General features: G+C 37.9%; 1 protein-coding gene across 1 annotated transcript; it reads left to right on the top strand.

Moving 5' to 3' along the window:
* Window positions 1-40,894: 40,894 nt before the first annotated feature.
* On the top strand, window positions 40,895-110,444 carry LOC576805 (lutropin-choriogonadotropic hormone receptor). Its single transcript, XM_030988819.1, has 12 exons — window positions 40,895-41,129; window positions 52,270-52,341; window positions 63,414-63,488; window positions 81,585-81,800; window positions 82,532-82,675; window positions 83,625-83,693; window positions 84,492-84,563; window positions 102,218-102,361; window positions 103,446-103,517; window positions 105,680-105,942; window positions 106,954-107,145; window positions 107,876-110,444. The coding sequence occupies exons 3-12, from the start codon at window positions 63,463-63,465 to the stop codon at window positions 109,942-109,944; spliced, it is 3,267 nt and encodes a 1,088-aa protein (XP_030844679.1). The 5' UTR covers window positions 40,895-41,129; window positions 52,270-52,341; window positions 63,414-63,462; the 3' UTR covers window positions 109,945-110,444.
* Window positions 110,445-144,179: the final 33,735 nt, after the last annotated feature.

The following is a 144,179-nucleotide window of genomic DNA, read 5'->3' as shown; positions in this document are numbered from 1 at the left end:
ACAAATCGGTCTAATGGAGACGGTCCTCCAAGGGCTGTCGGTTTCATGTGACTTTTAAGAAGATAAAGTATATATCCCAAGAGCGATAGTGAAAGAGCCTGCTATTGGGATCTTCACAGTGAATTACCTTGAGCAGTTCTTGAACACAATAACATAGCAACTATTTTGTTCACAACTACACCCTGTATTTCTGATTTTTGTGATCGATACGTTATTCCTGGACAGAACTAGCGGGCCATTTGAAAAACCGGGCTGATGGAAACAGGCCCTTCGAGGACTGTCGGCTTCATGCAACTTTTAAGATGATAGCTTATTCCCAAGAGCGATGCGGAAAGAGTCTGCTATTTACACCTTCACTGTGAATTAGCTTGAGCAGCACTTGAAAAAAAACATAGCAACAGTGTTTAAGAGTCACCACTGATTCTGACTTTTGTGATCGATCCATTTTTCCTGGATCAGAATTAGTGGGGCATCTGAAAAATTGGGCTAATGGAAACAGGCCTTTTGATGTCTGTCGGCTTGATGTGGAGAAGTCAGGAAGGAGAGGCTTTTTCCAGCTAGAGTGGTTTAAATGGAGTTTGGGACTCAGTAGGGAGTAAGACAAATGAGCTTATGTTATGTGTTAAGACCCAGAACTTAGGGTGTTAAATTCATTACTTATGTTATCTCAGAAGTATGTATGAGTATTTTTCTAAGTTTTTGGCTTCTATTTAGCCAGCTTTGTTATTGGACTTGTTATTCCATGAGTTTTGACGTTTTGATTGGCAGATATGTCTTTCAGCAAATGTGTGTTCGATTTAATTGATCTAATTAAGAACATGCTCTCTGCTAATAAAATACATTTAAAATAAAACACAATACCAACAAAACAGAACAACCAAACAGACAATCAAAAATCTCAGGTAATGATGAGGAATATAAAGATAAACTAAAGACAATACACATTACACTGAGACAAGATAAGACACAGGAGAATGAAGCAGGTATCAACAATCTTTCTGTCCGGCGTGTATACACTGTAATTATGTGCCTCCTTATCCTTAGCTCAATTCTAATTATTTGTTCTTATTAATTGCTCTTCTCTGTGTTATAAAGTGTGAAATCTAACATCATCATATCTCCTTGTCCTCAGAGTAAACAGAGTAAGTAAATTATCAAAAACAATTTTGAATAACTGTGTCTTTAATATAAAGACAAGTTTTGAATTGGTTGACAGTCTGACAGTTTTTGACATGTATAGGTACATGTAGTTTGTTCCAAAGTTGAGCAGAAGTTTTGCAAAAAGAGCGATGACCATAAGAAAGAGTTGACACCGAAGTAGACACAAGGTTTAATTGTGAGGATGACCGTAGATGACCGTAGATGACCATAGATGACCGTAGATCGTTTGAGGGTTTGTATTCCTGGACTATGTGCAACTGAGAGTTGAAGTTTTTATTGAAGATGATTTCCAGCAAGTTTTTGTGAGTTTTTTTTTAATTTTACTGGTTCAAACAATCAATCTACTGCAGGATAAACAATCCAGAATGACTTATAGCCATGTTCTCTTGACAAATGATGCCCATACCAGAGCTCACGATTATAGCTTTAAAGATGAAGTTGAGTTCTGGTCATGCGATTGCATTGTGAAAGAAACGGTGTGGAATCGACCAGAAAAGGTCGATCATCTAGCATATAAGAATTTGTGTGTATTGCAAAGTTCTGGAATCATCAAAATGATAAGAAATTTGGCCAAGTTTTGGTAAAGTTACAAGCACTGTACACAGAAAGATGTATATGGGGCTACACAAACAAGTGGCGTAAAAATCCTACCCCTAGTTTTACGATGTTACATGACATATTTCGAATATAAAGGCATTTGAAGAGCCATGCTTTTCAGGGAACGTGTCTTATCTGATGTTCTTCCACACTTGCATAATAAGAATGATAACGCTCACAAATTATTGTTCACCTCTTCCCAGAACTCAACCTTCTCTTTAAGGTGAATATTCCTGTGGGAATAGTGTGAAGTTTCTCAGCATGCTCATCTTCAAATGCGCCATGAGAAGGAAATGTGATTAGTATCTGATTGTGATTGTCTGTATAAACAAGCTCGAAGTCATCCAAAAGGAAGAATTTTGGAAGGTGAATGTCAAAATAAATGCAAAAGGGCAATATGCCTAAAAGTACTAGTGACAGAATAAAATGAAGGAGAGGAGACCAGATAATTTGAATTGCATGTCAAGATAAAAAGATGATGAAAAGAAAAGAAAATTTGAATTGCATGTCAAGATGAAAAGAATGATGACCCCCCCTCCCCCCCCCCCCCCCCCCCCCTCCTGAAAAAAAGAGATGGAAAAGAAATACAAGAAGGAGAAAAAATGAAGAAGAGGGGGAAGGAGATGGAGAAGGAGAAGGAGAAGAAAGAAAAGGAGGAAGAGAAAAGATAATGATACAAAACATGTTATAAGGATGAGTAGCTGAAAGAAAAATTACAACAATAAAAATTGACATAGAATTAGACAATATGGAGAGGGAAGAAATGAAGTATAATGAATAGAGAAAAGGGGAGCGGTAAAGGAAAATAAGGTAAGAATTAGGTTAAATATCATAAGAATAGTGAGATGATAAAGTAGGAAGTAGAAGAGGAGAAACAGAAGCACAAGATAAAGAAAAGGAATGAGTTAAAGCAAATAGAAGCGATAGCAATGGTTCTAGCTTAATCCAATTTAGAGCCGCATTGACAGGTTTTTCAACTCTTTGCGATATATTCTTACCCTATTACCAAATCAGTATATCTTAGGTTTCTTTAACCTCACAAATATATTCCATTAAAAATTGCCAAGAAAGGGTCAAACCTCGGGGTACTTAACAAGAATATTAAATAAGTATGGATTTATGGGCCTCGATCATCTGTAGTTTCCTTTACGTCGAATCGCGACAAGGCTTTTATCCCGTCTCGGGTTTCTCGGTGGCCCTCTTAAGATGGAGTGTTTTGGAATCGGAGATTCCGTGTGTTTTTTCGGCGAAACAAAACGGGATCATGCGGTATGGAATCGGGTCACTGTCCATAGCGGAAGGGCCATTTCGCCTGTCATTGTGTAATTGTGACTGTTTAAAGCTGACCGCGTGTGCCTCTTGGGCTGAATTTTCGAGATAATTATCTTCAGGAAGTTTTAGTGATTGTATAAATTACACGATTTAGATGATTACAAAGCTCGAGATGATTATTGTCAAGATGTTTTGAAGATAAAAATAAGTTAATCTCCAGAACTGGAGGGCTGTCAGCTATATCTGACATGTGCATACTTCATCCCTATTCAGTATTGGGTGAAACGTTGAGATGATTATCTTCGCGTCATTTGACTTAGTGTTATAGTTCATTTAAATACGACACAGAGATGAACAGAAAGTAGAAATTGGTCACTGCTCAGAACATTTTATTATGGTGTGAGTAACCTTAAGCTGATTGTGGGGCATTTGTATTTTCCATGTTTGGTTAAATTTCATTTTCATAGGTGATTATCATCGCAAAATTTCTATTTGTCCTCGGGCTATTGATTGCATATTTTGACACGGAGCCGATCATAAACTTCAACATGATATTTTTGTTTTGCATATTTTCTGATACCAAAGATATACTGTTCTAGTTGTATTTGACTTGATCGATTGGAACCCACTTTAATATCATAAGAGCAATCGATCAATACCACCTACCTGTTCTAAACAAGAAGGGCATAAGTACTTCAGAAACAGTTCAAACGTGGTCGTAGTCATAGGGGGGGGGGGGCAAGGGTGGGCGTCGTAGACTGAAACAACTACTAAAAATTCCAGATCCCCTTGCCACATCCACAAAAACGTCTTCACCCAAAGTTAACTTTGCTTTATAAATGGGAGATCAATTAAGAATAAAATCCAATTATATTATATGCAAACTTTTTTTAACTCATGAACTTGACATTTTATGTGTCATATAGACTGTTTTTTAGCGCTTAGAGACTTCGGTGGTAAGTGCTCTATAAGCACCATTTTTTTTTTGTTAGTAGTAAGTGTCTTTATAAAGATAATGCCCTTTTGGCTTCAAACAGATCATATATTGGGAGGAATAAGAATTTTGTTCCACTAGCTTTGCTGCCAGACATGCAACTTAAGTTGTATACCTCGGTGTCTCAGTCACACCTGCAAACCGACTAAAAACTAACTCAGAACTCAGAAGTCACTAGTGAGGCATGATGGCTCAGTGTTAGGACAGTGGTCTTGTATCTGGGAAGCTCCGCAATGCGAAACCAGTTTGATGTGCTAATGTCCTTGGGTAAGGTATTAATCCTCATTACCAAGTCCCTCGGAGAGGACTTAAAGCCGTCTGTTTCCTATTGCTAACTTACAAGCATACGCATGCATTCTTAGCAGTTATGTCAAACAAACCAACCAACCAGTTCTTAACTGGCCATTACCTGTACATGAGGGCGAATGAAATTGTGTCTGGAGCCAGTCTATTATCGGTTGTTGTCGGCTTGTCAGTGTGACTCGGATAGTAGCATCTCAAATCCGCAACACTTCACAGATGCATTCCAAGGGGACCCTTTCTTCAAAACTCAACTTTGAAAACATCAGTTTTGAGAAATGTGAACACACAGTTTGTTATGAAGTAAATAGATCTTCTGATGAGCCCTAAATGCCATGGCGCCTGGTAATCTAAATTGGTTTCTACTCAATATGCAACCAGTATTGCACTTACATAGCAAAGCAACATGTGTGTACAATGCCTGATAATGTACTGCAAAAAAGATGACATTTTGTCTTCAGAAAAAATGAAATCTATAATATCATCATGCTAATTTTAGTTGACACTTTCCAATATGTATTCAGAGCAGAATCTTCAGAGTTGTGGTTCTTTTTCCATTTGAAGCTGACAAGGAAAACAATAGAAGCTGACGGCTATTTATAACATCCATTTGCCATTTTAGTTGGTTTTGATCTCTTTCTTTCTGTTTCATATCTATATTCTGTAAAGGAAGTATTACACTTGAAGAAGTAGCAGTTTAGAATATTTCTATGCATTAGTTTTATTACATTTTTTATCATGCAGTACATATATTTCCTCATTGCCCCCGTTGACATATCAAACAATTCTGAATAAAGCATGATCTTTTACAAAAGAGGAAGACGTGGGATTTAAATATTCTCATCTTTCAACTTTACTGTCTAAATATTGATAATAAAATTCTCATTTGTATTGTGTTTGATACTACATTTCTAAGCATGTTACATTGTAATTATTATAAATCAATTCAATTCATTTGGCATCATAAGAAAATCAGCAAGAACCCAGGTCATTGGATTCGGCTGTTATACCGTATTTGATAGTGCACATGTTCTACTCCCCGGGGAGTATATATATGCATGTGTTTTTTTATCAGTATGATGAATTCAAATTCAAGCATTTTTCTGGTGGAAACACTTAGCGTTACAGTATGGAAGTAAAATACTTCAGAGTATGTGAACTCATATATATAGAATAACCCACTCCAGCAAAGCATAGAGTCAATGCTAATGCATATTGACCTCTAGCAGTTATCGAGCCTTCAACCTCTATCCGAAGTTTGGGTGTTGAGATTGACGCTAATCTGAAGTTGAATCGCCACGTGTCATCTCTATCCAGTTCGCTTCACTTTCATTTGTCCAACATAGCACGCATCAGGCCCTTCCTGGACCAGTCTGCATGTGAGCATGCTGTGAGAGCGCTCGTCTCGTCTAGGATCGACTACGCAAACTCCCTTCTCTGTGGCACTTCTGCATTAAATGTGAAGCGTCTGCAGCGAGCTCAGAACCGTGCTGCAAAGTTGGTTTTTCGGGCCAAGAAGTACGACCATGTAACACCTTTCCTACAACAACTTCATTGGCTCCCCGTTGAAAAGCGCATAACATACAAAATTCTGACTATTACATACAAATGTCTTAATAATTCTGCTCCCAACTACCTCACGAAACTCTTACGTAAGCATCAAACAGCAAGACCAGGGCTCCGATCAAGCAATGACCCAGCACTACTCGCAGTTCCAAGGACCAATACATGTACAGGTGACAAATCCTTCTCTTCTGCTGCACCACGCCTATGGAACAACCTCCCCCAGAACGTACGGACGTCGTCATCCCTTTCTCAGTTCCAGAAGTCCCTTAAGACATTTCTATTTAATACTTAATCTGTACCTGTAATATTACATGTAGTTTATAAGTTATTTTGTAAGACAATTTTTTTTTTTTTTTATGCGTAATCAGGAAATGTAATCAGTTCATAAGTTATTTTGTTATTGATATTCTTATATATGTATATGATATGTAAAGCGCTGTGATACATTTACTGTAATGAGCGCTATATAAATGCAAATATTATTATTATTATTAGCGTTGTACTACGTGCCGAGAGGCAGCAATTGCACACTATGCACACATTGCACACAATTGCACACAATGAATATGAAGTGGCTGATCGGCAAGTTTGACAGTAGACTCACGATTAGAATTTTCAAATTATTCTTTCCAACATTGGTAAGTTGAAACAAATTGTATTTTACTGCTATTTAAGTGTACCAATTTTTAATGAGCTCAGTTGAGTTTTGTAAAGTGGTGTTTGAAATGTTGAGAATCGATAGAACAGTTTTTAATAACCAGCCAGGATAGTAATGCAGCTAGGTGTGGAATAACACATAGAGAATGTGAAAAATAAAAGCCCCATTCTTCCAAGACTCTCTCCCCTTTCTGTTACAAGCTCTCAACATAATAATCAAAGTGTGGCTGCAAAGAAAGCCAGCTCAATTCTTCCTGTTCATTTTTCTTGTCAGTAGACAAGGTTTAATCCTTTACAAGAATCCAATATATTTTAATAACTGTTTTTCAAATATTTTGATAATATTTTTTTATTGAAAGGCTTTTGAAATGATGACTATCTTGAGACAAGAAGTGCATGTACTTTGCTACACAAATGATATTACTGTGCCCTATTGTTATTATCGTGGGAAAGATGAACCAAAGGCTTCAAGATTATCCCGATTGCAAGATTAATCTATAACAGTGTTAAAGCCCCACTGCACTACTTATAGCTGCTTGCGCCCTCTATACAGAAAACAATGCCTTATCGGTGCCTAAAGGTTCCCCATAATCCCCCTTTTCTTATGTTAATTGAGAGTTGATTTCATGAGATAACCACCTGTCAGTGACCTTGCATGGAGGTCTAATCCCCCCTGGCCAAACTAGTGCAGACAGGCTTTAAAAGGGTTGTCATATGGAGCTAATCAAGACTGGAAATGGGTAATTTTGCAAAGCAAGTGTATTGCGCAAAGGAATACTGTCAATCAGTGCCTATTGTTTTGTGCAAAATTGCAAGTGGGGCCAACAAGTGACCATGAAGAGGGTTGAAGAAAGCAACCAAAGGGTTATGCCCATGCCATGACTTGGGTGCTATTATTTGGGCGGATGACTATGGGTATCTGACCTTAGATCCAATTTACCTATACCAATCTTTTAATTAGGAAAGGTGTTTTCTGAGTGGGTCAGTTCCAGGACTTTTTTTTTGGACGGGGGAGGGCTGATATCAAATGTGACTTTAATTAAGAAATTATTTCCCCCAAGAGCAACAAAATCAGTCATTTTGTTGTAAAAATTTTCTCAGCATCCTGATTATATTTCTTCTCTTTATTCAGAAGTTACATGAAGTCTATCGGTAAACAGGGGGATAACATGGGAAAAAACATTGGGAAAAAAATCTCACACTTGCAAAACAGAAGAACAGTATTAGTTGACTTGTGAAATATTTTACATGTTCATCTGATATTGTGTGAAAAAACATCAGAATTGCTATAGTACACCTTGATTTATAAATAACATTCAGCTATTCCGGAACAAAATAACAATCAAATAAAAGAGAAACGCAAAATAATTATACTTTTGGCATTTCAATGTGACGCCAAAAGTACTTGTTGAGCATCGATAGCATCAGGCATTTGAGAATATTCATCTATAAAATAGCTATTCATTTTCACAGAGACTAACTCCCTGTACAGATGCATGTGGTTCAGCTTACAATTGCTGTTCTTGTCATGAATAGTCAAGATAAGTTGCCTGCATTCATGTTTTTTATATGTTCAGAGGCAGAGATGCGTTAACTCTTAAATTTTGAAAGGGCGACTAAGCGTGACGTTCAGGCTCTCAACAAACCATTTTGTACCACACGGGTTTGGTTTTAATTGAGACGACTTTCATGGGCAAGTTGGCAACACGCTCGTCTTCATGCCGGTCTACTGAATTTCATGAAATGTAAATGTTTGTGAAACGACATGAAGTAAACCTGTCTAATCATGCGTACATCCCCGTGCCTCGGCCCCGCCCTTGTTTGAATTTTCATGAGCAAAAGGTTGTTGTCTCCCCAACGCACTTTAAAAGCGACTTTGTGAGCATTGTTCTACATGTAAGAGCATCCTTTTATGAGATTTGAAAGTAAAATTGCTCTGAAAGTGGTAGATTTGACGGTTAGACTTTATCTCCGTCATCTTGTTACGCTGCTATTATTTCTTTGAGATGCCCACCCCCCCCCCCCCCATTTCTTTACTGACTCTCTCTGGTATTTATCTCTTTAAAATTAAATAAAAAAACTTGTTCTCTGTGATTGATTACCTATGCACCCCTCCTAGAGGCACCTTCCCCTTCTTTGTTGTATCTTCCTGGCACCTCTCTTACCTTCACCCTCTCCCCCTCTCCTCCCCTCTCCTCCCCCTCTCCTCCCCCTCTCCTCCCCCTCTCCTCCCCCTCTCCTCCCCCTCTCCTCCCCCTCTCCTCCTCCCCATCCCTCTCTCCCCTCTCTCTCTCTCTCTCTCTTCCCTCCCCCTCCCTCTCCCTCTCTCTAAAGTAGATATGAAACTATTTTACACATGTAGTTATCAAAAAGGTCTTTGTCTTCACCAGTCTATAAGTGTCCCCAGGGAACAAACAATAAAACGTCCTTGATCAGCAGAGAACATAACTGTCCATGTTCAGCTGTTCATGTATATACATCAACAGCTTCCATTGTTTTAACCCATCAAGGCTCGTTCAAAAATGATTTGGTAAATCACCACTAAAAGAAGAAGAAAAAAAACACTGCATATTTTTCATGTTTATATGAATGGCAACTGCTCGCAACAAATGTCCGGCGTGTTTTCACTGAGCTCCGGGGTGTAAGATACAGAATTGTGACACCTACACAAATGTGTTCAACAGGGCTCCCACTTAGCCGAGTTGGAGCCTCGAGTTGTGGCGAGCTGGCGCGATCTTATGGCACGCAGTTTTTTCATTAAAACATATTTCTTGATATCAAGAATTCAATTCCTGATATCACAAAATCGAATTCCTGATATCACGAAATTGAATTCTTGATATCAAGAATTACCATTGCTTTATACAACGCAAAATTATTTCTTGATATCAAGAATTGATTTCTTGATATCAATTACCGGTAATAATAAAACTGCTTGCCATAAGATCGCGCCAGCTTGCCACAACTCGAGGTTCCAACTCGGCTAAGTGGGAGCCTGCTTAACACACCTCCAAATATAACCATTAATATTCTCTGAAGCTATATGTTCATACATACGTTATTTTTTCCTTTGCTTCGAGTACAGGCCACTGTCTGGTCTAATTTTACACAATGGTTCCCTTATAATGACAAGGGTTCAGGGAGCCAGAACAACAGGTTTTCAAACTTTCAAATTGCAAGCCACGCAGGCATTAAATACAAGTTGTCTTAACTATATAATTAATTTTTTCTGCACGGCACATACCGTAAAGTGAGGGTACCTTCCCCACAAAGTGCGCTATAAAATTGCTAATGTAAAAAAAATTGCTATATACATATAACTATATTGTGAACCGTTTATATGCCTGCCTTTTTTACTGTATGAAATCCAACTTATGCTTAATGTAAAAAAAAATTGCTATATACATATAACTATATTGTGAACCATTTATATGCCTGCCTTTTTTACTGTATGAAATCCAACTTATGGTTGCAATAAAGGAATTATTTAATATAATGGTTAAAAACTTTTAAGTATACTGAGGTTTGATAACCAATAGAGCATCCACTTTGTCAGAAACTACAAGATAACCTTGATATTGAAAACCATGACCTTAACTCTCAGTATGAACCCAATGTTTGACTCTCATGTGTGAAGTACGGTAATGTTGTTTTCTGTAAACATACTTGTAGCCTAATGGGCTTCAAATTATTTGAAGAAAATTTGAAGATAATCTTGATTTTGACAACCATGACCTTAACTCTCAGTATGAACCCAATTTTTGACTCTCATCTGTGAAGTAATGTTGTTTTCTGTAAACATACTTGTAGCTGGACTTCAAATTATTTTACCCCCGTAGGTCTCCGGTCATGGGTATAAGTTGTTATGGTAGATCAATATGGTTAATGAAACATGCTCTTAGAGATAAATAGATGTTGACGAAATGTACCCTCAACCGTAGCATTTGCAGGGCGGTGAAAGTTTGATAAATAATACATGAGGGCAAAATATATCACAGATGAATTAGACAAAAGGTGTGATGGAAAAACATGGAGAAAACAGGAATGGCTCCACATCATACCGTGTCACACCACCAAACTGACACCATACCTACTCCTAAAGGGGTAGTAGTTGAGTTCTGTTTTCAGACCACAAATGCCTTCAAAGTGCATGGTTATTGCTCCTTTTCTTATCTATGACATTTCTAGTGCCCTTTGAGGACCTAAAATTGCTATGAAGGTAATTTTAGACCCCAAAATGTGTAAAATTAGCCAATACGATCATACCAATTCAGCTCGACTTTCAAGAGAATACGGTGACTGTTAATTAATTAATTAATGAACAATAACAAAACATGGGCTGGCTGGTTGTGCGTAATAATAACCAACACGAAAAAGCCAACAAAAAAGCCACCATTGGCATTGGCTGAAATACAACGTAAAAGGTGCTATTTCGTTTTTTCAACGTTTTTCAGTTCAACAGCTTTTTCAAATTATTGAATATTTGTGGTGGTACACAAATATTAGAATTAGAAATTGTTATATTTATATAATATTGACTGGCCTTGAGGGGTATATCAGAAATATTGACCAAGCTCAGATCATATTGCCCCGAGTCGAAAGACGAGGGCAATATGGTCTTAGCGCGGTCAATATTTCTGATATCCTCCGAAAGTAAAGCCAGTCAATATTTGTATTGTTATCTAAATCAGATATCTAGAGCAAATACAGAAATCCACCATGACAATCTCAAGAACTGAACAAACTTTGTCAAACCAGCACTGTGCATCTAGTGCTTGACACAATTTTCGATACACTGCAAACAGTGTGCATTTGGTGTGATTATTACGTCACAATAGAGTGCGCGCAAAGTGCTCAATTTCTCGTACGCATAATAGATGCGCAATGAAAATGACAAAATACAGCGCGGTCAATAAACGATGCCCAGATGCGAGACCGTGGAAAATACCAAGGTATATTTTCACTCGTCTCTACATGCAAAGTCAATACGCGCAGGGAGACCAAGGAAAATACAAAGAATATACCCCTCCGTTCCCACTGCTAGTGAAAACTAGGGCAATACGGTTTTGTAAATGACCAGCTCAGATGTCTGATACGGGTAATAATTATGGATATTTCAGCCGTCTCTGAACCAGATTTGATCAAACAAAGATGATTTTATCATTTAAATTGTATGCTCTTTCAAATTTGACACTCAGTTTTTCATTATCTCACAGAAAATTATTTTGTGTAGCACCCTCTCCAAGAGAACTCAACTATCCCTTTAAAGGAATTGTTTAAAAATGTTTCCAATTTTGCAAATCTGAGATGCATAGAGCCGATGTGTTATCAGTGCCTGTGATATGGTGCAATATTGAAGCCCTAACAAAAATTGTGCTTCAAAATGATCATGAAGTGCTTCAAAAAAGTAAAAATCTTTGAGTGACCGGTTTTACCATACTCATTTTCCTCAATAGACTTGTGTTATAAAAGCCATTTATTGTGTGTGTGTGTGTGTTGGGGGGGGGGGGGGGCATTTTGCAATTTGTCCTCAATGATTTGAAACTCTTAAATGATGCCAATAAGATCACTAAAAACTATTTATAAATACAATTTTATGATTTTTATAAGACAAGTTTTCATTCCATGTGCATATTTGTTTAATTCATCAATTTTGGATTGTTTCATGAAATACTCAAACATTATTCCCTGATATCGAATGTAATATTTCCTGTTGAACTTCACACTCCCTCTTTTAAAAAAAAAGACAAGCTCTTTGTTTATCCTAATAGTTTAAATACTATTTTTGTTATTGTACAGTGTACTTACCGCTTTGAAACTTATTAAAGGATTTGTTTTCCCAAGCGCAGTTTTTCCGCCCATTGTCTTTCAACTTTAGATAATGGGGAAAATCCCTAAGCTTGGAATTTGATTGCAACAGGCTTTAGGCTGTTAATTCTGAACATGATAGATTACAAAAATGCAAGGTTTTTTGAAGGTGGATAAAAAAAGAGAAAGTTTCTTTTTGTTTTCAATTTAGAAAATTCCTTTTTTTTGCCTTCAAAGGAGATATTTTAAATAATGGGCGTATTCATGATTGAAGTCGAGCGTATAATTGGATCGGCAGTTGTCTGCCTAGAATAGACAGCGATCAATCAACAGTATTACAACTTAGTCTTAGCAAAGCAGAGTGGTGCATAAGCTAGCCTCTTTAGACGAGAGGAAATTTGTACAAAACTCCTATAGAAAAAAATCATATTGTGAAGAGAATAGGGTATAGCAAGAATCATATAAAGAAAATTCATGTAAAGAGTTATCGTGTAACGAAAGGGGGCGTACAAACTACATAAAGATTACAACATTATTTCAAGAAACATTTATCAGAAAACAGCTAGTTTTCAGGATGTCTATGCATGATAGCTGCTCAATCAGTAAATCATGCTCATGTTAAACCCCATCCAGTTATAGGATTTCTGTAGGGTATGAATTTCATACTAGAATGGCTTCCTGATTCTTCATCAAGGTTTCGCTTGAAATCATGCTGAAACTTGTATTTTGTAATACAATGTTTTGTTATTAATGATGTACAGACTACCAAAATCGTTACTAATCGTATACATGTTCATGAAGCTGCATGATTGTCATGTACGGTGGCGATAGAATAAATTATGGTAGTGACGTACATGTAGTCTAAACATAAGAACAGAGATAAGAAGTTTGGAATAAACCATCATTCAAAATAATGCAGACGAGACGCAATCGTTAAATCTTTTCATGTGTACATGGTTGGCGTAAAGATACACCCGAAAAGATAAGAGAAAGAGAGATATTTTAGGAAGAGTGTACTTTTTTGTTTGTAAACAAGATAAAGTTATAAAAAGAACTGTAGATGAGAAAAGTGTACAGGTTTTAAACAATTTAGAAAGGTTATTGTACATGATGTGTAAATAATTCTGCAAATATTTGGAGGAAAAAAAAAATCCTTTTTGTTTAATTTTATTTATTTTATTTTTTATTTCTAAACATATAAAACCATTGAATTGAAAGATAAGTAACCATGTAGGGATAGAGATAGAGAGAGATATGCATAGAGAGAGAGAGAGAGAGAGAGAGAGATTTGGAAACAAGATTGAGTTATAAAAAGAACTGTAGATGAGAAAAGTGTACGGGTTTTAAACAATTTAGAAAGGTTTTTGTACATGATGTGTAAATAATTCTGCAAATATTTGGAGAAAAAAAAATCCTTTTTGTTTCATTTCATTTATTTTATTTTTTATTTCTAAACATGATATAAAACCATTGAATTGAAAGATAAGTAACCATGTAGGGATAGAGATAGAGAGAGATATGCATAGAGAGAGAGATCTCGAGAGATGAGAAAGGGATGACGTCAGATGTGTGTGGGTGGGAGGGGGGGGGCGGTATGAAAATAAAAAGAAGTAGAGAGGGAGAAGGGGAAAGAGGTGGAGAGAGACACACAGAGAGAGTGAGAGAGAGGGGGATATAACTTTTGCCAGACTGTAGTATGCAGTAAAATAGATATGAACAAGAGGTCATTTCTCCTGCTGCATGAGTAGTAGTTTTGTTTGACAGACATTAGTTTATAATATACTCTCAATTACTGTCATTTTGTGTGTGAATTTTTTTTTTTCGAACACAGTGAGGGCAAAGACTCTGAATCAAAATCAAAGTGACTCCTTTTATTTCTCAAAAGTGTTCTTTTTATATTCTCCTTTTTTAAGTGCAAGGAATTCTTGCAAGTAAAGATTAATCTTGGTTCAAACCAGATGGGTGTACATACCTTTCACTGGCAAAACGGAGGATGTTACAATAATGACAAGAAATATTACTTGGTTGTTTTGTATAGAGCAGGTCACACATTCAACATTCTATTTGTGTCTCTTTAGAATATCATGTTCTCTATAGCCTGCCCTCTATAGCTTAAATTTTGTTTAATCTGTAATGATGTTATGATTAAGACCTAAACCAAGCCTAATTTGTTTCAGTATACAAATGTCTCTACTTTGAGTTTTAGGAGTAGATAACCTGAACATTTGCATCAATGCCTGCATGTTGCAATCACTCAATTTTGTGCCATGGTTTTAATCAGCTTATTGCTGGAAAACAGTGTTCCTTTTCTCACTGATATACACTACATCATTTACAAGGACTTCCATTTTTGACGTCTGAACTCTTTTAATAAAGGTATTTGTAAAAAACGAAGACATAAATATGTATGTATAATTCAAACTTACAGGTATATGTTATTTGCCCATTGTGTCAAATGTTTTGGCTTTCATGGACATCACATCTGGGCTTGTCTTACAAAGACTTGCGATTGATCCAAATCAATCACAAGTTTGCAGTCTCCTATCTCTTATTTACATATAGTTGCCATTAACTCTATAAGACGGGGCCTAGAACTTTCAAGGAAGATGTTTGAGTACCCCCGATGTAGATAGACCCTAACCGAACACAACTCTTTTCACTTTTCTTCATTTTTTAAGTTGATTCTTGCGGCCTTTTGTCACTGGTTCTGTCCACGTATGCTGGCCATGTGTTTCATATTTGCCCAGTGGAGATCTTATGAAGCTGGGGAGTGTTAGTTCAGGGACGCACTCAGAACATTCACCATAATATTGATATCAGTTATCATGCTGGAAGAATTTACGTGTTGAAGGCTTGCCCTAGATTACATCTCATCTCATCTCGTTGGAAGCGCATGTTCAACAAAAGTGACACTCTTAAACTTAAAGGGAAATCCAACATTTAAAGGAAACTACTCTAACAAAAAGCCGAAAAATCAGAGAAGCAGACTTGCAAGATTGAATGAAATTGCATGGACAACAAATTAGAATGCTATGAATTTGTAAAAGTTGTAATCACTGTAGGTATGGGCTCTTAAAATGGGCTGCATCAGTAAACTTTGATCATTTTGCTTAAAAAAATTATCTTACATTCTAGCTTTAAGACAAGATGACAAACAAATTTGACTACTTTAACAAACCCTTTCAAAATATTTCATGGTATACTTGTTCACTTCAGGGTCAGGGACACACTAAAAAATCATATATGAAATAACTTTTTACCTATACTAGTGCATGTGAGAACCAGGGGCCTGTTTCATGAAACTTGTTATCAATAACAAATGCTATAATTCTATGACAAACTTGCTCTCGGTCAATCAAAAGTCATGATTTCAGTAACTTATAACAGGTATTGTAACTTGTTATTGATTACAAGTTTTATGAAACAGGGCTCATGTTGTTTACATAACATGTCTTGAAAGATCTATGTCCCTTTTGCATGCAGCCAAAATCAAATTCGGTAGAACATTGCAGGAATTATATTTATATGTCATGTATGTCCTATACCGCCGTTTCCTTTCTAGACTTCACTGTCAGACACTGTTGAGTGACTGACTGACTTTTTTTTCTTTGGTAATAAAATACATAAAATGAGCTGTAATAACAGGTACGTACATGCAGCATTTGTCTACATACTTGTATCAATAACCCACTTCTTGGAATGGCCAAAATTAAACTGATTGAATCTTTGCGCAGCACAAAACATACGACCCTTCGGTACAAGGGTCTGAAAATCAGACTATTTACATAAGTGATTGCAATCACTTATGTCGATTTGACAACCAATCGTCCTTAGATGCTGCTTGTAAACATCGGCTTGCATGGGGATGTAGACATACAGCTCCTCATGCAGTCCTCCCTCTCTCTCTCTCACTTGGTGCACCCGCAAGCCTACTGTACAATTGTCCTTATTTTCCCACAAAAAGAAATTTTCCAGTCTTTTCGTTTTGAAGGAAGTTCTTGATCAGTATTGTCTTTCAAATGCCATTGGAATTTAACCTTTTCATTTTTTGGCCTGCAAATTGGACATACATGTACCTTTAAGGGAAGGAGACAATTCAGTTGTCAGTAAAATTCAATAATCAGAACACTGGGTGTCAACATAAAGCCCAGGATTGTTTTAACATGAGGTCAGTGACCCCCTCAAGACTCGGAGCTTCAGGAGTTTGGAGCGTGGGTTGGGACGTATAATTGACATCTTATCCCCTATTGTAGTCCCAATACCATCAACAGATTTGCAATGTAAACCTGACTTCACTGACAGACACTGACAGCTCTTAGCCTGAAGGATTTGCGCTAACTGTCCAGCAATTACTGAGATTAACGCTGGATAAATTGATAATGTCATCGTAGACAAGTCTGACATGTAGCTAACATGAAGAGAGAAAGAAATTGAGCAGTAATTATGCTATTGGCATTTTGATTCTCAGCTTGTTGAACAATAGTTAGAAGCAATAGACATCGCACCAATCTAATAGCTTTTCGTTATGGGAAGAAAAAGTTAACATTGGTAAACTTAACACTTTTCAAAGAGAGAGAGAGGGGGGAGAGGGAGAGAAAGAGAAAGAGGGAGAGAAAGAGAAAGAGGGAGAGAAAGAGAAAGGGAGAGAAAGAGAAAGAGGGAGAGGGAGAGAAAGAGAGAGGGGGAGAGGGAGAGAAAGAGAAAGAGGGAGAGAAAGAGAAAGGGGGAGGGAGAGAAAGAGAGAGGGGGAACAAGAGAGTGGGAGAGAAAGTTTGGGTAGGTGGGTGAAAGAGGGAGCAGGCGGAGAAAACAAGATTTTAAAAAAGAAAAGAAAAGTGAATGCAGTGCATCCTCTTTTCCCCTCACTCATATATCCTCTTAATTGAAGGTGGTGGGGAAGGGGGGGGGTGCAAAATCTAATGACCCCTATTTTGTTCAGCAAAAGCAGGGACCTAGTATTCAGGGTCTGTGATAATTTCAGAGGTCCTCGACTTAGAAAAACACAGGTTACAGCCCACTAGCTTGCCTGATAAATTCACCAACTCTTCCCATTTTTACGCTTTTATTAGGGCCAAACGTCAAAATGCGCCACTCGTGTAGTGAATTGTCAAGTGCTCAAAAAGCATGCAACACCATATATCTCCTTCATGTTTGCTATGTCCTGTTTCTCTCATTCTATCACTAAGTTCGTCCTTTACATTCTACTTCTCGTAATCTCGTCTTGATGTGTGATAGCAGAAGCTTTCACGGATCGAATCGAATCAAATCGAATTCTCTGTCGCTCCGATTTCTTCATTGATTTTATGGAAAGCGGGAACAGGGATCCCCTCCCTAGGAGATAATCCATTGAATTGATTTTGGTTATAAATACCCTCTTTTAGCCTGTTCACATTTATTGAAATACATACAAACTCTTGTAAAAAAAAACATATAAAGAATCATTGTTTAGCAAAAGGGTTGACTGGATAACAACGGGTAGGAAGAAATGTGAGAATAGACACTAGTATTGATGAGGGAAGGAACAAGATCTTCTCCTTGGGGTAATCCATTTTGTTGAGTATGGTAATATCTTCTTTAAGCATGTTCAGACTAAAAAAAAAGATACTAATGTTATAAAGAAACATATAAAGAATCAACGTATAGCGAAAGGGGCGTAGAGAATAGTTAACAATATTGTCTTTAAAAATATGTATGAAGTGACAGCTGGCAAATCATCATTGCCCGTTCTTGTAAAGCCCCGCCCAGTTATACGATTTTGGGGTTAAATATGATGTTTAGACTATGAAGACAAGACCCTGACCCTTAAATCAAGTTTCCATTTAAAATGACACTTAAACATGAGTTTTGTTATACATCATTCAGGTTAGAAAATTTGATAACATATCGTATAGTGTCTACAATTTTTGTTTGTTTGTTTGTTTGGGAGGGAGGGAGGGAGGGAGGGAGGGAGGGAGGGAGGGAGGGAGGGAGGGAGGGAGGGAGGGAGGGAGGGAGGGAAAGAGGGAGGGAGGGAGGGAGAGAGGGAGGGAGGGAAAGAGAGGGGAGTGAGAGGGCCTGATAGAGAGACAGTACATTATTTGTTTGTTGAGAGGGAGGGAGAGATAGAGAGAGAGAGAGAGAGAGAGAGCGAGAGAGCGAGAGTGACAGGAGAGGGAAAGAGGGGGGTAGTGGGAGGGGCTGATAGAGAGAGGAGAGAGAGAAAGAAGGAAAGAAAGAAAATGAAACAGGCAAGAACTCACTGCGTACTATCAAAACCTCACCGTATACACAAATACTCATCTGCTACATGATCAGCCTTTTGCAATCGCTCCCACACACAATTATCTCACAATGCTATAGCATGACCAGAACTCAACTGTATCTCTAAGGGTAAAACGTTATTCTCGATGCCGCCCCTCACTCCCCCTCAGCCTCTTCCCTACCTGGATATGTTAAAATGTTGGCTTTGCCCATCACTTGCGATAGCATGACCAGAACTCAACTTCATCTCTAAGGGTGAGACGTTACTCTCAAGGCCCCCTCAGCCTACCTGGATATGTTCAAATGTTGGCTTTGCCTGTCACTTGATTAGCAGACAAGCTGTCGTGCATGTGACCTTTGGGGTGCAGGTGTGGGACGTTCCAGCGCATCATCGGTTTGTTTGGCTAGGTGTCCCCGTGAATGACATCCTAGGGTATCTGGAACGTAACCTGTGCAAATATTCAACAAAATTCATGTCATGTGCAATGTCTCTTGGCAGGGGCAATCTAACCAACCCGGGCCATGATGATGTAATTAAATGTTCTGATTTTGAAATGGTGCATCCTGTCTGTTAGAATGAGAATGTCCCACGAGACACTCCTCAAGGTACTATGGTGGTCTCTTGTTGACCACTTGAAGACCAGGGGGGGGGGGGGGGCTTTTTATAAAACTTTTGTATAAGCTACTGAAATCCTTGCTTCGAATTGGTTATCAGCAGATTTGTCACTGATATTTGTCATTTGTCATTGAAACAAGGCTTTGTGAAACACCCACCTGTAGGATAAGTTTGAAGGACATCCTATATTAAAGACGCAAAATAGTGGGCTTTCATCTTGAATTTGACACCATTTGGGTATTTACCCGATAACTGGTGTTGTCAATTACCAGGATTAGCCTTCAGTTTCATGACTAACAGGCCTTATGGCTTTAGGTATAATGTTCTGCTTTTTCCACCAATTGCTCAATATCAACTCATTATCTTTACATTTCCCTCATCCGAAGACTCTCCGAGAGACTAGGGGGCATTTCTTGATGGGACCACGGGTTTGCTGTTCCTTGACACCTGTACACCCATTAATGGTATTTCCACCAAGACTGGTGTCAGCGAATTGTGACCTACTGCACATTCAACCCGACTACCATCTCCCTTTAAAGCCTCTCTGTATGAGTTTGGCTAGGAGGGGTTAGACCACCCAGGGTGGGCTATCTCATCAACTCAGCTCTCAGTTAACATAAGAAAAAGAGGATCATGGGGGACCAATGGTCACCGATTTCGCATTGTTTTCTATATAGAGAGAGCAAGTAGCTACAAGTAGCACAGTGGGGCTTTAAAGGTACTTCCACCCAGCCTGGTGTCAGCGAATTGTGACCTACTGCACATGAAACCTGACTGCCATCTCCCTTTAACTGGCAGCCATTGGAGTTGACGAGTCGGAGGAGTGGCATGGGAACGTGAACGGACATGATACAAAAGGATTCTGTACTCTCCGCAATTGATTAGCGTCAGCTTGACTGCATGATTCCACCAAGTAGATGATTTATTAGATGCAAAGTCTACACTAACCTCAAAATCCCTTTTCACATTTGTTAAATTCAATATCTGGAGGTACATGCACCTTGGAAGAGTCTTCAGGTTAGATAGATAGATAAAGAAAGATAAATAAATGGTATTTTATTGCATCTTTCATGAATGGCAGTTTCACAACTGAATTGCCCATGGATTACACAAATATATACATTGTAAAAAACATTTAGTTTAAATTTATTTAAACGTTTCATGCTACGACTGCCTAAATACCATAAACAATTAAAAAACAGTTAATGAACATAATTTCAACAACAACAAAAATGTATAAACATAATTAAATGCCAAGATATGGACTAAGATAGATTGTACAATAGTTCTTCATATTACAATATTGCATTTGTGGGTATAGTGGTAAAATAATCGATGATTAGCGGCAAGAGCTGTGCATGATATGAACATTTAGTAGTATTGATGTGGATAAATAAATACTAAATTATATCCAAGATATAGCTTAGATTTCTTCCTTCTCGTAGTCTACAGGCATAAACTACATTTTGACACTGAAAACACAATTCCATAAAAGCTTTGAGCCAAGCCTCTCCATGTGAGGAGCTACTACAGGTATGTAGTACAGGTCTGCATATAGTCTTACAAATCAGACACTCTGGTACATGTATCTGTTACGATTGTCAAGCATTTGTGCCTGCAAAGTAATTTCCCTTTTTCCTACGAGCTTGGCATATTCAGGGCTTTGTTTGTCAGCTAGACGAACCACCGTAGCCTAATTTTGAAAGACAAGATCAACGCTGCGAATTCGGAGAAAAACTTGCAAAGATAGCCGACTTGCATGTCATTGCATTTGTCTGTCACTTAAAGATAGAAGAATTGTGTCGCGAGGATTTAATTTGTAATACTGGATGTTTACAGCATCAAATCTTAGTAAGCCTGTCAGATAAATAGTAGTTGTATGTAATTGTCTTGGCTTATACTTCAATTTACCTGGCTTCATCTTTTTCCCCCTAGAGTCGAAGATTCCCCTTACTGTTTACAAAGGGCCTAATATTAGCAATCGTCTAGGAAAGTCGGCTCAGTTCATACCGTAGCCCAATTTATTTCACTTCAATAACCGTGCCTCCACAAATCGAATAGGATGCTCGCTTGAGGTTGGAACCATAAGATATTGGTGGCCTGCTAAATATATCTAAGATTTAAGGAGGTAGTCATGCTGGATGAAGGGTAAAATTATAATAATGATGGTGATGGTGAAATGATGAGGACGACTATGGTGATGATGAAGGTGATGATGATTATGATGATGATGATGATGATGTAGATGATGATGTAGATGATGATGATGGTGACAATGATGGTGATGATGATGGTGATGATGATGATGATGAAAATTATGATGGTTATGGTAAAGATGATGATGATAGAGAAGATGATGATGATGATGATGATAATGATGGTGATGGTGATGATGAAGAAGATGATAATGATGATAATGATGGTGATGATGATAATAATGATGATGGTGATAAAGATTATGATGATGATGATGATGATGAAGAAGAAGATGTTGATGGGGATGACGATGATGATGGAGATAATGATACGGATGATGGTGACAATGAAGATGATGGTGATGATGATGATGATGGTGGTGACGGTAAAGGTGATGATGACGATGATGAAGAAGACGATAGTGATGATGATGATAATGATGGTTATGGTGATAATGATGATGATAGAGAAAATGATAAATTGAAGGTGATGATGATGATGATGATGATGATAGCAATGATAATGAAACTGATGATGATGAAGAAGATAATGATGGTGAAGATGATGATGATAATGATGATGATGAAAGTAATGATGAAGATGATGATGGTGATGATGATAGCAATGATGATGAATTGATAATGATGAATGTAAGGGTGGTGTAAATTCAGTAGATTTATTCACAAGTTAATTTTGTAAACGGGCTTGTAGTCATGATGCCTTTTATACAATTCTGTTCTGCCTTGTCTCATAACTTGTTAACCTTCCTTATTCTAACTTTTTTAGTCTGAAGAATAAAAGGCAAGGTTTTCTATCAAAAAATGGTAAATCACCAAAAAAAAGAGGAAAAAAGAAAATGGCTATGTTAACATCTACTTTAGATTACATTAGGCGCGTCTCCATCATCTCGAGATTGCCAAATAGCCCGCTATTTTTTATTTGGGAAATAATCCCTAATTAAGTTACAAATCGCGTCTTCATCAGCTCGAGATTCGACCTCGTAACTTGAAACTTGACCTTGAGAAATTAGCTCGAGCAAGCATATAGTGCGAGTCTTCGGTCTGGTGACGACGCACCGGAAAAATAGCTGGATATTTTGTCAAATAGTGGGATAATTTGCAAACTATCCCAAGATATCTTGGGATGACAATCCCGACCAAATATCCCTCTAATTGCTACTTCGGTCTGATGAAGACGCAAATTAGCTGGATAGTTTGTGATCGGGATAGTTCAAATAGCTGGATATTTGGCAATCTCGAGATTGTGAATACAGGCCTTTTGTCTAGTATTTCTCTTCCACTCTGACAAACAATTGAAAAAACAACACTAGATATGCATGGTTAGAGAGAGAAGGAAAGAGCGGAATAGAGGGAGGGAGAAGTGTGTAGAAGCGTGAAAGAGAGAGAGAGAGAGCAAGAGAAGGATCAAAAGAGATAGAGAGATTGTGAGAGAGAGAGAAGGGGAGGGGGATGAAAAGAAGAAGTAGAATGAGAACAAGACAACAGATTTAATGCTAATAAAGAGGGATAGAACTAGATTCATACAACCTTTTCAATTGTGTACCTTTAAAGTGGGGTAAAAAAAACTTTACCAGAAGGAAAAGGATCACAACAGAGACAAAAATAGAATTGCATCCACAAAAACAATTTGCTTGAAAGCTTGATACCTGCCACCTGTATTTTCCTAACTTTCCTTCTTCTCATTTTGGCTTCTAGACTCGCAAATTCAATTGATCGCTTCCCTATTTCCAGCCATCGACCCTTCATTCCAGGGTTTTATTTCATGAAATCTGCATATTTAATCTGTTTTGATTGAGGTTACATGATGCCATTGAATCGACACATATCTCATATATGTGAGTGTTCACACTTTAAAACAAATCTAGAGTTCCTGTGATTGTTCACATTTTAAAACTAATCTAGAGTTCCTGTATTGACATAACATGAGTTTGAATAGAATCTTTCAGTTACAAATGTAATGCAAGCAGTACTAGACAATGAAAATGAAAAAATAATGCTATTTGTATATACAGAGTTGCCTGAAATTCATAAAATTTATTTGAAAGGTTATTTTTTCCAATCATTGTACCTTTATAAACCATGTTCTTTTAAACAACTCTATTACCTAATGGCTTGTGACGGAAGCATTCAGATGAAACTATGATTTAGATTGATAAGGTGAGATAAACTTAATCGAACTAGATCAAATTAGTTCACACCAGATCAAATTACTTCAAACCAGATCAAATTAGTTCACACCAGTTGTAGCGAGATCAAATTAGTTCATATTCAAGCCAGATCATATCAGCTCAAACCAGATCAAACTAGTTCAAACCAGATCAAACCAGTTCAAACCAGATCAAACCAGTTCAAACCAGATCAAACCAGTTCAAACCAGATCACATTTCAAATCAGATACAACCGTAATACATGAACATGTATGTTTCACATTTTCTTCCTTCCACCTTTAAAACTACCTGTGAAGCCACGAGTGCAGCCTGTGTGAGTAAACTGTAATAAGAAGATCTATACCAACTGTCATCTTTATTGACCAGAACATCTACCCACTCCCCACATCTGAATTATCCTGAACTTTTTCTCCCCCTCTTCAACATCTTAATTGCCAAAATATCTCCTCCTACTCCCCCACCCCTTCCTCCCTCTCCCCCCCCCCCCCCCCTCTCTCTCTCTCTCTCTCATTCTCTCTCTCTCTCTTAATTGTTCAGATCATCATCTGCCCTCCTTTTAATTTCCAGATCCCCCGCCCCTCCTCCAGTTCCGAATTGCCTGTAGCATCTTCCTCCCCTCTCCCTCCCCTCTCCTTCCCCTTCACCCAATCTTGATTGCTTGGAACACCTTCCACCCCTTCTTCTTCCTCCAAATAACATGCACAAATTGTGAGTGCAGCATTGAATGTGTAATTAGAAGAGATGTATATTAACATCTTATTTGACCAGAACATCCTGTAACCCAACATCAAATTCCCTGGGCATCTTCTTCCATTCCCTTCAAAATAAGCCCAAGCTCAGGTGTTCATTACTTTTTTTCCCCTTCTCTTCCGTAGTAATTATCGGGGATAATGATGACTAGTGCTCCAGTCTTTGTATCCCACTGTCACAAGAGCAGTAAATCTGCTGAGATTCAGAGGGGCGGTTACTCCTCTTAAAGCCTATCTGCACTTGTTTGGCCAGGAGGGATTAGACCTCCCTGTGCGGTCACTAACAGGTGGTTAACTCATCAAATCGGCTCTCAGTAACATAAAAAAAACGGGGACGGGGGGACCGTGGGGGACCGATGGGTGCTTAGGCATTGTTTGCTAAACAGTGCGTCCCAGAAAAAACGAAATGGAGAAGTATCGATGTTTTATCATAACTTAATCACAACTATAATTAATGAATGATACATATTTGGAAAGCTTAGAGTCTCCTCTTTCAGTTGGTGCTACTCACGTGATGCATATTTTACGCATGAGTGATTGAAAGCAATTCGAAGGAAGGAAACCAAAAAGACATTTGGCGGGCGGTATCTGAATTTCAAAGAAAAATTCATATTTCTAGAAAGTTCATTTTCTGCTCTTTCATATGATACCTCAATCAAGAAAAATGAGCCAGGAATAACAAAGTTCTGTTTGTTTAAAGTAGCCCTTACATTTTCATAATTTTAACAAACAAATTCGTTTTCACTGGCTGCCTGCCGTATCAATAAACAAAATTAACAAAAGACTTAACTCCGTTTCGTTGACAATCAGCCGTAGACGAGAGTCTTCATGCATTATTTTGCACACATACATACAGACAGACAAACAACAAACAGAGAGATGAGGTAAGAGACAGAGGAGACAAAGAAAGATTTTAGATAAGAATGATACTAAAATCAAGAGATTGATGGGCTTTATATAGGTAGAGAAAGAGATATCAACAGAGATGATAAAGAGAAGAAGAGCGATAGAGAGACAGAAGGAAGAAACAAAGAGAAACAAGGGAGAGTGATTGGGAGAAGTATAGACAGGAGAGAGAGAGAGAGAGAGAGAGAGAGAGAGAGGGAGGGGGAGTGGGAGGGAGGGATGGAGGGACTGCAAGGTACATGCATTATTTTGCACACATACATACAGACAAACAGACAAGACAGACGAGACGAAGAAAGATTTTAGATAAGAATGATACTAAAATCAAGAGATTGATGGGATTTATATAGGTAGGGGAAGAGCCAACCCTCTTCTTGGGTCTATAAATACCTCTACTAACCTTTAGATGGAGTGCAGAATCCAGTGATGCTGAAATACTTGCTTTTTAGAGAGGCCCTCATACATAGTGAGTGTGTTTATCCTTTTTTTAAGGATAAGGAAGGTTGAAGGGGGTGGTGTAACGGGTTAGAAAACGTTGGAAGTTCAGAGGTTGGGAATGTAAAGTGCTAAAAGCATCAGGAAAATTGCATTCCCATCGGCCCATTGCAAACTGCTCCATATCAAGAATAAGATCAAATCTGAATTTGAAAAAAAATTGATGTAGATGACTGTTAAAGCCATCCAAACACACAGTAACCATGATGATCCATGAAGGGCTTCACCTTGAATATTAACTGCAGAATGGTTTGAAATTTGTGTGAAGCACTAGTATACATACATGTATAAGCATTTATTGCATAATCAAAATCGACAGTGGTACAAATTGATCATAATTGTACAGACATAAATATACATGTGTATCGCAATGTAGCATAAATGGCACAGGGCAATGGATTTGCCAAAGCATGGCATAACATATAAACTAATACCTTTCTGAATTTTAGCAGATAAGTTATTCATAGTGCTGCCAACTTTAAACCTTCTGTATTTCCTATACTGTTCACTGTATAGGCCTTCCTTTTTTTGAGAACCGAACACAGTTTCTATTTGAAGCAATATTACAAATTCAAGTGCATCTATATTAATAATAAAAACTTATTTAAACAAATTCGTCCTTGTTTTCACGAAGGGACGGTAGTGAGGAAAATCGTCACGCAAAGTAAATGCAATTTGTTTTCACTACCGTCACTTCGTGAAAACAGCGACGAATTGTATGTTTGGTTAGTCTCAGACATCATCGTCTTTTTCCTAATTTACTTTTTTGATTCATTTTTGTCCTTGAAGAAGGCTATCTTGACCGATGGTGTGTATAAAAACAGCTGCTTTGTGATCAGCTGTGTCCAGGCTCATTAATAAGCTATCTTTATACTTTTCCCTGGACAGCTACCTTTCATTAAACTTTAAAGGCACTGTTAATGCTTTTTGGGGCAGCGCTAGGATATTCATTTGAAATGCTTCAAGTGTTTTACAGTGAGCAAGAGAGAAAGCGGGAACTTTTAGTTGTAACAGTGTTTAATGTTATCAGTTTCCTTCATATTTGAAATGCTTCAAGTGTTTTACAGTGAGCAAGAGAGAAAGCGGGAACTTTTAGTTGTAACAGTGTTTAATGTTATCAGTGTCCTTCATATTTGAAATACTTTTGATGGGTATTTTGTGTTATGAGGCTCCAAAATGTCACTCTTGTTTTTTTCCACACGTTTTTCAGAGCAACTATCAAAATGTTAGAACATGACAATAACGTATTACACAATAAGGGAGAGAGTGAGGAAGGGAGGGACAAGACAGAAAGGAGAGAACAAGAAAAAAATATATATGTAGCCAGAAGTGTGTCAGTTTAGAGGAAAAGATTATAAATAATGTAATTAGTGAGTGGATTGATTAACTAAATAACCATCTGTAAGTTTCACTTTCCCATCAGGAAAAATTAGAGGAAAATCAGGGAATTTGTTTACATGGGAATACTGGAAACCTAGATTGAGCAAAGAGGTATCTCTTTGGATTGAGCCTTGGGCAATAGGGAAACTTAGTAGGGTATTGGTCTACCATGTCCTTCTTGTTAATTATAGTCTGTACAGTGGTGCATTATTTCATCTTCTGTTGAGAGCCAGCAGGATGTTTACTGCTTTAATTTTTACATAGAATTAACGCCCTTCTACCTCTCGGATATTATGGAAACTTTGTAGTGTATTGGTTATTTTATACAATGTCCTTCTCATTAATTAGTCTGTTACGGTAGTGCATTATTCCATCATCTGTTAAAAGCCAGAAGGACTTTAACTTCTGTACCTTCTCCACAGCCTTAATGCCCCTTTGGCTTTCTACATACGCTATGTACCTGTTTTCCTGAGGCGTTCAGACAGGCTTTCTTCCGCCCGTGTTGTTCTTGGGTGAAAATGAATGATCGGGAATAGGAAATGAAGCACAATTTGAATTTGGGATCACGGTTACTATTTCACTCATCATAAATCATTGAATTAAGAGGCAGGTGTCCTGTAAGGTGTGTTTACATTCAAACTATACCCTTCTTTTTTTTTTATAGAAGTGTATTTATAGAAGTGTACTAATGTTACTTTCTTCCACATTGTTATTTGGGGGTGAAAGTGAATGAGTGGGAATAGGAAACGAAGCACAATTTGAATCTGTAATTATGGTTACAACTTCATTGAACTAAACGCTTCCAGGTGTCATTCAAGCTTTATGCTTGTATTTATAGAAGTGTACTAACTTTACTCCTTGTTCCAACGAGACCAAATTGGCAGGAGAAATCATGGTTAATTTGTCACTCACTTAGCAGATGGATTAAGTTACATCCAGCTGCCATATTTAAGGTGTGTTCGTATTCCTGAAGGGTATGGTTTAGTTTGGTTTAATGGTTTGTTTTTACCTGACTGCTTTGAAATAAGCAACCAGGGGCCCGACGGCTTTAAGTCCTCTCCGAGGGACTTGGAAATGAGGATAAATACCTTACCAAAGGGCACTAGCGCATCAACTTGGTTTCAAACCCGGAACTTCCCAGGTTACGAGACCGCTGCTCTACCATTGAGCCATCACGTCTCCTTCAGTGGGCTAACTTCAGTCCAGATTTTAACCCAGACTAAGTGAAGCTCTGTGATTGTTACACTTTCACCCATGCCCAAAGTATAATTGCTTATTTTTCTTGCCATAACCTGCTGAGAGCCAGAAGATCATTACCTCCTATGATTTGACACAGAGTTAAGACCCTTCTGATGGTTTAAGTGGTGTCAATGTTCTTGGATAATCCGTCATCCCTCGCAATGATGATATCAATGCTGGCAGGTCGTCATGCATCGCCCATACCAAATGGGGCAAGTAACCTCGTCTTAAGTGCTCTCTAATCCATCATTGATGTTCGCATTGTCTTACAATAGCACCTATTTAACTCCTACTTACCTAATGATGTGCTATGGAGTCGTCTCCTTTCAAGATTTTACTAAAAGTTCTATATTTTTTTCTTCAAAAGTCGTGATCATTCTGCATCTGATCAGCAAGAAGTAAATCAAACCTTAAGCCCTCATGCATTAATTGTTTTTTTTAAAGGGACGTGGTAACATTGTTCAGATGAGAGAAAGTGGTGTTAAGGTAGTGACTTCAATGCTAGATATACAATTAAAGATAATCTGAAATTTTTAGTGAAAACGGACCATTATTAATGATAGAAATTATGCAATTTTTTCATCAACCGTCAACAAAGTTACAGAGTCATTTTAAGAATAGGCATTAATTGGGGGTTTTAAGGATGAAATTGATAGCTTTAGGCCCATATGCTCAGTGGATGTTGCAGCAGTTGATGAGTCCAAGGATATGATACCCTACATTCGGATGATAACCTAGATTTGGAGAGGGGTCATCTAGATTACACGTTCCTCAAGTCTTGGTGGTTTGATTAATTAAGAAGAGTTCTACTCACTCCATCTCATCTGTTTCATCCAACACCATCCTTTGGTCACCTCATTTGATTTTGAACCAAGTTATTGGAACGCATGCTTGTATCTTGGTTTCATAATAATTATTATCAAGTACCTTCTAAAAGCAATTGCCCCACCTCAACTGTTTCAAGTTCCCATTTTGTGCCCTATTTCTTGTGTAAAGTATTTTCCCCCCAAAAAGAATGCTGTTCATGTTTAGTAATATACCCAAACTATAATGTTTCATTTTTTCCCAGTAACTTGAGAAAAAAATTAAACAACATCATCCTTTCAAACTCATCCCCCCTCCCTGTATTTTGTGTCTATTAAAAAAGTATTATCTGCTCTTTCTGCTTGATAAAACCTTCCTAACAATTTTTACTCTCTTTTCAGTACCTTAAAAACAAAAATGCCTCTTGTCAACCATTTCCAATTTCCATTCCCCTGATTTTTGTGTCGTAAATGTTATCTGTTATTTGTGCTTGCCAAGTTGCTAATGTCCCTTTCTATTTTGAAGTCTCTTTTGTCCAGTAGCTTAACAGAAACTGTCCGAACATGTGGATTTCCAATTTGTGTCGTTCCCCTCTTGTCCAAGGTTTTGTTTCAACTTCCTGCTTGCTAATGAACCTTCTATTCATTTTGTCTTCTTTCCTACCATTCCTTATAAATTATTGATTGCCGCACTTCATCTATTTCACATTCTCTCTCTATTTCTTTCCTAACGTATTGTCTGCTACTCATGCAGGCTAACCACATGCACATTATGCGTATTACCCAGTCTCTTATAAGGTTTTGATTGATTCATTCTAATGACGGACTGCTCTAAACGAGTTCCGTCCAGACGTCCTCGATCTTTTCAAAATCGTAAGAGAGAGTGTTTCATTATCGTTTGAGTGATTGTTTGAAGGCCGTTCTCATTTATTAGCTGTAATTGTTATTGACTGGGGTATCAAGATTCTCTTTGATATCTTAGACTCTTTTTTTTTGTGGAAGGAACTGGGTTTTTTTGGCATCGTGCTTTGGGGCATTTGCTACAATGAAAATTCTACACAGCAATTTACACATAGACGTGGTCTAAAGTGCATATTAATATTAACGTTTCTGCAACAAAATATCTCTTTTACAATTAACGAAATGCAAAATGCAAATTAATTTATCCATTAGTTTATTGGCCAGGAGTTTACTCTAACAAATTCATAAAGGATATGTAAAACTAGCTTGAGGCTTTTGCAAGCCGACACTAACTTAGGTAATTGATTTTTTTTCTTTCTGTATTGAAATCTTCTACCAATGGTAGGAAATGCTAGAATGATATAAGATATTGATGAAAAGCCATTCTGAGTATTTGAAAATATGAAAGCTTACAATGGTAATATTTTATATTTTGCAGAGCGTGCATTTTGAACACGTGTTGCATGGTTCGGGATGTCCACTTTGTAGAAAATATGGTAGCTGCTCCAATATCACTTGACTGTTTGGAATCCATGCTTCATGCTGTGTACTAGGAAGCTGTTTTTGTGCCAAAGGTTAAGTAAGGCACTCCATGGTTTGTTCCATTAGACTACCAAAGCATGCAAAATGTTAAAGGTAAAGACCAGTATTGGAAACGCCCCAATTTCAAAAAATGAAATGGAAGCTCTTATTACCAATCACGTGAAAGAATATGTTTTGACTAATACATGATGATAACAATTTTGCCGAGAAACCACCTACTAATTGATATATTTGGTAAATTAGTTTATGTATTGGTATGTGAGAGATAAACGCACGCGTCGGACACGTGTGCGTAGTCCCATATACATCTTTCTGTGTACAGTGCTTGTAACTTTACCAAGACTGGGCCAAATTTCTTATCATTTTGATGATTCCAGAACCTTGCAGTACACACCAATACTTATATATGCTAGATGATCAACCTTTTCTGATTGATTCCACAATGTTTCTTTCACAATGCAATCGCATGACCATAACTGCATGGTCTTTATCTTTAACGTTTAAAGGATATTATAGCCTTCCACAAATTGGAGAACTCATTTTGCACCATGTAGTGTAAAGAGGTTATAGAATAATACTAGCTGATGTATATAATTTTTTTTTTTTTTTTGGGTCCTTTTTTTGAAATAATTTACCAAAGGAGGGCAATTCTAGCGTTTCGTTAGCGCAGTCGATGACAATTACAGTTAATAAATGAGAACGTCCTTGAAACGATCACTTTACCGTTAATGAGAGTTTTATGATCGAGACACTCTTTTGTGATAACAGATCGAATTTATTTAGAGCAGTTCAAATTAGAATTAATCAATCAAAACCTAATTAGGACTGGGCAAGGAATGATGTGCACATAATTAGCAAAGATGAGTAGTAGACAATACTTTCGCAAAGCAATGGAGGCTAGGGGGGAGTGAATGTGGTATGGAAAGGCCTATTCTTTAATTCCTTTTAATGGAGAAACTGGATCCTTTTGTTTTTGTACTGTTCAAATTGCTAGATTCCCTCTGTGTATGTGCAAGACAAGAACTCATACAATGAGTATGATGGGAAATGATATTGCTATACAGAATAGTTGCAATATTTCAAGAACCTATTCTACTCCTTTCAATGAAGACATTTTATCTTTTAATCATTTTGACTGTCTTTTACGCACATTCCCTATGTGAACGCAAAAAGGCAAGTGCTATATTTTTTATTTAGTTAAAGGGCATTCTATTGCAAAGAGATTGAGTTTTAATTCTATAATGTTATATATTTTCTAAATATTGCACTCTAGTAGTATACCTTGTGAATTTTGCTTGCTTGCAACCATATAGACATGTTCACACAGGAAAGAGATCTGTTAAAGACTGAGAAAATTTCTTAACCCTTCGGTTGCTTTTAATTCTACTCCTTTCTGCGCGATTGCTAGTTTGCCATGCATGCAGTTTTGCACAAAGCAATCAGTACCTATTGCAAGATGGGTTGCTATGTACAACAACATGACTTTACAAAACTACTGATTTCCGATCTTGATTTGCTCCATAACTACCCTTTTAGCACCAGTTTAGATTAATCTGGCACTGGGAAGACTTAAATAATCTTGAAGGCTTTTGTACATCTATCCTATGATTACCAATGTGGCATGGGGAGATTATTTGTGTGGCATTTTTAGAGTTAAACAGGGCTATTAACAGCTTGCTGTGATTGGCATGTCATCCCTGACAGGTCAAATCATATTCTGCTTCTCAGAGGCAATGTGAACAGGCCCGAATCGCCTTCTGCTAACTGACACCGGCTATGTTATTCTATAACACAGCCCCAGCGGATCTGAGATATATCCCATGACACTAACTGGCATGGTTCACATTGAGCTATGATTGGCTTTGTAACCCCGGGCAGTTATGATACGAGATCCCCTAAAAAAGAAGTCAGTGATATTTTAGGCACCCACAGATCATTTCAAAACACAAACCTAATCATGGAAAATGATCTGACTGCGTGGTATGGATTGGAAAAGATAACGAGGTGAAGGAAATATAACCCTCTTGGATTTCTTGTCAGGATGGTTTTCAGTGGCTATGTTCACACGTAAACGTTGAAGCTTTTAACTTAATTTTGCAAAAACCTCAAAGTTATAAACAGTGATGCACTAACAATGATGAGGGTTCAGGCGTTACTGAAATAATGAGTATTCAAAGTTTTAAACTACAAACCGGGGAAAGTATTCATTTGGAATAAGCTGGCGTAAGCTTGAAGTACTATGTCGCAAAGCACATCACCTCAAGTTAGGACCCGCCGCTTGTAGCTATCGCGCTAACCTTCACATTGCTTGTGGTTTTAAAGTTATAAACGGACAGTTTTGTAACCCCAAGTGCGTCCGCTAAGTCCTTAACTACAAGATAATTTCAAAGTTTAAAACTATGACTTAAACTTACTGTTGCGTGAACCTTCCTAATATTTTTATTGTATGCAATTTGTTGTTGTCTTCATCTCTCCATGCATAGGGATGATAACAGATATCAGGTTGTAGGGAACTATGCACTGAGAGTGATGGAAGTGGCATACCACTAACTTACTGTCGTGTGAACCTTACAAATGTTTTTGTTGTAAAGAAGTATGGTGATATTTGTCATCTCTCCATGCATAGGGATGATAACAGATATCAGATTGTAGGGAACGTTGTACTGAGAGAGATGGAAGTTGCATACCACTAACTTACTGTCGTGTGAACCTTACAAATCTTGTTGTTGTATGCAACTTGTTGTAAAGAAGTATGGTGATATTGTCTTCATCTCTCCATGCATAGAGATGATAACATATCACGTTGTAGGGAACGTTGTACTGTGAGTGATGAAAGTTGCATACCACTAATGCATGTTTCTCGAATACCTGGTGCATTTGATGTTACAGTGAAACCTGTATTTAAAGACTGCTCAAGGAAAACATGAAAAGCGGTCTTTATATGCAGGTGGTCTTTATGTACAGATTCCTTTAGTACAGGTTACAATGAGAAACTTTATTCAAGTAAAACAAAAAAATTATAGACAGCTGGTAGTTGCTGAAGCTGGTTTATAGGATGGGTTCTGCCTTTCAGGGGTGCTGATATGGGCAGTGTATAGGTCGGGGTGGGGGTAACTGTCTTACTAGATGAATGAAGTGTAAGCTAACACGCTATGGAGTTGGAGAAGGTGGGAGAAGCCCTTAGGATATGAGGGCTTTCAGTAGGTTAAGATTCTTATATTGCATATCTCCCTATACTTACTTTCTTAGCATTTGAGAAAAAATGAAAACATCACATCAAGACATTGCTAATGCATCTCATGTACCACAGGTACCTCGACGCTTGCATTTGAAATTTCACGGTCTCTGCCTAAATTCACGTCTCAATTGCAATTAATCCCAAGGCTGTGTTATTGTAGCCGTGGAAAGTGTTTTAGAAATACGCTGTGACATTTCAATATCTCAAAGAGAATATGCCCTGAGGTTCTTAGAAACATTATCATCATTTTCAAGTGACAATTCAAAGACGACATTGCTCTAATCACTGTTTCAAAATATTGTTATTAGCGTAGGCTTTTGAATACCTTAATTAAGACATTTTTTGATGTATTTTTAAATGTAGAATCTTGACTTAATATTTCGGTTGCTTTCATTGCCTCTCTGCACACTTGCTCAGTCACCACGTGGGCAGATCAGCACAAATCAGTAGGCACCAATTAATGAAAGGATTACTTTGTGCGACAGAAGGGCTTCACAACATTACCGGTCTTGATTAGCTCAACGACAACCCTTTTAAAACTGGTATAGATTAATCTTGCACTGGAAATTTAATACTAATAAAATAATATTCTGCTTTTATATAGCGCTTAATACATCGACAATGTCTCTAAGCACTTTACAGGCCCCTTTCCTTATCTCCCTGAGCAATCTTTCACTAAACTTGTACTGCTTGTACATTTCGTAATCATTTTGGTATTGTTAATTGTATTATCTTTTATAGAACTATCATTTATACAGTTAAACCTGCTTTAGTGACTACCTGTATAGGAAGACCACATTTTTTGTCTCCCATGAAAATGGTTTCTCACTTTAATAAAGACCACCTGCCTGTGAAGCACACTTTTCTTGTCTCCCTTGGGTGATCTTTATAGACAGGTTTCACTGTATTGAAAAAGAAGACCCCCACCCCTTTCACCACTTGCCATACATACATCCTAGAAACTGTGATGATTACGGCTATTTTGGTCTTGATTGATTCCTAGATGTTCCGCTGCCTAGTTCGATTGTGTCTTGCTGTTTCATACCAGAAGTCGTGATCTGGCTCATTAGGTTGAAATGATAGCTCATTAGGCAACACCACAAGGTGATTGAACTTCTCTCATCAAAGCTAGGTTCACATGAGTGGCCACAAACTTAAAGTTAAGCTCATGGTTTTAAATGTCTTAGAGGTTATCTTAAAATCTTGTAGTTAAAGGGAAATCCAACAATGATAGCAAACTACTCTTGAGGAAAGCAACAAAATGAGAGAATAGACAAGTGAACATTTGAACAATATTGAAAGTACACAAAATTTGAAAGTTATGAACTAGCTTGAATTGAAAGCTCATTAGGTAACACCACCAGGAGATTGAACTTCTCTCATCATAGCGAGGTTCACGTGAGTGGCCATGAACTTAAAGTTAAGCTCATTGAATTAAACTTTAAGTTCAACTTGTGGTTATGTTGTAGTTACCAGTAAAGGGAAATTCAACAACGATAGCAAACTACTCAAGAGGAAAGCAACAAAATGAGAGAAGAAGACGTGAAATTTGTATGATACTATACAAAAATTACCTATTTTAATACTGTATGTAAAACGCCAATGGGAAATAAATTTCTGTATTATTATGGACAATAAAACTTGAATCTCGAATCTTAAATCTCATAAATCATAGCTAAGGAAGTATATGAACGATGTTTGTCATGTACAGCTATAATTTTGTCATCTGTACTTGCCCTTTCAGCATGGGACAATAGCAGAATTAAGTGCCTAATTTGCCACCAGGGTCTCTGACTTTTTAAAGTCATTTTTTTGTTAAATTTGCTTGTAGGATTAGGTATACATAAATTTGATTTTGCAAGCCATGATTATGTGATTTTTTAGGCACAGCTGCATTCTTATTTTGTAAACTCAAATAAGTAAAGACAAAATATAGGAAATAATTAGGAGTCTTGTTCCTTCTTAGTTTAACAAAAAGCAGAAGGCGGTCCTTGATTTGCCACCAGTGTCTCCAAGTTTCAAAGTCATTTTTACTGAAGGTGATAATTCTCTTTAGGTATAAATAAAATTGGATTTTGTGAGCCATAATTATGGCAGTTGTAACTTGTAAGGCACATCTGTGTTTATAAACTCCAGTTAGTAGATAAAATATAGGAATCAATATGGAATGATGTTTCTTTTTCAGTTGACAAAAACTTGCAATTCCAAGTTTCTAACTGTATGATACTGTAGTCAAGGGTGTTGAACTTTCTGTGGTCAAATATGCAGGGAATATTGTCTAGTACCAAAACTATTTATCTATTTATAAAGTATTTATGGATGATAATGAACAGAATTTCAATTGTACGACATGGGGGCGATGATTGATTATTGAGAAGATAAAATGTTGATTTGTTTCAGTTGAAATCTAAAACAAAGGAAAAAACAAAAGGAACAATGTGGATATCTTTATCAGATATTGAAAAAAATAATCAATGATTGATGAATAAATGTAATTAAATTCTAGATTAGGTAAAAAAAATGAAATGTATCTATCTGCTTTGTCATTTTAATCCATTTAGATTGCATTGTACCCTCCAGGCAGTATTCTATGTCAATAGCTGCATTCACACTCCAAGCAAAAACAGGGGGGTGTTTCACAAAACTTGTCATCAGTGACAACAGTCTTTGTTATAAACTACTGAAATCCTTGTTTCTGATTGGTTATCAGCAGATTTGTCACCGATTTTTGTCATTTGTCATTGAAAGAAGGCATTGTGAAACGGGTCCCAGGAGTTTTGTGGGAAGTCGCTAGGCAACTACCCATAAAGCACAACAAAAAAACAAAAAAACAATAAACAAACCCACCTCTGGTGAGTGGTTTTTGTTAACACTGTCAGAAACTCCACTGTTTTTGCAGTGTGAATGCTCATGCTCAAAACACTGGTGGACTTTTCTGGTTTTTGATAATGTGAATCTCCTCTCCTCACTTACATGCTAACGCAAGCAGATCAGTGACAAGTGACGTATGCATACAACTCTTTTAAATACCAGAATTTATAAAGCAAACACTTGTGTTTTTTATGATATATTCAGAAAATGGTAGTTCCAAAACAAAATAGTTTTTCAGATTAGTTCTTTTGCAATGTGAATGGCCTGCCTTAACCATTCTTCTTTGCATTTTTCGAGATCAGTTTTTTGCCTAAGGCAGTTTAGATTGTATGGAATATCTTTGAGCATCTTGAATTGCAAATTTTCAAACCATATATCACCATCTTTCACCATCTTTGTCAACATAACCAATATACACATTGCTATCTGGAACATTTATCATTGCTAGCTAGTGGCCCTTTGCTGTATCCAATGGACTACATTTCAAGGTACATTTTAGCAAAGCCCTCTGGAACCAAAATGGATACTGAATATCAGAAACTGTTTCTTCTGTTTTATCAAGACGACCAGACCACTGTTCTGTCTTTTAGGGTGCGTTCAATCAACACTTTTTCAACCTAGAATCACGGTTTTCAAAGACGTTTAGTTTAAAACACAGTTGCGTTCAAGCGATTTTTTTTGTCGGTCGTTAAAAAAAAAAATGTGTTTAAAAACAGAAACATGAAACGCTGAAAAAAGATTCTGCAGAATCACGGTCACTAAAATTTGCTTTAGCGAACTGAGATCTCAATCATGATTCTATGACGTCATTATCGTGGCCTGTAAACACAGACAGAAAGCACGCAGCGAAATTGACCTATACTTCCTGGGTCAAACTGGACAGTATGATGAGCAGTGGCTGGGCTTCAAATGAGCGAGAATCAGCGTTGATGAAAAATCACTTGAATGCTCTCCCGCAGTAACCATGTTTTTTAACGGCGCTTTGATTTGTGATTCATGTTTGTGATTCTAGCTTCAAAAAATCACTTGAACGCACCCCTAGATATGGCTCATGTTCATATCGCTTTCTGGTACATTTATTTCTTACTAATGACCTATTCTCCAGCCAAAGGACTTCATTTCAAAGAATAAAGACGCCCTCTGGAGCTCAACTGGATACGTGTAAAGTCAGACTATTCACCTGGGGTCAAATCCAATAGTGGATTGAGAGTCAGCAGCCGACTTCTGAAGGGCTCGTTCAGATATGGTGCGGTATACTGCCGCCAAAAAGGCAGCCATTTTTTTTTAACGTGTAAATGAATGGCAACTATGTGCAACAGAAGACTTGTGCACGTTCATTGAACCCTGTGGTATAAAATACAGAAATAAGAAGCGTATATTAAATGCTTTATGTTCACACAAAAAAGACGCAACGCTTTTGCTGCGTCATATCTAAACGAGCCTTAAAAAGTTGGCAGGGTGATTGGAGTAATGATGTGTAATGTAATGGATTAAATGGGGGAGAATGATGACATGAAGAGGAGTAAAGACAGAAGAAGAATGGAAATATGAAAGAGAAAGAGAGAGAGGGAGAATAGTTCTTGATGACGATACCTGTTTTTGCATCAAGAATGTCTAAGCATTCGGAAACTGCCATGATTTTGAGCATTAAACTTAGGTGAACCTGAGAGAGAGAGAGAGATAAAGAGAGAGAGAAAAAAATGAAAGAAGAAACAGATAGGCAGAGGGAACGGACAAGAGAAAGGAAGCAAGAGATATTGAACACGAAAAGAGAGGTATTAAATGTAAGATAGAGAGACCAAAAAAAGATAGAGGGAGCAATAGAGAGCCAGAAGGGAGGAAAAGCGTAGAAAAGAGGAGAAGTGATAAAGTGAGAGGGAGAGATAAAAAGATTAAAGAGGTAATATAACAAGAAAGTTAGAATCCTTGGGGTCAAATTCAATACTATTAAAGCTGTCAGCCATGTGCATGTTGTACTGTGGCTATCTCAAGACAGGTGGTTTGATAATTGCTCCTTGGAGGCCCAATCGAAGAGATGCCCCACTCACACTAGAGGATGGTTATACCAAATTTGTATTTAAAAGAAACACGTATAATATTCGTTTAGAGAAAGGGACATTGTTTTAGAGTATGACCAACCAGCAGAGGTGAATACTGACACTGCACAATAGGTTTTCATCTTCATCACCACTATCATTATCATCATCAGTATCATTGTTATGGTAAACATCATCGTCGTTGTTTTCATCATCATCATCATCATCATCATCAGTATTATTATTATGGTAAACATCGTCATCATCATCAACATCATCGTCATCATCATCAGTATCATTATTATGATAAACAACGTCATCATCATCATCATCATCAACATCAACATCATCATCGTCATCGTTATCACCACCATTATCATCACCATTATCATCATCTTAATCGTCGTCATAGTCATCATCATGACCACCATCATCATCATCATCATCCTGATTTTGATTTGAACTGATCTTAAAACTTCTATTATGCTGTACATTTTGGTATACAACGTTTCACTGTATAAACAGTCGAACAAGAAAAATTGAATAAGTAGTTGTATTGTAGCTATATGCAGTTTTGGTACAAAATGCATAATTCTCCCTGTCTAAAGGGGGTATTATCTCCTTCAACTCTGCCACCATTCTTTTGTCTGACAGGACCGTAATCTATCTTCGAACCCATCCTCTCATGTCTTTACTCTAATTGTCTTTTTAGGGGTCTTATATTTTTGTGTGATAGTTAAATTTGAAATGAAAAATCCTTTATGAGAACTATTTCAATTATATATGTACATGCTTCTGCTTTAGAACAAAACAAATTACTTTGTTTCATCCAAACATACAAAATAATATAACTATTTGGGGCAGGAAGAGGTTAACAACCCCAAAATTATTTCAAAATGCTGAATAATGCCTCTAAACTACTTGCAGAATAATGTCAAGAAAGAATTTTTGTTTAATTTTTCCTTGGTGCTGTAATTGCACATTTATGCCTCCCTGCATTTCACAGAGAATCCTGATGACCTGATCTCTTCGGGATGGTTCATAAAAGAAGTTCTTTAATTAGATGGTCCCTATCTCCGGTGTGTAAAGTCAATGTGGGCCAGATTTTTTAAAGCACCCCCTTATCTCTGGTGTGTATAAGTCAATACGGACCAGACTTTGTTGCGTGAAAAGTACTCCATTACCGGAGAAATTCGGGAACACGAATGCGGTCCCTCCGACCCCGGAGTGGGGGGCCGGGCTGTTTATCCAGCATTCTACATCAAATGTCCTCTCTCTCTCCGCCCATCTTTCATATTGTCTCAGCCTTCTCCCTGACCTTCCAAAAGTTGACTTGACCAACATCAGAAATAGACTTGATTACTTTATGAATATTCATGACTAGCTTGAGGGCTGTCACCTGTGTCTAGGTATGTTATTGGTTGACAGTGGTGGCGGTTTGGATAATTAACTTATTTCTAGCCAATTATGGTAATGCATTTTATATTTCAATCCGGGGTAGCTCAAAAGAGACAAAGGTGTCTTTTATTGAGTTCGTAAACATGCTTTAGGGAATGCTTTCAACAGATTGAACAGCTTCTGACTCTTGCCTTGGTTAATACAAACAGAATAGATTTGTACTGGTTATTTCTCTGTATTTACAACTCTAAAGATTGAATAATGGTAAAGGGTAAAGTCAATTTCTGGTCAGACATAAAATAAACTGCCTGGATGCAATGTTCCAGGAACCTGTTTCATCAAACTTGTTATCAATAACAAATGCTAAACTTCAATGACAAATCTGCTCTCCGAAACAAATGCCACCATTTCAGTTATTGTAACTTGTTATCGATCACATGTTTTGTGATAAGGGCTCATTTCATGTAACTTTGTGCATTTTAGAATAATCACTGTCAAAGTGAGGGACGTGCTTCATGCACACCTTTAGTTCGCCCTCTTGAGAAGAATACTTTCACCTGTGTTCCATAGAATGTACACCGTCGTTGCATAAATGAATAATGAATACATGACTTTCATGAGAATGGAGACTGTTTCTAGTCTGTCTCTGGGCTTGGCATTTTTTTAACAAACGACCTTTATCTGCCCCTGCACGGACTGTATCTAAGAACTGGTATAGTGCTCCCAGACAGTTTCTTTACATTTATCTGACCAGAACATAACTTAATATTTTTATGTCTTTATTTCCATAAATTTACTCAAAACATATATAATTAATATCTTTGTTTGCTTTTTATCTTCTCAGAGACCTTGGTTTCAACTCGTTTGGGACGCTATACGGAGGGGCATTTGAGCACCTGCCAAGATTGGTGGAATTGTAAGTATTACCCCTCATACAACCCTTGCTCCTGTGGCAATTTCCCTGTTGTCAATTACCTACTTTAACTGAATTCCAAACTTCAACCATGGAACCGACACTGTACCAAACGCTAACTCTAACCCTAAAGCCCAGTTGCAACCCTAACAAGAATGGCAGAGAGAGAGAGAGAGGGGAAGGGAGGGAGAGAGAGAGAAAGAGAGAGGGGATGGTAAATGATGGAGAAAGATGACAGAGAGAGAGAGAGAGAGAGGGTGGGGGAAAAAAAACATTTATTGAAGGATAAGGATATCTATTGAGAGAAAATGAAAGAGAAACAACTAGAGAAACAGATATTAATAGAGATTAGTAAAGATTGCGAGAGGGGGAAAAGAGTGAAAGAGAGAAATAGTGAATGAGGCATATAGAGAGGCAGAGAAGAGAATGTAAACATGGTACATGGTAAGAAGAAAGATGGAGAGAGAGAAGAGAGAGAGAGAGAGAGAGAGGGAGAGAAAGAATAGGAAGGGAGAAATAGAGGTAGAGGTAGAGAACAAGAGAGAGAAGATATTATCTTGAGAGCATCATATCAGCCAGCCGATCATGCCTTAGGAAATGATCCAACAATACTTGACAGCTCAGTCGACTTGAAGAATAGAGACTGGGTTTAGGAACGGACGGGGCTTAATTAATCTCCTGCTTTGCTCCGATTGTTGCATCATGCTTCAAAAGATACTCTTTCAGAAATCTTCTTAACCCTCTGCCACTTACTCTACTGAGCCCTGTAACAACACAAAGCTATATATATCTGTAAAGCGCTTTGAGAGGGCCTTCGGTCCTGAAAAGCGCTATATAAGAATTAGCTATTATTACTATTATTATTATTAAAGGTAAAGACCAGTATTGGAAACGCCCCAATTTCAAAAAATGAAATGGAAGCTCTTTATTACCAATCATGTATGTTTTGACTAACACATGATGATAAAAAATTTGCAGGGAAACTGCCTACTAATTGATATATTTGGTAAATTAGTTTTTTCGATTGGACTGTGAGAGATAAAACACATGTGTCGCGCATGTGTGCGTAGTCCCATATACATCTTTCTGTGTACAGTGCTTGTAACTTTAGGAAGACTGGGCCAAATTTCTTATCATTTTGATGATTCCAGAACTTTGCAGTACACACCAATACTTATATATGCTAGATGATCAACCTTTTCTGTTTGATTCCACAACGTTTCTTTCACAATGCAATCGCATGACCATAACTGGTCTTTATCTTTAATAGCAATAGACCATTTACGTCATGTAATCAAATTTAATGCACAAATGTTTGTCAAGTGCCTCGTTACAAATTATTTGATTCACCTGTTATGAATAATTGTATTTCAATATTGTGACAATATCGTTTATGAGATTTAAGAAAAGAAACACTTATAATGTTGATATCAAAAAGTAGGCAGCATACAGCCTCACTGGTAATAAATCACTCTCTTACACTACACATGAGCTGTGTGAACTATCTTTTGTTTATGACACTTAAATGCTACTAAAAACGATATTAGGGACTTTTAGATTTGCCGAACGACAACGTGGATTGCTACGATCAACGTCCTTTTAATGCACTGCCTTGAATGGACGTTTCACGTATCAGTCCACGCAAATCTAAAAGTCCCTATTGAAACATGGTGGCAGCGGTGGGATGTGAAGTGTTCAATCTTCTAAGATTATCTGCGCCAAGAAAATTCAATAGTAATTACAAGTCACGATGAATCCTTATAATCTTTTGATTTCTGCAGTTTGTTGTTTTTCTTTTGGCATGGAATATCTGGTACAGATTGAGATTCGGATATGATATGTCAGCCTTTGGTTGGTGATGAGAACTCAAATATGGTAACCCTGTTAACAATAGAAAGAAAAACTTTTTAACTCCTTGCCTACTGGAAACAGGTGGTTCCTGTATTAAACCTGTGAGGAATATGACAATTCAGCAGTCAATGGGTTAAAACGTCACTGATTTGTGTCAGTCTTGTTATTAGCAGAGGTTAAGCATTTCTAGTTATTACCCCTCATCGTATAATAGTGTTTCAATAGATTCATGCCGTCTTTCTTGTTCGATGTAACCAATTTTATTGTTATGCTCACGTCCAAGCAGTCAACACCGGCAATAATCTGTCACTTTTAATTTGGTTAAAAGTTTATTGAGCCCTCTGCTTATTAAGAGAAGGAAACTTCCTTTAGTGAAAAACATCAATTTAGAGAACAACTTCTTAAAGAGTCACTGATTTGTGTCGATCCTGTTAAGCAGAGCCTTAGTATTTCTAGTTATAACCCCCCAACCGGCCAACCAAATAATAGTGTTTTCAGTCGTTTCATGTCATCTTCCGCATTTGGTGTAACCAATTTTATTGTTATGCTCACGTCCAAGCAGTCAACACCGGCAATAATCCGATCCTTTTAATTTGGTTAAAAGTTGATTAAGCCCTCTGCTTATTAAAAGGAGGCAACTTCATTTGGTGAAAGGATGTCTATTAAAGAGTAGACAGGTTGCCTAGATGACGGAGAAGAGGAAGCCATGGACGAGACCAAATAAAACAGTTAAAGTTAATTGCATCAAATAGAATCACAGATCAAGCATGATGGCTAAATTAAGTAGGGGACACTAACACACATCCTCCATCAGTGCATACAGTATGTTAATGAAGGTTTCGTTATAATTCTGAAGGGCATTAATTAGTTAGAGACCATGAAGAAAAGAAAGAAGAGGTAAAGAAAGACGGATAAAATGAAAGAAGAAGGAGAAGAGGATGAGGAGGAAGAAAAAGGAGGAGAAGAATGAGGAGTGACGAGAATTACATCATTAGTTGATTGCAGTACAAAACAGAATTATGATTAATCGTATTCATTTATTTTTGTCTTTCTATTGACATTGAGCAGGGTTTTATTTTGTTGTAAATCAAATTAACCACTTGCCTCCTGGAGCCAGGTGTTCCATGTATAAAGCATATGGGAATTCAAGAATTCAGCAGTCAACAAGTTAACTTACAATTGTACTGATTTCACTGTCATATCAAGACTTACTTCAAAATTGTCGGGTTGGGTGGTTTCCCCCGACCTTTGTGTAAACATGCCCCTTTAAGCATGAAAAGTCGGGGTGATGTTTGTGAAAAAACTCCTCTAATCTACAAATGGTCTGGTCCAATTACCCCGACACTTTGTGAAAACCCTATAGCATATCTGTGAATGGTCGCTTCATCTTCTATTTTCATTTCACGAAAGGTCGTGTAAACACGACAACTGGACCGGACCGATGACCCGATGATTTGGAGTAAGCCGTAGATCAGACCTTTTACCATGTAACCATCATCATAGACATTAATGTCTTTCCTTGGAGCATCAGTGATATGCCGTCCATCTGACCGAATGCACATGCAAAGCCGCTTGTGGGGTTTCATGCACTTTGAGATTAATGATTACCATGGAAACGAGAAGAATCACATCGGTAGGGGGCCACCTCGGGGCCTGTTTATATAATGTCAAGCTGTTCCCTAAAACTCTCCAATCCATTATTTTATACTCCCCCTTTTTTTGTTCTTTTTGCCCTTTGACTCATTTCCTACTGATGGCTATCTGCAAATCCAGTTTTCAAAATAATGTTGTGTTGACACTTGATAATAGTTTGAATATTCATTTCAATTTCAATTTCAATTAATTTTCAATTAAATTACATGAAATTGTGTTTTTATAAATAGTTTTAGTTGCCATAAACGTTTTGTGTTTTTTTGTCAAGAAGATCTACGTGGGATAAAGATAATTTAGTCTCTTGACAGTATTTTATGACAATAATGATAATAAGTGGTCAATTTATATGTATATATACTCTTCTGCTCTTATTAAAAACAGAATCATATTATCACCCCAGCTCCAACAACAATTAATTTCATCTAAACTTCTTCAAATATGGATTCAACACTTTGCCTAACTGTAACCCTAACCTTATCCCTAACTTTATCCCTAACTTTGACCATATCCCTATCTCTAACCCTAACCTTAAATATCATCCTAAACCTATGCCTAATCCTAAACCTAATCCTAACCATAAACCTAATCCTAACCCTAAACTTAATCCTAACCCTAAACCTTATCCTAACCCTAAACTTCATAACAATCCTAACCCTACACCTAAACTCAATCCTAATCTTCTATGGAAAACCTTGTCATAGCCTCTTTTACAACCCTTGAATATGAAGTTTAGGTTTACAGTTAGCTGGTTAGGGTTATGATAAGGTTGTAGATTAGGACTATCTTTAGGATTAGGGTAGGGGAAGAGGTAAGGTAGTGTAGCAGTCAGGTAAAGACTTGTGGCCTGTGTCAAAATCCTAAATTTCACAGTAATGTATATAGGATTTGTTGAATTTTATGGATCAGTGAATGTGTACAATCGTTAACAGTATATCTAGCACGATAAGTTTAGACACAATGAAGGGTATGATCTGAACAGTCCTTAAGATAATACACAGTAGGTCTGTTTTCATCAGACCAAAGTTGCAAAATAACCCACTGTTTTCATACTCGGGATATTTCCCGAAGCTCAAAATTGCGTCCTCACCAAACCGATACGCTCATCACAAACTAGTTTGGACGGGCGAAAATTAGCCCGCTATTTCCCAAATAGCGGGCAGGCTACTTTGGAAACGAGACTAAGATTTCTAGGGATATTTCCTAAACCAAATAGCCTGCTACTTGCAACTGCAGGCTGATGAGGATGCAATTTAGCTGGCTAATTTGAGGCTAGTCAAAACAGCGGGTCATTGTGCAACTGCGGTCTGATGGAGACAGGCCTATTGATGCATCTTTATGGGATGTTAGCTATGACAAGCAGGATGTTGCCCCCAGAGAACCTCTTCTTTTTCTTCCTTTCATCTACATTGCTTGGCCATGCATGCATGTATACCTTTGCAACCTGGCAACAATCTGTCTAGGAGCTCTTTTATGGAGAGAATATAATAAATATGTAGGGTAAGAAATGGGAAATGAGAGAGTGGGAGAGAGAGAGAGAGAGAGAGAGAGAGAAGGGGAGGGGAGGGGGAGTGAAAGAATGTTGCTCTTGAAAGAGAACCTCTTCATCTTGCTTTCATCTGCATTGCTTGGCCATGCATGCATGTATACCTTTGCTACCTGGCAACAATCTGTCTATGAACTATTTTATGAAGAGAATAAAATAGAAGTGTAGGGTGAGAAATGAGAGATGAGAGAGTGGGAGGGAGAGAGAGAGAGAGAGAGAGAGTGAGAGAAAGAGAATGAGAAAGAGAAAGAGATAGAGTGAGAGAGAGAGAGAGAAAGAGAATGAGAAAGAGAGAGAGAGTGAGAGAGAGTGAGAGAGAGAGAGAGAGAGAAAGAGAGAGAGAGAGAGGAGATGAAATGAGTAGAAAGGGAAGGTGAGAAGAGGGGGATGAGTGGGAGAGGGGAAGGAGAGAGAGGGGTTGGAAGAGAGGAGGGGAGAATTTAAGGAAGGTGGCTAAGAAAAAAGAAAAAGAAAAGAGATTTGAGAGAGGTGGAAAACAATGTAAGAATGAACAACATAAAATAAAGATAGAAATTCATGAAATTAGACTAAAATTATGAAAGCATTGTATTTTACTCTAAAGGTGCTCATTATTTGTGACAGAATGACAACATTTTGAGATCAGGATACAGGTAAATAATGATGGCCACTCAAGGACTTAGGTTCTAGGTGATGGGGAAAAACAAGGACATGAGAAAGAGAAATATAGACAAAAAAACAGACATCATTTGAAAAGAGACAAACATAGATTGGTAAGACAGAGACTTAGTGAGGGTTAAACCTGGGAGAGGATGACAGAGAGAGAGAGAGAGGGGGGGGGGGGGGGGAGGGCGAATGACAAAGAGTGGAGGCAGAGGACTTAAAACCATAATGGATGAAATATACATAAAAGCAAAACTTGAAATGACCAATTAGATGATTAGAAACAAAAAAGGAAATCATGAATAAAGATAAGCAAATGGACATAATATTGAGCTGGAATATTAGCAGAGAGTAGCAGCTGTCATCCGATAGTTCCTTTAAAAGAAAATCGAGCTCACGAACCGTACCATTCAAACAGGTTTGCGTAAAAAGAATGTCATGACCCAGAATATGAAGTAGGCTGAAAAAGTAAACGTAAGTGCGTCCGTGTTCTAGATTCACTGTCCATGCTTTGGAATTGAGCTAGCGAAGCTGACAAAATTGGATCAACGTTCATGAAACCGATCTGTCATTTTGACAATACTCACGAACCGTCATCATCCGGCCGATGAATTGTTGATCGGGAAATAGAAATGGAAAGGTTTTTCTGCCGGTGTATGCACTCCAAACTCAAGCAAATATGTTGATTGAATGACAATATTTGTTTGTTTTATGGGAAAGCTTGGAAGCAGTGGATTTCCATGTTTGTAAACCTGTCTCGTGATGAGTAGCCTATTATTGATGTTGACTTAATTCATTTGGTTCCACATTCTAAGAGTCGCTATTTAGGAATTCATATTCTAAACCTTTTTTAAGTAAGATGGCAAAAATTATAAAAATCAACCAATTGCAATTTTATTGGCATTTGCCATAAATACCCCAAGTTCACTTATTGAAATAAGTGAACATTACTATGACATACATAAACTTTATAACATAATATGCAATGCAAAACGGTATTAAAATACCTCATTAGTTGAATCATTGTTAGAATCATGTTCTTGCACCTGCTTATTTTTAGCTATAACAATTTCATTTTTAAATTGTTTGCTTCGAGATGATATTGCATTCAAAAGGAATATTTAACGATTAGATGAAATAATGTATTCAATTGTGCAATGTTATACATGATTTTTGTGAACAGTACTCTGCTTGCTCTGTGGTTAGTTGCAAATGCCAAATTCATGTGTATTATACAAATGAACACAAAGCAGTACAATCTTATGTTTCAGAACCTAATTTGATTGAAATATAGCTTTCTATTTAAGTAGCAAGGGTTTCCAGGAAAAAGTAGTATGAATTTATTTAAGTACAGATTGTTGGGAATGTGCATTCCCTATGCTAGAAATTGCTTTTGTTCAGTGTGTTCTCAAAATACATTTGAGAATATTATTTAAGTATTACATTATAGGCATAGAAACATATATTTTAGTATTTTTCTTCCTGTTTAGGTTCATGGGATGAGTGAGAGAGAGAGAGAGAGAGAGAGAAAGAGAGAGAGAGAGGAGGAGGAGGAAGAACAAGGGGTAGTCCGTAGAGGAGATGGGTAGGAGGGAGGGAGGGAAGGAGGGAGGGATAGGGGAGGGTGAGTGAGTGAGGGAGGGAGTGAGAGGGACAGAGAGACAGAAAGACAGAGAAGAAGGGAGAGTTGAAATAACAGACAAAAAATATGAAGGAAAAGTAAAGTACTTGAAATCAAGGAAAGTTTGTCACAGCAGCAAACACAGGATATTGAGCCCCAGAATACAGCTATACTGAAATAAGAAGTTATGTGTTGTTTCTTTGAACTTGTTTGCTTTGTTTTTTTAAAACTCATTTAAATAAACATTCTTTGTCTAAAAGCATAGCAAAAGCTGTCATAACCCTTAAGGAATTCTCCGCCAACGGTTGCATTAAAGTGGATAATTCAAGATAAAATGTCATTCCGTGTAACATTATCCATACAGCACTACAGGTAGGCTCACATTAAGAGACAGTTTATCAGAGAATCAGTATATGTCTCACCAAGAGAGAGAATGGCTTAAGGAGCTTTTCCCTGCGTCTGGACTACCAGAGGTCATCGTAAACATGTGTAGCTACATGTATATAAGGGTACGTTTATGCTCAGTTTTGAAGGCAGAATGAGCGATTTGAAGCGCTCATCGTAAACGCTCATCGTAATCGCAGTTCCACGGTGTACTGTTTATGCTCACTTCTCTGGCTCCTCCAGACATGATTCTGGCTCCGAGCAAGAATCATGCCTGGAGGAGCCAGAGAAGTGCAGTGCAGAGTCTGCAGCTTGATTCACACACCTGCACTGCACATGCTACGTTGACCCCATTTAAACGCGTTTACAAATGATTGTGCGTTTATGCTACCCCAGAATCACCGATCATAAACGCACCTTTTTGTGAGTTTACGATCGGCGATTACGATCGCCGTTTTTCGGTGATTCTACAAAATGAGAAAGGACGCAACCGTGCTTTGAACTAAACGCGTAACAGATGCCTCATTCTGGCCAGAAAAAGCTGAGCATAAACATACCCTAAGAATCGTATATATGTAGCTATACAAGAAGTACTTACATTTTTCTAGTCTGAATGATCTATAGTGAAAAAAATGTTTGAATAAATACTTGATACGGAAACAGTGTTCCACTGTATAGTCTGAAAAAAATTGTATAACTGGGCTGGGCTTATTGTGAGGGCACACAGATGACTTGCCAGCCATTGTGTCAATTATCCACTTCGAAATTAGTTTCACTGTACAACATTTCTATAGACAAAGTTTCTTTAGATGACGTTATTTTCTAGTCTGTATACTCCTTCCGCTATTAGATGTTTCTTTGTACAAGTTTGATATACCATAGTCTGAACAAGCTATGAGTGAAACGTAGTGGCAGAAAGATTAACGTCCGGAACATAAAAGGGGTTGTTGTTGTTGAATTCACTAAGCCTGGAAATCAGTGATGCCTTTGTATGTGATCATTTAGGAAGTGTCCAAAAGCGTGACTGATAAGAGTACATGTATGTAAAAACTCTTTGGTGGACCCTTATGAAAAACAGCACTCATGCTGAAAAGGGTGTTTCATCCTACAAGTAGTAAATAAATGAATAAATTGTATTCATAGAACTGACAGTTATAAAGGCCAAATCCCACTTGTAGTCCGCCCCCATTTGAAACATAAGTGGTATATCGATCTGCCATCCTCAACTCCAAAAGTGTTGCGCCTCACCCCTATTTTTAAGTTAAGGCTCATTCAGATATAAAGCATTAAACCACTGTTTTCTATAATGTGTGAATGCAAAAGTGAACATAGAACTGCTATACACTTGCTATTTAAATTCATGTTCATAATTTTTCCCTAAAGATATACACTACCCTTAAAGGTAATGTATAGTTTTTTAAACCCTCAAAAACTGTCAGATTTCCTTGAGTTAAAGGCCCACTGCACTACTGGTAACGACTTGCGCCCTCTATATAACAAACAATGCTTAATCGGTGACCATTGGTCCCCCATGATCCTCTTTTTCTTATGTTAACTGAGAGCTGATTTGATGAGAAAACCACCTGTCCAGTGACCTTGCAGAACGGTCTAATCCCTCCTGTAAACTACGGCAGATAAGCTTTAAGATAATAAAATGATAAGATAACGCGAGACTTTATTTAACATATTTCATGGCATTTGTTTTTGTTTTTTTCCGAGGGGGGACCGGGGGCTACCAAAACTCTTTAAGCTTCAATGAATATAGGCCTAGCTTATCCTTGATGCTATATTTGTCAATCTGGTATGGTTCATCACTTGTCCTTGCATCATTGATAACGTATCTGATAAGTCCATCAATCTCCAGATTCTTGTTGGTAATTAATCAAAGAATTACAAACACCTCTCCTCCTGATGACTGCGTTAATTACCATGGCAACCATTTCCAGGGGCCATGCAGGTAGAGTGATTTAGATTACTGTATGGATGCATTGGAACATGTTCGGGGAAAGGGGGGGGGTAATCGTCAGAGAAATGTATTTGTGCGTATTAATGGCTCGAGCACATGATGCTCGAATCTTGCCTCTTTTTATGTCGATGTTTATCAAGCGTACTGCACTTCACGGTTATGTAGCTTATAATACACAGGCGGTGAGTATATGCATACATTGAGGGCTTTTGTGCGCAGCTCCTTTTTTCATCTCCACTCTCCATTCATTTTACGCATTTAGAAAGAAAAAATGCAGAGGTTTCTGCGTCATACGTGGATGAGTGTTTAGAAGGGCACCAGGTGAAAAATGTTTTCGTATCCAGGCATGCTCCAAAGTTAGCTTGGATTTAACATCTGCGCCCAATTTGCCCATGAACTAGTGCATCGACGTGTGTACTTCGAACAACATGATGAGAAATTAAAACTTTCAATGACAAAACTCAACTCAAGATCAATTTTAAATCCTGTATGGATGTTTTAAACCTCTATCTTTCTATATATCTGTATGTTCCTTTGCTATGCTGGGCTGATGGTTCCTGTGGGATTTCACCTTGGCAATTAGGAACTTACTACCTTTTTATAGGAGATATGATGGCTCAGTGGTATAGAGCAGTGGTGTCTAAACCGGGAAGTCCCTGATTCAAAACCAATTCAATACACTTGTAAGGGGCACAGCATTTATCCTCATTACCAAGTCCTTCAAGAGGACTTTAAAGCTTATCTGCCATAGTTTACAGGAGGGATTAGAGCGCCCTGCAAGGTCACTGGACAGGTGGTTATCTCATCAATTCAGCTCTCAGTTAACATAAGAAAAAGAGGATCATGGGGGACCAATGCATGGTCACCGATTAGGCATTGTTTGTTATATAGAGGGCGCAAGTAGCTGCAAGTAGTGCAGTGGGCCTTTAAGCCGTCTGTTCACTGGTTGCTTACCTGCAAGCATGCATGCTTGCTTAGCAGTCTAGTAAAACAATCATCAACCATTTATTTCCTGCTTGATAACGATCAGTCTTTTTGGGCTTCCAGATTTCTGTGGACTTATGTTCTACTGGACTGTCCAACCTTGTATGTCATCATGTCCTCTTAATTGTGCATGAAAATTAAATCATAATAAATTGGAGCCGAGTATGGCCTCTCTATTACATTGTTGTAGAGATTCATTCAAATATTATGCAGATATTATTTCATATTTTACATACAATGATTTGTAGGTTGTATATACTATTGTACATATCACCTCTTACATGTATATTCCAAATTTGAATCTACTATAGCTACTCTGATTGGCCGCTGTGTGACCCCCTTTTTTTATTGCATATTTTGAAAGGGCTTGAAGCTAGTGTACATGTGTTTTATGCACCTTTTTTGCTCAACAGAGTTTATGACGTCATCATGTTACAATTTTAGAAATAAGATTTTGTTTTTCTTATTTTCTCTTTTTCCTTGTTTTTCATCTTTCTAGAAGCCTTATTGGGAACAACATCACACACATTGATAATGACGCATTCAGAGGACTTCACAATCTGCAGCTCTTGTAAGTTTAACCATGCATGCCCTCTAAACATTATCCAAAGTCTTCTTTAACTCTTTGCATGCATCCGGTGGGCAGTGCAACAAACAACTTGGACTGCCATAGTTGACCTTTGATACACACTTAAAGGGTGCTTGTATGGTAATATACTCCACATGATATGGCAGTCCAACTCGAGACAATTCAAACTACTTTCTCAACTCTCTGTGTCGCCTCCCAATCTCTCTCTCTCTCTCTCTCTCTCTCTACCCCTCTCTTCATATTACACTCCTTCATATTATTGTCTTATGTATAAATTGGTAAGACGAATTTGAATTTGTACAGAAATGCCATGAAGACAGCCAAATTATGTAATTTGATTAAATGAAACAACCCATAACCAAGAGAAATTCAAATACTATGTACAATTATTATTTTGTCATCACCATTATGTATCCTATTCCTGGTTCTTTGTACACTGAGCCTTTATTTTAAATGTTAGTGAAACAAATGTCCATGCTGAACGTACATCAGAAAAATAAATTCATTGATTGAATTGAAGATCCAACAAGCTCCATCTCTCTGCCCTAGTCAAGAATTAACCATCTACTTTAGATTTCATCAACCTTGATGGATAGAATCGCCACAAAGCCAGGAGGGGAGATGGATTCGTTCATAAATTCATTAAATCTGATTTATAAAGGCAATTGAGGTTAATGCATGCACTTCATTAAAGCTCTCTACCTTGTTTATGTTGAAAGGTGGATGAGTAGAAGAGCTGTTCATCTCGTTGGAGTGTAACTGGAATCCAATATTAATATTAATTCATTCATTAAAGCCATTCAGTTGCATTGTGAAGATAAAAAATGGCTTGAAGTGATTTTAAAAGGTTGATTATCAATGACTTTCTGAACAAAATTTACTGAAAGATATTTCAATGATATTGTTTCACAAACAGAAAACCGTAAATAATCTCACAAAGTATTTTCCAATTTCCCAGAATGCAACCTGCTTTTTAATGACGGTTGAACTTGTAACATACGTGGTGGCATGTTGAATGTCTTCAATAATGTCATCGTCACAAAGTCATAACACTTTCTGTAACGCCCAAAATTAATGGAGTTGTTTAGTTTAGTTTGTTAGTTCTAATTGATGTCATTCACTATTATTCTTGGTTTAAATTATCAAAGAATTTGTGAACGGATAATTTTACAATGTACAGACACCGTCATTTACTGTCGGATCTTTAAAGGTTAAGTTTGAGTTCTAGTATTGATAGAAAATAAATTCTCACAGAATCAAACTAAACTTACTCTGAATGTTCAAGATTACAAATAAATGACATGTGCCAGACGATTTTGATAGAAAATGTAAACTGGCTGAGTAATGAGCATATAAAAAGGTATAAGGAAAAGCCCAAGGCCATGTGCTTAACACCTGTCACTGTTTGCAAATGAGAGTTGTAGTTTTTACTGCAGATGGTTTCCAGCAAGTTTGTGTGGGTTTGTTTTTACTTTAGTGGTTCAAACAATCAATCTACTGCAGGATGAACAATCCAGAATGAATAATAGCCATGTTCTTTCGACAAACAATGCCCATACCATAGCTCAAGATTACATGTAGCTTTAAGCAATTGTCAACCTTTTTCTTCTTCATATGATGTTGGATTCCTACTTTTTTGTAGATTTTGTTTGTACTTGATTCAAATATTTTGTGTGAATACACACATTACATTAGCCAGATAATTATAAGTTAAACCTTGTTGTGAATAAGCCCTAATAAAAACAGGGATATCAATTTTGACTGAGAAATTGATCAGGGGGGTGTTTCACAAAGATCTTAAGTTGAACTTATCTGCAAGTTGGACTTAACAATTATGGAAAGCCGTTAGCATCTTTGAAAATATTTTGTAAAACCTATTTTTACAGGCATAAAATGTTGATCCAAATCATTCATATTTTCTAGTATCAAGGAGAAGTCATGTTCTTGATGTGGAATTTATGAAAATTCTAAAATACTTCAATTTCTGCTTTTGAATATATTTCATTTTAAGGCTACGAATGGCTCTCCATAATATTTAAGTCCAACTTAGATTTAAGTTCAACTTAGAGTCTTTGTGAAACACCCCCCAGGATTACAATCTCAGCAAACCTTTTCCATTATTAGCATATCAGCCATTAGTAGGCAGGATTTAGATGATGATTCGGCCCAGATTCTCATTCCTCTTGATTATTCTTTGGTCTGTAAATACTCTCGAACTCTAGAGATTACTCCACTTCTAGAATAATTGTATTAGCGCATCCAAGTCAAATACATTTAAATAGCATGCTCTACCAGGGAAACAAATTTCTAAAAAAAATTGGGGCTACTTTTCAAGCTTGCTTGCATGAAAATAACTCTGTTTATTTTGTTTTGCATTGAACTCTATGCAATTTTTTTTTTTTTTTTTTTTTTTTTTTTTTTTTTTTTTTGGGGGGGGGGGGGGGGCTCTTTTTAGCATTTCGGGGCTAATTCGCCCTGAGCCCTTGTGTATTTTTTCCCTGTGCTATACTAAGAACAATCAGTGAAATCTTTTTAGTGTGTCCCGTCGTACCATTTTTTCAGTTCTCAGATTTCAACTTAATGATGTTTTGGGGTCATTCTTTTTCTTAATATCTTCATTTTTTTCTTGATGCACAGGTTTATTACATTTTACTATGTTGATGCATGTACATTCACCTGTATCATATTTTCCTATAACAAACACAGGGATGCCAGTTTTTGGTCTAAAGCCTGAATTCAGGTCGTGGTGAGTTATTTTCAGGCCATAGTTAAGGCTTCTTTGTGTGCAAAATGGCTCATTCTAGGTGATTTCAGGCACTCTGATCAATTTTAACTGGCATCTCTGCAAACAATAAATAGATCAAAACGAGTAAACCAGAATCAAATCGAATCATGATCCAGCTTAAGATGTTGGTGTGAACCAACCCTACACCAATGGCATGTCATAAATACCTCTATTGATGCATTAAGTTATTCATGAACCTGTATCATATAGATCTAAACAAATAAACCCGAATCAAATTCAAGCTTGATCCGGCTTAAGATGTTTGTGTGAACAGACCCCATACCAATGGCATGTCATGAATACCTCTATTGATGCATTAAGTGATTCCACCTAAAGCTAAGATTCACACATTGTAAAATGGATTAAGGTCCCACTCATCACTAAGCCGCCGTGCTCTTAGCTCCTGGGGGATGGAGGGAACCGGGGCTTTGTTACCGGAGAGTTAAAGATCTAGGATACAGGGGATAGGAAGGAAAGATGGAGAGACCACGTGAGATTAGGAGGGTGATGGAGAGAGAGGGGGAGAGTGATGGAGAGAGGGAAAGAGCGATGGAGAGAGGGAAAGGGTGACGGAGAGAGAGAGGGAGAGGTGAATGTGGTGACATTATTGGTATTTTGAGCAGAAAGAGTAAGGAAGAATGAGAGCGGTTAGAAGGAGAGTAGAGGGTAAAGAAAGTGAGATAAAGAGGAACTGATAGAGGAAGGGAGAAATAAAAGGGAAAAGGAGGGGAAGATAGTGATGGAAGGGAATATGGGGAGAGAGGGAGAATGGAGAAGAGGTAAAAAAAAATCAAATAACAGAGAGTTAAAGATCTAGAGGGTGGTGGAGAGAGTGAGAGGTGACATTGTTGGCAGTATGAGCGGAAACAGTAAGAGAGGATGTAAGTGGTAAGAAGGAGAGGAGGGAAAGTAAGAGAGTGAGTGTGTGAGAGAAAAATTGATAGGAGAAGGGAGAAGTAAAAGAGAAGAGGAGGGGAAGAGAGTGATGTAAGGGAAGAGAGAGAGAGAGAGAGAGAGAGGGAGATGGGGAAGACAGGGAGAGAATGTAGAGAGGGAGAGGTAGAAATTATCAAATCTTGCATACCGATACATAATTATTTGTAGTCCATTTGGTTACTACTTGTAAAGGTGTTGTGGTCCAGTGGATAAGTCTTTGGACTGTAAACCACAAGGTACAGGGTTCAAATCCCTGAAGCCAGGGTGGTAATAATGGAGCGCTAGGAGTGGCAATGAGCCAGACATGCATGCTTTACACGACTACCATCAATATTATTAATGTTATCATTATTTTTATTATTACTTGATCTACAGTAGATATGAAACAAGTTTTGTTATTTTACTGGTAAAAGCATCTTGTTTTATATCTATTCAGCTACTTAATAAATCAACTGTTTATTAAAAACTATATTCTTTAAAGCCCCACTGCACTAGTTTGGCCAGGAGGGATGAGACCTCCCTGCGTGGTCATTGACTGGTCGGTATCTCATCAAATCAGCTCTCAATTAAGATATGAAAAAGGGAACCATCTGGGACCAATGGGCACCGATTAGGCATTGTTTGCTGTATAGAGGGTACAAGTAGCTACAAGTAGTGCAGAGTTACTCTTCGTTCTTTGGATAGTTTCAAAATCTCTTTATTCTGTTGATTACTGAATTCTTCCAAATATACACACATACCTGCCAACCCTCCCGAATAATCCGGCATATCCTGTTTTTCTGGATTTTTAGGACCCCAAAATGTGGGAGATCCCGGATTTTCAAAATTTCGATTTTTTTTTTTTTTTTTTTTTTTTTTTTTTTTTTTTTTTTTTTTTTTTTTTTTTTTTTAATTTTTTTTTTTAAATTTTTTTTTTTAAATTTTTTTTTTTAAATTTTTTTTGTTGTATTTATTTATTTTTTTAAATATTTATATTTTTATTGTGTTGCTTAAGCCAAATTAAGCTTGTTTGATCATATGCCGCGATGTGAGAGTTCACGTATTGCGTGCGTTGAAAAGCTGCATGATTGAGCAGCGAATTTGTATTAGCTTTTTTGCACAGATTTACCGCGTATTGCCAGTTATACTGCCGCTGCATGTGCGAACACCTGTTAAGGGTACAGATTTCTTATTTTCGAAGACATACCGTGCTTAAAATTCTTAATTCTCATTTTTAAATGTTGGCAGGTATGTACACACTGCAGTAGCTTATTGAGCCACATCACAAATGCATTCATGAATAAATATCGTACTGATACAAATATTAACACCGGAATTGCTCTGAGCAAAAAGAGAAGGAAACAGCTAGACAAATAAGAGGTAGAAAGAGAAAAAGAAGGAAAGGACAAAAGGCAGAAAGAAAGCGGGAGAGATGGAGGGAGCGATAGAAAAGAATCAGGAGCTGCAAAGACATACATTTCTCCTCAAAAGGATCGCTAGATCCGTGCAATGCAACAAAACATGACTTTTATCCAGTGAGAGAAAATGTATAGAATCTATGATATTTGAGTCCCCGTGATATTTCTGCTCCTCACTCTCGGCTTGAGGGGCTCACTTGGCATTTTAACTGTGTTGCACTGGATCTCAAATTCTACTTGTGCGGAAACTGAACCAGAAGTCGAAACCCATGAGACATCTCGGGGAAACTCCGTGAAAATTCCCAACGGCGTTTAGACTACAATGATCTGGAGCATTTTCTAGCTGTAAATAAAGAATGGCACCATCATGATAGCAACATATCAATTTGGAACAAATTATTTGTCAAGAATGGTGGTGTTTTCGTTCACAACAAAAATTCACACTTTAGCTGCGTTTACACTGCAAGCTAAAAGCATCAATGTTGTACACATTCCAGAGGGTTTTTTTATGCAAATACCGGCAAACATGAAGAAAAAAACAAAATCTAAAAATTCCCCTCTGGAGTGTGTTTTTTGTTCAATGCTGGCAAAAAATTTTGCAGTGTAAATGCCTGCTCTCTGCACATTTTTGTTGTCACGTTACTCAACTCGCTTCTGTGCGATTGCATGCAGAGCAGTAACAAACGTCCATTTGCACTACTTACCCCTAATATCGTAATGAGCAAACATCAACGTTTTTTAAGGGATTTCGTAGTAGTGTAAGTGGTATTTGAAAAATCAAGGATTTTTCAAATAGCGTTTGGGCTGTGTAAATGGGCCAATCGTAGGAAGTTTGGAGCATTCTTTTAAAAGTTCAGGTAAAATTGTATATAAAGTTAGTTGTTGGGAAGTAGTTTGAAACAAAAACACTTGGTCTTTTACAATTTTTTTCTTCATTTTGGGCTCTGTTCTTCCTAGAGGTCCAGTTGTACGTACAACAATATATTCAACCTATCCAGTACCTCATAGAAATTTTCCTTCACTTTTAGGAAGCTCTTTTCACAATGCAAGCACCTGACCGTACCAAGCAGTACGTGATCTTAAGAACAACTTGATTCTGGTAACCTCTGCAACTACACTGTCCTTTTGAAGATACGAACTTCAGCTTGATACACTTTTTTTTTATTTCTCCACGGCATTTCTTCACCCACTTTCTTTTCTTCAGAACCTGAATGGAAACAGGAGACGGCCTTGATGCTCTGTTATGACAATTTGTAATCTACTGCGTGATTCCGCTAAGCACCCTATTCACCGACAAACCGGGAAAATTCCAATTTATGAAATGGGCCCGAGAGAGTTATGAAGGATTTCTCCTCCAGATAAATGGAGACAAGTTCTTAGAAGGATCACATACTCTAGATTTCTTCTTTTCTTTAGAAGCGGTAAAGAAAAAAAAAGGGGGAAATTGTGACATAATATTTACATGTACGTTGATCCTGTTTATGTGTGCTTATAAGCTAAAGGAAGAATAAGTAGCAATAAGGGTATGGTGGTAAGGGGAGAGAGAGAGAGAGAGAGAGAGAGGAAGAGAGAGGGATCAAAATAAGAGTCAGTGAGAGAGAGAGAGAGAGAGAGAGAGGGGGGATCCAAAAAGAGTCGGTGAGAGAGAGAGAGAGGGAGACAAAGAGAGAGAGAGATAGACAGAGAGAGATAGAGAACAACAAAAAATAATTGAAAGATAGATTTATAAATAGCAAAGGAGTGATATACAGAGAAAGAAAGAGAGGAGAGAAAAAGAGAGATGAAGGAGAAAAGGAGAGAGAAGAAAGAGATAAAGAGAAGGAGAATCAGAATAGAAGTAGAGCATGTAGGAGTAAGGGGGGGGGGGGGCTTGATTGAGGTACAGAAATAAAGAGAATGAAAGAAACAATTAGGAGGGAAAATGTTTTGAGAAATTCAAAGGAGACATAAATATATAGAGAGAAAAAAAGTGAGAGATAGCAATGAAAGGAAGATAGAAAAGTAGGGAAGATAGAAAGAGAGAGAGAGAGAGAGAGAGTGAGATAGAGAGAGAGAGAGAGTTTCTAGCTGTTGCTTATTAGTGAATAGCAATAGTGATTACAAATGTCAGTTGAGTGTAATTGGGGATAATTTTTAGAGTGGCAGCGGGATGTAAAAGTAAGACATAGAACTAATGATTTGAAGCCATATGTGTATTGCATAGAGGATTATCATTATCTAAACTTGTATTATGGTTTCAAATTTGTAGCTCTTCTTTGCCGCTGTTCTTGTACTAATACCTCTCTGTAGTGTTGCTCACTTTGTAGTTTCTTGGTTTGCAATAACTTTAAACACACATGTACACAGGTTTATATGCATAAGTTGTCAACTATTGTTTTTTAATTTTGTTTCTCTTTTTAAACCTACCTGGAAACACATTGTAATGAATGTTATCAATATGTTTTTTTTCAAGTTTCTTCAGGCAACAAAAGGAGCAAACTAATACCAACACAAAATAAAATCAAAAACAAAATTATGTCACATCATTTAGGTGTCCATGTGTTCAACATTTTAAAGCTTGAGTCAAATTCCTTTATTTGAATTGTAGTGTAGACATCTTTGTTTCTTCATGCATTCTTTTTTCCCTTAATTGTCCTCCCTTGTGGGGGGAGGGGAAGGAGGGGGTATACCATATGCGTTTATATTTTCATGTGATGCCAAAGTGCACTAAGGGTGCGTTTATGCTCAATTTTGAAGGCAGACTTGAAACAATTTGAAACGCTCCTCGTAAACGCTCATCGTTATCGCAGTTCCATGGTGTACTGTTTATGCTCAGTTCTCTGGCTCCTCCAGGCATGATTCTGGCTCTGCAGCTGGATTCGCAAACCTGCACTGCGCATGCTACATTGACCCCATTCAAACACGTTTACAAATGGTTGTGCGTTTATGCTTCTCCAGAATCAGCGATCCAAAACGCACCTTTTTGTGAGTTTACGATCAGCGATTTCCTGTGATTCTACAAAAATGAGAAAGAATGCAACCGTGTTTTGAACTAAACACGTAACAAATGCCTCATTCTGGCCAGAAAAGGTTGAGCATAAACGCACCCTTAGATGGTACTTGCATATCCATGTGTATCCAAGCACCTTGAGATGCTCCCCATGGAGAGGTCTCTTAATCACACGCCGCTTTTAATTATTTATGCAGATTTCGGTACGTTTTCAGTTGCCCGAGCCAAATCACTTTATATATAAATCGGTTGTTTTGAAGTGGATAGTAATTGTGAAAACACATGTTCATGAAATGCTTCTTGAATTATGAATAAATCTCCTAGCTAGTGGTTTTGAATGAAGGGTACTAAAAATGACTTGTAAAAATGCTAGCATTGATAACACATCAATTTGTTTTTGTGTTTTTTCTCTTTCAAGACATGAATGAAGTATAATTGCCAGCTTCTCCCCTCCTCCCCCCCCCCCCCCTTCTGCATTTCTCTTTCTCTCTCTCCATCTCTCTCTCTCCATCTCTCTCTCTCTCTCTCTCTCTCTCTCGTCTCTTTTCTCTGTCTTCTCTCTCTTTCTCTCTCTCTGTATCTCCCCTCTCTCCCTCTTTCTGTCATTCTTCCTCTGTATTTCTTTTTTCTCTTGTTCATAGATACTCTTGGTATGTACACTTTGTTTTCTTCCCTTTTCTTTTTGTCTACATTATGTCTCTGGGATACCTCTCTCCCCCAATCCCCAATCCCCAATTTACCTCTTGCAAGTTTATCCCTCCTGCCATACTCCCTGTCCTTCTTGCCTCTCTCTCTCTCTCCCCCTCTCTCTCTCTCTCTTTCTCTCTCTTCTCTGTCTCTGTCTTCTCTGTCTCTCTTCTTTGCCTTCTCTCTCTCTCTCTGTTTATCTCCCCTCTCTCCCTCTGCATATCTTGTTCTCTTGTTCATAGATACTCTTTTTATGTACACTTTTTTTCCTTCTACGTTTATGTCTCTTCTTGTATGTCTCTGGCACATCTCTCTTCCCCTATCCCAATTTATCTCTTTCTGCCATACTCCCCGCCCTTCTTGCCTCCCTCTTACCCTATTCATTTCCCTCTCTGTCTTCTTCCTCATCTCCCTTTTTTACCCCCATACCCATCCTCGTTCATCTTTACTTACCATCATCCGAGACCCGTAAGTGCGCTGTCTCTGCGTAAGGGCACCATAAGACGTCTAGGTTGTATAGTGTTAGCGCCCTTCTGGCTCACAGCGGAGGACAGAGTCTTGTTATGCCTAAAAACATGTTATGTTTGGGCAGGTGTTACAAGTCGAGGACCCATTATCAAGCCAAGAAGTGTTGTGGAAGGAATCTGAACCTTAATATAGAATACACTGTGTATTTGGGCCTTTGAGGATAGAGTTTAGGAGCTCATTCACACCGAAAGAAACGTGTTTTAAAGGAACTTATCGTTGAACCAAATTGAAAGAAGATCACAGGCTACATTTGTGGAAACAATCTTAACTTTAATATAGAATACACTGTGTATTGCTCCTTTGAGGTTAGAGTTAAGGAGCTCATTCACACGAAAGAAACGTGTTTTAAAGGAACTCGTATGTGAACCATATTGAAAGAAGATCACAGGGTAGAGTTGTGGAAACAATCTTAACCTTTATATAGAATGTATCGAGCCCGCAGTTTGAGAGTTAACGAGCTCACTCACACACAAAAAAGGTGTTTAAATGAACCTCATATGTGAACCATATTGAAAGAAGGTAACAGGGTACAGAGACGTGATTCTTGAGAAAAATTATGAATATATCATGGACAGATAAGATTACAGATTGAAGAAATGTTCAGAAAATTAATCGCTCATCAACACAATAAGTAACAGGCAAATGCAATGTGTTGGTCACAATTACAGAAAGGGTAATCTAGTAAAAACAATATTAGCGGGGAAGATTACTGGAGAGAGAAGCGGGGAAAGGCAATGCCTAACATATCTGCAAAGTCTGAAGAAACGGGCAACCAAAAATGAATTCAGCAATACCAGATTTTTAAAGAATAACAGATAATATACAGAAATGGAAGGCCATGACCACAAATTAGCAACACTGACGTTTCTTTCGAGCTCCTCTTCGATTAGCCTATTTTGGCAAACTACTCAAAGGTTGCATGTTAATGGTGGGTACCTCTATACTTGGTGCCATTGTTAGATATTAGAGGTCATGGTGTTCTAAATACATGTGTTTTCTCAGTTTAACTGATGAGGTTTGTCTGACTTTGTTTTTCATGGGTCGATAGTTTCCGCTTCTAATGGTAATGTAAAGAAGAAAACAAGTCTATTTTAAACGAGGGATATATATATATATATATATATATATATATATATATATATATATACTCGAGAGGGAGGCTAAGTCTGTTTACTTGTAATTTAATATTTTTAACATGTTTCTTTGGTATCTCTCAGTTTTCCTTCCTTTTCCTTTCTTCTTTTTCTTGCACTTAGAAACATTAGTATTAAGCGCTTTAGAGATATAATGTATTATTATTATTGTTATCTATGCAAAAAATCCTACTTTATAGACTGAACTGAGCTAAAAATTTGCTTCAATAGTTGGTTTTTAACCCATGTGAGGTAAATGGGTACCTCCAATCTCTTTGGAAGCGCATAGAGATGTTATTTCATAATGTATTATGTGCTATACAAGAACTTATTATTATTATTATTATTATTACACTTAAAAACATTCAATTTTTGTAAAATTTGTTGGATTAGATTACTATTTTTTGCTGACTGAAAATGTAATTTTATCATAGCTTTAAAATTTTAAAACATTACTCATATTTGTTATTCGTGGATAAGGTGTTCATTTTTGTCTTAATGTTAACATGTCAGTTCTTCCAGTGTGGCAAGATGCTAATGTAAACATTACATATAAACTTGCCAGAAAAGTTATAATTCTCTCTATTTTCCTCTTGCAGGATTCTCCAAGTAAACGGTTTGGTCGAGTTTCCCTCTGAGCCTCTCCGCATGGTGTCCCACAGCCTTAAATCCATGTAAGTATACCAGCCTTGTCTGATTAATAGTTAATACACTGCATTGGCGTAGGGAAAGATGGGGTGGAGGGCTAGTGGGGCTCCAGCCCCCTGCGGATTTCAAACCAATACTGCAGATTCAACGACATGCCCGCATTGCATCATATTCAGACAGGAGGTGCCCAGATATGTAATTTCAGCCATTTCACTTCAAAAATTGTCAAACATTTCAATTTGTAAATGAAAGAGTTTATATTTGAGGAAAAGGTGCCCCTCATGAAAATGTGCCCAAACATCACCTTCCATTGCCTATTTGCCTTTCTTTTTACATGTACATGTATAATGGCACTAAGCCGAATCCTAACCCTACCCCTAATCCTAACTCTAACCCTACCCCAATGCTGAACTAAAACCAAATTGCAACCCGTAACCTTACCCCAAACTTTTGACAAAATAAATCCCAAAATAATTGACGCCAGTGAAGATGTTGGGTCGCCCGTCAAATCCTTGTGCGTGGGATGTTAATTAAGATGTAGGAGGAGGATCGCCCCAAAATATCTGTTGTCAGCTTTATCATCCTGTAACCTATTTCGTGATTGACTCAGTGGTGCTGCACATCAGTCATTTTAATTTGTTTCGTGTTCCTCATATCTGACAGCAATTACGGGAATAATCAATAGGATTTGCTCCGGTTTGGATTCATTTTCACACCAACGCAGAAAGAAACCGCAGAGAGAATTGGCTCAATTACATTGGGATATAGACCATGAAGTATAGCATTGTGTTGTTCAAAAGAAGGGCATTGGAATGAGTGAGGGTTACTGATTAATGGGTAAGGGAAAAGCAGAAGATTAGACCTTGATATTAGGTGTGCTATTGTATGATAAAGTGCATTAGGAAAGAGGAGAATATACATTTGGAACATGAGAGAGAGAGAGAGAAAGAGAGACAGAAAGATAGAGACCGAAGGGAGACAGACAGACATACTGAGTGAGAAAGAATGAGAGGGGGAAATGTATGTGTGTGTGTCTGTGTGTGAGAGAGAGAGTGGGACAGAGGGGAGAGGGAAAGAGAGAGAGAGAGAAAGAGAGAGAGTAGGACATAGGGGAGAGGGAAAGAGAGAGAGAGGGGGACATAGGGGAGAGGGAGAAAGAGAGAGAGAGAGAGTAGGACATGGGAGAGGGAGAAAGAGAGAGAGAGAGAGAGAGAGAGTAGGACATAGGGGAGAGGGAGAAAGAGAGAGAGAGAAAGAGAGAGTAGGACATAGGGGAGAGGGAAAGAGAGAGAGAGAAAGAGAGAGTAGGACATAGGGGAGAGGGAAAGAGAGAGAGAGAAAGAGAGAGTAGGACATAGGGGAGAGGGAAAGAGAGAGAGAGAAAGAGAGAGTAGGACATAGGGGAGAGGGAAAGAGAGAGTAGGACATAGGGGAGAGGGAAAGAGAGAGAGAGAAAGAGAGAGTAGGACATAGGGGAGAGGGAAAGAGAGAGAGAGTAGGACATAGGGGAGAGGGAGAGAGAGAGAGAGAAAGAGAGGGCAGGGTAAAAAGGTGAGAAAGAGAGAGACAAAACGAGATATAAGAGAGAGATAAAAAATATAAAAATAAGAAAGAGAAAGAGGGGGAGAGAGAGAGATCTAAAATTACATGACAGTAAAACAATAAATAGATTGTTACAAATTGCCTACGCACGTCTAGTTGATTGCAACACTTTAAAGATAAATTTCAGGTATGATCATGCAATTGTATTCTGTAAAGAAACTGAAAGCAAATGGAAAAGATTGTACTTTATCAGAATTAGGGTATACTGTGAGCCTGTGAGGTTTCGCAATCATCAAATCAATCAACATCTGGCACGAATGTTTGGTCCAAACAATTTAGTTCTTTCATGTCATACGTGGATATCAAATATGATGACTTGAAGAGCAATTTTTTTTTCAGGGGACATTTTTATGAAGGCCTTCTTCAAAAATGACAACTCAAAGAACAAAAAAATAGGTTGCAATTTATATTTCACTGCCACCAGGGCCCCATTTCACAGAACTTGTCATCAGTGACAAATGACAGTTTTTGTTAGAAGCTAGTGAAATCCTTGCTTCTGATTGGTTATCAACAGATTTGTCACTGACTTTTGTCATTTGTCGTTGAAAAAAAGGCTTTGGGAAACGGGTCCCAGAACTCTACTTTCTATTTGAGTGTGTGTGTTTTTGTGTGTGTGACAATCAGCACATGAGGCGAATCAAGGGTTAAAGATAAAGACCAGTTATGATCATGCGATTGCATTGTGAAAGAAACGTGAAATCCATCAGAAAAGGTTGATCATCTAGCATAGATGTACTGCAAGGTTCTGGAATCATCAAAATGATAAGAAATTTGGCCAAGTCTTCATGAAGTTACAAGTACTGTACACAGAAAGATGTTATGGGACTACGCACACCTGCACGACACATGCGTTTTTATCTCTCACACACCAATAGATAAACTAATTTACCAAATATATCAATTAGTAGGCGGTTTCCCGGCAAAATTGTTATCATCATGTATTAGTCAAAACATATTCTTTCACATGATTGGTAATAAGAGCTTCCATTTCATTTTTTGAGAGGGGGGCGTTTCCAAAACTGGTCTTTACCTTTAAGTAGGTTCAAACTTCTGTGATTGACAGGGAATGTTGCAAAGGCATGTGACTGCATGGATTAAATGAGATCATTTCTTGGTACTAGCAACAAGTCGAGGTGTTGATTGGACCTTTAGGGTGTTGGATTAGTGTCACTCTATTTCTGTCTCTATTCCATATTTATGGAATGACTGAAACGTCCTGAGAGAGAGAGGATGAGAAGGAGAGTCATTCAGAAAGTGCTTGCGGGTGCAGATTGGGGGAGGGGGAGGGAGAGGGAGAAAAGAGAAAGAGAAGGAGAGAGGGGGAGGGAAGGGGAGAGAGGGGGAGGAAAATGGGTAATTGGAAGATGAAGTAAGAGAGGGGGGCGGGAGATCAGAAGGAGAGAGACAAAGATACATATTTATGGAATGACTGAGCCGTCCTGAGAGAGAGGATGAGAAGGAGAGTCATTCAAAAGTGCTTGCGGGTGCAGATGAGAGGAGAGGGAGGGAGAGGGTAAAGACCGAGAAAGAGAAGGAGAGAGAGGGAGGGGAGGGAAATGGGTAACAGGGAAATGAAGTGAGGTGAGGGGGGGGGGAGAGGGTTTTAGGTTTTGCATGAAAGAGACGGAGAGAGACAGAGAGAAGGAGAGAGGGGGAGATGGGAGGAAAATGGGTAATAGGAAGATGAAGGGAGGAGAGGGGGGCAGGAGATCAAAGGGAGAGAGACTGTGAGACAGAGAGACAGAGAGAGGGAGAGCGGGTGGAAAATGGGTAACGGGAAGATGAAGGGAGGAGATCGGGTGATCAGAGGGAGAGAGACAGAGAGAGGAGGAGGGAAAGGGAGAGAGACAGAGAGAGGGGAGGGAAATGAGTAATAGGAAGATGAATGGAGGAGAGACAGAGGGGGAGGAGAAAGAGAAGGAGAGATTTGGAGAACAAAGGAAGATGAGAGGAATAGGGGGAGATGTTTTGCAGATTTATGAAATTATGGAGCCGTTCTGAGAGAGACAAAGATAGAGAGAGGGTGCAGAGGAAAGTCACTCAGGTGATGCTGGGGTAGAGATGGGAGTAGGGTGTGTCTGTTACAGATCTGTAGTCAGGGAGATAGCATGAGTACCTGTATGAGAGGGAGAGTCAGAGAGAGAGAGAGAGAGAGAGAGAGAGGAAGAAAGTAGGATAGATAGTATGAATGCATTTATGAGAAGAGAGAGAGAGTGTGTGTGTGTGTGTGTGATTGAGAGAGAGAGTGAGATAGAGAGAGTATGAATGTCTTTGTGAGAAAGAGAAAAAGAGAGTGTGCGAGAGAGAGAGTGAGAGGGGCGAAAAGAAGTATACCATATTTAATGATATCAACAGAAAGGAAAGTGCAGAGGAAGAAATTTGTGGTTGAGAGGCATAGACATGTGGTTACGCCGCCGCCGAGGAGACAAAAACAAGGATGTGGCTTGACCTTAAAAGGTCAAACCACCCTCAAAATAGAAGACACACAATATCCATCTTAATACCTCCCAGTGGGTTCATATCTTGAGTAGATATACAGTTTGATATATGTTGTAGCACTTTCCTATCTTAAAGATAAAGTTGAGTTCAGTGGGTGTTTCACAAAGATCCTAAGTTTAACTTATCTCTATGTTGGACTTAAATATTATGGAGAGCCATTTGTAGCCTTATAATGGAATATAATCAGAATAAAAAATTCAAGTATTTTAGACTTTTTATAAATTCCACATCAAGAACATGAAATCTCTATGATAATAGAAAATATGAATGATTGGAATAAACATGTTATGCCATTTGAAATAACTTTTACAAAATATGTTCATACATGCTAACGGCTTTCCATAATTGTTTAGTCAAATTTATGAAAGCATTTGAAGAACCATGCTTTTCAGGGAACATTTATTATCTGATGTTCTTCCATACTTGCATAATTACAATGATAACGCTCACAAATTATTTTCCACCTCTTCCCAGAACCCAACCTTCTCTTTAAATCGGCAATTCTGACATGTTTCTAGACGACCTCAAGTTTCCACTGTTTCTCTACTAATATATATTGGTTAGGGAGGTCTTTTGTTTCATGTGCTCCCCTGATCGATAAGTTCCCTTGATTAAGTTCTTGATAATGGAATCTGATACAGACTGCTGCAGAGATTATGTAAGAGGCAATTGTAATAAGACCTTGATTGGTGGATTGCCACAGGTGTATGATGCAATTATCATTCTTATACATTTCCTCTTTTTTCCGTTTGAGTATTCGCGCAGGGGTTATCAATATCCAGGATTAGCCTTCAGTCTGGTGACCAACAGGCCTTATGTAATGTTCTGCATTTTCCACCAATTGCCCCATAGGAAAAGTGATTGCCTGATATACATCCCTCACCCAAAGACTCTTTGAGGGACTACGGGTATCTTTTGATGGGACCACGTGTTTGCCGTGTGAGAGACTTGTACACCCATTAAAGCCCATCTGTACTAGTTTGGCCAGGAGGGATTAGACCTCCCTGCAAGGTCACTGACAAGTGGTTATCTCATCAAATCAGCTCTCAATTAACATAGGAAACAGAGGATCATGGGGGACCAACGGGCACCTATTAGGCATTGTTTGCTTTATAGAGGGCGCAAGTAGCTATAAGTAGTGCAGTGGGGCTTTAAGAGACTTGGTTAGGGTAATACAGGTAGTGCATCTCTTTGTCTAGGGTTGAACTTAAAATGTGTACTCATGCTGTAAATCAACCACCGAATAATAGTTGTCCAGGTATGCGTCATGCAATCATGCAACGTGATAGGGTTTCACTAGCAAGCTCGACACATCGGTCCCCAACGGCAAAGTACGGTTGTTAAGCAAACTAGGACATCTATTCTTCTTGAATGTGTCAACTCGTTGTCTGTTTGGAGCCAGAAGGGCATTAAGTCATATCAATTTACACAGTGTTAAACCATCTACTGACTTCATTCATTACCATAGGCTTAATACAGTAGCCACCAGGTTCCTGTATGCTAAGGGTTAAGGCCTGTCTGGCTCCACACAGACAGTGTATACTCATCAATATTCAGGTGTGAGTGATACATTACACAATTAAACACTACGCCCTCCCCTACCAATTCATCAAGTTATGCAAAGTGTGCCTCGCCGTACAGAAGGATGATATCATCAAAGGCAGAATTTGTGCTATTGCCACTACGGCATTCGCCCTTGGAGGGCAGCACTGACCAAGGGTATATGTGGCAAAGACACCTCCGGGTCCCATGCAAATACAATGGTTCGAGACAGTTTCAGAGCCGATAAAATATAATCAACAGATTATGATGGTGCCTACATGGATCTTATGAAATTATTGTCAGAGTTCACAGGATAATAATGATGAATTATGATGATGTTGTGGATGACAATGACGGTGACAACAACCAAAACATGAGCATTAATCATAATAATCAAACCAATGACATTCATAATGTGCATGGTGTCACATTGACCATGAGTGTCCCCAAGGGTGTCTGGTGTATCCTCTTACATATCCTCTTAGATGAAGATGAAGAGAGGCCCATCTCGCTCTATAGGCCTGTCTTCATCAGATTGAGTTTGCCAAATATCCCGCTATTTTAACTATCCCGATTGCAAATTAGCCAGTTAATTTGCGTCTTCATCAGCCTGCTGTTGCAATTAGCAGGATATTTGGTCGTGAAAAACCCCAAGAAATATTGGTCTTGTTTCCAAAATATCCTGGTATTTGGGGGAAATAGCGGGCTAATTTGCGCCCTTCCTAGCTAGTTTGTGATAAGCGTATCGGTCTGGTGAAGATGCAATTTTTAGCTTCGGGATAATAACCCGAGTCTGAAAATAGACATAGATATACGATTGCATCCAAAACAAGATGGTCTTCATTTCATCCAGAGAGGGCCAGAAAGGCATCACCTTATCTCCCTCTAGACACTTCTGGAGCACCATCATCATCAAGTACCAGGGGGGTGTTTCACAAAGATCCTAAGTCGAACTTAATTCTAAGTTGGACTTCAAAATTATGGAGTGCCATTTGTAGCCTTAAAATAAAATATATTCAAAAGCGAAAAATCAAGTATTTCAGATTTTTAATCAATTCCACATAAAGAACATGTAAACTCCTTGATCATAGAAAAATATGAATGATTTGAATCAACATATTATGTCTTTTAAAACAACTTTTACAAAATATTTTCATAGATGCTAATAGCTTTCCATAATTGTTTAGTCCAACTTAGAGATAAGTTCGACTTAGGATCTTTGTGAAACACCCCCCAGGTCTGTTACAGACTTCCAGGGTCATGGCCCTCCATATCTGTCTACTATCTGCTATTTTTAAAAAGCTGGTTTGCTGATTTCAATCTTGGCTGCCCATTTTATTTGTTCAGACTTTGCAAATATGTAAGCCATTGCCTTCCCCTACTTCTCTTTTCAGCAATCATCCATGTTAGTATTGTTTTTCTAGATTATCTTTTCTGTGTATGTGACCAACAAATTGCATTAGTCTCTCAATGTGTTGATGAGTGATGGTTTTACTCTTGCTTCTTTTGAACACGTCTTCATTTGTTATCCTTTCTGTTCATGATATATTCCCCTGTTAATACTGTATGTTATATTATCTTTTTCTATTTATGTGAACAACAACTTGCATTAGCCTCTCAAAGTGTTGGTGAGTGATGGTTTTGCTCTTGCTTTTTCCGAACACTTCTTCATTTGATACGGAATACTTTCATCAGTTGGGGATAATGATAACATGCAGTTTTTAAGCTTCTACCAACCTTAAATTTGTTATCCAAGCTTTCATCCACTCCTGTGGACTTTCTTCATTTGTTATCCTTTCAGTTCATGATATATTCATAATCTCCAGGTCTCTATAGCCTCTAATCTTCTTTCAAGCTCTCATCTTGCAGACTATATCATGTTATTTGATGCAGCGATAGAATTGCATTTAAAGAAAAACAAAATGATGTGTTGAGCTGGGAGCCGGGAGGGTGTTGACCCATATTCTTCTAATCGAGTATTGATGTCATTCCAGCCTTCAGCAAACAATGTTTCTAAAGTGAGATACGATTGCATACAAAACAAAAAACATTTTTCGTTCATGCCATGTCTTGTGAACCAGAAGAATGCTAACTCGTATCTTTTACAAAAAGATGAATCCGGAACGCAAAGGGCATAATATTCAGCGATCTTTCTTGAAATTAAGTTCTTTTGTACATATCTAAATGAAAATTTAGCTATCATTAAGCCTCATTAAGATTGCATTGGCATTTACAAGCTATATCCCTGACCCTGAGATTCTCCATCCGTATGATTAAATCATGGTTTTCAACAATCATGCATATTGCGTTCCGGACGTGTCTTTTTGTGTCTTTTCGTTTCACTGCATTTCGTTAAGCCTCCTTTAAGAGTCAATGTCCCTCTGGCTTTCCACAGATGATATTCTCGTCATCCTAAAGTGAGATACGATTGCATACATACAAGACAAAAAACATTTTTTGTTCATGCCATGTGTTGTGAGCCGAAAGAATGTTACCTCGTACCGTATTGAAATGCAGTGGTGCACAAAGAAGCGTCCGGAACGCAAAAGGCATAATATTCAGTGATCTTTGTTAAATAAAAGTTTGTTTGTACATATCCAAACAACGCTCAAAATACACGGGGGCGGTGGGCGATTCGCTCCCGTGAGCTCCATAATCGCCCCCGTCAGGTTGCTCACGGGGGCGATTGCAAAATTAAAAATCGCCCCCGTGGAATTATAAAATAAAGATTATCTTTTCTGATATAACTTTAACACAATATTGAGTATCAATTTTCAAACCTTAAACCAATGAAATGGAACTTAGATGGCGTTATCTCTCCCATCTCTATGAGTATTACCGATATAAAAAAACGGAAGCTCGCACTATATTGTGCGGTCGTCAGCAGTGGCTATACTGCGCCGGTAGTACAGGTTTGCACGCTGACGCCCAATATCTGCTGGAGCTGGAGACGATCACGCAAAGACTGAAATATGCAGAATTTTTTTCGTTGTGAAAAATGTGAATCCTCGGAAATCTGGTGATTCTAAAAGACCAGCAAATTATGTACCTCGACCAGTAAATTAATATCGAGAAGAAGAACAAGACCAAAGATGTTGCAGGGGCGGATCTAGGCGGTTTAGGTGGTTTAACCCTCCTACCCCCCCCCCCCCCCTCCCCCTTGGGCTGCCAAGTGAAAATGTGCATAGAAAAATGCCATCTTGTGTCCAGACCTACACAGTATAGATGTCAGTAGATGCCAGGAAAGCATCACCTACGGGGGTTCAAAAGAGCACCCAAAAAATGCTCCGCACGTTAGTAGATGCCAGGAAAATATCACTTACGGGGGTTCAAAATAGCACCAAAAAAATCGCCTCGCCGCTTCGCGGCTCGTGGACGATGCTCCGCATGTTAGTAGATGTCAGGTAAACATCACTGTCTTACGGGGTTCAAAATAGCAACAACAAAAATCGCCTCCCCGCCACACGGCTCGTGGACGATAAATGATAATGATAAAAAACAAGGAGTTTCATGGGTACAAATTCAATGGAAATTTGTATTAAAAGAAGAGCCCCCGTCAGCACTAAAAGAGCCCCCGTGAGAAGGCTCACGGGGGCTCTTTTTTTTTGGGAAGAGCCCCCGTGGACAAAAATTAATTTGAGCCCTGTATCCAAATGAAAGTTTAGCTAACATTGAGCCTCATTAAGCCCATATGCACTTACAAGCTCGATATCTTAAAGAGAAGGTTGAGTTCTGGGTAGAGGTGAAAAATAAGTTGTGAGCGTTATCATTCTTATTATGCAAGTGTGGAAGAACATCAGATAAGACATGTTCCCTGAAAAGCATGGCTCTTCAAATGCCTTTATATTCTAAATATGTCATGCAACATTGTAAAACTCGGGGGTAGGATTTTTACGCCACATGTTTGTGTAGTCCCATATACATCTTTCTGTGTACAGTGTTTGTAACTTTACCAAGACTTGGCCAAATTTCTTATCATTTTAATGATTCTAGAACCTTGCAATACACACAAATTCTTATATGCTAGATGATCAACCTTTTCTGGTCAATTCCACACCATTTCTTTCACAATGCAATCGCATGACCAGGAGGGTGTTTCACAAAGATCCTAAGTAGAACTTAACACTAAGTTTGACTTAAAAATTATGGACAGCCATTGGAGCCTTAAAATGAAATATACTCAAAAGCAGAAATTCAAGTATTTTAGACATTTTATAAATTCCACAACAAGAATATGAAATCTCCTTGATGATAGAAATATGAATGATTTGAATAAATATTTTATGCCTTTCAAAAATATTTTTACCAAATATTTTCAAAGATGCTAATGGCTGTCCATAATTTTTAAGTCCAACTTAGAGTTAAGTTCTACTTAGAATCTTTGTGAAACACCCCCCAGAACTCAACTTCATCTTTAACTCTGTGGTTCTCCATATGTGTGATAAATTATGATTTTTCACCACTAACATGCATTTTGCGTTCCGGACGCCTCCTTTTGTTTCACTACATCTTGTTAATCCTTTTTTTTAGAATTGATGCCCCTCTGGCTTTCCGCAGATGATATTCTCGTCATCCTGTTCTGAAGGTTGAGAAAACAACTTACCACAGATAAAGGATTGGCTACAATGGTTTCAGAAATAATTGCATTTGTATAGGCGCGTCTTCATAATCTCGAGATTGCCAAATGGCCCGCTATTTCTGACTTGGGAAATAATCCTGAAGTTACAAATCGCTTCTTCATTAGCTCAAGATTCGACCTTGAAACTTGAAACTCGACCTTGAGAAATTAGCTCGAGATATTTTGCTGAGCGTTAGCGCATAATGCGAGTCTTCAGTCTAAGTGAAGATGCACAGGACAAATAGCTGGATATTTTGCCAAATAGTGGGATATTTTGCAAACTATCCCAAGATATCTTGAGATGACAATCCTGACCAAATATCCTTCTAATTGCTACTTCGGTCTGATGAAGACGCAAATTAGCTGGATATTTGGCAATCTCGGGATAGTGAAGACAGGCCTTATGAGAGTGTGGGAGGAGTGTTGGTTCACGTTACTAACAAACGAGGGCGGTGGGTCAATGCCCTGCCTGTCACTAATGTCGCTTGACATTAATCCACAGAAGATAAGTTCTTCATCTTGTTCTGAAGGTTAAGAAAACAACTTACCATGGATTTAAATTTCAGCTTCAAGGGTTTGAGAAATAATTGCATTTTTATAGGAGTTTGGGTGAAGTGTGGGAGGAGTGTGGTATAGCCATTCGCTTTGCTTACAATCAAGGGGCTGTGGGTTCAATGCCCAGCCTGTCACTAATGTCGTTGCGCTTGACATTAATTCATATTTGCCCATCTCCACCCGGGTTAAGAAAATGGTACCTGGCAAGAATTATTTCCATACGAGTGTGGGATATAGCCGTTCACTTTCCTTACAATCAACAGGTGGTAGGTTCAATGCCCAGCCTGTCACTAATTGACATTAATCCATGTTTGTCTATCTCTACCCGGGTTGAGAAAATGCTACCTGGCAAGAATTATTTCTTTTGAATGATAGAACCCTACAGCTATAGTCATATCTAAAATGCTTCATTTTCAATATTATTTCTTTAGAGAGATCTTAACATCTCTAAGACTGAACTTGCACCTCAAATACAGGTTTTATCAAATAAATACAGACAAAATTGTTCAGGAACTTGCCTAAGCTTTGATTTGAAATGGTTATACTTTGTTTTAAAAATGTATCTTTCAAATGCCAAGATAAAAGACAATGGGCAGTTCGATCAAATTAATTTAATGTTCAGTTTTATGGAAGAGGATAGATAAACGCTGTCTGTGACGTAGACATTAAGTTCACTCATATTGAGGGCATGCATTGGGCTGGGCTTTGCTGTACCTCAGGAACTTGCCTAACCTTTTATTTGAAATGGTTATATTTTGTTTTTAAAATGTATCTTTCAAATGCCAAGATAAAAGACAATGGGCAGTTCGATCAAATTAATTTAATGTTCAGTTTTATGGAAGAGGATAGATAAATGCTGTCTGTGACGTAGACACCAGAGTTGAACTATATTGAGGGCATGCATTGGGCATGGGCTTTGCTACCATGGGAGTTATCATCTTGGAAGTGGGCTCCTGGGATAGGATATACATTGTAATAGGTTCATGGGGCTTGACTCTAAGCATGTGTTTGTAACGATGATTTATAGTGGGTTGTCTTGTGAGAAGGGCACGTATTAAACACAATGATCGTTTAGGGATTATGAGAGTATGGTGTGACATCGAATTATAGCTCCTTATTTCTTGTAAGTCTCGGATTATATCTTTAATGCTCTCTCTCTCTCTCTCACTCTTTCTCTCTCTTGCTCACTATTTCTGTCGTCTTTCGCTCTCTATCTGTACGTCTCTCTCTCTTTCTCCATCCCTCTCTCTCTCTCTTTCTTTGTCCGTCCCCCTCTCTCTGTCTCTCTCTCTATATCTCTCTCTCTATCTCTCTCTCTAATTTTCTCTCTCTCTCTATTCTCCCAATATTTCTCTCTCATATCATTCCACTTTATCTTCCTCTATTTTAATCATCGTCTTGCATACATTCTTTCTATTTTTAATGTCCTTGTCACCTGTATGTAACAGGAGAGTATGGCGTGACATTGCATTACAGCGCCTTATTTCTTGTTAAACTGGCATTTATATCTTTAACAGGCTCTCTCTAGGTCTCTCTCTAGGTCTCTCTCTCTCTCTCTCTTTCTCTCTTTCCCTCTTGCTCTCTCTCTCTATCCCTCTCTCTCTCTCTCTCTCCCTCTCTCTCCCCCTCTTTCTCTCTCTCTCTCTCTCTCTCTCTCTCTCTCCCCTCTCTTCCTCTGTAAAGTTCTGCTATCTTTATTGTCTCAATATCATTCAACCTTGTTCCATTTTGTTCCATTTCATGTATTTCATTTCCATAATGAATCTCTACATTTTGGTTCTTTTTCTGTATCCCCGTCTCGTGAACTAACTTTTATCCACCGGGGAAGAGAGATGTATTTCAGTTATATGGATTTCCCCATCAGAACAGGGACATACCATACAAATGGGACGTGATCCGAAGGCGTGATATTCTTTGATTCATTATGTCTGTTTGTCAATGTATGCCCTGGGGCTAATGTATGTGCTTGAGACATTGTCCTTTAAATGAAGCACACAGAAATGTGACGAGGATGCTCAATCTAGATGTTCATGTATTACATTAGTCAATAAGGTTGGATGAACTACATCTTGTTGGCCGTGCGACATAGGCGCCGGAAGTGGGGGGGGGGCAGGGGGTGGGGGAAAGTTGCCCCCCCCCCCCCTGTCAAAAAAATGGGGGGCAAAATGCATTTTTGCCCCCCCCCCCCCAAAAAAAAAAAAAATGCCCCCCCCCCTCCAAAAAAAAAAAAAAAACAGTAAAGGAGTAAACATGGTTTGTATTTTTAATCCAAAAGAACGTAACAATAATAAAAACCTGAATTAAATCACATATACAATTCCATTCAAAGAAAAAGGAAAGTTCACAGGAATTAAATTTCATAAACATTGCACATGCCACCTATACGTAATTTATCAATGGAGGTCTCTATAATAATAGCATATAGCGCATATCGTGGACATATTGTGCGAGAATAGGAAAGCGTGTCCGTTTTTTTTGTTATAGGGGTGAGAAGACATGAGCCCCTGAACGCTGGCGTACTTATGGGGGGGGGGGTGATATATATCTTATTCGAAAACAAGTTATTTGCAAATGTTGATGTTGTGACATAATTTTCCGGCATTTTTTTCTCCATTTTTTTTTGTAAGTCATTCTTTTTATGCGTTGTTATAAAATAGGAAATTCCCAAATTACAGTCAGGCGAAATACGCTTATTTAGAAGCCTTTATGTCAGGCCTTCTCAACTAGTTTATTAGAAGTGCCAAAACAAAAATTTATTGAGGTTGAAGTGCCAACCTGTATGTTTGATGACGATACCGGGTGGGGTCCAGGGGTCGAAGCCCCCGGAAGCTAGTGGTTTTTAGGGCTTTTTTTAAGGCCCAGATGTGGCATTTCTAACACCTTTTTGTTCCATAAACATCAATCATAATTTCATATTGATGTGAAATAATTAGTACAATTCCTGGCTAAAATCTACACTTGAAGTTAATTTATATGTAGTAATTTTGGTGCAATAAACACGGAAAATGTCAAAATGAAGTGAAAATCACAAACAAAATGGCTTGCTTACACTTTGGGCTCAACTTTGACTGCAACTTTTTTATTTGTTGAGTTTTTTTTATTTTAAAATATAATTTTTTAATTTTTTCTTTCTTTAATTTTTAATTTTAGTTTATTTTTTTATTAGTTTTTTGGAACAGCCGCGCGCCACTCTGACTGAGTGGCGCGCGCGCCGCCAGTTGAGAAGGCCTGCTTTATGTCATGGTCTACAAAGTGGCTGGGCTCTAGCCCCCACCTCCCTTCTTTTTGAAAAAGGATGTTAAAGAGAAAAAAAAAGAAAGACGGAGAAAAAAATAAGTGACCTGCCAATGTCACAAATACCTAAAACCCCTGAGCTTCCGGGTCTTTGCCCCCTAGACCCCACCACGGGCCCTAAGGCGGCCCCCTGGATGCTTATCTGACCTTAATTAAATACCTAAAACCCCTGAGCTTCCGGGGCTCTGCCCCTGGACCACACCAAGGGCCCTAAGACGGCCCCTGGATGCTCATCTGACCGTAGTTAAATATTAAAACCTCTGAGCTTCTGGGGGCTCTCTCCCCCCCCCCCCCTTGGAACACGTCAATTGCCTTACAGAGGGCCCCTGGATGCTCATCTAACCGTGATTAAATACCTAAAACCCCTGAGCTTTCGGGGGCTTAGCCCCTTGACCCCCTGTCGAGGCTCATGTCCTGGACCCCACGCCAATTTATGCCCTACCTGATGGATAATACTTCACTTTGAAAAACGTTCAGCGGGACCTGCATGTAATGTGTGAGACTGGTGGTGATGCAGATTTTTCGTCTGCCCCCCCCCCCCCCCCTTCCGAACTTTTTTTTCTCATTATGTCACTGCCCCTGGAATGTTTGCCCCCCCCCCCCCAATCCACTACTGATGAAGAATATTGTTGAAGGAGCAAAGTGTAGTAAAAATTGCTGGATACATCACTTGTGAAACGAAGCTCAGAACTTTACTATGGTCTTTCTAAATCCTTTGATTTTCCTACTGATTTACCTGTAGACTCCCGGATTTTAAATTCCTCTAGACTTAAGGACCCATTCTTATATGCTCTAATAAACCGCCACGGTAAAACACTCTTGCGAAATCTGGTGTTATTGATCCCCGTGCAATTGCATGGTTAAAGAGAGAAAACAAAAAAAGATGATGTCTGGACATTCTCCCGCACTCTCCTCTAATGAGTAGACTAGCTAAGACTTGTCCCCCCCCCCCCCCCCCCCCCCCCCATCATACCATGCAGTGCCTCCTTAAAGGTACTATGTCCCTTTTGCAGCCAACCTCAAATGCTGTAGAACTTTGCAGGAATTATGAATATGTCATGTATGTCCTATCTGTGAAATTTAAACGTTAGCATTGTCCTCATATTCAAATTATGCAAGGAAACCCGTTTACCTGCTAGACTTCACTGTCAGACACTATTGAGTGACTGACTGGCTTTTTTTTCTTCTTTGGTAATAACATACATGAAAAGAGTTGTAAAGGGTACATGAGCATTTGTCTACATCAATAACCCACTTCTTGTGATGGCCAAGATTAAACTGATTGAATCTTTGCGCATCATAAAACGTATGACCATTCGGTACAATTGTCTGAAAATCAAGACTATTACTTTTGGGCTCTATAGCCCTAAAGTCGATTTGACAAGTAATAGTCGTTATTTCCCACTTGAAGACATTTTCAAGCCCCACCTTTTTTAGGGAAGTTCTAAATTAGTATTATCTTTCAAATGCAGTTGGAATTTAACTTTTTCATTTTTTGGGCCTGCAAATGGGACATAGTACCTTTAATGGATGGACTTATGTTACATAAGTGTTTGTTCCCAATCGTTCATCACTTACAGATATAAATAACTGCCACGGTTTACCAATTGTGAATGAACCTTAATACAGTTCCTTTGGAAATTCCATATCAAGGCTTTATCTTGAAGACTGTATCAAACTTGTGGAACATGAATAATTTATGATTGATCCCGGTCTATCTATGGATGTAGACTAGTTAAAGACCCCCCCCCCCCCCAATCATACCAGAGCCTCCTAAACGGATGGAGTCATGCTTCATAAGTGTTCATTCCCAATTGTTCATCACTTACAGGGAGAAATAACTGCTTCAGACAGTAACACCGAATCATATGTGAATGAACCTTAAGACAGTTCCGTCGGAAATTCCATATCAAGGCTTTTATCTTGAAGACTGTATCAAACTTGTGGAACATGAATAATTTATGACTGATCTCAGTCTATCTATGGATGTCAAGAGAATAAGCGGTCCTCCCAGGCCCTCAGAGGTCCTTACCGGGTCCTACCCCGGGGGATGAGGGAACGTACTTGACACCATTCTCAAGGAGGCATGGAGAGAGGGTCGTGTTGCACTTTTGGTTCTGATATTATACACCGGGAGTGGGGAATAGGGAGGGATGGGGGAGTGAGGGAGGGGAGGAAGGAGGCAGGTAGAAGAGGAGGGAGGGGGAAGAAGGAGGGAGGTAGAGGAGGAGGGAGGGGAGCAAGGGGGAGGAAGGAGCTAGGAGGGAGCGAGGAGATTGAGATGGAAGACAGAAGGGGAGGGGTGTAGAGAGGGTAAGAAGAGTGGAGGAAGAGAGTGAGGGGAAGAAAGGGAGGTAAGGAGACATGAAAGGAGGGTGAGAGGACGTATCTATATTTAGAAGGAGCCAAGAAGAGAGGGTCGTCTTGCACTTTTAGTTCTAAAACACAATAAGTAGGAGAGACAGAAATAAGTGGAGGGACAGGGTTAAAGAGAAAGAGCTAGAGAATGAGAGAGAGAGAGAGAGAGAGAGAGAGAGAGAGAGAGAGAGAGAGAGAGAGAGAGTAAAGGGGAAGAGGGAGGAAACGAGAGCCAGACAGTGCCGTTTATAGATTTATAATGAGACTTGAATGAGATTGAGTGGAGTGCAGCACAGTAGAGAGAGAGAGAGAGAGGAAGAGGGGGGGGGGGGGTAAGAGAGTAACAAAATAAATTAATATGAGGTAGACAATAGAGGGTGCAGGAACAGGAGATACAGAGAGTTATGTAGTGGTTTCATTAGGGAGGGAAAACAGTAGCCTTATTGAGCATTTGGAGATAAACAAACAAGTAAAATGGCAAAAAGAGTAATATGAAAGCGAGAGAGACGGACAGACAGACAGACAGTAAGTAAGAGAGATACGGAGAAGGAGATGGAAAAAGAGAAAGAAAAGGAGGGAGACAGACAGAGAGATGAGGAGATAGACAAACAAGTAAAATGGCTAAAAGAATGATATTAAAGCAAGAGAGAGAGAGAGAGGGAGGGGAGGGAGAGAGATACAGAGAAGGAGATGGAAAAAGAGAAAGCAAGGGAGAGAGACAGACAGAGAGATGAGGAGATTCCCCCACTGGCTGTTACCCTTGGCCTGTAATTGACTTGTTGCATGTTGTACGCGAAGTGCCCCCAAATGATTTGGGTAAAGCAATAAATCCTTGCATGTGCGTGCACCATGATATGGTATGATCCGACTTCATGCAAGGTTCGGCAGCTCAAAGGATACAAGATCCATTTGGAAATATTACATTACTTTATATATTGCATTTGACCATGTTACAATATAAATGATTTTCTGCCTGTAGAGTGTGGATTTGATAAGAACATGTAACTGAAGTTACACATTAATGCAGGTCCTTGATTCTGTAACCTAAAGTGATTTCTATAATGCAAAACATCTCCTTGAATTTCATTGTCTCTTGATCTTATCACATTTTTATTATGGAGAATTTTATTCATGTTTGTTGGGGTGTATTCTTTTAAATGAGTACTGAAACAGTGCTCCAAACCTTTACTATACTTTGTTTTCTCATGCTATGTTAAAATTAAAATAAGAAATGAATATTTGTTTTACAGCTTTTGTATTGATATAGTGATGGTGGTTATTGTACCTGACTGCTAAAAAAGCATAAATGCTTGTAAGTAAGTAACCAGACGGCCGACGGCTTTAGGTCCTCTCGAAGGGACTTGGTAATGACTTGGTTTCGAACCCGGGTTACCGGATTACAAGACCACTGCTCTACCGACTGAGCCATTGCGTTTCCTCCTGCTTGTGGTTAGTTTACGTGATAACTGTTAAATAATATTTCTACTTCTTTTTCCAGACTTTTAGATGACAATGCCATCAGTAACCTGACTGACGACGCGCTTATTACTCTCCCAGACATCCACCGTCTTTCGCTGGATAGTAACTGAATCTCACGGTTCTTGCGGTTAGTTGACGTTAAATATTGAACAACTATTTCTACTTCTTTTTCCAGACTTTTAGATGACAATGCAATCAGTAACCTGACAGACGACGCACTCCTTACTCTCCCAGACATCCACCGTCTTTCCCTGGATAGTAACCGCATCTCGCAGGTTCCAGAGGGCCCCCTTAGGACCGCACCCAAACTTCAGTACCTCTCCCTCGCCAACAACAATATCAACACACTCCGTTCGTACGCCTTCAGCAATAATACAAGGCTAGATACATTGTAAGATTTTATTATAGTATCTTTGCTACCTATGAATGTACTTATACCGTGTAAGTCAAAACAAAGTTTAGATTTTTGCACCCTCTTAAACAATGTCTCCTGTTCGTCCAAGCATGAACACATACCACACAAAAATGGTAATCAACAATTTAGGACAAAACACTCTTTCATAAGATGTATAATAATTTACTGTTCATAAATGATTTTTAAAATAATTAGCAATTTTATAGGTGTAAACTTTTTTGACTCGCACTGTAGTGGCACAAAACCTCATGACGGGATCACAAAATGCTATTTTCGAATTAGAATGTTAGCAAGTTGCAGTTAACAAATGAATTATTCATACTCATTGTACATTTGATGGGGTTCTTTGGGTGTGTTTTTCACAACTCAAGAATTAAAGATGGACTGGTTGAATTAGGGCTTTTTTTAATACTTTTCGATGTAAACTTGAATATGTCACATTCTTTAGAAACATATATCAGGACAAATAGATTTTTCACAAACTCTGTTATTTGTCTATGAGATAACATGTAGTTTATAAAGGTTCTACCAACCTTTAGCATTTAGTAGGCAAGCTTTTGTCCACTGTCGTGGACTTTCTCAAGCCAAGTGATTATACACACAGTTCCATGGGATAAACAACTGCAATTGGTGAGCGGATCTTGAGTCCATGTTTAATTAATGGTATATTTAACAACTTCCTGTCTCCTTTCGTTCTTTTTTTCCAGGAATCTCGCCAAAAACAAGATAAGCTACATTCCCGACCATGCTTTCTACGGCCTTCGTCAGCTCTCTGAACTTCATCTCAACAACAATCCCATCAGGGGCGTTGGGACCAAGGCTTTTACTAACCTCTCGGCTCTCACCGTGCTGTAAGTTTAACCCATAAGCTACAGGACTTGGGTGATCCCTGTGTTAACTCAGTGAGAATAAAAAAATCAGTAGTCAACACGTTAATGGCAGTGGATGTCGCTGGATGGATGAAGATAGATTAGGAGGATGTTGACGATTGCGAGAGCATTAATGCTCAGACTTGGCGATGATAACGGTCGTGGGTGTCTTATGATGTTGGGGCCCAAACAAGGCATTATTTGTGAATCGAGTAATGATGATGATAGTAATGATAGTGGTGATGATGGTAATATTGATGATGATGATGATGATGATGATGATGATGATGAAGATTAGGAGGATGTCGACGATTGTGAAAGCATTAATACTCTGAATTGGTGATGGCGGTGGAGGTCTTCTGATGTTGGGGCACAAACAAGGCATCGCTTGTTTGGTTGTGATAAGATGTAATGGTGAATCAAGTAATGATGATGATGGTGATGATGTTGAGGATGATGGTGATGATGGTGATGGTGATGGTGATGATGATGATGGTGTTGATGATGATGATGATGATGGTGATGATGATGATGGTGATGATGATGATGATGATGATGGTGATGATGATGATGATGACGATGATGATGGCAATGGTGATGATGATAGTGGTGATGATAGAGGTGATGATGTTGATGTTGATGTTGTTGATGGTGATGATGATGGCGATGATGTATGATGATGTATGATGATGGGTGATGGTGATGACGATTAAGATGGTGATGACGATGAAGAAGATGATAATGATGATGATGATGATGATGATGATGATGGTGATGAAGATGATGATGGTGGTGATGATGAAGATGATGATGATGATGATGATGATGATAATGATGAGGAGGAGGAGGAGGAGGAGGAGGATTATGATGCCTATCTTTGTGCCTTTGTCCAATAAAATCTTTTGAACATATTTGCTCGTTTTATTTTTAGAGCCATCTCAGATGCTAAAAATCTCCAAGACTTTCCAGATTTAAATGGCACCTTTAATCTTCAAGAAATGTAAGTCATTTTCTTTCTGTGACTATTCGCCTTTCCATTCCATCCTCTTTCTCTCTCTCTCTCTCTCTCTCTCTCCCTCCCTCCCTCCCTCCCTCCCTCCCTCTCTCTCTCTCTCTCTCTCTCTCTCTCTCTCTCTTAATAGACAGGTTTGACTGTATTTTGTTATGGTGGTTTTAATGCATCACATTTGAACAAAGCTTTATAAGATATTTTAAGCAGTTAGGTATAGTTGGCAAATGGGTAGACTCGATATAAAGTTATAAACCATAATCATTCCATAATAATCAACTCTGTTTTCTTTCTCAACAATGTTCTCTCTCTCTCTCTCTCTCTTTCAGAACTTTTAACTAATGTAGCATGTACCATAACTATTCCATTAAGTACAATTCCAGTGTACTATTTTATTGCTCCCTATTTATGTTTGAATTGTGAGGTGCCTGGATGTGTGACGTCGCTCGTATTGCTAGATGTAACGCCATTGATGTTATGTTATTATGTTTTATAATCTGTATAATTGTGTACATTGTTTGTAACACACCTGTATCAGTGAACAACGAATTTCCATTTTTATGGACAATAAATCCATTCAATCAATTCAATACAATTCATTATGAATCAGCCATGTTTCTTTTATTTTTATCTTTCTCTCTCTCTCTATCTCTCTCCCTCCCCCCCCCCCCCCTCTCTCTCTCTCTCTCTCTCTCTCCCCTCCCCCTCTCTCCCCTCCCCCTCTCTCTCTTTCTCCCTCCCCCTCTCTCTCTTTCTCCCTCCCCCTCTCTCTCTCTCTTCCTTATTCAGAACTCTTAACCGATGTAACATCAAGCATTTACCAAAGGACCTGTGCTCCCACATGACAAGTCTCAGGAAAATGTAAGTAACATTCCATACATTTACAAATTACCGTTTGACATTTAAGCCATGAATTATTTTAGTTTCATGTATCATTCATATTTCTATTGATAGTGCCTTTCTTTAATCAAAAAGCTTCATCGTTTACTTCATTCAATTTGATATGATTTGGAAGTGAGTCGTTGTGAGCGTAAATTTACAATAGTTTTTATACTAAAATATGAAACCAATGCTGCATTTAAGCTGTACCAACACATACAGCACAATAATCTGAGGATTTAGCATTTTGTTTGAGCTCATAAAGGCTCCAGGTTTCCTCCTAAACAGAAACAGATATCTGTTTATAAATTCACTCCCATGCAATAGACTTTATTCCCATTTTAATAATGGAAAATTCATTAACTCATTAACGACTGAATTTTCTCATTGCCATAGACTTAACACAGGGACCACCAGGTTCCTGTAAACAACGGGTCAAAAGACATTCAACTCTTGAAATTTCATTTTATCAACAATTACTTTTTAACAAATTTTCACTCAATGGGTTAACTTTTTGTAGATTGCACATTGTTGGAGAAACAGAAGACAGAGTCTCTTAAAGGCATCGTTTAACAATGTTTAATCTGAGATTAAATCTATTGAAGCCCTCAAAAAAATTGCACTTCAAAATGATCATAAAGTGCCTCAAAAAAGTAAAAAATCTTTGAATGACAGGTTTTACCATACTCATTTTCCCAAATAGACTGTAGTGTTATGAAAACCGTTAGGAAAACGCTAAATGAAATTTCAATTTTCAATCATAAATATCTTGATAATCAGACAGGCGATCGGCTTGTAAAAGTAATGGGGTTCCTGACTGACCTAAAGTTTTATAATTATCATTGTAGCATGAGCTAAATCCAGGATTTTGTTTCAGAATCTGAGACAAAGTTACCAGATCCCTTTAATAGGATGTTGAACCTTACGGAGTAGTTTGCCCAAATAAAAGCAATCACTGCTGCCCAGTATTATCAAGCATTCATTGAAAACACAGGATGACCTTTAAGGCAATGTCTACATTAATGACGATTTAAAGTACGTTCTGTGCATGGCATCGGCATGAACCCTGGGGATGGTGTATTCATTTAGAACATTGCTTTCATGAAACCCTGGGCATTTTGGATTGAGAACATTAGCTTTCATCTGCCCCATTCACATTATAAAGTAATGCTGCGCTTTAAGGCAATGTCTACATTAATGACGATTTAAAGTACGTTCTGTGCATGGCATCGGAATGAACCCTGGGGATGGTGTATTCATTTAGAACATTGCTTTCATGAAACCCTGGGAATATTGGATTGAGAACATTAGCTTTCATCTGCCCCATTCACATTATTAAGAAATGCTGCGCTTTATATTCATTGGGCTCTGATATCTTGAAGCATCGTTCATCTTGCTGTATTATTAGGGTATATTTTATCCTTGCAATGTTCATGTATGAGTCATTGTGTAATGAATACAAATAATAATAATAACAATGAGTTCTTGTGTAGAGCTCATATCTGTAAGGCTTGTTGACACTCCTGGCACTCCACATTTAATACCCCTGCTTAAGAATGGCTACCATTACAGCACTCTAGCTTTTTAAAGAATTAAATCCTGCCAGGCACCCATTTACATCACCTGGGTTGAGTGTGGCAAATGAAGATTAACGTCTTGCCAAAGGACATTAATGCAGCAGCGGGACTCGAACAGTGAACCTTGTGAGCCACAGTCCAATGACGTATTTACTCAACCACGACACCTCTAAACAATTCTTGTTAGCATTTTCCTGTCCATGGTAGTCCTAAATCTTCAAAATGAATGACACCCTCTTCTATTTTGGGATTTGATCCATCCTCATCATCCATTAATTTGATGAATTAACCAGGGGAGCATTTCACAAAACTTGTCATCAGTGACAAATGACAGTTTTTGTTATAAGCTACCGAAATCCTTGCTTCTGATTGGTTATCATCAGATTTGTCACTGGTTTTTGTCATTTGTCATTGAAAAGAGGCTTAGTGAAACACCCCCCTGGTATTCCATCAGCACTGGTAATCAAGTTGACTTATCAACGCCTGTGATTCTACTATTACGACATATAGTCTAATTGGACTGAAACAAGCAAGCTGTGCCCCCTTTATCTGAGATGAAATCAGGGAATATCTCTCCATAAAGTTATCTGGTATGAGGTACCTTTTAGGTTTAAATCATTGAGGAACAGGATTGTCTTTCCTTTAAAGGTAATACAAAGTTTCAGTATGGGGTCGTGAATTTGGTTCAAATGAACATATTGGAAGAATATGCGATCCTACAATATTCACTGATCGTTGTCGCGGATGAAATTGACTCTAAAGTTATGAAATTGTTAATAATAAACACTTTATGTTGTATAGCTCCCTCTCAAGGTCAAGATATTAATTAAGCTATAAAACAATGTTTCTTGACTAAAATTGACCGATTAGCTATTCCCGTTCGGTAATTATATTCCACAACTACATACTCTGAGATTTCCATGGTCGCAGCTACCATTGTACGGCTGTTTGGAGCTATATGAAATTTAATAACATTTACCGGGAGCACCGGTAAATCTTTATATTCAATTTTTCTCGAAAGCAGAAGTGTTTTAGGGGCTAACATTTCTAGTGCTTTTAATACATCCACAGGGGCATCCAAATATATCAAAATTGTAAAGATTCACTATCCACCCATTTTTCAAAATTTCCCAAAACTTTGTAATACCTTTAAGGCTTTGATGATACATGCTCTGTTAACTGCAAATCCCCACCCCAGCCCCCACTGTTGGTCCCCCATTATCCTCTTTTTCTTATGTTATTTGAGAGCTGAGTTGATGAGAAAACCACCTGTGAGTGACCTTGCTGGGAGGTTTAATCCCTCCTGTAAACTAGTACAGATGTGCTTTAAATTGTGTCTATTTTGTCTATCTTGTATTGTTCATCTTCTCTCTCTCTCTCTCTCTTTCGGGGCCATTCCTTACAAGCATTTGCTTTTCTATTGGTCCTTTCCATATTCCATACTGTATTTTGTCTTTAATATTATTTATATGTTTTTATGGTAAAATAGAATTAGAAATATCTTGATAGAAACATAATTGACTACTTTTATTATCAACGCGGTGCTCTCTGTAAGGCGAGGCGTCAAAAATAAATATACCAGCCAGCGGCAGCTAACTGCACTTGTGCGTCCTGGCTGCATTTTTAAAATTAGCTCAGCCGGCTACCGCTGGCGGTAGGACCCTCAATTAACTCATGATGTCATCATAATGGTCTCCGAACAAAAGCATGCGCCGGCTGCCGCCTTTCGAATGGAAACCGAGCCTCAGATCCCAGCCTGGCGCAAGCCGGCTGGGCTAATAAGTGAAAAATAATTGCCCCAGCCAGGCTTCGGCCGTAATTGCAGCCTCGATGCGCCAATATATGGTATCGATATTTTTGACGCCTCGCCTAAGCCATATTGTATCATTGAAAGGTATGAATGTCATCTGGATAGAGCCATAAGGGCATATTCTTTAATACAAAGTTAGCGCCCTTCTGGCTCTCAATAGACAATCTGTTAGTTGCATAGAGACTCCACACTATCAATATCTTTCTGTTGAAAGGCAGACAGGCATCAGGTTCCCTTTGGCTCTCAAACAGGCAATTATATCGCATTTGAATAGACTAGAAAAGAAGTGTCTGAATTCAGACAGGTTTCTGGTAATTAGAGGGTCATGTCTGTTTTTCTGCTACACTTCAATTGTACCCTGACATACGATTCTTCTAAAGGTAACATATCATATAACATATAATGAAGAAGAAGGCTAAAGATAGAGAGGGGTGGAGAACAAACTAAATAAAGCTCTGGTGTGTGGACCCACTTGTGGCAGAACACCCGAGTGAGAGTCTGTTTTTATCAGAAAAACCTAATTTAATTTAATATACAGAGGCCGGGCTTTGCAATACAATGGTTCAAAAGATACATGTACCGCTTGGTCAGCATGGGTGACTCTATGCAGACAATGCACATGTATTGGCATGTTGCTTCTCCGCCTGTCACTGAAATGAAGAAATCCACATGCTTTTCTCCCGTCGGTAATCAAATACAACCCAACCTACCGGCTAAAATATACATTGTTGGTGCAGGTTTTCTCATTTCGATCCCCAGGCACTTGTAGAAACAGCGAAAATTTGCTTGAACTTCCGAACATGACATGGCATATTGTCCCCTTGATTAAAAGAACATTGAAAAATGCAGTGCTTTTACCGGCGACATCAAGGGTCCTGCATTGTTTTGTCATTTGCTAGTCAGAGGAGAAAATGGGGATGGTACTAATCGAAATATCAACTTGAAAGTACAACTTCTTGAGCATTTGATTGGGTATCGTTTGGGGTTCAGGTTAGGGTTACGGAAGCAGTCAAAATATGCTTGAACCCCCCCCCCCCCAAACATGGTGCAGCATAGTGTCCCCTTGATTAAAAGAACATTGAAAAATGCAGGGCTTTCTCCGACATCACAGGTTCTGCATGGTTTTGCCATTTGCTAGTCGAATAAAAATGGTGATGTACTAATTTACTGGATGTATGTGTTGTGAGAGGCTGCTGTGACTTTGAACTTGGTATTGTGTTACTGTACAAATCTGCGTCTCGTAATGATGGAGGCATATATGAGCTCACACGTCTAGATATTCAATTTGTATGTATTGTCTATGACCGTTGGCCTTGGATCTTGTTCCATACGATAATCTGGATTAATCTCGACATGTCCGCATCAGATATTCAACTTGTATATAACTGTCTATGACCGTTGGCCTTGGAGTCTGTTGCATGCGACAATCTGGATTAATCTCAAAATGTCCCCGCCAGTTATTCTCCACCCCATGCCTCATCATCTACCCCTCCCTATCTTTATCTATCCCCCCCCCCCCCCACATCCCCTGTTCGCCAATAATAGCTACTGGTCTTGCAATACATTTGTTGAAATATAATCTTCATTAATCTTAACATAGAAACTTATTCCCATTGTCCCCTGCCTGACCCATCATTTATCCACTCTTTCCTAACATTCATCTCTTACCTCTCCAGCATATATGCTTAGAGATTAAACTATTGTATATGGTTTATAACCACTGGCCTTGTAATACGTTCTGTTGAATAATCTTCATTAATCTTAAAATAAAAAATTATCCCGATTATCCCCTCCAGCCCTGTCATCTACCCACTTCCTTCCTCCCTCATCTCTTCCCCTTCTAGCATATGCTTAGAGGCTCAATTCTCATATATTTTTGTAACCACTGGCCTTGAAGTACGTTCCATGCACCAATCTTGATCAATCTTAACATTAAAACTATGCCCAGTATCCCTTGCCCACCCTATCATCTATCCACTTCCTCCCTCTAGCATATGCTTAGAGGTTCAATCCTTGCATATCGTTCATAACCACTGGCCTTGAAGTACGTTCCATGCAATAATCTTGATTAATCTTGACATTCAGAGTGCACCGTATACTGCACATACGTCCGGTTCCCACTGCTGCTAATGGGTGCTTTGTTGCTCCGTCTATGTGGTACACGCCCCATGGAGATCAGTCAGTTGGCATGATATCTTTTAAGTAATTTACCTGGGTCAAGGGTTGAAGTTGAGAATTTGCTTCATGTGCAATATTGACGCAGAGCAATTGTCGCAAGAGCAATTATATTTGCTTATCATATAGCGCCTAACACTTACTTTATCAGAAGTCTCTAAGCGTTCTACAATAATGCAGCATAATTACCCTGGCTTATCAGAGCAGCTGTCACGCGCTGTGCGTTTCAAGGATTGAATTCCTACCAGGTCCCCATTTAATTCACCTGGGTGGAGTGTGGCAAATATAGATCGATGTCTTGCCAAAGGACACTAGTGCTGCGTTGGGACTTGAACCACGGACCTTGGGATCGAAGGTCTGGCGGCGTATCCACTCGACCACATACAACCAAAATTGAAGTAGCTTTATGTTCATGACTACACAATATATTTATAGGAGATCAGATAACCCAAATACCTTGGATTTGTCCATATAACAATAACAAACAACCATTCGGCAAGACATTAATCTACATTTGCCATACTCCACCCAGGTGAGGTAAATGAGTACCCGGTAGGAAGAAATTCCTATAATGCTTGAGCACCTTTTCATGGTAGCTTGGTTAAAGCCAGGGTAACAATATGATTGCAGGGCCCTCAGGGAGAACAGTATGAATACTGATGAGGCTACCCTGGGTGAACAAGACATATTATTATTATTATTATTATTATTATTATTATTATTATTATTATGCCTGGGGGTTGTCCCAAAAGATGATATGCCCTTTGTTTTTTCACAAAGTGGAGAGACTGTAATTCTTTGTCAGTGTGGACAAGCTTTCAATGTAGGGGTTGTCTCTGATCTGTCTAAGTTCCTCGATTGATTTTCCATTACCCCAGGAAAGCGCGATATCAAAGGACTAGGACGCCAAAATTGGAAACATTTGATTCTTTGATTCAAATATAGAGTAAAAATGAGAACGAGACCTGGAGAAATATATAATTTGGATAGAGAGATAGGAAGACTCTAGATATTGATTCTGGCCAGGTTAGAACAGGAAAAGAAGAATGAAAAAGGCCTTGGCAACGTTGATCCAGGTTTTACTTCGTGGATAAGAGATAAAGGGATGAGTTAAAATTAGGTTTTTGGATTGGTCTAGCGTAAGGATTGGGGTTTGGGGTCTAGGGGATGATCCAACATTTGCTTTTGTGACAATTGCTCTTGGTTTAGTTTTATCATCACTATAGGGGTAGGGTGATCGTCCAGGATTGAAGTTAGGGATTCAGTTTGTGTAAAGAATTACTGAGGAGAAATTGTCGCAGGGGTACAGTTAACAGCTAAATTATTCATACCCCTTGTGAGTGAGATGTTTTTTGTGTAAGGATACAAATAATTCAGTTGTTTACTGAATGTATCGTACGATTGAGAGATATACAAATGCATGGAAATATATCTCATCTGGATAGAAGGAAGAAAAGGGGTTGAAAATTAGGAAAGGTTTGGTGGAAGGAATACTGCATATTGTCACGGAAAATTTCCTCTTTTCAGTCACAATTTTGCCATCCATACTAATGTAATATTTCTGAAGAAAGAGGTCTTGAAAGTGCTCAATGGGGATTTCACTTTCAGAAACAGCTTGGCATTGATTTATTGATTGGTGTTGTTTCAGTCATCTTGGATCCAAGGATTTGGGATGCTCCAAAGTTTTGTTACAATACCTTTCCCAAAATTTTAAATAGTTCCCTAGAGAGGGGGGTAAGTTCAATTATGGCACAAATTACATATAGATGTACTGGTATTAGACTTTATTCATATTTCTATTCATTTGTTGTAAATCAACTTGAAATAATCAATAACTGGAAGAATTAATTCACGCTATCTGCCTTAGATATGAAGTCATTAATAGTCCAAACGTCTTTGTTTCCCTTGGGTAGGGGCCCTAGAGGGATAGGATGATGCTTATAATTTGTCTTGAATTGAGCTCTGCTCTGATGTCTTGCTCTTGAAAAATTCAGTATAGATCTAAGCTTGTCTATTACAACATGTGAAGTGAATGTCATAGAATAAAATGCGTAAAATTAGGGGAACAATTTTTAGAATAATTTTGTTTTAATTACCTTTTTGAAGGAGAGGGATGGGGCGTAAAGTTACTAATTTGTAGTTTTTGTTTCAAGCTAGTGAAACCTTGCTTCTAATTGGTTATCAGTAGATTTCCACTGATTTTTGTCATTGAAAAGATGCTTTATGTAACGGGTCCCTGAACTGAAGTCATTCTCTTGAGCTACCATCATTATACAACAAATGCAAAGTGATTCTTGGTTCTCTTAAAGATATATCTGTGAAAACAGGGGAAGCAATTCCATTGAGTCAAACCGTAACCTCAACTATTCCTCATCCATCACGACGACCCATGACTACCCTTAACGAAGAGAGAGATATGGAACCCGACATCGGTGAGCGATCAATCGTTACCCCAGCCCTCTCTCTCCAATTTGGACCGTACATGCACTCCCCGTTTATCCCACTTATCACAGTAAATTGGCGATGGCAATTTAAGAGCCCCGATGCTGCCCTCGATGAAAAGGGCAATCCATTGCGTTTAGAAACGGAGACAGGATGATTAATGCTTTTTAGGATTTGTTTGTAGTTTCTGAAGTAACTGTTGACTTAATACAATTATTGAAAATCTCCCAAATGTGTATTGTGGGTCCGTTCCCATGTGGTTGAAAGTCTTGCTGGCATTGTCATCTTTGAAAGGTTAAATGTAGACTAGTATAAACAGGTGTTACACATTTCTTTTCTATACATGTATCACATTCTACAGCGAGTAGTGCTTATGAAAAAAATGACTTCAGGACATCTAAACATGTCCCTGAGGTGGGTATTTAAGAGTAGAATATATTTATTTTTCTGAAGTAACTATTGACTTAAAACAATCATTGAAAATCTCCCAAATGTGCATTGTGGGTCTGTCCACATGTGGCTGAAAGTATGTAAGTCTTGCTGGCATTGTCATCAATGATATTTTAAATCTACAGCAGTATAAAAAGGTGTTACATATCTTTTCTATGATGTATCACTGTCTATATCTTGATGATGAATATGACTTCAGCACATCTAAACGTAGAGTATTATTAGTTTTGTTGTAATCGTTGACTTAAAGATAAGTTGAGTTCTGGTCATGCGATTGCATTGTGAAAGAAACGATGTGGAATCTATCAGAAAAAGTTGATCATGTGGCATATAGTATTGGTGTGCACTGCAAGGTTCTGGAATCATCAAAATGATAAGAAATTTGGCCCAGTCTTGGCAAAGTAACAAGTAATGTACACAGAAAGATCACCTCTCCCCAGAGCTCAACCTTCTCTTTAATACAATTATTGGAAAGCTCCTGTTTCTCAGAGGTCTGTTAAAATATTGCCAACATTCTCACATATGCATGTATTGCCAGCTTCTATAGATTAAACCTACATCTATATTTAGAAGGTGTGGCGCATCTTTATTTTATCACTGTCTAAACTGAGTAATGTTAATGATTTCAGCGAATCTTAGGCCTAAAATAAAAACTTGTTGTATTGCCCTTTGCGACCGACCCAAAAATCTGAAAATCTATGGTCGGCATTTTAAAAAAGTTTTTTTTTTAAACCCTTTTTTTAGATTTGTTTATATTAATGAATAAAAAAATATGTATTTTGTTTGTTTAAATGGGATATAAATGCATAAAATCAAATTATTCCAAAATTCTCACTCGTGCAAACCATGGATAATTATGAGGTGAAGGATATCAATGGAATGATGATGTTATACACATGTATTAAAGCATTAAAAAACTGAGAAATATCAGCCAAAAGAGGGCGGGAAAAAAACATAATTAAAAAAAACCTTTCCGACCGACCGACGACCCATGTTTTGGCACCCAAAGGGCAATACAACAAGTTTTTATTTTAGGCCTTATCTTGTCTCTTAAGATGTGCTCTCATCAAATTGAATTCAGTTGTCAGCAGGTTCAGCAACCTTTGTGAAAAACAAATAGACAGTTTCTTTCACAATTCATTAATCAACGGGTTCAGCAACCTTTTTCAATAACTAATAGACAGTTTATTTTGCACTAACATAGCATGAACAATCCTCTTTTTTTTTTTCTTATGCACTGATAACATTTAATGATTTTTCCAGGAGTGCCATAGAGATATTGATTGTTTTTGAGATTTGCTTTGACTTTGATTAACTACCTAAACTCGAATGAAGGTTCACCAAAACTATGCCTCAAAATGTGTTATGATAATTCTGATAATTAATGCCACATGTTATTTAAACATGCCTTCAGGTGGCAATCCTGTCTTGAATACAAATTGAATTGATACAAGTATTAATGAACTTTCGAAAGATGTTTGCAAAATTTCTGATTGCATTTGTAGAATTGACAAAGGCTCCCATGAAATATGTATTCACCCCTTAAAGTGACTCCGTAACATTGCCTCAGATTCTGAAACGAAATCATGGATTTGGCTCATGTTGCAATCAAAATTATAAACCTTTAGGTCAGTCAAAAATGAAAGTGTACCGGTACACAGAAGGGTTTTATAACCAATTCGTTAGAAACTTGGAAGTATTTTTGAATTGTGTAAGTTTTTCCCAGAATGGATATATTGAAAATATCAGGAAGGCATTAATTTGTAGGGGCACAATCCTCTTCAGTGAAATCCTTTAATACCTAAGTTGTACGAAATTAGAAGTACCATTGCCAAAAGTGTAACTTTCCCCCAGAAAAGATGTATTACAAATCCGGCAGGCATCTATTTATAGGGGGCAAAAGCCTTTTTCAATGAGAGGATAATAAATAGAACAACTTGAAACCTGTGTGTCCTATTTCTGAGGTAAGAGCGCCATTAAGGGGTTTTGTTCTAACCGATCATGTCCGTGGCAATCGTTCTTATTGGATTTTCAGTGCATATCGCATTCTGTTTCCTTTTATCTTACTTTCTCCTGACAAACTTCTCTTCAACTGAGAATTCTTTTTTTGCTTCAGTTTAAAACTAGGTATAATGCCACTTTTTTAGTTCAATTACTTTTTGAAGATTTTGTTGTCGTTTGGCTTTTCCAGTCTGCATTGATCCAACAAAAGTGCTTATTAACTGCATTTATAAGTTATAACACCTTACATGATTACTCCTCGAAAAGAAAACAAATCATTTACTGAGAAATTTCCTTTGTGTGATCATTATATTACTTTTTGCCAAAGGTGATTACAAATTATGAATCTGATGATCAAAACCAATACTTTTATTTTTTTTAAATACATGTCTAGCTGTATGAGTGATATTTTTCATGGTGGAGAAGAAGAATTGAAGACCGTCCAGGGTTAAATCAAGTATTAATTCCATGATGTAAATACATCCTGTAACTATGACAACTTTACGAACAAAAACAAAAGTGTTTCAATTCAAAATCGTTTACAATATATCATGAAACAATAGCAACAGCAGTGTTCACACGAGTGTTGTCAAATTATCATTAGTCCTGCATGTAAACACACCCATTACTTAAGCTCAGCAGAGCTAAGTGCATATAACATAATGGAGTCTTGTTTAGATTTTATTGTTATGGATGATTTGTTAGATGGACTCCCTGGTCATAAAAGCGACAGTTATTCCACCCAACAAAAAGATTCTTGCCTTTCCAGTTTGCGTCATTAATCCTACCATGTCTACTAAAGAAGATGCAATAAAGAAGTACAATCTACTCTCACTCTTAAACATCTTTCTTCCAGGGTATTTATTACCTCTCCCTTAGAATAATATGCGTCACTAACCTTTTACAGACTCTGGAAATGTTGGTGAACTTTTTAAAACTTTCTTTGCCTACTTCATGTCTAATACTTAAAAATGGAAGCATGTACAAATTTGACCATTATATTATTAAAAATGGGAGAGAAGTGTAAGAAAGTTTATGTCATTAAACATTCAATGTTTCCTTAAGAAGATGCCATAAAGAAGCACAATCGACACTCATTCTTTAAAGCCCATCTGCACTAGTTTGGCCAGGAGAGATAAGTCCTTCCTGCATGGTCACTGACAGGTGGTTATCTCATCAAATCAGCTTTCAACATAAAGGGATCATGGGGGACCAGCGGGTACTTCTTGGGCATTGTTTGCTATATAGAGGGCGTAAGTATAGCTACAAGTATAGTGCAGTCCCACTTTAAAGGGTTGTTCAAGATGCCTACGAAGTAGAATTATAACCTTGGATTAAGCCCAGGGGGGGCGTTTCACAAAGCCTTTTTTCAATGACAAAAATCAGTGACAAATCTGCTGTTAACCAATCAGAAGCAAGGATTATAGTAGCTTATAACAAAAACTGTCATTTGTCACTGATGACAAGTTTTGTGAAAAACTGCCCTGGTGTCCTGAGGCGCTCAAAGCATTCAAGTAATACAAGTAAGACTTTAGTGTTTCGGCAGGCTTAAACCGCAAACCATGTGATCAACAGTCTAAGACGTACCCACTAGACCACAACACCTCTATAAAAATTTCTATGAAGAAAAAAATCATTCAGATTGTAGGTGTTATGAGTATGGAAAAACAAACTTCTACTTTCCCTTCTTCATTCGGTGACGTATCTACTAGACCGCAACACTACTCTCAAAATTTCTAAGAAGAAAAAAATGATTCAGATGACAGGTGTTATGAGTATGTGAAAAAAAAGGCAACTTCCTCTTCTTCATTCAGGAACAAAGCAGAATTCCTGGAAAGAACTAATTGTCAAAACATATAATCGGGAATAGAGGAAGTGCCCGTCAAAATATTTGGAGAGGGGAACAGAATAATTGGAGAAAAGAAATTTGGTTGACTGCCAGAAGGGTATTCATTTTAATAGAGATTAAAGAGAAGTTTTAGTTTTGGGTGTATTTTTACCTGAGTGCTAAGAAAGCTTATGTATGCTCGTAAGTAATCAACAAAAGGACTGAAAGCTTTAAGTATTCTCTGTGAGGGAATAGAAATTGTGGATTAATGCTTTACCGAAGACGAAAACGCGTCAACATGGTTTCATACCCGGATATCCCGGTTACATTGCCACTACTCTACTGCTGAACTGTTATATATCCCTTTTATGTCAGTGTGGAAGTGTATCATTGTAATGATGTCACCTGAAAAGCACTATTTTTCAACTGCCTTCATAATAGAACGATGATGAGAAAAAATGTAGATGAAATTTGGACCAGATTTCATTTCACTTGTACGTGTAGTCTCATATACCTGTTTCAGGAAGATTTTAGTTGATTTCTAAATATGATTTTAATCATTTCAAAAGCTCAAAATACATGAATATTTTCATGTTCTTTATATTCCACTTCTCTCATTTACTTATTTCATTTTGCAATTGCATTACCTGGGCCCTGTCTGATACAAAATTGTGATTAATTGGAATCAATCGCAAGATGTAATAACTCGCAAATCTTATCTCTGATATTAAAGTACACACGTGCGATCAATTTCAAGTTGCAATCTATTTGAATCAGTCACGACTCTTGATAAGACATGGCCCAGAACTCTACTTTATCTTTCAGGATGGTGATATAACGCCCTCCCGGCTCACAGCAACCGATACCTCAAACTTTTTAGAGACAAGTGTCTTGATTAATAACCTGTTTTATCTTTAATTACTCAATTTTATCATTAAATACACAGTTGTGATTAATTTCAAGTTGTGATTTATTTGAATCAGTCACGACTCTTTATAAGACATGGCCCAGAACTCTACTTTATCTTAAAGGATGGTGATGTAAGGCCCTCCCGGCTCACAGCAACCGATACCTCAGACCTTTTAGAGGACAGGTGTCTTGACTAATAACCGGTGATTAGTTATGCCGCTGGGATCGCTAGAAATACATGTATCTGTTTTATCATCCCATTTCCTTCAACCTATATCTTCTATGCAATAGTGCAAGAACGAGAATAACTTCTGTCGATAATAATATCTGCCGGCAACCTCACACCAATGTGGCAACATTTGATTGGCTCGCCTCAGAGAAAGATCGTTCAAAGGAATTTTATGTCGATTAGGTTTCCGACTTACGGGGAGATGGAGGGGGTTTCTGCAGGTCCTTGCAATTGTGATGTGTCTTTTGTTTTAGGTCATAATTGTAGATTTGTTTTCCTGATCTCTTTCCTATCGTATTGTACCGGGTAAGCCTGTTTTTTCTGTGATACTCGTGCACCTTTTTGATGACCCAGCTGCAAGTTGTTTCCCTTTATTTTTTCCCTCCACTATTTCTTCTTCTTGTTCTTCTTTTTTCTTCCTCTTTTCCCTCTTTTTCTTTTGTATTTATTTTTGTTTTGGTTCTTCTTATTCCATAACAAATTTTTTAGCCATTATGTTGTTAAGGGGCTACCATCAGCAAAGTGCTTCAAAAATATTTCTGTACAGCAATTTTTTTTTTTGAGCAGTATTGCAATGACATTTGTGAAAAAGGCATCAAGAGTATGTTAATATCTACCTAAGATGTCAATTAATTTTTCATTGTCTACTGGTCAGAGCAAAATGTGTGCAAAAAATTTCAGACAGGGAACATATCATGCTAGTCATTATAGATCTCTTTTACATAAAAAATAAATAACTATGTAGCAACAGCATTCAAATTATTATGATACTACAACATACTGGAGATTGAATAGTGCCTTGTCAGGCAGTCAGTTCCTTGATTATGGCTGTCACATTAGACCTTGAAGAGATCTATATAATTTATTTTTATATTTAGAAAATGTCTACGAAATTCCAGATAGGTAAACTGAGCCTGGCAGCCATTGTACGTATCTGTAAAAAGGTGGATTCTATTTATTCATGCCAGCTTGAATAGAGGAGGTTCATTCATCATTGTTTTGAGTTTCGGTTTAATGGCTCTCTTCATCTAAAAGCATCTCAGATGATATTAATGAATTGGGACAAGTGCAGGTTATCATCTATCTAGATGACTATTCAGATCTAGTTTTCCATCATATAAACACCAATATCAAAGTGCTTTATCTCTTATTTCTCTCTCTCTCTCTCTACACACACACCCACTTGTTGTCTCTCTCCCTCCCACTGGAAGCTCTCAAGCTTTCATGGGTTATCCTGTTCAAGCTGACTTAATTTTGATCAGTTATTCTTTTATATTGTTGTATGTTGGAGGCTTGGCGAATAAAATCAATCCCTCTCTCTCTCTCTCTCTCTCTCTCTTTCTCTTCCCCTGCCACTCTCTCAAACACTTACTCTTTTCCTAACACTCTTCCTCTCCAACACACACTCTCAGTCTCTCATTCTCTTCCCCTCTCTCTTTCACACGTACACACACTCTTCCTCTCACTCACATAAACTTATACTTTCTCTTGCTTGCTCTACCTCTCTCTCTACTTCTCTCCTTTCCTCCTCCTCTCTCTCTCTCTCTTTCTTTCTCTGTCCCCCTCCCCCTCCCTTTTTCTCTCCCTCTCTCTCCCTCTTTCCCTCTCTCTCTCTCTCTCTCTCTCCCTCTTCCTCTCCCTCTTTCTCTCCCTCTTTCTCTCACTCTCTCTCTCCCTCTCTCTCTCCCTCTCTCTCTCTCTCTCTCTATCCTCTGTCTCTGTCTCTCAATCTCTCTTGCTCCCTCTCTCTCCCTCTCCCTTTCTCTCTCTCTCTCTCTTTCTCTCTTCTCTTTCTTCCCCCTCTCTCTCTCTCTCTCTTTCTCTCTCCCTCTCTCTCTCTTTCTCTCTCCATCGTCTGTTTCCCTATCTCTATCAATCTGTGTAATTGAAGCATTGAACATTATAGCCTTAGGGAAAGCATACTGTTACTAACCGTAGGGTGATTACCTTTTGCGATGGCTTTTATTAGTAATATAATCATCAATTTTATTTCAGAAATATTGTGTATTTCTTCTCTGTTCTTAAAGTAGTTTTTTATCATGAATCTTTTTTTTTAAATCCACAAATCATAAAACAGAAATGGATAAAGTGATTATGAAAAGATATTCCAAAGCAAAACCGAACACAGGAACAAGGAATGGATACCCGATTTCTTTATTAATCATGATACATAAGGGTGATTATTATCATATCAATCAAATTATTTATTCATTTTTCTCTCTATCTATATATTTATATACTTATATATTTCTTCTTTGTTTTTGTTTTTCAGTGATTTCCATTCCAATCAGATCAGTGTAATACCAGACCTATCAGGATGTACTCGCTTGGAAATCATGTAAGTAAAATATGATCTTTCTTGTATAATCTTGTAATGTTTTATTTGTCAGAACATCAACATAAATACAATACAAAATATGTGTTACATTTGTTTTGTTCAAGTTAACAACAATGCTGTTGTACACATTTATAATTTCAACTTTAAAGAGGCAGCATAATTTATTTTAACACTACATCTTATCTGACATTAAGTCATTTTATGATGACAAGACACAACATGAAAATGAAAACTGGGATTAAAAACTTTGAAACAAAACCTTATTTGGCTCATTACAAATGCACTATTTACACATTAAAAATCTTATCTATTCATTATATATTTCTTTTTTCACTACTGTTAGTTGCTGAAACAGTCTGAATAAAAAAAATTGTAATGCATGTTGCCCCCCCCCCCCCCATAAAAAAACGAAATATTTTGTTCCTACCTAAAGTGCTATGTTTTTATCTTTTGTAGGCTTTTGAAGATATTAGGGGATAGGTTACAGATATTATATACATTATATTTTTCTTCATTTGTATTTGACAAATATGTGCATATGTAAAATGCCCCAGGGCCCAATCTTATAAAGAGTTGCGATGAAAATCAATCGCAAGTTTGCAGTCTCCTATTTCTTACGTGCATAGCTGCAATTGATATCAATCCCAAATTAGTTGCAATTGATATCAACTCTTTATAAGACGGGGCCCATACCGATAGAATTTTTGTGCCAAGAATATGCTACCAAATTACATTTCCCTTTTTTCAAAGTAATATAAAATATGGAATTTATAAGTGGGATTATAGGGGTCTCATTGACATAAATATCTAAGTAAAGATTATAATATACTGCCTGGAGCACTATAATACAAATTGAGCTCCTTCAAGGACTCAGTTCATCCAATGCTTACAAATTTTCTATTCGATTGAGCTATTCTTTGGATGCAGCTGATATTAAAAAATGGAATTCAATGAATACAAGGCTTTATAGATTTTCTATAATTATTTCCATTTACATATTCCATTAAAGATAACACTTAAAAATTTATTTCCAATGCATATCAACTCATGGCATTAAAGCAATTGATTAGGGAGAGAGATTCAAACATGAATTATATCGGTTTACTTTGCAGTGCTCTGTTAAAGAGTAGAAATGTTTTTCTCTACATTTTCTTTTCTCTATGTTTAGGCGCACCCCTCGGGACTATTAGTCTTGTGTATAATGTATGATCATTCTAAAGAGAAGAAGAAGAAAAGGAAAAAGAACAAGAAGAACAAGAACAAAGAAAAGGAAAAGGAAAGGAAGGAAAAGAAAAAGAAAAAGAGGGAGAAGAAGCAAAAGAAGGAGGAAAAGAAGGAGGAAAAGAAGGAGGAGAAGAAGAGGGAAAAGAAGGAGAAAAAGAGGACGAAGATTTATCTAGTGCTTTCAATACAAATTTTTACAAGCATTGTATCCTTCTGAGTAGAATCTAATTAACTATTCTCAGCTCAGTTGGCAAATTGAACATATTGGCTACGGAAATTTTGCCTGTATAAAGCTTACCTGACTTTTAAAACTTCAGAAGTCGTTGAGTTAATGAAGCAGAATAGTACGAAGGGTCAGTGATACAAAGACGTAACTCCATTTTGGCCATTTTGAGAAAAAGTGGTTTAAAGATAGAGGTCCACTTGGGCCTTAAGGAGTTATGTCTATGTTTCACTAGCGATTGACTTCAATGGGGTGTTAAGTGGAGTTAAGTCTTTGTGTTTCCTGGAGAGCCCACATTTTTCTGAACATTTTGATATTAAATACTCATTTGGGCAAAATATGGAGTTACGTCTTTGTATCGCTGAACCCTCGAGTAAGTCCTCTGTGTGTTCTAACCCGTCACTCTTCATTATCTTTCTTATCTTGACAGCGATCTGAAAGTTAATCTGATAACCTCTCTCAGAGGTCAACCGTTCTACTCTCTCTTTCATCTCATTGACCTGACGCTCAAATCCAACCTCATCCAAGAGATTCCCGAAGACGCTTTCCTTGGGCTAGAAAACCTCAACTACCTGTGAGTATGAACGCATCTATTTGTGTTTTATTGTTTGGGATGATTCTTATTGTGTCACTTTAATGAAAGTGCTTTGCTTTACAGCATAACATGTGAACAAGGCTTAAAGGCATCGTTTAACAATGTTAAACCTGAGATGCATGGCCCTACGTGAAATCAGTGTCTGTGATATGGTGTAATATTGAAGCCCTTAGCAAAATCAAAATGATCATGAAGTGCCTCAAAAAAGTAAAAATCTTTGAGTCACCGATTTTATCATACTCATTTTCCCCAGTAGACTGTAGTTTTATAAAAACCGTTGGGGAAAACTAAAAATGAAATTCCGATTTCCAATCATCAATATCTTGATAATCAGACAGGCAATCGGCTTGTAAAAGTCATGGGATTCTTGACTGACCTAAAGGTTTATAATGATGAGCTAAATCCAGGATTTTGTTTCAGAATCTGAGCCAATGTTACCGAGTCACTTTAATGAAAATGCATTGCTTCACAGCATCCAATGTGTGAACGAAAAAGTATTTGTGAGTAGGTAGAATGTATCAAACCAACCTTAAAGATGAAGTTGAGTTCTGGTCAAGCGATTACATTGTGAAAGAAACGGTGTGGAATCGACCAGAAAAGGTTGATCATCTAGCATATAAGAATTTGTGTGTATTGCAAGGTTCTGGAATCATCAAAATGATAAGAAATTTGGCCCAGTCTTGATAAAGTTACAAGCACTGTACACATAGAGATATTTATGGGACTACCCCCCCCCCCCACACGTGCGCGACACGTGCGTTAAATCTATCAGGTCCAAATAGATATAATAATTTACCAAATATATCAATTAGTAGGCAGTTTCTTGGCAAAATTTGTATGATCACGTATAAGTCAAAACATATTCTTTCACATGTTTTGTAATAAGAGCTTCCATTTCATTTTTTGAGAGGCGGGTGTTTCAAAAATTGGTCTTTACCTTTAAACAACTTTACCAGGCATCCTAGAGGTAAACAGTAAACAAATCAATCGGGCAAATACGCTTGACTATAGTTGTGAATACACGTTAAACACTCTTTCTTGTATGTTTTTTACTTGTTTTTAGAGACCTTAGTGACAACAGCATCACCTTCATACATCCTATGGCATTTGCATCTCTAGAAAAACTAGAACATCTGTAAGTAAAGAAATTCAACATTTATGATGACTCTTGTAAAATAAAAATACACTCTCCTTTTGTATACACACTTTTTCCTTTCTATTTCCTTTACCTTTTCTGTCAATCTCTTTTTCCTTGTGTTTCTGTCATGCTGTATCTGATATCTTCTCATTTACCCTATTTTTATATTATTTTTTTTTTTAGTTGTTCTTACTTTTCTCTGCTTTCTGTCATGTTGATAATCAGAGTTACAAGCGTAGGAGAGAACAAAATATTATTCTAAACTCTCAAGCTGTAGGTAATGTACACTTAGTAAATTGCCTAAATAAAGAAAATTGAATTGAATTCATTTTAATTGACTTTATTTCCACAGCTCCATTGATTTCCACATCTCCATTTCGAAAACATGTCTTACCGGATGACAAAAATATATATCAACAATAACATGGTACAAGCAATACAATGAAGAAAAGATTAATGTAAATGTGGTTGGATCATCAAAGTTTGGTACAACTTGTCAACATAATCCCATTAATAGCAGTTTTTCGTTTTAGCAATATTGCCATAACATGTGTGAAAAAGACATTTGGGACCCGTTTCACAAATCCGTTTTTCAATGACAAATGATGACAATTCTGTTAACAACCAACCAGAAGCAAGGATTTCAGTAGCTTATAACAAAAACTGTCATTTGTCACTGATGACAAGTTTTGTGAAACACCCCCCCCCCCCCCAGGAGTATGTTAACATCTACTTAAGATGTCAATTAATTTTTCATTGTCTGCAAGTGAGAGCAAAATGTGTTCAAAGGATTCCAGACAGGAAACATATATGTTCTTTTCATGTTGAGATTCAGATTTAGGTTTGATACTTTAAAGCCCCACCGCACTAGTTTGGCCAGGAGGGATTAGACCTCCCTGCATGGTCACTGACAGGTGGTTATCTCATCAAATCAGCTCTAAATTAACATAAGAAAAAGGGGATCATGGGGAACCAATGGTCACCGATTAGGCATTGTTTGCTATATAGAGGACGCAAGTATAGCTATAAGTAGTACAGTGGGGTTTTAAGCATGATGGATATGAAAGGATGTTTTTCATTTCAAATCAGGTTTCACCCTGATTGTAAGAGATCATGTCCGAGAGAATTTTCAAAACTTCATCCCAAAGAAAGGGCTGTATACATGTGACTATCCGATGATAAAATAATGTTAGGGTATGTGGGTTGTCTTGAAGTTGATCGGTCAGGTGTCTTAACACCCTCATGAAGCCCCTGTACCTGCGTGTAGACCTGTAATTGATCTCTCATCACATTCTTCGCTCTCTTAGCAACCATGTCGGTAATATGTTCCCAATGCTGATGAAGGAGGATGAGGGCCTCTCATCCTTTATCGCCCTCATCCTCCTTCATCACCACAGAAAACAAGAGTCTTGAAGACAGCAACCCACTATAAAGCCATGTCTTAATTGTCTCTCCTCTTATTATCTCCCCCCTCTCTCATAAACTTTGTTAGCAACGTGTTCCCAAAGCTGCCACGCGAGGGCCTCTCATCCTTTATCACCCTCACCCTCACATCCGTCATCATCATAGAAAACAAGAATCTCGTAGACAGCATCCCTCTATGAACTTGAAGCCATGTCTCAATCATTTCTCATCTCCATCTCTTCTCCCCCTAGCAACCTTATCAGCATGTTTGCTACGCTGCCACACGAGGGCCTCTCATCTTCAATAACCCTCATCCTCATATTGCTCATCACCACAGAAAAGGGGGAATCTCCTAGACATCCCTTTATGAAGCCATGTCTCAATTATCTCTCATCTCAATCTCTCCCCCCCTCTCAGCAACCTTATCAGCAACATGTTCCCAACGCTGGCACACGAGGGCCTCTCATCGCTCACCACCCTCGTCCTCATCACCACAGAAAACAAGAATCTTGTAGACATCATCCCTCTATGAAGCCATGTCTCAATTATCTCTCATCTCAATCTCTTCCCCCTCTCAGCAACCTGATCAGCAACATGTTCCCAATGCTGGCACGCAAGGGCCTCTCATCCTCAATAACCCTAATCCTCATCCTCACATTACTTATCACCAAAGCAAAAACGAGAATCACCTATAGACATCCCTTTATGAAGCCATTTCTTAATTATCTCTCATCTTAATCTCTCCCCCCTCTTAGCAACCTTATCAGCAACATGTTCCCAACGCTGCCACACGAGGGCCTCTCATCCTTGATCACACTCCAGACGACAGAAAACAAGTACCTCTTGGACATCCCGCCCCCCGACGCCCTACCTCGGATCCAACACGTGGTGACGTCCTACGGCTACCACTGCTGCCTGTACCTCGGTCTTGACAGGGTAGAACCCCCGCCCCTCACGGAGACCATCAAGTGGTTGTCCGACTCCCACCTGCCCGGGGGGTCAGACCATGATTTTTCAGGTGAGAGGTGCCATAATTTATACCGGGGGAGAGGAAGAGAGAGAGAGATGGAGATAGGAAGAGAGAGAGAGAGAGAGGGGGGTATAGAGAGAGAGATAGAGGTAGGAAGATAGAGAGAGAGAGAGGAATAGAAAGAGAGATTTTAAATGTGTGAAAGATAGAGGGGAAGAGAACAAGAGATTGAGTGTGTGTGGGTGTGTGTGAGAAAGAAAGAGGTTAGGATAGAGGGGAAGAGAACAAGAGATTGAGTGTGTGTGGGTGTGTGTGAGAAAGAAAGAGGTTAGGATAGAGGGGAAGAGAACAAGAGATTGAGTGTGTGTGGGTGTGTGTGAGAAAGAAAGAGGTTAGGATAGAGGGGAAGAGAACAAGAGATTGAGTGTGTGTGGGTGTGTGTGAGAAAGAAAGAGGTTAGGAAAGAGAGTACGTGTATGAGAGAGAAAGAGAGAAATAATTATGACATACGTAAACACACACTTGGTATATTTCTCTCCCACAAAGAGATATTTATTATACTGTACAATTTCATCGGGATGGTTTCACATAGACATTGAAGGAAATAAATAATTATCATGACATATCACAAAAATATGTGTAACTGTGACATTTTTCAACACCCAACAACATACATGGAGACAAGGGCTGCATACCAGTTGTCTGATAGTTATGACGCAGTGACCACCAAGACAGCATTTTTCAGCAATTAGAAAAAATGGTAGCTAGCTTGCAGTACAAGTCTGAGTGAGAAACCATACATTGAAAAACTTTCACAGATAAACATTTTTTGGATGCGTGATAGCACTTATTTCTAACAAATATTGAATTCAATTTTATTTTTGTATTTATTTCTATTAACGCAAGAATAAAGAAAAACAAAATAAACTATAGCTAATGCCTTGGATCTCCCAAGGTTAACAAACTCATCTTGGAGGCTCTTCTTATTAGCTGATGGTAGAAATCCATAACTTATTAAACATCACGTAGACTAAATCAATTCAATCTTTTCCCTGTCAGATTACGACAACGGCAGCTGGTTCTCTAGTATCGCCATGATGGAGACCCCCTCTGTCCGACGCAGCTCCCACTACGATAACTCAGATTACTGGCAATCCAGTCTAGACGTACCAGATAGTTACTACATGGCTGATACCGGCAGTGCGGCCTTCATTCAACCAAGCTATAACATCTCCTGCAAACCGCTACCGGGTAGGTTGATTAACGAGAGGAGTGTTTCACAAAGACTAAGATCGACTTTATGTTGGACTTAACTATAGCAGGCCATTCATGCCGCTGTTTGCTCTCACCATTGTTGAAGAACAAAGGTCTTAAATATAACTTAAGTTTACAATGTAAGTAACTTTTGTTCTTCAACAATGTATACACAAAAATTAAATTCTGTAGATTTGTGATGTCCCTTGACATCCTAGTCTTTGTGGAACACCTCAGAGATCGAAGGGGGGGGGGCAAAATGGCTGCAGACCTTCCTATTCTCACACACCAAAACAAATATTTGGGGCATGTTATTTTGGCTCAACCTCCCCCTACCTTAATTTACAGGGGCTCTGGAGGGTAAGAAGGGTTTCTGAAATCAAAAGTAACGTCAAGGAATTTATTGTCCCCCATCTAATCTTGTTTTATTGCTGAGCTGCAGTGGATTGGGAGGGGAAATGGCTGCAGCCCTTGCTATTTCAAAAAAAGAGTGTAATGAATATAAGAAAATAGGGGCACATTGTTATTTTCTCCACTTCACACCCTTGGTGAGAGACACTCCAGAGCCCTGGAGGATAGTTCTACCTCTTTGCAAACAAAAATGATATTTCACATTAATGTATCCTGGAGTCCATCTTAACATACCATTACCTTTCACTAAAATAAGTATCATTTTCAAACTTTGCTGTTGAATGTGATTCTTTGTAATGCTTTATCTTCAATACAGGTCCTTTTCTACCCTGCCATGATCTCTTTGGTTCCTGGTTCCTACGCGTCAGCGTCTGGTTCGTCTTCCTCCTAGCGATCATCGGTAACGCCACCGTCATCTTCGTCATCTTCCTCTCCCACTCCAAGATGGACGTCCCTCGGTTCCTCATCTGCAATCTTGCCAGCGCTGACTTCGCCATGGGGTTGTACCTCACCATCCTGGCCAGCAAAGACGCAGCGAGCCTCGGCGTCTTTCGTCAGACGGCTGTCCAGTGGCAGCTGGGGAATGGTTGCAGGGTGGCCGGGTTCCTTGCCGTGTTCTCCTCCGAGCTCTCGATATACACCCTAACGACCATCACCCTCGAGAGGTTCTATGCCATCAAGCACGCCATGCATCTAGAGAAGAGGCTGAAGCTGCGACGAGCAGTCATCATCATGGCTATTGGTTGGATTTTCGCCATCACCATCGCGACGTTACCGCTCTTGAAATACGGCATCAATCACTACCGATACGCTGTTTGCCTACCGGTGAAGGTCGACGACACCAAATCGCTCATTTACGTCGCGACAATCATGATCTCAAATGGACTGGCCTTTGTGATCATCATGCTTTGTTACACCAGCATCTATTGCTCAATCCAAGGTTCGCACGCTTGGAATTCCAACGACTCTCGGGTGGCTCGTAGAATGTCGCTCCTGGTCTTCACCGACTTTATATGTTGGGCACCATTTGCCATATTCGCTTTAGCATCTGCCTTTGGTAAGGATTTGATCCCGCTGGCAGGATCCAAAGTCCTCATCGTCTTTGTACTCCCCGTAAATTCTTGCGCCAACCCTTTCCTCTACACTCTCCTGACAAAGCAGTTTAAGAAAGACTGCAGGACAATCTGGAGGAGAGTCGCAACGCATACAGTCCTACGCAGACGATCGCTACGATCAGCGGCGACCATTAGCATCGGTCGTCAGCTCCAGGCTAGTAACACCATGCAGACTGTTCGAACCCCGTTCCAGCAATCGTCTGTAAGCCAGGAAGGCATTCTGGGGGATTACAATGGAGTTGTTGGTGGAGATCGGAACACCACCAATGAGATCCTGGAGACATCGACATCAATACCAGGGCACTCTGTAGCTCCTAGACCATCGTTTCAGTATCAGCTAAGTGCAGACTCCTTCGCCAACATGCTGTCCCCTGAAATGAGCATCACGGATCAGGATCAGTCAAGGAGAGGCTCAGGGTCGCCCCTGATTGATAAACTTGGTAACGGCAAACCTTGCTCGCCCAAAAAGGTCCAGACTGGCTGGACAAGGTTCTCGCTGCGTAGGAAACTTGGGATTCCTTTCTTGAAGCGGTCAGAGCGGGGAAAGGATGTGTCGATGACAGTCGCGAACTATGACAGGGACAACCTTCAGAATCACGCGAAGAGAAAAGCTTCGGTTGATGTCAGCAAGCAGAGGCGGCTGGATGACTTGATCGAGCGGAGCCAGGAAGTTAGCCCCGCCACATCCCCGATGGAGAACCACGAATTCTTCAATAGTCCCAACAGGAACGAGAACAACGATAATGCGGACAATTTCAACGATGCCTCGAGCTACCATACTGCTTTTTGTGAGAGTCCAGCGAGAACTGCGGCGACACCGAAGCTGTCTTTCTCACGTCGTAGCACGGTGGAGGAAGCTGAAATGTGCCAGCTTATGGATTCCACTCCACGTAGGACGTCTGTTGATCCTCACCTCAAAGACCACGAAGACGAAACGAGTCGATTCGTCACAAGCTTTTGCACCAGAGACAGTGTCGATGTTGATCTTGACGAGGAACTTGGTGTAGATATTGTCGCGGAAACTAACGATGAGGACATAAACTGGACAAGCCAGTCGGACAGTCCAGAGAAGGGGAACTCGCACAACGGGCATCAGTCCCATCTGGGCCCCATCCCAAGCATAACCATTGAACATCTGTCCCCCGTCCACTCTCAACGCATCCTAAACCAAAATATAGAGGATTGTGGGAAGGATAAACAAGAACCGATGCTGCAAATATTCGGAGCATACGAGACTAGACATATCGGACCAAAAGAGAGTACCGTTTAGAAGCAAGTTATTGATTTATTTTTTTTCAGATGATTTAACTATTAAATTTGACATCATTAGGTGCTTTGCAGAAAGACAGATTCATATATTTTTTACTCCACGGCTGTATACATATTGCAAAGCACTTTCATAGTCATTTTTGGATTATTAAAATGAAACTATTACATATGAATGGCAAATCAACTATTTGGATAATATCTGTTAAATATACAAGGCTGAAATTGTTTTAAATCGGTTACATGAAAATCAAGAAGGAGTCTGAATTTGGTGATACTTTCATTCTTAAAAGATTATTTTGCTGGCTCTGTTTAATGTCCAGTATTATTTCGCCACCAATTATATGCATGTCTTAAATGTTATTGACTTTTTTTAATTGTTGTGACATGTAACTACGACCATATACCGTCGCCATTTTGGTCCGACTGTAATTTGTCTTTCTTAAATGTAGTGGAAATTGGTTTTCTGCACGAGCTTACATTATGGTATTATCAGTATTACGTACCCCTGTAATTCAGTTCAAAGTTATTCATCTTCCAGTAAATATAGATTTTCAATTCAATGTATTTATTTGTCCAATGTACTTTTCAACCTGGATATTTGTAAAATGAAGGCTCAGATGTATTTACCAAGAACAAAAATGGATACTTTTTGGTGATGACAAAATAATAATTATCCATCATGTTGATTGATGCACAGTTATAAAAGAAAATTATTGACCACTAAACACAAACAAAATTCAGCTTTTGAACTGTATTTAAAGTACATCAGAATATATCAGATAAGTGAGAAAATAAAAACACTGAAAATTTCCAAATGTTCTTGTAAAAACTTCTTATCTACTTGTACATTTTTGGCAATGTACACTTGTTAGAGACATCCATGCTGGGTTATTTATTCATAAAAAATGTATCAAAATTGCTGCAGGAATTAAGAATATTTTTGCAATACAATCAGCATTAGCATGATGTGTTTTTAATCGATTTAAAACGGCGTACGTAGCTCTAAAAAGGGTCTTGGATTCGGACCTGTTGTACCGCCTACTTCAGATTTTCAACATGTTAAACTTGTTTTATTGAATGTGCATGCCTGAAAATATCTATCAGTGTTTATGTATCAGATATTATTATGTGTATGTTAACTTGTCTTTGTCCATTGAACAGTACTCATTTCATTTTTCTTTTTATAAATGGCTAAATTAAAATCGATCTCGTACTTGATTGATTAAAACCCATTGACTTCTGACATTCTGTTCTTGCCATAGGCTTTAATACTGAACCATGTGGCTCTGGTAGGCAATGTGTTTGACATGGTCTGGCATGCGTTTCGATGTGTTTCATATGACGCACATAAACCTAGGTTTGTCAACAAACCTCCTTTGTGAATTCGGCCCATATGTCTAGAACTGGAAAATATTCTGTTTTCATTGTACATGTATTTAACACAAGAGGGCATACTTTGAGGTCGATATCAAGCAATAGATGTGTTTACTCATTTTGTGCATGCTTTTTGAACAAAATTTTAAATTGACGATTAAAAAGCTTATCATAGCCTTGTCCCCACATAGCAACAAATAATGAAAGCAAAATGAATTCCATCCCTAGAAATATCATAATGCTTACATAATTAACAGGTAAATTTTAAAATGTAGTTATTATATTAACCCGAGGGTAAGGGAGAAAAACATGCATGAATTGAAATAAATTTGTAAACAAGTATTTTAAGAGAATCATTTATCATTGTTTATATTTTCTCTTCATATGTGATCACAATTGCATCTATATGTTCATATGTTTGCTGCCAAAAGGGTGGTTACGCATATTAATGTAAACAAATGAACATCATACTAGCTCTCAACGGACTGTTTCGGATGACAGGGCTTCTTTCGGGGTACATCCGAAATATTAACCGCGCTAAGACGATATTGCCCTCGTCTTTGACTCGGGGCACTATGATCTTAGCTTGGTCAATATTTCTGATATAACCCTCAAGCCCAGTCAATATGATATATAAATATTTTTTTACTGGAAGTTATATGCTGGCATCGGCCCAACTTGCCAATGAATGTATTTATTGTTGAATGTTTAGTTCAATGTAGAATCAAGCTGTACTACTGCCATCATTGTTTTGAAAACTAAGGTTACTTGACAGTATTTTATTTGATCTTCCGTTTACCTTCCACATACTTCTTCATTATTTGTTCCTAGCTTGCATTACTAAGTATTATGAAAATTGATATTGCAGCTTCCTAAATGATTCATATAGATGTATTTCTGTTTTTCTTGTTTTATTGCTGCAATCATTGTGCTTCTGTCTCTCTATTTCTCTCCCTCTCTCTATTTCTCTCTCTCTCTCTCTCTCTGTATCTCTCTTTTTCGTTTTTTCTCTCTTTTTTTTCTCTCTCTCTCTCTCTTTCTCTCTATCTCTCCCTCTCTCTTTTACTCTCTCTGTCTATGTCAGTGTCTATCTCTCTCTTTGTCTATGTCACTCTCTCTATTTATCTCTCTATCTCTCTCTTTTTCTCTCTCTTTCTCTCTATCTCTCCCTCTCTCTTTCAATCTCTTTCTCTTGCCATTGTTAAATGACGTATATATCATTCACACAAGGAAATTGTGAAGTGTAATATCTATTTCAGCAACAAAAAATGACGCCCTGTGTCCAACGAACCTAAAGCCCGCCCTCTTGCCAGTGTTGTCCGAGATTATATTTGCTTGCATTGATCCAGAGTCAAGTATTTTTCTGATTATATTTATACACATATGTGCACAATATTATACTCATCATTGCTGGTACCAGTGAAAATATGATTAAATTTTGAGCTCATCTTGGCTTAAATATCTTGATTGAGAAAAAAGGAAATGTTTGATACTGTGACTTAATTGCATTTGTCAACGTGTATTTGAAGCCTATGTGGCAAAAAATATTATTAATGACAGAAATAGGCTGGCAGAGAAAGAGAGAGAAAGAAAATAAGGAAGAGAGCGAGAAAGGGAGAGAACAAGTGAGAGAGATATTTGGAGGCGATAGAATGAGGAAAATAAGTTTTGCAACTGAGGTGAAACACTCGGAGAGAATGCTTTTCGTAGAAAAAGAGGTAAGGATAATCATGGTAATGATGAAGAAATGATGAGGAGGTTAATAATGATTTTGATGATGAAGATGGTGATGTACAGAAGGATAATAACGATTCTGAGGAAGGTGATGACAAAGATGATGAGGACGAAGATGGGGAGGTGGAGGATCAGGACGGTGGTGAGTGGTGACGATGATGATGAAGATGAATTTGATGGAAATGATACGATAATAATGAAGATGAGGAATATGATGACGATGATACTGATACAATGATTAGGGAGATGATGATGAACATTAAAATGCTTATTATATTTTTATGATGACGAAGATTACAAATACGCTGATGATGATGAAGATGTAATGGTGATTATTGTGTTGATGAAGAGAAGAAAGACAATAATAATGAAGATGATGATGACGATGTGGAGGAGAATGATTCAATACCGTAACTTCTTCTCTTACGGGAATCTAACAAAATCTCAGATCGCCCTCTGAAAAACCCATAATAAATGCCAAGACAACTTAACATGGAAAAAATTGAAAATATATTCACGCCCTCTATCAAAGCACAATGCCAATGACATTGACATCGGATATCGTCTGCGTTCGTTGACGAGAGCAAAATTTATGCCTGGTTTCTATTTTACCGACATAATCTTAGATCGCCCTCTGAAAAACCAAAGCATTATGCAGAGAGAACTTAACATTGAAGAAATTAAAAACAGATTTGCGCCCTCTACCATGATAGCACAATATGCCAATGACATTGAAATCGGATATCGTCTGCGTTCGTTGACGAGAGCAAGATTTATGCCTGGTTTCTATTTACCAACACAATGTTCCACTCTCACCAGATTACTGAAACGCGACGGTCGAGAGCCTACTTCATTAGGCTATATATTTCCGTCGGACTGTGCTCGAGATTAGGTGTTACGGCTTGTCTGGTTTTCTGAACGGTAAGTCGCGCCATTTCTTTCCTTCATCACGTGACTGCGACTTAAATATTTCGTAACAATCATAGGCTTAAGATGTTGCAGCTAAAGGGGAGAAAGGACAGTGACCCGACCTTTGATCTTAAGACAATCGCTCCGCATTGTATTTCGCCGAAACTAGGTTAGGTTAGGGTTAGGAATACCATCAGGTCAAAGGTTAGGTAAAGGGTTAGGGTTTAATGTACTTTCTTGGATGGAGGGTTGAAGGGACAGTTTGGTTGATATGGCTTAGAAATTGACGCGGAGCAATATTGTCGCATGGCTCAAGTGCTCCGCGTCTTATTTCGCCCAAACTGTAGAGTAATGGTTAGGTTTATAGAGACGAATTCAAGTCATAGGTTATGTTAGGGTTAGGGTTATGTATATTGTGGGTAAGGGGTTGGAGGGGGATTTTGCTGGTGTAGGTGATTGACGTAAAACAATTGACGCGGAATAATTGACGCAGGAGCAAGCGCTGACAATCGTACTAATCTTAGCGCACGTGTGTATACAAGCAAGGCATATGTCCGAAAAGGTAATAAATTGCAAATGTAATTTAGCATTAACTGTGCCAAGCAATTTCGCTCAATTATTTTCAGGTTTTACGAAAGCGTGATGGGTATTTGGCTTTTCTAACCATTGCATCTCTTAAATCATGCCTTGAACAAGGAAAAAACTGTAAAAAAAACAGACAGTTAAATGTAATGCACTTTCTAATGACGTCCAACATTGTCATTCGAAATATTTTCTATGTATACTTTGTTTTCAAGACGTATTGTAAAACAGCTTCTGATCGAGGAGACACTAATACTTCGACAAGCTCTGCTTCTATTTAGCTCCTCTTTTTTGTGTCATTACTATTATATCTGTTTCGTTTCATTGTATATTTCTCGTAATATACTTATACATGTATTACATTGCATATAACATTGAAATATTATTGTATAATGTTTTGCATGAGAAATAAAATAATTTGAATTATTTAATAAATGTTACGTGTATAGGAACGACTCACTGTAAAGTGCTGTTAGGTTTTCTGTCTTTTCTCTGTATGCCATTTCATATCGATTAACTAATTATTTTAGATTAAATTAAGAGAAAATCCCTTGAAAAAGAGCAGTGATTTTCAACAAAACAAAAAAGTGCTATGGTATTGCATATAGTTTCGTAGATATGTAGATGGCTTGATTCGTACTCTTAACAGTTAACATGGATATAATAATATGTAGCTAGGATGTTGTTGTCGAATGGTTTAAACATTGCCTTGGGATGGAAAGTTCGTGTTAAAAATGAAAATTTCTATGACACAATGAATGCTAGATACGTCATTAAAAGTATATACCATTATCAAATGGTGAAGATCAAAATCAAAATTGAAAAACTGTAAGGAGCTCGATAGCAAGTGTATCGGTCAATAATTTATCTTGTAAAATTTATTGTGAAATCCAATTTGATCATCCAAAACATTCTGTTTTCTATTTTTTTTGTGTGCTTGTGTTTGGGTGTTTATTTGTTTATCTTTAACGCGTATGATGTTTTTTAGTTCAACATCAACCGATGTCAGTCGAAAATCCTCAATAAAGCCTAAACGCTAGATTTCGGTCATTATATAAGACACGAAGAAAAATACATGTAATTCAAGCACCCTTAGCCTAAATGGAGAGAAGGAATACAAAGATTATGATCAACATACTTCATTAAATCATCAAGTAACATGGGCGATTGTTTCGAAAAAGAAAGCCTCTACATGATTATTTGAGAGCGCTCTATTGTCATGTATAATGATTGTCAAGTGCTGTTTTGGAATCGTTTCCCTGACAATCTTACTTCACGCTTTTCGATTAAGAAGAAGTGTTTGTTATGACACGCGACGGACCAAACGCCTTTCCTGCGGGTAAAAATCTTTCGCATCCGATCAGTCAGTATAGTAGGCCTGTCCTCATCAGCTCGAGATTGCCAAATATCCCGCTATTTGAACTATCCCGATCGCAAATTATCCAGTAAATTCGTGTCCTCATCAGCCCGAAGTTGCAATAGGCCATTTTCGTAATGTAACCATGTAATTGAATGCATAAGTCTTTGTGAAGTGCCTCAATACAAGTTATTTCATTCACCTGATAAGAATAATAGTATTTCAATAGACATAATCCGAACTGCACCATTAGTTGTTGCCAGGTTGGACAAACATTATGGCTTGACCTATCTAGCAACACTTAATATACGCAGTTTGCATTCTGACTATTGAAATACTATTATTCTTATCAGGTGAATGAAATAACTTGTATTGAGGCACTTCACAAAGACTTATGCATTCAATTTGGTTACATTACGAAAATGGCCTATTAGCAGGATATTTGGTCTAGATAATCATCCCGAGATATCTTGGGCTAGTTTACAAAATATCCCGCTAATTGTCGGGTGCGTTGCCACAAGCCCGAGGCCTCTCACTATGCGCGAATGCTGAGCAAAATATCTCAAGCTGATGAAAATGCGATTTGTAACTTCGGGATTATTTCCCAAATCAGAAATAGCGGGCTATTTGGCAATCTCGAGCTGATGAAGACAGGCCTAGTACTTCTCCGCCATCCTCTTCGTCCATTTCGGTCTCCATGGTAACAGGTATCTTCACGTTCCTACATTTTCGTCTGCTGAGCACTGAACACTGAAGGGCGGTATCTAGTAAAGCCTTCCGGCTTTCATCAGATGATGGATAAAAAGGGAAAGGCAATCTTGGTATTTAAAAGGAGAAGATGTGAGAAATGGATGAGTGAAACTTTCCTGAAGATCAGATTACAAATAAGAAATTTAAGGGTCTTTAAAATTATAGTCAGTCAAATGCAAGTAAGCAATATTATTATGTGACGCATCCTTCGAATTCCTTTCCATTTTTTACATATTAAAAAATACGATCCATCTTAATTTTCTTTCAAGAAATATTTAGATATAGACCTACATACACCCTTAATATACAATAGGTAGTACAGATGCATTTTTACAAAACCCCTATATGAAAAATTTTCCTGTTAAGGATATGCTCAAATTCTTAATAATAAAATGATGATAATAATAATATTGATTATTTATAGGCGCTAACTACGAAGACGTACTTACAAAATAATGTACTGCTTGTAATGAGAAATACTCAACTCATAAAATATGTAAATCACGTTATACCACTAAGGGAAGAAGCACGTTTTCAGTGATCTTTTGGAAACTGGCAAGACGGGTCAGTAAGTCTCTAATGGAAAGTGGAATATTGCTCGACGTTTTCCTTGATACACGGCTTATTGCCTGCATTCCTCCCCATTTTTCCTGAATTTTTTTCCTCATAAAGATGGAATTAGAAATGCATGTGAGTTGAATATTAAGTTGAATGAATGGGCCACACTGGGGAATATAGAAGTTACAACAAAAATAAGGATAACTACTGTATCACGTCCATTCGATAAAGAAATGTATATAAATTGTGTGCTTTTGTATGTTTAGTATTTAGACCTTTACTTTATAGAGGGGGGCTTGGGCGACTCGAATCACAGTTAAAAGTTCTCGATAAGAACACCTTTTTTTCTTGATTTCAGATACACAAGGTTCATGTAGAAAAATGAATGCAAGAACCACGCCCACCCCCTACCACCAAGACAAAATCTCATAGAAGTGCACCCTGATACAGAATTAAAACAAGTTTCAAAATACTCATGTATAATGGTGTATAATAAAACTCTGTAATATCAACATTTGATTGATATCAAGATAAGAACAGAAAGTTTAAGTAGTAATGGCGTCCTTCGATTCTTTAGTTTGCCTTATATTAGCTCAAACGAGACAATACAGCAAAAGCTTCAGAAGAGATGCATTTTTAAAAGTATTTTATCGTATAATGGTCTTAACTTTAGTGTATTGTATATCTCATTTCCCTGTATAACTTCCAATTTTTATGAAAATTGTATATTGATTTGTGTTTTATGTATGAAATGGATCATGATTCTGGAAGGAGCTAATATTAGAGTAACTGCAATATCTATTTGCGTCATTTTTTAAACGTACAAACATTATAAAACGACATATTACGAATCTGAACATGAATTTTATTGGTAGTGCAATAGGTCTTTGGAATTGACCTGAAGATGGTTTTCCCGGAAGTCTTTCCGATCTTGTCATTTGAGGAATTAGTTAACCAAACTGCTACTTCTATATCGAGAGTTCAGGGAACTTCGCCCGGGAAAACCTGATACCTCAAACCTATCGGTGTTGACATCCAAGATGTTTGTCCAAAGAGCGAACCACGCTGTTCAAATTCAGAAGCGGGCCGTAATTATCTTTTCCGTGAGCGGGCCTCTTCTTTAAAGGGGGAAGTCAACCTTGGCCAATTTTGATTCAAGAGGCCATTTTTGTATAAATGTAACCAATTCTTACTCCTTGATGTAACCAAATTTGATGCATACGTCTTCGTGAAGTGTCTCCTTACAAATAATTTCATACACATGCTAATCGTATTTCAATAGTCAGAAAGCAAATGGCATATATTTGGTTTTGTTACGTAGGACAAATCATTGTCATTATGCTTGTCCTGCATTGGAACATTTAATTTATGCAATTTGAATTCTGACTATTGAGATAATTTTGCTCCTAACAGATGAATCAAATTGTAACAGACTTTTAACAAAATCATTTTTGCATGAGAATAATTATGTTTACCTTTAAAACGAAGAAGGTACGGAGGATACTGACGGCAACTTGTGTTAAAAAAACAAGTACCGAGTTAGATGGCAACGTCCTATCCAATGCCTAACCACATACCATTATACAATAACTTCCTTCATTCCTTGTGGCAATGGCTTCGCTTAAGGATAATAAATGATTAAAAGAAGGTTTTAATTTCCGGGATGCAGAAACCCGGCTCCCAACGCCTGGCAAAAGAAAAATTGATCATGTCGCCATGTTGTCAGATTTGCTTTGTTGATAGCAGTATTGATAACAATCTTATGTGATGTTAGGGGAAAAGATGCGGCATTAAATACCACTTGGCATTTCGTTCTGTAATTGCTCATCCAATGCAAGATTAATCACTCACTTTTCTCATAATTATACATGATAAACATCAAGGAGACTCTACATTACATGGCTGTGGACATAATTTAATCAATTTTATCGAATGCAGCGCATCGTTTGGGATCCATCTTGTTCAACAATACACGTCATTATAATTTCATTTTAGAATACAGGGGAGGATTTTTATAAAAACACCCTTGAGACTTGAGTACGTAAAATAACACACATTTGGTGCATGGATGCAACTTAAGCGGGTGGTCGGATTCTAGCAGCTTTGATTTGTTTTCGATCCTAAGCATAGCATTGATTGGTATAATTAGGGAAAGTCCCTCCCATCTCTCTGGTATGATAGTTGATCACGCTAGTAAAGACGTAATGAGAATCACACTACACAGTGTGCATAGCCTTGTCCGTCACGTTTTGAAATGTACAAACATGATGTTATCAAACGTGATTTTTCAGGGATGTACGTCATAACAATTAGAGAATGAAATCGTCCCTGGGTTGAGTTCTCGAAAGTCTTTCCGAAGATATCGTTGAAATGTTAGCTCAGTTCAAGTATCGCTTCAATTACAGAGGATGCATATTTTGCAAATAAAACGAGAGAAAAGATGAAGACGGAGAAGGAAAGGAGGAGAATGAGAAGATTAATGAAGAAGAATAATAATAAAAGACGACGAAGAAGAAGAAGATTGAATATAAGAAAAGACCGAAGACCGATGAAGATGTAGAAGAAGAAGAAGAAGAAGGAGAAGAAGAAGAAGAAGATGAAGAAGATGAAGAAGATGAAGAAGAAGACTGAAGAAGAAAAGGAAGAAGAAGAAGAAGAAGATTGAATATAAGAAAAGACCGAAGACCGATGAAGATGAAGAAGAAGAAGAAGAAGATGAAGAAGAAGAAGAAGAAGATGAAGAAGAGGAAGAAGATGAAGAAGAAGACTGAAGAGGAAAAGGAAGAAGAAGAAGAAGAAGAAGAAGAAGAAGGAGAAGAAGAAGAAGACAAAATAGAGAAAATAAGGAGAAGAAGAGGATTGAATGCAAGAGAAGGCAGATGACCGATGAGGATAAGAAGAAGAAGAAGATGAAGGAGAAGAAAAGAAGAAGAAAAAAAGAAGAAGAAGAGGGAGAAGGAGATAAAGAAGTAGAACAGGAAGGAAAAGAAAAAAATGAAAAGAAAAGAAAAGAAAGAAAAGAAAGAAGAAAGGAAGGAGGAGAAGAGCCGGAAGAGGAAGAAGAAGATCGAATACCACTAGGGGATGCAAGCGAGTCAACTAGCCCGTATATATTGGCTTTGCCTTAACAAAATTGCCTCGATATGGATCAAAATGAGGGAAGAATTAATAAACGAGTGCACAGGAGGGCAAGACGTGATGTGGATGAAATTACAAACAAGCAGCTCGTTTCACAATGCCCATGAAGGCTGGATATTTCACGCATGTCCACGGTTCCAATGCGAGAAGTCGGGTTTGTGTGTGGGCGAATATGTGTGTGAGGGTACGCGGTGCGCGGGTGTGCGTATACAGGATGAAGAGTGGGTGTGTGTGTACATGATTCTGCTGGGGAGGACAAGCGAGAGAAGGAAACTGATTCGGTCTCTTGCGATTCCGATGCTCTAGTATTGGAACAACTATGTCTCCCACATCGTAAATTATTAATTCGAATACATCAATCCGCCATGAATCTTAGCTGCGACTTGGCATTGTTCAATACTCCCCAGCTCCTCAAAGAAAAGCAATGTTTACTACTTGGAGGTTGGAGGCTGTCTCGAGTTTATCTGGAGTAGCCGAAAGCCACTCAACTCGTCTCAATGGTCTTGTGGTCAAGACATCGGGCGTACACAGCCAAAGATCCAGGTTCGATTCCCGGCGGAGAAAGCTAGTTTATGCAACCTTTGCAATTTGTGTTTCCACCAACAACAAAAAGAATTCAAAAGCTCTCTCTCTTTCTCTCTCTCTCTCTCTCTCTCTATATATATATAATCATTCAATTGAACTCTCTCTCTCTCTCTATCTCTTATTATTATTTTTCAATGCATTTATTTATTTGTCATAGCATTTCGCATATGGTAGTCATTTCACCGATGATATTTCGCAAAATGGAATAAAGAAACTTGACCTCAAATTTATCTAATGATGATTATCATCACCATTATCCCGATAGTCGGCTAAAACTCGGGGCCTGGATTACAACGCAGCAGCCTGGCCGTTTATATGCCCTTAGAGGTTTCTTCAGATGTAAAGGCGACACCATTACGGTTCGGTCATCCATTTACACTCTAGAAATCCCAGGTATAAATCACGGCTGAATTCCCTAAGGGTTTGTCAAGAAGCCAATTTACGGTTTCCATCGTATATCCCCGGAAAAGTTTCGTCTGATTTCTTGATTTTGGGTGATAAATAGCAAAATTTGACAGTTTTCTGTTGACACCATTTGTTCTAAATGGAAGTGGGGTGGTTTCCAAAATGATCTACTGCCTTTGCCAGAAAGTAAATAAAGCACACGGACAGACGCGTGTATGCGCGACCGTGTCTTCTTTGGCATTACAGTATGCTGCGCTTCGGCGAGGACAGAAATGAACGATACACTAACTCTCGAGTTCCTTCGAGGTATTTACACTAGAATGTATTGGAACTCACGGTCGAGAAATCAAAATATCTGGCATAAGACTATGCTCATTAATAGGGTTTAAGCACATAAGGCCCGCATAAGCAACACATTTTCATTATACCATCCATTCTCGATTTCACAACTAAATATTGCCTTTAACTGTTTGCCCGCTTTGGTCGACCATTATTACAAACACTGTACTTCCACAGTCGAGTTTTATAGCAATTGCTGCCTATTAAGCATGTACCCTAAACAATGTACCAGTCAGAATGTTCAGTCTGCAGCGAATAAAGAGCTAGCACGAGCAGAGGACATGGCAGCTTCAATTCAATTCAAGGTTTATTAAAATATATCTTCGCAGCCGTTGATGCCTGGCTGAATTGCGACATAGTTCACAGATAAAAACATGCAAAATTACAAAATAAACATATCAATTACAATGGACATAGATTGGCATAAATTTAAAACAAAATAGAAATTAGAGTACAGAATTAAAGTTTAAATTATAGTTAAAATATTTTGATATGGATTCATAGCAATTTATGTTGAGAGTATATTAATCAGTCGGCTTTAAATTATATCAACAGAAAACCAAAGAGTTCAAATGTGAGTTTCAGAAAAAATGGGGAGCTCAAATTACATCAGGAGTTTTGTGACTATTCAAAACCATTGTAAACCTCTAAAGACAAGACGATACATTTCAAAAGACTATATTTCAAATTAAAACCACAAATTTGGAGTGATAAAAGATAAATTTGTTCATTAGAAGTACACCATCGCTTTACAATATTCACGTGGTAATAAGTTAAATGTACCTGCACAAGGTTTTTAGGAAAGTACACACAAATAAAATCTTTTAAAAGTTTTTAGGAAAGTACAATTATATAGATATATTGAAAAAATTCTCTTCTTAAAAAACAACGAATGGTTACATAATTTAAACAATGCAGCTTAAAGCAATTTCAAAATAACATCTTATGTATAAGAGATTAAGATTCTACACGTAAGGGCTGCCTTTAAAGGTACTATGTCCCTTTTGCAGCCAACCTCAAATTCTGTAGAACTTTGCAGGAATTATGAATATGTCATGTATGTCCTATCTGCGAAATTTAAACGTTAGCAGTGTCCTCATATTCAAATTGTGCAAGGAAACCCGTTTACTTGCTAAACTTCACTGTCAGACACTATTGAGTGACTGACTGGCCTTTTTTCTTCTTTGGTAATAACATACATGAAAAGAGTTGTAAAGGGTACATGAGCATTTGTCTACATCAATAACCCACTTCTTGAGATGGCCAAGATTAAAGTGATTGAATCTTTGCGCAGCATAAAGCGTATGACCATTCGGTATAATTGTCTGAAAATCAAGACTATTACTTTTGGGCTCTATAGCCCTAAAGTCGATTTGACAACTAATAGTCATTATTTTTCCACTTGAAGACATTTTCAAGCCCCACATTTTTTAGGGAAGTTCTAAATCAGTATTATCTTTCAAATGCAGTTGGAATTTAACTTTTTCATTTTTGGGGCCTGCAAATGGGACATAGTACCTTTAATGTCATATACATGTATAGTTTACACGATGAGAGATAAGTCGTTTGCAGTTTACACAAAAACAAGCAAGGATCCCTCGGCACGCGAGTTTACATTCATAACCCGTGTCGCCATGGCCACGATCAATCCCTTATGACACAACATTCCATGCATGGAATACCAGAACGGGTTTAGATCTCGGTCAGACCAATGATGTCAACTCCAGAGCCCCGTCTTGTAAACAGTTGCAATTAATCGAAACTTATTTGCGATTGATTTCGATCACAACTATGTAATAGTTTGAGATGTAAAAATTAAAAATTGCGATTTGGTATTTCATATTTCATTTATGTTATAGAAATGGAACTCCAATATCTTGTAATATTATACAAATTATATATATATATATATATATATATATATATATTTATCCTTCTGTTATTTTTTGTTGTGCATTGAATGAACAATAACAAAAACTTTCAAAACAAACTAGAAACATAAGAAATAGGAGACTACAAACCTGCGATTGATTTGATGACTTGGGATTGATTCGGATCAATCGCAACTGTTTATGAAACGTGGTCCTGACTGAAAACAAAATTACATTACCTCGGGTACCACAATCGTACCAACGAGGCCGATACCAGACCAACGACGGACCGAACAAAAACGCACTCCAGGGCCCTGTCTTACAAAGAGTTGCGATTGATCCAATCAATCGCAAGTCCTCCAATCAATCGCAAGTTTACAGTCTCCTATCTCTTATGTACATAGTTGCGATTGATATCAACTCTTTGTATTAAAGACGGGGCCCAGAGGTGGATATTTCGATTTCGGTTTTTCGTCGTGTTTGTCGATAGTTGCTTATACCCCGTTCACACAGCCCTGCGACATTACGAAGACCATGCTAATCACGCCGATCATCACCTATCTGTTAAAGCTGTCAAATCGGGGCAATATCGCCGTCAAAATCAAGCAATTTGGCAAATTAAAGACTTATCTTTCATGACTGTACTGTGATGCTTCTACGTCAAAAGCGCTGCTGACTCGCTGCCACTACGCTTGCACCAAGACCAATGCCAATCAAGAAGACGGTAGGGCGATGTCGTTACGCTTAGTACGATTTGTTCCGATGTCTATATAAATCGGGGGTGTTCAAGCACTTCTTCAGTTCTTTCCCAACTTCGAAGATGAACGGACCTGATGCTGATTTGATTCAACTGGCTCTGCTTCCACAAGCTCGTAATATTTGCCGACGGTGCTGCATTTTGTGTTACGACCACAGAGATCTAGACAATATTCTACTATGCTGCGTGTACGATAATGGCGTTCCCACTACTTAATAAGACCTTGTCCCGCTTTTTGTCGGCCACGACCCGGCTACGCTTATTTTGTGCACGTTCAAAATAAGCGTGGGGAGAGCGTGCAGCTTCCCGACCTAGGAGATCCCACCCCGACCAAACCACGCTCATGGAGATCCTCCCACGTTTGGCTCACGATTAGTCCCGATTGGCCACGCTCTCAGCCACTTTTACCATCGTAGCAGAAGCGGCGTCTATCTGTGAACGAGGTTTTATTGACTACCGACAAACACCAGAAAGTGGGACAAATCGTCGAAGTCTGCCTGCAGTGTAAATACATCTCATGGATGCAGTATAGGACCGGTAGCCTTAGCACTTTGGTTTTAAGACAAGAAGCAGTGTATTTGAAGCAAGCATCCAATATATCTGATATCAATACGTACCCTTTCAGTGAATGTAAATAACTAAATGAACAAGCAAATAACAGCTCTTTCCACAAGCCTGCAGGTCTTCTTCGGGGACGCGCTGATTCTGCGCGGAAATTTAGGCAAGGTGGATGTCCCTAGTATTAGAATGTTTTTCATTTTTTTAAGATGGGGGAATGCTTTCAACTTAAATGTTAAAGGTCCTTTGTATTACCTCAGCCAAGTCAATAGTGGGTACTTGTATAGCGCTCATGTCCGCAGTTATTACCTCGGCGCTCTAGCATTTCACGGAATTAATTCATGCCAGGTACCCATATTCATCACTTGGGTCGAGTGTGGCAAATGTAGGTTATTGTCTTTCCAATTTGTCTCCCGATGGACGTTACGGAGGACCCACCACAAACTTTGCACCCCTGTGATCAAATTTTCATTCTTGTTAAACGTCCCGTCTGACTTGGGATGGCTCCGTCCCACCCCTCCCCGCCCACACTCCATCAACTTCATAGCGGAAATTGGGACTAGAGAGAGAAAGAGAGAGAGAGAGAGAGAGATGAGGGAGAGAAGGATAAAAGATAGGGAGAGAGAGGGAGGGAGAAAGATGTGTGTGAGAGAGGAAGAAAAAGAGGGAGAGAGATGAGGGAGAGTTAGAAAGAGTGGGGCGGAGAAAAGGTGGGAGGAAGACCTAATTAACAATAATATACGAGCGTATTGAGAAAGGTGAATGAGAAAGATATAGAAGAAGATCATGTATATTTGAAATGTTACATTAAACACACAATCAAGCAATTCCTCTATGTATTTAGGCCAATTCATCGCTAAATGTCTTCACATGCCAAGAGTAGCCATTCTGTTATCGATTTGACTTATTTGACAGTTCGTTGTGCACTGAGTACGTAGCTTAGCCCAAGGGATAAATTAATGGTCATGCACTGATTGATATGATGGTGACTGCACTCCGCAAGACTTGTGTTGTACTTGGGAAGATGAACAATAGGGCCTAATTTGTAAACTTCTTGTGAACTTTTTTTTAATCATATTATGTTATATCATATTGTATCATATTATATTATATCATGTTTTATATCCCTCATGTATAGTTGTTTGCATTGCGATTGTACAGAGCACGAAAAAGGTATAGACAAGTACTATCTACCTGAGAGATCGAGATAGTACTTATTGTAAAGTAATTTTTTGCTGCTACCCCACTTGCCCACCCTTGCCCATTGAATACGCATAGCAAAGTAGGTTACGCGAAATGTCAAAGTCAATGTCAAATGAGCGCGCATCGACTTACAATTGTATGCATGTCGCGCTTTGTAAAATCTAGCTGAAGCTAAACTGTCTGCAGAATCTGTTCTTATTATTATGTAAAATTCACTTTAGATAGACCTTATTGCCGATGTGGGATATAAAACAAATATTAACCTCCTTTACTCGGGAATGGATACAAACTATCATCGCCTCGGTGATGATAGTTTGCACTATTACCCTCGTAGTCGATTAATATTTGCTTAATATTATATCATATTATATCTTATTATATCATATCATTATATTATTATAATTGAATTATATTATATTATATTACATCATATCATATTATATATTTTATTATATCATATTATTTTATATCATATTATATCATACTATATCATATCCTATTATATTATATCATACTATATCATATTATACCATATTATATTATATCATATTATATTATATTTTATTATATTATATTACATTGGATTAGATTATAATATATTACATCATATTGTATTGCATTATACTATAGTTGAATGTTAGTTGAGAAGAATATCACGGCACTGTTGTGCGTCGAAAAACATTGCTCTTCTAATGCCGTCATAATCGAATTAATTATGTCAATAAAATAGCTGAAATGATTGGACCAATCATTCATGCCACATGTGTGTGAGTCCCATCTGCCCATTTCTGTGTGCAGTTTTTGTGCTTTTCAGGAAGTTTGAGTCCATTTCTCATCTATTTCATGATCGAAAAATCACAGTGTAGGCAAACACTAAAAATTAAATGAGCATTTGCTTTATAATCAGCATATTCCAATATACCATTTTCGTAACTTAGTCAAATTTGATGCACAAATCTTTGTTAAATGCTCTGTTACAAATGATTTCATTCACCTGTTCAAACGTTAATTGTTGCTAGGTGACACAAACCTTCTGGCTTTTCTTTCCTTACAACACGTTATGTATGCAATTATCGTTCTGACCATTGAAATAGCCTACATTTATTCATAACAGGTGGAAAAAATAGTTCTTATCATGACGCTTAACAAAGATTTATGCATAACATTAGGAAAATACTCTATTATTTAAGAAATGTTTCCTTCAAAATGCAATCACATTGTAAAAACCCGACCGCATCTTTAAACAGCGGCGCTCTGATTGATATAATAATGGATGCATTCCGAAAGAGATGCGCTTTTATTTCGACGCTTTCCAACTCAAATGCATTTAGCCCCGAGTGCGAAACAAAGACACTAAAAAAGAAGTTGGAACAAATGATGCATTTGGTGAAACAGCCGATCGACCTATTCACATTTCGAGTCCATTAAACACATATTGCCTGTAGCGTCATATTGTTTTCTTAAAGTTGGAGCTCTGCGAAATGTTAAATCACAATCGTCATCCGTTTTATCTTTTCCCAGCTTCTCGTTCTTTCATTTTTGCTATAACGCAATATTGTTTTGTTAAAGTTGGAGCTCTGTGAAATGTTAAATCACAATCGTTTTCTGTTTTATCTTTTTTCAGCTTCTCGTTCTTTAATTTTCATTCTTTCATGGGGGATCCACAAACTACAAGCACTGCTTTTTAGTGAATCCCCCCATTTCCTCAGAAATTAAGAATTTCTTGTCATAACTTTATCATTTGCAAAGTGTATTTGTATAGCTACCAGAAAAAAATCAATTATGTATGAAAAAATGTAATCACCTTTGTTTATCTTTCTGTTGGAAATGAAATAAATATGAATTGAATTGAATTGAATTTTTTGCTATCATAATGCAGAGTCAGATTTTTTGTACAGATAGATATGCAAGCAATTAGATTACAATGCAGACAATTAATTATTATAAATTCATTATACAACAAATATGAAGGGCGTTGCAGGAATTTGCACAGTGAAATTCTCAAAACTTTTAAAAGGGTCAAAATGTTGTTTAAAATCATAATCAAGGAAAACTTCCTGAAAGTATGGTGGCAAAATATTAATCATTAGCAAAATTATTCATTTTTCTTTTCAAAATTGAGTGTTGCAACTGGCAATGTTTTTGCGCCCGATTTGTTTGTGTACAAAATGAGAGCTTCAATTTTCACACGTATGAACACGTATGAACACCACGAAGACTTGTGATCTAAAAGATTGCATAAAAATTGTACTACAGATAAATTATGAGATATTTGTGTAAGGGTGTGCAAATGCCTGATACGGACTTTAAGTAGTATTGTTGACCCCCACCCACCCCCTCCCCTCCCCTCTAACGTCCAATTGTTGACAGTACGTGTTGTAGTACTTTCAATACTCGTATACTTTGAATACTTGTTTGGTTTTTGTGTGTATTGGTAAAGGTGGAAGCTTTTTTCTTTTAACTTTATTTTCATAGGGAAAACAGTTGTGAAAGCAATTGAATATGAAAAAACAAATATTGCTCTTAAAATACTTCCGTGTCCCATATAGGCCTAAACAAATTATGTGTACCGTTTGTTATATGAAAAATTGATTGAATCGTTTATTCTTTTCTTTAAATATTAATAATGCCTGCCGAAAGGTTGAAGTATATGCAATTCATATGCAGAAGAAAGTATTTGAAACACATTGCCATGCAGGTCTACCAATATTAGAACCGCACAGTGTTGTGCGAATATATGCACAATTTAGAATTAAATGAATAATTCATGATAAAAATCGATTTCTTGGGTTTTCTTTACAATTCCGAACCACGAGTCTACCTCATCCATAATTCATGGTTTGATGTTCACCGTTTTCTCTTCTAATGCTCCCTTAACATTTAGATTAATGGAGGAGGGGGTATTTAAGCACTTAAAGATTATAGAACAGTCCTGAGCTCAGTTGAACAATACTTTGCATTGAAGGTAACCTTGCCATTAGTGGTAACTTCCATGGAAATCGTGATTTTTCCTTTTTTTCATTACATGCAATACACACAGAAATACGTCTATGGGACTATATAAACAATTACATATGTGGCGTATATGCTTGGTCCGAATTGATCAGCGATTACTCGTTATATTTAGAATATGACATGACATGAGGGCGATTGAAGAGCTATCATTTACATAACATATTTCGTCTTTGATATTATCTCCAACTGATATAAAATGCTTCAAGATCAACATTTTTCATCGATTCCACGCAGTTTCTTTCACAATGCAATCACATGACCAGAACTCAACTTTGTCTTTAAAGTCAAGGTATTTTATCGACATCGCTGCCATTACTGTAATGTGTTTTCAATTGCGCAATCTCTGGTGAAATGTACATACAGTGTGTTCCAGAAAAAACGAAACCGAGAAGTATCGATGTTTTATCATAACTTAATCACAATTATAATTGATAAATGACACATATTTGTAAAGCTTAGATGCTCCTCTTTTAATTGATGCCATGCACTTATATGATTCATATTTCACGCATGAGTGATTAAATGAATTTGAAGAGAGGAAACCAAAAAAAAATATTTGGCGGACGGTATCTGAATTTCAAAGAGAAAATCACATTTCTAGAAAGTTGAGTTTCTGCCCTTTCATATGACACCTCAGTCAGGAAAAATGAGCTAGGAATAACAAAGTTCTGTTTGTTCAAAGTAGTGGTTGCATTTCCTTATTTTTATTGAACGAATTCGTAGACGACAGACTAAATGCATGGCTGATTGTCAACGAAACGGAGTTAAGTCTTTTGTCAATTCTGCTAGTTGCAACGGCAGGTAGCCAGTGAAAACGAATTCGTTTGATAAAATTATGGAAATGCAAGCACTACTTTAAACCAACAGAACTTTTTCATTCCTTGCTCATTTTCCTGATTGATAGTGTCATATGAAGGGGCAGAGACTCAACTTTCTAGAAATGTGATTTTCTCTTTGAAATTCAGATACCGTCCGCCAAATGACTTTTTGGTTTCCTCTCTTCAAATTCATTTTAATAACTCATGCATTAAATATGCATCATATAAGTGGCATCAATTAAAAGAGGAGAATCTAAGCTTTCCGAAAATGTGTCATTTATTAGTTATAAATGTGAATAAGTTATGATAAAACATCGATAATTCTCGGTTTCGTTTTTTCTGGGACGCACTGTAGAACGATTTCCGGTTATGGTTCCCAAGCATCACCACGCGCGTGTCATGGCAGTGTAAGTAAACCTGAACTAGTGTTAGTAGAATACCATGTCTTTGACCAGTATTCATTTAAAGCCCATCTGTACTAGTTTACAGGAGGTATAAGACTACCCTGCAAGGTCACTGGACAGGTGGTTATCTCATCAAATCAGCTCTCAGTTAACATAAGAAAAAGATGATCATGAGGACCAATGGTCACCGATTAGGCATTGTTTGCTATATAGAGGGAGCAAGTATACAACTTGTACAGTGGAGCTTTAAAATAACCAATCATAAGACCCACATTATAATGACAATTGTCCTGAAGAAGATCAGCCACGTTGATTATCAATATCTGAAAGGAGCAAAGCACTGACTTCACCAGAAAACAAGGAAACATTTAAAAAGCACCCGATACACCAATTTCACATGGTAATAGACTATTATACCGTTTTATGAAAAAGTCACAGTTTTACCTTACCTAGATTATAGACCCTAAGCCAGCTCATGAATGGCTCACAGCAGTAAACCCTGTACTCTTTTAAATCCACATGTATAATAATGATAATAATAATAATTCATGATAATGTTGTTAATAACAATAATATCAATAGTGATGATAACAATAATATCAATCATAGTAATAACGGTTTTATATAAGGTCAATACTATTTAATAATTCCACTGCTAGGAGTAATTTAGCATGGAAATATGTAACCGATAAAAATGATGATGTAGAACGTAATGGTTAGAAAGTGCAAATGACACATGTTGAAAAAAATAAAAATAAAGACCTAATGTTTTTTATTTAGCTGACTGAAATATGTGCATATAGTGTCAGCCACTAGCATCGGATCATAGATTCAATTAAAAACGTCACAAACATTTAAAACCCTATCAGTTGCCATTAAAACTGCCTGCCTGTATAATCCATCTTAGATTAGGAAGACACACAGTGTCAAACTGTCATATCGATAAGCTGGCTTTAATAGTGATTACTAGTATATGAATGTGGTTACAGTTAAATTCATAATAGGGAGCAGTATTTTACCGAGTGAAATTGGTGAATCGGAGAGGGAAGAGTTCCGATAAAGGTGGAAAATGATTTTGTAAGCTTATATTCTCACTCGATGATAATTTTGAAAAATATTATAGTCGGAATGTCTCCCGATAACTAATATTGCTTTTAAACTGCCCTCATATTCGAAATATGACAAGGAATAGCCGAAAATTGTTGATAAAACTTCAATCCGCGTGTTTGTGTAGTCCCATATGCATTATCGTGTTTGTGTAGTCCTATATACGCATTATCGTGATTGTGTAGTCCCATGTACACATTATCGTGTACAGTGCATTTGCCTTTCAGGAAGACTGAGTTAGCATCTTGTCATATTGATTATTCCAAAACCCCACAGAATGCAAAAAAAAACAACTCATGTGCTACATGATTATAATAATCAAGGCTTCTTCCGATCATTTTCAGCGACGTTCTCAAACAATGCAGTCGCACGATCAGAACTCAATGTTTTAATAAAGATGTGTTTTACAGGTAGTCGAGAGTGTCACAACAAATAATATTGCCAACTTCTCGTGCTTTTTTTTTCTTAGTGACTATCATGGGACCAAACGATGATACAAAGGATGATACAAAGAAGGAAACGAGAAGTCTTATAGCCGAGGGGAAAGCGGAGAAAGCTATTCAAGTCAACATCTTACTGAGACAAGATTCATCCAGACGTTTCTGCCCTCCGTTAAGGTTAGTTAGAAAGTATAATAAAGAGATAGAGAAAGAGAGAGAGAGAGAGAGGGGAAGAGAGAGAGAGAGAGAGAGAGAGAGAGAGACGAAAACAAAGAAGAGGAAGCTCTAAGTCAACATCTTACTGAGACAAGATTCATCGAGAAGATGCGTCCCTCCTTTAAGGAAAATTTTGGAAAGGAAGAGAGAAAGACAGGGGGAGAGGGGAAGGAGAAGGAAAATGGGAAGAGGAGGAGGAGAGAAAGAGGGGGCAAATGGAAGGATAAAATGGATTAAAAACTCATCGTATAGTCGTTTTCTCCATCCGGCGAGATGCATCTTAGAAAGAGAAGTGGGGAGAAAGGAAAAGAAAGGCACTGAAGGGATTATAAAGATATCTTTAAATAAGAGATAGAGAGGGAGTGAACAAGGGGGATGAGACATCGCTCGTCCAGATGATTCCCCCTTTTTGAGGTCAGTTTAGCAGTGTTTAGGAAAGTTGTTAAAAAAAGAGAAAAGAAAACTAGGATACAATATCTAAAAGAAGAAGAGAGATATAGCCGGAGAGTGTGGGAGAAAGAGAGAAGGACAGGTGGAAATGATGGTTAAGAAAGAGATTATGTGGTTAATTGACACAGAATAGCTACTAGCTACTCTTTCTAGAGAGGTGATCAGATAGCTCGAGAATTGACACTGACATTTAAACTTCAACACTATTTGGTTTCGAATGTCTGGCGGCGTGGTCTTTTATTTCTTCTTATTCCCATAAACGTTTATATGGAGGAATAGCGTTGTCCTCTTTTGCAATAACTTGCATTGCCAGTTCCTAGACTTCAACTTGATCTTGAATTCTTGATAATGTTTTCGATTGTGGGTCAATATTCTATTTCTTAATTTCATTCACGTTTTCGAAAAATATGGTTCTGTCTTCTTCAATCCCTCTTATCGCCCATGCATTTTAGAGCGAGAGATAATGATATGTGATGAGAGAGGTCAAGACATGACTTGATTGCAAACGAATGGAGGTATAATACATTTAGAGAAAGAGAGAGAGAGAGAGAACTGGGGGGAGAGAGAGAGAGAGAGAAATGGTGAGAGGGGAGAGAGAGAGATAGGCAGACAGAGAGAGATATAGAGAGAGACAGACAGACAAACAGACCGAGAGGGATAGAAATAGAGTGAGAGAGAGAGAGAGATAGACATATAGAGAGAGAGTAAGAGAGACAGGCAGACAGAGAGAGAGATAGAGTGAAAAGAATGATCTTCTGACATCCAAGCAAGCGTAATGGCTCATTTGAATAAATATTTTTTGCTCTTACATCGTGCTCTGTACCATTTGCTACTTGTTTGATTGTAGTTCACCAATCTATTTATATTCAAATCTTGCTATTATATCCTTGGCATGTACTTTCGGCTTCCCACACGCTCCACTCCACGACTTCCTCCTTCATCTTCCCTTCGTCGATTAACAGGAACATAGTTTGTGTGTCTATCAAGATTATGTTTCTTATTTTGCGGAGTTGTCGCGGTATAGTGGTTCATTCCCTCGACTCTCCCTCCGGAGGTTACGGGTTCGAATCCCAGCCCGGCACTAGCGTCCTTTTGTAAGGCATTAATCTACATTTGCCCCTTTCCGCACAGGTGTATAAAATGTGTACCTAGTAAAGGGTAAGGAAATAATAATTGCAGTGTATGGAGGAATACTCAGCACTGAGTAAAGATAATAATTATCATTATTTCATTGATACTGTGGGTTAAATGTGGATACTGTACTCTGGTACTCTTACACCCACCTCCCTTCGTCATCCTACAAGCTTGACTCCCTGCCTTAACCATGTTGACTAATTAGAAATTCGCGAACACGTTTTATTCATCTCCTTACTCGATTTTAATCTAATATCAAGACACCGTATCGCTCTATCTGCACCTTTCAATTTGATTTACCGAGGACCGTCGAGATAGATACAGCCACGTCCTAATCTAGGTTGACTTTTCAATGGAGATACCTTGAGAAGTGGACGCGTGTTAGATCGTATACCATCTCAATTTAGCCCGCTTTCACTGAGCTTGTTTTTAATGAATAAATTCTACCCACCTTTTCCCCGCACCTCTACGGAGAAAAACCTGTGAGCAAATTTACGGCAGGGGACTACTAAAACGACGCTAATGTTGTAAGACGGTGCTGACATTTCAGTAGGTTTACATGCGACTCACGTTTCTATTATGACATCCTTGACTTGGGTGACTAAAGATATTCTTTCCCTAATTCAAGAGAGAAATATAGTATACAAAAAATGGAGGAAAAGAGCAAAAGATGAGAAGCTCTATAAAAGATACAGAGTATTAAGAAATATGGTCCAAAGAGAGGTGAAAAAGGCTAAACTCGATTACTTACAAAACAAGATAGAAGAAAATAAACAAGATTCGAAAAAACTTTGGCAGAATCTAAAAAGCTTAGGATTGAAAAATAAGAAGCGAAAAGAACAAGAATCTGTCATTAAAATTGATGGGGAATTATGTCATGATAAGATGGCCATCGCTGATGAATTCAATTCTCATTTCACAAATGTGGCTGCCAAATTAGTAGACAAACTCCCCCCTTCCAAAGACTTTTTCAGCGCAGACAATGATTGTATTCGTGACTTTTACGAAAGAAAAGGTGTACGTGAAAACAGCTTCGAGTTATTACCAATCAGTGAACAATTTGTTTTCAAAGAGTTACGTAAGTTGAATGTATCAAAAAGTACTGGGTTAGACTTGATTCCAGCTAAATTTCTAAAAGATGGTGCGAAGGTTTTATTTAAGCCTCTAAGTTACTTAATGAACCTATCTATCTTGACGAGTACTTTTCCAGAAGATATGAAAATAGCAAAAGTGACTCCACTTTATAAAAAGAAAGATAAAACTGATGTTAGCAACTATAGACCTATTAGTGTTTTAAGCGTAGCATCAAAGATTCTAGAAAAATCGGTCTGTGTTCAAATTGAAAGATACTTCAAAGAAAATGATATAATTTATGAATTTCAATCTGGTTTTCGACATGATTATTCGACTGAAACATGTCTAATTCATTTGACTGATTATTTGAGGAGAGAAACTTCCCAAGGACGCTTTGTTGGTATGGTGCTCCTTGATCTGCAAAAAGCTTTTGATACAGTTAATCATTGCGTCTTATTGAAGAAGTTACAACTAATGGGTTTTGATAAGGCAAGTTTAGATTGGTTCAGATCCTACTTATCTAATCGGCACCAAGTAGTGGCCATTCATGATATTCGTTCCAAACTAATGCCTATAACATGCGGTGTTCCTCAGGGAAGTATTTTAGGCCCAATTCTATTTTCAAGTTATATAAATGATATGTGTATTTGTATAAAAGACTTCAAACTATTATTGTACGCAGATGACAGCGTACTACTCAATTCAAATCCTGATCCTAAATATATTGAGGAAAAGCTCAGTGAACAGCTGTCTACGTGTGTCGATTGGATGACTGATAATAAGCTTTCTTTACACTTGGGAAAAACAGAAAGCATTTTATTTTGTTCTAAAAGTAGTTCTAAAAAGTCATTTGAATTCAAAGTGACACACAATAATCAAGCAATCAAGAGAAAAGAGTCTGTGAAGTATTTAGGCATTGAGTTGGCTAGCGCAATTTCATTTTCATCTTTAGTAGAATCAGTTGTAAAAAAAGCAAATTCTCGTCTGAAATTTTTGTACAGATATCAAAGTTGTATGGATTTAAAAGCAAGACGTACACTCTGTTTTGCTCTTATTCAATGTTTATTTGACTATGCTAACCCTGCATGGTACAGTAACATAAACAAGTCAGATCAAAAGAAGTTGAAGATTATACAGAACAAAATGGTGAGATTTATCAACTGTTCTGGTCCAAGAACTCATGTTGGCTATAGCGAACTTTCTAAAGCTGGTTTTCTTGAAGTCGACCAAAGATCAAAACAACTCGCATTGCATCACGTGCATAAAATATATCATACTAGGGCGAATCATTATATTCGATCCAACTTCGATCTTGTTACTGACGTACATGATTATAATACAAGAAATAGACGATTCAACTTTAACTTACCAGAAAGAGTAGGTAGTATTGGAAATTCGTTTTATTACAATGCCATAAAACATTGGAATTCCCTTCCCAATGGTGTAAAAGAAATAGGAAACTATGATCATTTTAAGAGGAAATTAAAGGAATACCTAATACTTGACAGTCAGAGAAGAGAAGTGAATGACATGTTATATGATTGAAATTGTTATTCTTCTGTCGGTTCATACTTTTTCATGTTGTATATACTTATGTTTTCGTACGTTATAGAAATTCTACAAATTCATCATTATTTTCCTCTTCTTCCTTCTCCTCTTTTTCTTCTTCTCCTTCTTCTTTTTCTTCTTGTACTTAATATCATTTCTATCATCAGTTTAATGTTGTTATTATTATCTTTAATAAGTAGTTCTTTTAATTTTCTTATCTGTCTGTAAATATTACTAATTTAATTAATTGTATACATGTCTGTAAGGGACCCCACTGGAAATAAGCTCTCGAGCTTTCGTGGGTTATCCTGTTCAAGCTGACTTATTTTTGATCTGTTATTATTGTATATTGTTGTATGTTGGAAGCTTGTCGAATAAAAATCAATCAATCAATCATCCAATTTGTTGTTAGTATTGCAAATATTGGACAGAAATTTTGTTAACGTAATCATTTCTGTAGGCAACCCTTATGCCTTAAATAGAGGACTATCGTCTGTCTTCTGTTGTCAAAAAATTGCATCATTTTGATAAGATAAGATGAGACTTTTTTGTTTACAGGTATTTTTGACGATGACTATCATCATATATTTATTCAGCGCTGAGGTAATCCCTAGCATCCAATGTAAATAAATGGAAATTATTTTCTCAAATGGAAGACTGTCTTCCAGATATCATTCAAAAAATCTTGGCAAAAGTATTTGACATTACTGACACTCTACTTGTCATGTGCCTCTACTGAAGAAGAAGACGAAGAAGCAGAAGAAGAAGAAGAAGAAGAAGAAGAAGAAGAAGAAGAAGAAGAAGAATATGAAGAAGAAGAAGAAGAAGAAGAAGAAGAAGAAGAAGAAGAAGAAGAAGAAGAAGGAGAAGAGGGAGAAGAGGAAGAGGAAGACGAAGAAGAAGAAGAAGAAGAAGAAGAAGAAGAAGGAGACGAGGAAGAAAGAGTAGCGGAAAATGTATGACAATGATGATAGCAATGCTGTTGATGGTTGTGATGATCATGATGATGAGTATAACGATGATGACGATGATGACGATGATGATGGTAATCCTTTTTTTGTATGTTGCTTATCACATCACAGTATAACGTGCGATTGGAAAGGATTTTTCTGGCATTCAAGTTAGAAATCTTACCAGGCGCCTTATACTGCGCCTGAGCCGAGAAATTGACGGATTAATGCGGATGAAATAGCCACAAGGCATTTAATGACGTCCTAGCACTCAACACTCTGTCATCCGCTGCCAAGTGTTAAAGACCACTCAACTTCAACCTATGGAGGCATATTTTAGAAATAATTGTGTGTTTGGCCTTCCAAAGAAAATGTTGAGTACTGTTATCGCAATATCTTTGACAGTTTACATTTTTAGAGTATAATGCAAGTACAATACCAAATGATCTCTCTCTCTCTCTCTCTAGATATATATATATATATATATATATATATATATATATATATATATATATATATATATATATATCTATATATATATATATTTCTGTATGGTAACTGCGCTTAGAAGTGCAAATTTGGGAGATAGGAATATCTCTCTCAAAAGCATTAACTGATCAAGGCGCAACAAAGTATAAAGGCGTATCGCCAATTGTGTGTGTGTTATAACATACACAAAATATGAACCGTATAGTACGATCAAGAACGCCTGTCAAAAAAAAATTAAAAACCGTGGTAACCGCTGTAGTTCCCGCAGCATATGAATAATTTATCACCCTATATTTTATCTAATTTCAGTGAAATTATTTTCTCCAAATGATACTGAAATTAGACAAAGTATAGAGTAATAAATTATTCATGTGGGGAGAGATAATTATGATGGACTAATCATGCTAATCGCGGTTGTGAGTTTGCGACAGGAATGATTTCTATTTTTAACGTTTTGAAATCAATTTTATTTGTGCTTTTTCACAAAATCATGAAGACGTTCAAGAGGTTATTTTAAAGGGGAAATATAATCCGTTATTGCATACAAATTAATAATGCACAGATTTTGAAACATTTCATTGTCATATTTCCACATTTTAATAGGTAACGCACAAGGCTATATAGAACTAGGTTAGCTTATTTTTCGGAAGTAATTGCTAACGAGTTTTTTTTTTTTTTTTTATAGTTTACTTGATATTTATGGCGGGTCTCATCAGATCGTATGCGAGGCTGCATGATGTAGCCGGTGGGTTGCTATAATGGATATTAGACGACCTTTCGCACAAGTCTCTTAGGTCTGTGCCTGACATTTCGGTCAGTCATTGCTATATTCAAAGAAACCTCGTTTGCTCTCTCACTCATTGTTATACTTACCCTCGTTTAGACGAGCAAAATTTATCGTATTGCTTTTAATATTGAAAGCATTCGTATTCGATCAGTAATGTTTTATAGCCTGAACGCGGTATGGGGTAATGTTTTAATGCAAAACGTTGTATAGCGAAACATCACATAGCGATACTTTGTATCACGAAACGTCATAAAGCGAACGTCGTATGGTGAGTCGTCTAATGGCGAACGTCGTATGGTGAGTCGTCCAATGGCGAACGACGTATGGCGAAACATCGTATACTGAAATGCATACGGGAAACATCGTATTGAATTTTTTTTATAACGAATGTATAGTGAAACGTTGGATAGCGCATTATCGTATTGCAAACCGTTATGTAACGAAACGTCGTATAGTGAAACGTCATATAGGGGGAAACATCGTATGGCAAAACGACATAAGGAAACGTCGTATAGTGCATCGTCGTATAGCGAAACGTCGTATAGCGAAACGTTGTACAGCGAAACGTTTTTAACAAAACGTCGCAAAGCGAATCGTTTTCGTATGGCGAAACAGAGGTTTGAGCATCGTTTCGAACGCATACTTGATGAACATGATAAAGGAACAGAGTCCAGATCTCTTGTGAACAGCAAATGAAATCAAAATTGTATAACCGAGGGGACTCATCGTCATTATAAAACAGCTGTCTATGCTGGAAATAAACACAACCGACCTCTGAAATGAGTCTCCTGTTAATAGGGGTGGAGCAGGAAGAAGTGGTGGCATATAGTACATGTATTCCCTGTTTGATCATAATTACTACGTTTACGTTCATACATGTATTATCCATTGTTTCTAATATAAAATACATACCTTTGAATGTGTTCACATGTTTTTGCTGAAACAATCCTGTATTCTTGTCCAATAGGCCTATTTCATTCTTTTATATGCCTTGCATCTACTATTAAAATGGTTTTGTCCTGGGTTTTTATGTCTCATTTGTAGTGCAAGTTCTACCAATAAGGTGATGGTTCTTTTTATTTTTCTTTATTTTTTTTCCATGATCCTGTTTTGCAAATCCTTTTTCATAAATTAAAGCCTGCGCCTTTCTGGATACACGGTGACGTTTCTTTATTTACACTTGTTTTGTTTTACCAACAGCTCGTGTAAACAGGCTATTTTCACTTGTCTTTTCAGCGGAGAACTTTGATGGAATAAAAGCGCTTGAGAAGAGAATATTGCGATGTCTATACTATGCATGTGCATGCCGAAAAGTCTGTTCGACGTACCAAACAGGGCTGGCCAGAAAAAAAATATATAAAACGGCTAACGATTTATGCTGAAAGTCTTTCAAGAATCTCCACAAATTGCGAAAAATTATGCAGCTTGGATTAAACTTTCTTCTATCTTTTCTTTCTTTCTTCTACTTCCTTTCATTTTGGAAAATGCGAGGAGACTTTGGCGTAAATATTCGCAACTGAAGGAAACACGCCTAAAAACTAAAACAACAACACAATTATGTAATTAAGGTACCATGGCTGTATCTCATAAATGTATACATACACACACACACACACACACACACGCACACATACACACACACAGTCGACCCACTGAATGCAGTTTGCAAGAAATTAAATACAGAAGTATGAATCCTGAACGGGAAATCGGTGAGAGTACTTGATAATCATGATAAATTGTGGCTCGTTTAGGTCTCATTCATTGCGAGCTCGGGAAGGTCTCGAGAAACTGCATCGTAATGGCGAAATAATAGGAGCATTTATCGTGACTTAAAGGGCTTTTGTTTGAAAGGTGAAAACTGAGGTTTCACAAGAATGGCGAAAGTTTGAAATAAAGCAGATCAACAATTATTAAAAAGTTATGAATGTTTGAAATATGAGACCACTAAACCTATGTGAATATTAAATTGGCAGTTTGGTCAGTGGATTGTAACGTAGGTCGCGGATAACCCTCCCGTTTGTCGTGTACAAAAAATATAAATAATTTCTGTTTTTTTTTCTCTTAAGGGCTTTTCCCTCAGGACACTCCTCAAAATGTATTATATACAGCTTATTATTTTAGGTTCTCCAAATAGATAAGACCCTCCTGAGTCACACATTTTTGAAAAATTGAAACTTTAATCATTTTGTGTGTTTGGACAAACGGGAAAGTTGTCCGCCACAACATCACAGAAACATTACCGACACAGTACATTTGAAGAGCCCATACCTACCTAAAATAGTGATTACTTTCACAAAATCAAAACTTTCTTCCTTTTTTTGTCTGATTTTATTCAAACATTAACGAGTCTACTTCAGAATCTCTGATCTGTCTGCTTTCCTATAGTCTAGATTGATATTAAGGTTGTGTGTGTGTGTTTTACAGACGTGTACCAACCAGATATGATTATATGATTATTTACGTCTGGGGACCGACTTTTAAACGTCACCATCCGAAAGACGTGACTCAGTTTCGAACCTGCGTCCTCGGCTGAATAAGTTTGTAACTTCCATTGTTAGCCGGATTACAGGCGCACGCCACAACGCCTAGATATCAAGGTTGGATTTCCCTTTAAGTACTTATGTGGATGACATTTCGCCTGGAATACTGCAGCTCCCGCTAATGCGCACCTATCCTCGAATTCATCTTTGCTGATCCTCATGTATGCTCGTTAAAGATTTGGGTTTTTTTCTTTCTTTTTATGTTCATGTGCATTTTTAATACATGTCCATTTATCTTAGCATGGCTGTACTGACCTCATTATATTTATTTTATGTTTGTTTTTGCCTTCATTTTCATTTATTGTATGTAAGCTCTTCGGATTTGGTTTCGTCCGAGTCCGTTGATGACGTGTGAGTTGAATGTGCGTGTATGCCTGTGTGTGTGTGTGTGTGTGCGTTTGTGCGTGGTCGAAATGATAAGAAATGGAAGAGAGAAAGAGGAGGTGGAGAAAGTAAGCTGTTACATGGCTCCCAACACACACGCACATGCACACGCGCACACACGCACGCACGCACGCACACACGCACACCCACCTACGCACCCCACACATGGCACGCGTCCGCATACACGCATGCATACATGCATACACCCTTATCCTTATATGCGGTATATACGCACGCTCATGTACATGATATATAAAGTACATTCCCCTTACTCCTGATGCACTTCAACTGATCAACATGACTCGAGAAAAAGTACGTTCATTAAAACATGCAAAGTGTATACATTGTCCAGCCACAAATGTAAAAATAAATAATTAATTTTCCATAATAAAATTATGGTTTTCTGGGCTGCTGTTCTATACCAAAAAAAATGTTACTCTTTTATAATGGAAAGGAAGGTTTACATTATCCCATTTTAAATTCTTTATATCTTTTGTTCATGTAAGTTGCTTTTAAAGGGATCGTTTAACAATGTTCAATCTGAGATGCACGGTTCTATGTGTTATCAGTGTCTGTGATAATGGTGTTATATTGAAACCCTTAAAAAAATTGCGCTTCAAAATGATCAAGAAGTGCCTCAAAAAAAGTAAAAACCTTTGAGTGACCGGTTTTAGCATACTCGTTTTCCCCAAATAGACTCTAGTGTTATGAAAACCGTTTGGCAAACGGTTTTTCAAATTTGTAATTTCAATCATAAATATCTTGATAATCAGACAGACGATCGGCATGTAAAAGTCACGGGGTTCCTGATTGGCCTAAAGGTTTATAATTATCATGGCAGCATGAGCTAAATCAAGGACTTTTTTAAAGGATCTAAGACAAAGTTACCGGATCCCTTTAAATCGAATTCACGAAAGTACATTCAAAGAATGCATTATCATGATACTTGACCGACAAATTGATCACCTGCCCATAAACAGAGGAATCGTAAAATACGCTTGGCAGAAGAATACAATTTAATAATGATATAGCTTTCGTGTAAGCTTCATCGCCTTTAAGACGAAGCTTATACAAAAAGCTATATTTATATTAAACTGTATTTTCTGCCAAGCGTTTTTACTCCTAAACTTCTAAACCTAAAAGCAACATAACCAAAGTCAGGATATACGTATGTAAGATATACAAACTGTATTGTAAAGGACTGGAGCGGAAACATCCTGTGTATTATATAACGCCATAACAAGTTTTAATTGAAAGGGTGATTATTTCACATCGTGCACACACATCATGCATATAAAATGATAGGCAAAGTGAATTACACATTAATAAACATTAAGAAAGTATATGGGCCATGATGTGGTAGAATAGGTACATTTAATGAACCACAATTATACAAAGGGAATAGAGAGAATAGAAAAGGAAAAGTGGTTTGAGAGTGATAGAGAGAGGGAAAATTGATGAGAAAAATACGATAAAAGAGATAGAGAAATAGAGGAAGAAAGAGAGAAAAGTAGAGAGAGAGAATGGGAGGGGAGAGAGAGAAGGGGGAGAAGAGATAGAAGGGGAGAAGAGAGATAGAGAGGGGAGTTGTGAGATAGAAAGAAAGACATATTTTTTAATGTGATACAAGATTTGTACGCAACATAAAGTATTACGTAATATTTGCCGAGTGTTATCATTGTTTTTGCAATTTTCACCCAATATGCGCTCATCACATTCTATCCAACTTATTGTACAGAGTATTCATTTTAGAGCCTTGTACAAGATATTGTGAAAATCGGTGTAAGATATCTTAACCCGACAATGTGTCGTATTTTACCCAACTATTTGGCGTGTTAGACATATGACATATTGTCAAATCAGCTGGAATCACGGGCGCTCTTTGGAAACGAGTCTCCAAGCGTTGGTCACAACCTACCGTGCGTGTTTTTAGTCCGTACGGGTTTTGGGGGAGGCCACGGCCGCCACGTTTTTCTGAAAACGTAGGGAGGGAGTGGCAAAAGCAGGGAGGGAGTACCGGAAACGCACGTCAAAATGTGTAGAACAGGTGTCACATGTATATTCACCTGTGCTACTTATTTTTTACATAATAGCAGCGAAGGGATGTTCCTTTGTCTACCACAGCAATTGTTGAGGGTAGAATGAGGAACTGTATGTTTTGTCCGATTTCTTTGTCCGTCATGTTCATAGTGACACGCATTGGGGGTGAATCGGTAGCCCGACCGCAGCCCGAACGCAACGAAAGTTCCTCGTGCACTAAAAGTGCTACGGTGTGTCTGCGTGCTCCCAAATCCGGACGGAGGCGGTACTCACCACGTACGGAAACCCAAATTTTGCCCACGTTTTTGCACGTAGACAGCACGCACTTGCAAGTTCGGCGGGTTGTGACCAACGCATAATTATGGAGATGACTGGCAGGGATCGTTAAAGTAGACCTCTCCGATGGATCGTGGAAACTTGCTGAAAATGCCAAATGTCACGTAGGCCTATTGTGTTACACTAATATTTCTGCCGAATTCTAGAGGGAAATGCGAAATCTGATTTGAAAAAAACCTACATGAGAGGGAGTGTATCAGAAAGAGAGAGAGAGAGAGAGAGATACATGGATATATGGAGATAGAGAGAGATGGGGGTATAGATAGATCCATAGATGGAGAGAGATAGAGAGAGAGAGAGAGAGAGAGAGAGAGAGGGGGGGAGAGAGAGATGTAGTAGGGGGTATAGATAGATATATAGATAGAGAGATAGAGAGGGAGAGAG

The sequence above is a fragment of the Strongylocentrotus purpuratus genome, unplaced genomic scaffold (genome assembly GCF_000002235.5).
Source record: "Strongylocentrotus purpuratus isolate Spur 01 unplaced genomic scaffold, Spur_5.0 spur5_scaffold_18, whole genome shotgun sequence".
NCBI classification, from domain to species: domain Eukaryota; kingdom Metazoa; phylum Echinodermata; class Echinoidea; order Camarodonta; family Strongylocentrotidae; genus Strongylocentrotus; species Strongylocentrotus purpuratus.
Note: the sequence above shows the minus strand (reverse complement) of the source record. Positions and strands in the feature narration are given on the sequence as shown.

Coding starts and splice junctions, on each gene's coding strand:
- LOC576805 (XM_030988819.1), top strand. CDS start 63,463: ATGGTGTCCCACAGCCTTAAATCCAT. Junction 81,801..82,531: donor AATACAAGGCTAGATACATT/GTAAGATTTTAT, acceptor CTTTTTTTCCAG/GAATCTCGCCAAAAACAAGA. Junction 84,564..102,217: donor ATGACAAGTCTCAGGAAAAT/GTAAGTAACATT, acceptor TTATCTTGACAG/CGATCTGAAAGTTAATCTGA.